This window comes from Manacus candei, unplaced genomic scaffold, assembly GCF_025592945.1.
Source record: "Manacus candei isolate 608988 ecotype Guabito, Panama unplaced genomic scaffold, ASM2559294v1 h1tg000122l, whole genome shotgun sequence".
Taxonomy (NCBI): Eukaryota; Metazoa; Chordata; class Aves; order Passeriformes; family Pipridae; genus Manacus; species Manacus candei.
The window spans coordinates 138,777-281,205 of NW_026138170.1; the positions used below are offsets into that span (position 1 = coordinate 138,777).

Genomic DNA, 142,429 nt, shown 5'->3' on the forward strand with positions numbered 1-142,429 from the left:
TATCCAACTTTGTGCTCCCTGGCACAGCCATGGATTTCAGTTTCCACTTTTTAGGACTGTGCAAAGGAGGGAGAAGCTTTAAAAGAGGAGGTGGGGAAACTGGAGCCTGGCTACACGAAGCAGCAGAGGGATCTGCAGGGTGAAATGATGGCAGAAATGACTGATGAGTGGCTTGATCACATATTTTCTGTACCTTGCAGATGTAACGAGCAGAAAACGATTTGGGATTTGAGCTGAAACTGCATTTCCTGGGTTGGGGCCCTTGGAAAAGGGAGGGGTGGCTCCCACAAAGATGTAACTGGTCAGACTGGGAAAAGTTCCTGGGTGTTTCATCTACTGCCTCATCCCTGGAAGTGTCCAAGGCCAGGTTGGATGAGGCTTGGAGCAACCTGGGATAGTGGAAGGTATCCCTGCCTGTGGCAGGGGGTTGGAACTGGGTGAGCCTTAAAATCCCTTCCAACCCAAACCATTCTGGGATTCTGTGCTCTGTCACCCTGTCCCAAAACAGTGTGGCATCTGCCCAGGTCACCCCTGGGGCAGGACTGTGCCCTTAAGGACCTCCACAGGCAGCTGCTTCCAGGATTTTTCTGGGTTCCCATTTATAAAACATCAGCCTGGTAACAGAGGCTTGAAATCAAAGCCATCAAAGCACAGGTGTCCTCCAGGGGCACAGAATCCCAGAGGCTGGAGGGCGTGCTGGCACTGGATGGAGAGAACTGGGCTAAGACAGAGGGTACAGACAGGCAGGTGTGAACTGTGTGTATTGGAAATCAACCTTTTGTGCTGGGGAGGTGTTTTGAGTGTCACTTTGCATCCCTCTCTTGTCACCTTCATCTTTTCTCCCTCGAGTAAAACACTCTTTTGCTGCACTGAACTCTCTGCCCTGGTGTGTTTTAGCTCCTGAGGCCCCCCTGAGTTTTGTGGGTGTGCTCGTGTTCCTGGGGCTGGGCCAGGCTGGTGATTTTTGAGTGACCCTTTCAAACTCCAGCCCTGTCCCTGCTGCTGCCAGCCAGGCCTGCAGACAGGTCACACTAATGTTTAACTCCAGCCTGTGTCACTGCATTCACAGCCTGCTGTTGCTTCCCCTCTGGAAAAGAAGTTTATTCCCTCTGCTCCCAGCAGGGTGGGTGGACACACTGACCCCGTCACCTCTCGCTCTCCCCTGCACCAAACAAGTCTGTTCCCCCATTGCCCTTCACAGATTGTCTTCTGAGGGCTCTTTCCATCTTAATTCCTGTGCTGTGACCTCTCTGGAGGGGACACATCCTTCCTTGGAGCAGGGAAAAGCCTGACACTGGTCAAGGCTTGGTTTTGCTGAGGAAGGACACGTGGATTCCTGTGGGATGAGGATGAGGGTTCTGAAACAGGTCAAATTCAGGACTAAGGGTGAGAGGGCTCTGCCTTATTGTCCCTGAGCAAAAGAAAGGCCATCTCTTTGTTGGTATTTGATATCTCTTTAATATCTCTTTGTTTTGCTGTCCTTCACTTGTAGGGTTGGATGTTTTGGCCAAGGCTGTGGGATCACCTTTATGATTGATGATTATGAATGATTATGATGGTTACAATGTTATTATATATTATTACAATTGTTATGGTTATGATTTATGATTATTGATGATCATGACACCAGATGATTATCATCATCTGGAGTACCTGGGCTGTGGGCACTGTCCCACAGGCTCCTCCAGGAGTGCAGAAAGCTCTGGCACAAGGGCAAAAAGATCCATGTGTTGTTTATCTCAGCCTAATTCCTCAAGGAGAAATGGCAGACCATCCCCTTCTCCCTGTTTTTAGGATGTGAGTTGGGCACATTTTCCCTCTGGAGACAGGGATTCATTTCTACTGGTGATCCTCTTCTCTCACCTGGGGGCCACGACCTCTCCCCACCATCCAGTGCAACATCCACTGCTTAACAACCAAAAAATCCCGGGAGTCTGGGCTGGTTTGTGCCTCTCCAGGTGGGAAGGGGACCTGTACTTCAAAGGTTACTCATCCATGCCCTGGAAGGCTGGAAGTACTTCCTAAGTGTCAAGTATCCTCCAGGGAGGAACAAACACTCCAAGTGTTTGTAGACCATTCTCCCATTGCCTCTTTCCACCCTGGGTGATGACATGAAGTCAAGGCTGTTGTTCCTGGAGTGGATTTGAAGTGTGTTGACCCTGTTGAGTCAAGGTTGCTGTGGGGGGTCCCGTGTCTGCCCTGAGTGTCTGAGATGTGTCAGTCCTTCCTCTAGTGGCTTTCCTGGTGTTGGGTTGCCAGGCTGAGTGTTTGAGCAGGTAGGGAAGTCCTTGTGATGCGAATGTACCAAGGATGGTTATAAAGGACATCTTCCAGTATATTGGTGGCTGATCTGTCCTTCCATCAATTCACAGACATCAGTAAACGAGAAAATTTGCCCCAGTGGCTCCTGCCTTGACACTGCCAAGCTCTGACTTCTCATCTGGATGAGTCCAGGTGATTTTGGACCATGGTAGAGTCCCCAGGGACATCAATGTAGTGTTTGGGGACACGATTTAGTGGTGGCCTTGGCAGCGCTGGTTGGACTCAGTGATCTTACAGAGCTTTTCCAACCTCAATGATTCTACAATTCCAAGTTCTTCCAGGAATTAAGCGTGTCCGAGAAAGAGACACCTCCAAAATTACACCAGTGAGTAGAATTGGGCCACCTGACTCCTCCACAACACCCCTGATGGTTCTGTTCAGACAGCACAGGGCCCAGGGGTGGGATGTGGAGTTTGGGATCCGAAAGGAAAGGAGTTGCATGATGTTCAAGCAATCATAATAAGAGATATTACTAAGAACTTGAAATCCTGGCTGGCCCTCAGTCTGACTTGCTGCTTAAAAGAGTTTGGAGTGAGTTTTGCATGTCAGTTTGCAGCCTTTAGTGTGAAATGTTTCCATCTGCTCCAGTGGAAGGTGTCCCTGCCCATGGCAGGGGGTTGGAACTAGATGAGCTTTAGGGTCCCTTCCAACCCCAACCATCCTGTGTTCCTGTGATATCTGATAAACAGCTGATTTAACTGTTCAGCTGGGACTGAAATATTAATTTGGTGTGGTTCTGTGTGTGTGTCTGCTCACACACACACCTTTGCACGTGCAAGCACTGCAGTCATGCACACACACACACCCCCTGCATTTCTGTGTGTTATTGCCCACGTTGGAAGCTCCAGCTTGAAGTCAGAGCCTCCCAGCCTGGCATTTTTCCTCTCTCCCTCCTTCTCCCGGTGTTAAATACTTTCCCTGCTCCCAGCTGGGAAGTCAGGCTGTCACATGAACCGCAGTCAAGGAGCATTATCTGCCTGGCTTTGCTGGGCGAACAATGCGAGTAGATGATTAACCATTAAAGCAACAGAGTTTGCTGACCCATTAACCAAGGAGGAAGGCCCTCTGGATTGCTGAACAATGGGTCCCATACAGAAATCACCCCGGGCTGTCCATCCCAGCAGAGCTGCTCTGACAGCCCTGTGAGGATATTGCGATATAATGACCTGCTTGGGGCTCTCACGCAACCAACCCCGTGCCCGAGGCCGCTGGTGCTGCCCACGTCTCCACCCGCACTGGGCCGACCTTGGAAACTAATCTTGCCCAAATCCAGGCTTTGTAACAACCCCCAGGAGGCTTTAATAGCTGCCACTCATTTTTCACCCTCGCTTTTGCGTGCGACGTGTCTGCAGAAATGCTGGCTCTGAGCTCAGGAGCTCCCACACCAGCCAAATTCACTCACCCAGAGGCACTGGCCAAACACCCATCAGTCCTTGCATTTCTGATTCATTCCTTTCCTTCTGATTGTTACTAATTAAACCCTTTTTTGGGATTATTTATGGGAAACCATCCTTGTTTTGTCTGTCAGATGCGTTCCCAATCAAATCATCATAGAAAGGCTTGGGTTGGAAGGGACTTTAAAGATCTGCTTCCATCACTCTTGTGTTTTAAAGACCATCTAATTCCATCACTCTCGTGGTTTTGGTCTTGCTCAGCTTGCTCAGCCCTCTGGTACTTATTACCTGTCATTCTCCTTGGGGGGTGCTACTGGAAATTCAGAGAGCTGAATTTCCCAACTCTCTGATTTCAAAAGAGAAGGAAAACTGGTGATGTGATGATATGAAAGAAGAAACTCTGTCATAAAAGTCACAATGTGACAGAAAGGCTTGATACTGTGATGGGAAGATTCCCTTTTTTTGCCCCTCCCAGGCTGCATGGATGTAGAATGGGGGGATGTTCTGCACCTTTGGTGCAAGGGATATTCTTGGTGTACCTCAGGATTCCCAGGAATACTAAAATAGGAAGTCCCCCCAAAGGCAGAGTTAAATCTGGGATCCTTGAAATTCCTATGGGTCATATTTCCAAAGCTCTTTACTGCACTGAAGATGAGAACAGAGCACAAAACATTCATTTTGGGGATGGGAAGAAGAGTGAAAAAGAGAGGAGAGTCCAGCATTTGATTATGGCACTTGGAGATGTAGTTTAGGGCTGATGGTTGATGGTCAGAGTAGATGATCTTGAAGGTCTCTTCCAACCTCGATGACTCTGTGATTTTGTGAAGTGAAACTTTGAAACAAAACATCTGATTGCAACAAATAAAGAGACAAACTTTTCTAAGTATTAAGCTTCACCTCTGCTTTCCTCCACAAATTCCTTGAAAAATTCCTTGGCAGATTAACCAAATACATGATAGCTGTTGGATTTTGGGCCAGATCTGGAGTTGGTCCATCTAGGATGAGTATCCTGCCCTATGGTCTGCAAATACATCACAGTTTAACGCTTGGATGGACTCTGCTTCCCAGGGCTCTGCTTCCCAACCACCCTCACAGTGATGTCCCATCACAAACATCAACCAGACAACACAGCCTTGGGCCTCTGGGCACATCCAGCCCATCTGAAGAGCCTTGTGGGCACACAGAGCTGCATTCTGTGAGAAGACAGGACTCCAGGTTACCTCCCAAACTGTGTTTGGTGTTGAGTTTATCATCTCAGAAGGCAATGGGCTGCAGAGAGAGAGCAGAAGGACACAGTGATGTTCAGATTTTCCCCAGCTGTGAGTCACCTGTTGAGATCTGGCATTTCTGTTCCTTTACTTGGATGGAAAGAAGTGGTAAAGGATTTCAGAGGGGCAGAAGGCTGGGGATAAGGCTTCAAGAGCCTGAGCAGCACCTGGCACTTTGTAAGATGATTATTTCATTCCTCTGGCTGTGCGGGGAGGTAGGACGTGGAGCCAGCAGAAAGCAGGACTGGCAGCAGATGGGTGGCACAGCAAGAATGATCCCCTGCACTCAGATACTCCAGAATCACAAAATGGTTTGGGTTTGAAGGATTTTATGGATCATCTCCTTCCAACCCCCCTGCCATGGGCAGGGACACCTTCCACTAGCCCAGGTTGCTCCAACCTGCCCTTGGACACTTCCAGCCACAGCTTCTCTGGGCAACCTGTGCCAGGGCCTCCCCACCCTCCCAACCAAGAATTCCTTCCCAATATCCCATCTAACCCTGCCCTCTGTCACTCTGGAGCCGTTCACTTTCGTCCTGTCACTCTGTGCCTTTGCAAAAGGACTTTTGAACTTGAGTTTTCTTTCAAAGGGCTCATTTTACTCACAGGGGTGAGGACTCACTCATAGGAACTTTATTCCAAAATCTGGCAGCCTGCTCCTGCACTAGCAGGTGAAAACACCCGGCTCCCAGACACTCTGGCTGAAGCCCAGACAGATGACAACCCTCAAGACAATGACATTTCAGTTCCAGCAGTAAATCACAAGCCCAACTTTAAAAGAAAGCTAAACACTGTGAAATAAAACACTTTTATTAGCATGAAACGTCCAAAAGAAAACCACACAACCCCAAAAAAGTGCAATAACACGACCGAAATGGCCCTTCATCTAAAAATAAAAGCAACGGGAGGGTTCTCAGCGGCACTGGAAAATCCCCGACACACATTCAATGGGTGGGCTTGATGTTGTGACTACAAAAATATTTTTGCTCAGTTTGTTTCTGGCTGTTTTGCAGCTGAAGGGGTGCCAGATCTCTTGACTGGATCCCTTCTCCTCCGGCATTCCATGGGATGGGTTTTGCTCCCCCCCTACGGCTCGAAGGGACGGCGGAGCCATAGAAATAACTCCCCCCTCGGTGAATCCCCCAGAAATATCCCACTGTTCTGAGCCACTGCAACTGTCAACAGCTTCGGAGAAACTGCCCAGAGCTGCTTAAAAAACAGCCTTGTGGGTCCCTCCCAACTCGGAACATTCTGGGATTTTGTGAACCAACGTTGCCTCTCGCTGTGGATTTCGGACAGGGTGTAGCAGGATTGAGGAGCGGCACTTTTCCCTCCTGTTTAATTAAGTGTGGCTGCTCACAGGACGGAGGAACAGAGCAGGACAAGCCCCTGGAGAGACTCCTGCCCTCCAAGAGTTGTCAGTGAGTGGTTTTGGACAACCCTCTTGGCTCCTCTCCGCCAGCACTCGTGGCCCCGGCGCGGGGGGAAGAGAGGTGGAATCTCCCAGGGGATAAGCTGAACCCAAAAACCAGGGGCTGGGAAAGGTGTGGCAGAATGAAGTTCAGGTAGATTGGAAATACCAGCTGAGTTTGGCCTTTTTTTTTTTTTTTCCCCAAGGCTTTTCAGCAAAAAATGAAATTAGAGAACAGCAAATGTCCTTTTGGCTCAGCTCTGACAGTCCATTCGAGAGCTCGGCTGATGGTTTTGTTCCCTTCTGAGGGCATTTCACTCCACCCTTTGCTGCCTTTCCCTTTGCACACAGGGAATTTTTTTTTTAAATTTTTTATTTTTTTTTAAAGCCAGTACGTAATTTTCAAACAAAAAGGTCATATTTTGAAATATCCAAGGGAATCTGTCGACGTTTCGGACCCGCCTTCGAGAACGCGGCAGGGGAAGTGTTTCATTTTTTCCCCCCCCAACCCTGAGAAATTTTCTCCCACCTTTTCCTCCAGCCCACGGAATTTCAACTGGAGTTTTTGAATGTCTTCTCTTCCTTCCCGATCTCCCTTTCCAGAAAATTCACTGTTTGAAAACAAACAAAACCCCTCAAAACAAAACAAAACCCTCACAAAAACCCAAACAAAACCCAAACGAAAACAAACAAACAAAAGCCCAGAAACAAGAAAGAAAAAAGACACTGCCCAGAGCTGCTCCTTATCCACTATTTTTATGATTTCTTGTTCTCTGCCATGTTAAAAACTGGTCAAACATCCTGTATCCCTTCCCAGTGGAGCCAACAGAGGGAACTGGATCCAGGTTGCACATCCCCAGATCCATCCTCCAGCCCACACCCTCCTCCTTCCCTCTCTTCCCAGGATCCTGCAACGACATTCCACACACACCAGCCCATCTCAGCCCCATGTTTTTACACCCCACATGCAGAAACACAGCCCAGGAAAAGCTGGAAATGCTGTGACTTGTCATTTCCCATCAAGGGAATTTTCATTTCCCGCAATGAAACGGCGGCGAGAAACCACGAATCAATAAGAGGATTTTTTAATTATAATTATTTTATCAGAGCAGTAATCAATTAGAGGAACTCAAAAATAAACTCCGTGGTGGAATGCAGCACCCACAGACAACTGAGATGATTAGAAACTGGTACAAATCATCAACCAGATATTAATTTGCAGGGATCTAAAGAGGTTTCTGTGCACCTCTCTCCGAGGTGACAGCAGTGACCACGGCCAGGGATGGTTGGATTGCATAAAAACAGCATCTTTTCCCTTTTTTTTTTCTTTTCCCTTCTTTTCTCCTTTCCTTCTTTTTTCTCCCATTATCAGATCTCTCCTTTTCCCTCTCGGGGACTGTGAGTGTCCTTCAGTGAAGGGGTTTAATGTGTGTTCAAGGTCAAAGACCCCTGACTTGGGCACGTCCCTGGTCATTGCCACCAGCCCCTGAGATACAGAGGTGGGTGACCTTAAAGATAGAGGGACAGGTTATCCCAGGGCTCCTGTCACCCTTGGGGGGAGGTAAACAAGAGGTCCTGGAGCAGCAGAGCTAATGAGGTCTCCTGTAGATCTGCAGACACCTAAAGTGTCACCCCCTGCTCCCCACACATGCACAACCTCAATTCCTCATTTCTCTCCTCCAGTCACTGTCCTGCCACCTCCAGGATGTCCACAATAACCCCAGGAGCAGCAAAGCCAGGGAATACTTCAGGACTGGCAGCACATTAGCAGGATTAATCAGCTGAGAGGAGCTGCTGAGCTCACACAGGGGCTTCTCCCTCCACCCTGCTCCAGTTCAGGTCCCTCCCTCCCATCTGATTTTCACGAGGAAGCAAATTGTCATCAAAATCCCTCAAATAAGCTGGTTCATCAGTGTGTTTTACAGTACAGACTCTGGCAGAAGGTGAAATGAGCCCTTGGCACTGCTCCTTCAGACCTAAAAAATACCTCCTGCAGCTCTAACAAAAACACTTTCATTCCTGACGTGCCTGGTTGTCATAAAGACACCGAGGACATGATTTTGCACTGGGATTAAATTGCATTAAAAGTCTTTCTGGCCCAGACTAGAAAGTTCCAGATTCTCCACGAAATTACCAGGAGAAATGTGGTTTCCACATGAAGAACTTGATTTACTCAGAAGGGATATTTTGATAGTACTTGTGTATCGCAGGAGAAAAACCTTTGCAAGAGCAGAGCACAACTCAGGAAAGACGTGCAGGGAAAGAGGGGGCGAAAAAATTCCATTTTCAGGGACTTTAAAAAAAAAAATAAATTGCCAGCTCTTGGAAAAACCAGTGAAAAGAGATGTCCCTCTTAAATTAAGGGGAAAGAGGTGAGTGCTCCTAAAGATCTCCCCTTCCCCTTCCTGCACAAGATATTCCAAAATATTTTATTATAAGTCCTGTAAGGAGTTAAAAGAGGGGATCTCTGAGGGGAATGAAGTTCAGGAAATCTACTGCCTGTTGAAATTCGGTGTGAGAGCTCCTGCTTGGGGTCATTTTGACAAGTTTGGTGCCCTCGGGTGGTTCTGTTTCCACCAGATTGGGATTCCATTTGCCCCATTTTGGGGAGACTCACTGAAGAACAAGCTCAAACTGAACATGTGCAGCCCAACAGGTCGTGGCTTTCATTCCAGCCTGGGCCCCACATGGATCCCAGATGGATTTCAGAGGGCAAAGCTGGTGGCCCCACATCTGCAGCAGGGGACACACACAGCCTCACAGTACCCCCATATCCCTGCATCCAGCTCTGCCCTGCATGGGAAAGGGAGGGCTCCATGATGGAAAACTGCTCTCATTTGCTTTTTGCTTCCATAACACTCTGTGTGACTCACAGGCCTCTGGAAGTAACACACTGCAACTGGTTCTTCATTTGGAAAACTGGGAAGGGGCAGGAGTGGGGATCAAGGCTGTGCTGCTCCTTATTCCCGTGATTTGCATGATCCAGAGCCCTGGGGAAGCAGGGAAGCTCTGAGCCTGAGTCTCAGCAGCCCAGCTGAAAGCAACAGGAATGTTTTGACCACATTCCCTCTTGGAATCATTGGAGGATGGAGGGAAGGGATGGAGGTGTAACACACCACCACCGCCTGAAGCTCAGAGCTGTCCCAGGGGTGACTTAAACTGCATCCAAGCCTGATGGAAAAGAAGCAGGAATCTGGCTCCCAGCCCGTGTGTGGTCACTCAAAGGGAGGGAACACCCTGGAATTCCACGTGAGGGCGGAAAAGGAGTAACTGGAGCCGAAGGTGGCAGGGGAGACTTGCCCAGTGTGATCCCGGGGCCAGTGGAACAAACCATGTGCCCGTGGGCAGGTGGCATTCCCGGGCTTGGGCTGTTATTTCAGGCTGTATCTCGAGGGCAGGGAAATGCCAGGCCCACTTCTAATTAAGGAAAGCAAGGAAGGGAAATATGAGTGGCTCCTCTCAGAGGCGATGCAGCTGAAGGATTCCCAGTTATCCCGGGCACAGCCTGGGATACCCGACCCAGCCCCAGCCTGGGGATGATTCCCAGTTATCCCGGGCACATCCTGGGATACCCGACCCAGCCCCAGCCTGGGGATGATTCCCAGTTATCCTGGGCACAGCCTGGGATACCCGGCCCAGCCCCAGCCTGGTGAGGTCCCCACCTCTCGCTGCCTTGCTTGAGTTGCTCCCATCTGGGAGTTGGTGCCAAATATCTGGTGGGGAACCCAAGCAGGACTGGCAAGGAGGGATGAAGGAGATGAGCTCACGGGTATTTTCCTTCCCTCTCCACTCCTATGAGTCAATCAACCCACTGAGCTGGAGCTGCTGCCCTGCAGGGGTTTGGTTCGTGCAGAGGGACCTCGGTGAGCTGGTCAGAATCCTCCTCTCTCTAATGGGAGCTGCTTAGAAGGAGAAAAACACCCTCAGAAGAGCCACAGGGGGTGAAGGGGATGCCCCAAGCAAAATAGGTGCTGGGTGTCCTGCAAGAAAACCCCACACGGGTGGTGGTGAGGGCTCCTCGGGGTGGGGAAGCCTTTGGAATGACACAGGCAGGCTCCAGAGCTGAGTCATGGAGAAGGAAAACTTGAAGTCACCTTCCAGATCCCCCTGTGGTCCGAGGAAGAGCCCAATGGGGTGGCCACAGCAGCCTGTGCTGGATGAGGATCCCATCGGCTGCCACGGGACGGTGTCACCCACGGGGCTGGGAGGCACCTTGGCACAGGGAGAAGGATGTCAGGGCTCTTGCAGGATACCAGACCCTCTACCTGGACCCTCACAGCTCACTCCCACGACTGGAAGGAGGAGGAGCAGGAGCATTTGACACATTATGTATTAATTACAGCAGCGCAATGGTGGGGTCAGGATTAGGAGGACACAGGGTTTCTGCTGATGCCAAAGCAGAGGTGACAACCACTTTGGGGCTCTTTTCTCAGCATTATCCTTGTACCCCATTATCTTCTTTTGACCTTAAAGAAGGCAGTACGCTGCTGGCAGCAGCACTATTCCCTGGGGTGGTCGTGACCCTTTGGAATTGCCACTTAAAAGCACAAAACCCCGTGGGGGCTTGGCTGCTTCCCGCCGGCCCCGGTGCGTCCCCTCCATCCTGGACAGAAACCACCCTGCTGAAAAATTCCCACTCAAAAAGCCAAAGCATTCCAAGGTGTCCACGCCGCCCCGGACAAGGCGCTGTGCCTGTGTGGCACTGCCCTCTGCTGTCGGTGCCTGTGGGGACACCGGGCTGAGCAGAAAACACCGGGATTTATGTCACCTGAGGCACCTGGGAAGCCACAGAGCTGTCCCAGGAGGATGCCGCGCCCGGGGCTGGTGGATGGTCCCCAGGCATGACAGGCAGCAAAGCCCTGGAGGGGTCAGCCCTTCTTGGGCTTCCCTTTTTCCCGGGCTGAAAGCAGAAGTGGGGACTATATTTGGTGCTGCCTCAGCTCGGAAAGAGTCACACAGAGCCCGGAGCATCACCCCGGGCACGGCACCTCCTGTGGGCAGAGGAAATGAGTAACAGCAGGGTCGCTGCCTTTCCATGACCCTCTGCCTTGGGGCTGCCTGGAGGAACAGGAGTTTCCTTCCACGTGCTGGGATCACCAGCCTTCTTGGGGACCCGCATGAAAAATGACTCCTCAGCTGTCTTTTCCAGCAGAGAAACGCTCAGGCAAAGCCTCCCAGTGATAATATATGACACTGTTTGCCCTTCCCTCCATCAACAGCCTTTTATTCCCTTTTCCAGAGCTGGAAGAACTCGTGGGGGAGGATAAGGACACAAACCACGACCCCAGAGATGGTTCTATCTCCCAAATTCTCCTCAATGAAAGGCCTCTAGATGGGGCTTTAATGCAATATTGCTGCAGGCCTCTGCCAGGCTGGGATGGCCCCCGGAGCCACCCTCCTCCCAGCACCCCTGGGGGCACCCATGGGGGTGGCACGGTGCCACTCACCCCAACCACTGGGATGAGGGAACTGAAATATTCCCAGATCCTGGTGAATCACGTGGAGCTGTGGAAGCTGGATTGGATTTGACACCCCTCCCAGCATGTTTCAGCCTCCACCCCAAGGGTGCTGATCCACGGACACTGTGGAACCCCAAATCCCATGCAGGGCTGGATGGGTGAAGTTTGAACAGTGCTTTTCCATAAGGCTTTTTTTTTTTTTTTTTTGGAAAAGCTTTGGTCAGGAACCGGACTGAGATGTTTTATACATTAAAAATTAAAACATCTTCTCCCCTCTCACTCCCAAAATAAGCAGAATCCACATGGTTTGCAGCGCTGGGGAGACTGGAAATGCCTGAGTGCACGGCCAGTGCTGGGAATAAATTCCCCGAGCTCCCAATGTCACTCCAGGAGCTATTCCAGGACAAAAGGTTCATCCTCATTATCCCATCCCCTCTGTGGCTCCTGAATTGGTTTGTCCACACACTCTGGGGGCCAAATCCACAGATGACACCACCACGATCACCCGGGGTTTCACTTTGTTGGGTGCCCAGTTGTCACCTGCTGGGCACGGCTTTGTGGAGCTGAGCTTAAACCCCCAGGCACGGGGGCTTTTGAGAGAGCCCAGTGTGTCCTCCTGCCATCTGCCCCCGTGGGGACAGGGGGTGGCTCAGCAGTGCCACACACACACGCCCAGGAGGGAAAGCTTTTTGTTGCTGGGTGGCAGCAGCGCTGAAATCACCCCGGGGATGACGATGCCGGCGACGTCACCCGGAAAAACGCTGCCACAAAGGGTGACTTTTAGGGCATTAACCACTTCCCAGCCTCTGCACCACTGCTCAGCTCTTGCCTGCTGGATCAGCCCTTGCCCACCTTGCCTTTCCATGGCTGTGGAGTCCCTGAAATATTGAGTGGCACGTTTAACCCTTGGACAACAGTGCAGCCCTGGCACAACTGCCCAGTTCTTGAAGGGTGGGTCAGCACTTGTGGCTGCAGCCCTCGTGTGACCACACAGACCTGGAACACTTGGTGTGCCCATGACTGTTTGGCCCTTGCACAGCTACTCATCCCAGGCATATCAGCCCCTTCCATGGCTGCCCTACTCTGGCACACCTGCCCCTTGGTTGCCCAACCCTTGCACGACTTGCCAGCTGCCCAGATGTGGCATATCCACCCCTTGCCCAACTGCCCAACTCCTGCACAGCTGCCCGTGTCTGGCACATCCAGCCCTTGCACACCCAGCCCAGCTGTGGCACAGCCAGGCTTTGCACAACTACCCATCCCTGGCACATCCAGCCCTTTCACAACTTCCCAGCCCTTTCTCAGCTGACCAGGTGTGGCAAATCCACCTGTTTGCACATCTGGCCCTTGCCCAGCTCCCCATCCCTGGCCCTTGCACCACTGCCAATCCCTGGCATACCCACCCCTCACAGACCCACCCCTTGCACATGCAGCCCTCTTGCCACTGTCTATCCCTGGCACACCCATCCCTGGCACATCCAGCCCTTGCACAATACCCTGATCCTTCCTTGCACAAGTATCCAGACCTGGCACATGCAGCCCTTTCACACCTGGCCCTTGCACTTCTGCCCATCCCTTGTCCAGCTGCCAATCCCTGGCACATCCACCCCTTGCACATGTGGCCCTTGCACTACAGCCCATCCCTTGCCCAACTGCCCATCCCTTGCCCAGCTGCCCATCCCTGGCACATCCACCCCTTGCACAACACCCCGATCCTTTCACAAGCACCCAGACCTGCCACACGCAGCCCTTTTACACTTGGCCCTTGCACTGCAGCCCATCCCTTGCCCAGCTGCCCATCCCTGGCACATCCACCCCTTGCATATGTGGCCCTTGCACTGCTGCCCATCCCTTGCCCTGCTGCCCATCCCTGGCACATCCACCCCTTGAACGTGTGGCCCTTGCCCTGCTGCCCATCCCTTGCCCAGCTGCCCATCCCTGGCACATCCGCCCCTTGCACAACACCCCGATCCTTTCACAAGCACCCAAACCCGGCACACGCAGCCCTTTCACACCCGCCCCTCGCACTGTTCCCCACCTCTTCCCCGGCTCCCAATCCCCGTGCCACCCACGCCTCGCACTCCCACCCTCGCCCACCCACCTTTGCACGCCCACCCCTCTCCCCCCCCCCATCCCTTCCCCGCCCACCCGCACCACACCCAGCCGGGTGCCCCCCTTTCCCCGGCTCCCTCTCCCTCTCCCGCTCGCTCTCCCCGCCCCGGCGCTCCGTCCCTCCCCCGGGGGGGTGTCCCCTGCCGCCGTCCCTCCCCCCCGGCCGTGTCCCGCCCCCGGCCCGCCCCGGCCGGCCGCGCTCTCGGTGCCGGCCGCGCTATAAGAAGCGGGGCGGGCGGCGGGGCCGCAGCGGGCGCGGCGGGGGAACGAGATGAGCAGCGCCGGCGCCGCTGCAAGATGCTGGATGGACACGTCCTGCTGGGATGGCTCTCCTCCTGCGCGTTCCTAGGGCTGCTCGCCTGCGCCCCGCGGCCCTCCGCCGCCTACTTCGGGTAGGTGGCCCCGTGCTCCTGCTCTTCAACTTTTATTTTAGTTGTTTTTTTTTTCTTCTTTAACGCTTTTTATACTTTTTTTTTTTTTTTTTTTTTTTTAATGAGCCTCGTCCGTCCCGCCCGAGGCGGGGATGCTGCCGCGCTCCTTCCCCTCGCTGGGTGCGGGCATCCCGGGATGACAGCCGGCACCGGCGCGCCCGTCCCGCTTCCCACCCGCTCCCAGCCGGGCGACCCCCCGAATTCCTTCGGCGCTGCCGGGCTCTCCGGGAGCCCACCCGGAGCTGCCGGGCTGCGGGAAGCAGCCGCTGAGGTCGAGAGAATGCTCTGTTCCCCCTTTTCCTCAGGGGGTGACCCGCATGGAGGGGACCTGTAGCGCGCCGGGTGCGGGGTGTAACCCCCGCCAGCTTGGGACGACCCCAGAAAACTCTTTTTTCACCCAATTTAACCTCATGCCTCAACCCCAGGTGCTGGCCAGCGGGTGCCGGCATCACCCCGGTGATGTTTTTTTTTTGGAGGGGTGCGTGCCGTATCCACTATCCCACGGTGTGAAGGGGATTCCCGAGGGAGCGGGGGGTCCCCGCATCCCGGCGCTCACCTGTGCGCGGGGCAGGGTGTGGCCGGCAGGGGGCGCTCCCGGCCCGGCAGGTGGATCCCGCTCCTTCCCATTCCCGACCCCTTATCCCAATTATCCCCTTTAGCCCCCTTTTCCCCCGTATCCCCCCTCCGGGGGCGCGGGGTTGAGCTGGAGGACCCCAATAGAACCCGCTCCCTCCCGCAGCAGCCACGTCGCGGGGCTTCAGCTCGCAGTGTCTTTCCCTCTCTGCTTTTTTTGGGGTGTCACTGCCTCTTATCCTTCATTTGAAAACTATTCGTCCCAAAACGTTGTCGGTTTGTGAGGGGAGTAGGACGCGAGCAGTCCTACGAGAGGGTTTGGTGCAAGTTTTCTCCAGAGTGGTGATTCTTGCTTTTCGTTTTTTTTTTTTTTTTTTCTTTGGGGAGGGGGGGATGTTGTGTTGTGACCGCTGGTAGGAGCCACTGGACCAGCCCTGGAGAATGTTTTAGCAGACTTGAGGTTTTCCCCCCTTCTTTCCAGTAAAACAAATCCTGCTGTTGAGGCTTGTCCATTGCTTGTGGTCTGGCAAAGTTTTCCAAACAGTGCTACTTACATCTTCTGTTTCCAACTCCACAACCATTTAACTTCCTGCTGCTGGGGCTGGTTTTCTGAGGAAACAGCCTTGTCCTGTGTGTGCAGGTTTTTAGGAAAAGCCCTCTTCTGCCTCGGCAGCACACGGAGGGCTGCACTGAGCCCGTTGCTCGTGTGTCTGCTGAAGACCACCGGCACTGAGCAGCTGAATTGTGCCGTGGGGACCGATGGGGTTTGTAAGGAGCTTGGCTCCAACTCCCCTATTAATCTGTGCAGTCTGGTATCTGCTGGAGTGCAGCAGGTAACTCGTTCCAGCTCCTTCTGGGATTTCTCTCCTGGCTGGGGGAGATTTGAACTTGAGAGGGAACACGTTGAGCCACGGCTGGGTCTGTCCTGAGCGCTGTGGGTTGTTCTCTGTCTCGGTACAGCTGCTGTTTCGGATTTGAGACTCCCTCTCTGGCAAGAAGGAGGGGATAGGAGGTTCCAGATGTGCACCCAGCCAGATGTGCACTCCAAGTGCTCCGGGGCTGCTGTGGTGTGGAGTTTGCTTATGCAAAGCATCCCGAGTTTAAAGCCCCGGCGAAGGAGCAGCATCTGCTGTTAATCTGCTCTTTGTTCTTCCAAGAGGCCTCAAGCAGAGGCTGCACTTGCTGAGCTGCGGGGGGGCACTGGGAGCAGTCAGAGCCGAGATCCCAGGTCCTGATAATCCCTGGTGTGATTTAACAAGTGCGTGTGGAAGAGCCGAGCCCTCCTCACCGCGGGCTTCTGTGTATTGATAAGGAAGGAAATCTTACTCGGTAAAAAGCTGGATGTTCTTGCAGAACTCCGTGTTCTCTGCCAGCACCCTGTGAAGGCTGGTGTTGATCCTTCTTCCTATGGAGAAGCTGCTCCAGGAGAGGCAGCACATCTGTTTATTCTAATAAATCTTTCCTGAGCACCTGAATGTGTCACCTGAGCTAAAACACTGAACTGAGCTCAGCTGATGCCCCAGTTTCTCCAGGCAGGGGGAGGGATGCTCCTTCCCAGTCCGAGGCATCACCAAAGCCACCAGCACACTTTTTGGTGGCCTGCTGGACCCTCTGCTCTGGGCACTGCCACTTCTGTCAGAGGAGGTGGAGGGGCACAGACCGTGTTAAACAGATGTCGTGGTGTAGCTGCAGCTTGGCTGCTCCCTTCCACAGTCTGCAGGGGGATAGGGACAGCTGTGGATGATCCCTTTCCCCCCCCTCCCCATCCCCAATGTCTTATTTCAGGGAAAGAATTCGGTGTCTCCAAATGTGTGGCCTGGTGGGGAATTAGTGGGGACAGAAATGGGGCCCTGGTTACGCGATAACAAGATTGTGTCAGCATGGAGTTATGTCTGGGGCTGGCCCGAGGGGCAGGAGGGGATGCTGGGGTGGGAATGGCACGGCTGGAGGCTGCTGCTTCCCTGGAAGTCTGGCTGTGGTGTTCTTGGAGGGATGCACAAGCAGCCAAGAATGAGAAATGCCCTCTGGAAGCCGAGCTTGGTGTGTGTGTGAGGTAATAGTGGTGCAGAGGGGGCTCTGGCTGCTGCCTTGGAGGAGACGTGCTGAAGGAAATGGTTCAGTGTCCAAGGTGAAGGGAGGGACAGGTTTTTCCCTAGCCTTGGGGTGACCTGGGTGCTGCTGCTCCCCTCCCTGGAGCAGGAGAGAAGCAGGTACCAGGTTGACCTGGAGCTGATACCCAGCAATGGCAGGACCTGAGGGGATGCTGGTGTGTGGCATGAACAGAGCTGAGACCCTGCAGGCACCTGCTCAGGAGTGGTTTGAGGGGTTATAGTCGGCCCTAACTACTGGAAGAGAGTGGCTGCAGGGATGTGGTGGTGCTACAGCTCTCAAGCCTTGTCTGATAAGAGGCTTCTTGATGCTAGAAAGGAAAACCTGTGTCTACAAAACTGAGCACGGCCCCGATGGCTTGTTGTGTGTTTAGAGCTGCACATCAGGATAGCTGATGATGCTGATGGGTGCATTTTGGGGAGGAGAACGTGTAGGAGACTGTTACAGGCTCAGTCTGCACCAGAGGGGGAAGCACTGCCTTGAGAGAAGCGTCAGCTGAGAGCAGTGTGAGATGCACTGGCTGTTCCAAAAGTTCCCCGAGCTTTTATGCTCAGCCATCGCCTCTGCAGCTGGGCTGTCTGAAAACTAATTTGCACCATATTCCAACTGGCTGGTGGGGGTAGTTTGGAGCAGCCCCAGACTGCTGGGATCCCTGAGAAAGCATTGCATTTCACTTCTCCTCCCGCTCTGCTTTCCCTGTGCCTTGCACGCTCTGGGTGTGGGCACCTCCCCTCCTCCCTTTCCTCTCTCAGATGTGGCTGGGGGTGGTGGAAATGCCAGAGCAGCATCTGGGAATTGTGTCGGGTCTTGCACTTACTGGGCTGTGGAAGTGGCAGATGACAAGATTAGCCGTGCTGGGGTGACAGGCAGGCTGAGGAACTTCAATCCTGCTGTGCCCCGGTGCTGGTGGGAAGGAAGGGAAACCAGCCTGGAGGAGCTGCTGCTTTCCCGAGCTGCCTGATCTGTGGAGCTGAGGTGACAACCCGTGCAGGCCATAAATCACACCCCCCTCTGTTTCTTTCTGGGTGTTCTGATTTAGAGTCTGATTCAGTTTGGATGCGCCCCTTCCTTGTTTTTCTTTGCCGAAGGAGCGTTTTCAGCGTGTCGGGATTTGCTCGGCTTTGCTCAGAGCAGCAGAAGGAGCCGAGCAGCTCTGCCCCCTCTGCAAACACTTGTCAAGACAGTAGTAATGTTACAAGTGGCTCATGCTTACATAGTGTTTGTATTGACAGATTGCAATGTTCTTCATAAATGTAACCGAGCTGAGCTCTGCACGCAGGCAACAGGAACCCTCAAATGCTCACGAGGGAGGGAGGGAGGGAGGGGAAGCATAGCTTGCCCTAATTTACCAACACACCCCTGGTGAGAGCAGGTCCTGTGCTGCCCAGTGGGGGGTTTTTAGTGTGGGAAGTGCAATATGTTTTAATTCCCTTTGGCAGGTGCAGAATAGGTGCCCACACGGACATAACTATAGGTTACGTGCTAACTATAGGTAGGTGCTGTCGGGTAGAAACTTTGTAGTTCGGGGTGTAACTTTGCTAAAAGCACTTGGAAAAGAGCTGGATATTGGATTTGAAGGGGTGTTCAGGGGTTGTGATCACTGAGCGGGTGGGTGGTCGGGCACTGCCCAGGCTCCCCAGGGCAGTGGGCACAGCCCCAAGGCTGCCAGAGCTCCAGGAGGGTTTGGATGATCCTCTGGGGCACAGGGTGGGACTCCCGGGGATGGGCCTGTGCAGGGCTGAGGGTTGGACTGGGTGATCCTTGTGGGTCCCTTCCAACTCGGCATATCCTGCGATTCCGAGTTCCTGCCAGGGGCGAGACTTGCCACGCGTGTCCGAACTGTCACTCGGGGGGAGCGTGTGGCGTCACCTCGAATGTCACCTCCAAGAAAAGCAACCCCACAGGGCTCCGCTGCCTGTTTTTCCCAGCCCGTGGGACGCGCTGGGTGCCGGCAGGGGCTCTTGCACATCCCGGATTTCTGTACCTGTCACTGGATGGTGGTGTGGGGCCACCCGAAGGCGCGGGAGCTCCCGGGGAAGCTGCTGCGCGTCGGCTTTTCCAGGCGCGCCTCTCGCTCGTCTCGGGCGTGTGTGAGACGGAGCAGCTGGTTCTCGGAGCAACCCAAAAAAACAAAAAAAACCTGGGCTCGGGTGGCCAGGCAGGAATGCAAGAGCGCAGGCAAACACAGCTGGAGCCTGCAGAGGCGGCTCCCGGGGGCTGCCAGGGCGGCTCTGCCATCCCGCCCTCTTCTATAGGTGGGTTTTAAGGTGCTGGGTTTTTAGGGTTTCCTAGGAAGGGTGTGCCCGGTTTGGTTTGAGTGTTTTATCTCCCCCCCCCCTCCTTCGCTTTTCTTGTCACGTAGGGACTGCTCTGAGTCCTGCCTGGCTCCTCTCCCAAAGTTGGCCTCTCTGGGTCAGTTCAAAGCAGTGTTTAACCTCCATTCCTTGGCCCCGGGCAGCCCCGTGCCCAGAAGCAGCATTTGCTTTGGAGGTGCTTGGATGTGGCACCGGATTTGATGAAGTGGCCATAAGGGTGGTGGCAAACCCAGGAACACTTGGAAAAATAGCTGAAGTCTGCCAGACCTTGCATCCTCATCCCTGGGGCCCAGGATCTGTCCCAGATCAGGCTGGGAAGTACCTGAAAGCTCCTCTTGCCTGCCGTGTACTTAGAGGATGGAACAACCCGTAATTTAGATAGGGGTTTAGTATTTTTTATGCCTTAAGTACTGGATTGACCATGTTGCTTGAGATTTGCCTTGTGCCTCAGTTTCCCTCTCTTGGAAAGACACTGGGGCTGTTTCTCTCTTAAGTCAGTGGTGAGAACTTTCACAGCCTGTGTGTCCAAATATTGCATTTTTTTTTTTTTTTGCAGGGGTCACCAGTGCTGTAAATGACCCCCTGGGGGGAGAAGATGGCTTGTTCTAGGGGGAATATTGAATGTATAATTGGCAAAGCAGGCGTGCAGTTCTTTAGCCTGGTGTGATGCAGGACTAGAGACCAGGAATCCACAGGACTCTGGGCTCCTGGTGAAAGGCCTGGTCAATGATTAACTTGCTTTCTGGAAGCTGCTGACAACAATAAAAGGGAGTCCAACCCCACAACCCCAACACAAAAAGCCCGGGAGTGTTTAATTATTAAAGGCCTTGTGCTTTATCCGGGGTAATGAGAATTGCCTTGAGGCTTATTCAGTGGCAGGTAATTGAATTAGTTGTGGGATTGGGAAGGGGGAGGAAGTTAAGTGGAAGGTCTGGGAGACTTCGTGGAGGAGTCACTGTGATGCTGCTTAGTTTGAGTCTTTCTGACCAGGCTGAGTTCTGTCAGACTTTGCTGCTCGCTTCATTTTTCTGCTTGATCCACTGTGCTGGAGGACTGGGTGTTAATTCCCTCCTGGAGAATCGTGGAATGATTGGGGTTTAAGGTCCTCTAGTTCCAATCCATTGCCATGGGTAGGGGCACCTTCCACTAGCCCAAGTTGTTCCAACCTGGCCTTGGATACTTCCAGGGATGGGGCAGCCACAGCCTCTCTGGGTAACCTGTGCCAGGGCCTCCCCACCCTTGTAGGGAAGAATTTCTTCCCAATATCCCATCTAACCCTACTCTCTTCCAATCCAAAGCCATTTCCCCTTGTCTTGTCACTCTGTCTGTGTAATAAGTCCCTCTCCAGCTCTCTTATAGATGTTCCCTCCCAGGGATGCTCCATTCCATTCCCTTCACTTCAGGAGATGCTGACAGTGTCTTTATTTCTAATAAATGTTAATAATTAAACACTCCTTAAGATCTTCTTTTTGATGGAAAATCCTCATCAGAAGGCACTGCTGAGCTAAGATCCCGTGGAGGGGACTGAGTAGCCAGAGGAGGTACTGAACCACTGAGCATCACTGGTGTTCCCACTGCAGGAGGGAATTCCTGGGGCAGAGCTGATCAGAGCTGCACAGGGCTGGTGGGACCTGCAAATCTTGGCTCAGGAGAGCTGAAGACTGGACTTAACCTGCCCTGTCTCTGTTGCATCCCTGTGCATCGATGCCTTCTAGGAGGGGCTTCAGTTGGAAGGGGATTTTGAAGATTTTGGAGATGTTACATTGAAATATCCCCACTGGGGTGACAGCCTTGAACACGGGTTTGGGTCACCAGAGGTGGAAGGACTTCTGCTGCCAGAAGCTCCAAATCTCTGCTCCAGTCACACAGAGCGATGTGGCACCTTCAAGGCTTGGGCTGGATCAGGTCTCATCCGAATTTTTGCTGTCTGAGGTGTTGGACAAGAGGATTCAGTGCATTAAAACTGTCTTGATCTGCTCTCTCCCCCTTTCCAACCGTGTGGTTCCAGCTGGCTCTTGGGTGGGCACGGCGCTTGCTTAATTCGTGCCACAACCTTTTGTTAGACACAAACTTCACCCCAAGTGCCCAAACTATCCAGGTAGCAACCTGCCAGCTTCCCTGAGGGCGTGTTGAAGCAATCCAAGGAGTCTCCCACACCTGGCTTTCCAGACTGCAAACAGGCTGAGCCTCTGGCTCCCCTCCACGCTGAAGCAGCCCTTGCTGTCTGCAGCCAAAAAAAGCTCTCTGGTGGCTTGTAGTGTGTTAATACAATTGGTTTCTCAATCTGAGGAGAAGCCCTCGAGCAGAGGGGGCCTGTTGTTTGCACTCTTAAATATCCATGAGGGGGCTGCTGCTCCTCCTGCAGAGCGTGGCTGCAGGTCCTGGTCCAACCCAGGACTGGTGGGATACATTTTCCTGACTTACTGGCCCCAGAGCTCAGAAGCCAGCTCAGGTCAAGTTGAATAGGGGCTAGACATTATGTTGATGCTGGGTGGAAAGGGTTAACCCTTTTAGAAGCCGGGGTTTTGACGTCTAATTACAAATTTTCCCTCTTCTCCCGTTTTTAACTGCGCTTTTTAAGGTTCCCTCAGACCATGGCTGTAAGTGCTAATGAGTCTTATCTCTTGAGATACTGTCAGAAAATACACTTATGAAGTTTATCAGCTCAGCAAGCTTTACATTTTATTGTAATGCATGTTTGCACTGCTCTGAGTGGAACAGGGAGTATTTTGACTGCATGGATAAACACAGCAGTTACAAGATTTGCTGTAGCTGATAGAAAAAAAAATCTGACTTTCTTCCCTCTCAGCTGTTGCAGGGAGCTCTTGTTCCAAATGGATCCAGCAGCCCCTGCCCCTGCTCTGGTAGTTCTACCAGTCTGCTCGTGACCTTAAATCATTCTTCTCTGAGGTGTGGGGAGTGTTTTGTTAATTCAGGTTGCTGAAGGGTTTCTTTTGGGGGAAGGGGAAACGACAGGTTAAAAAAACTTGAACTCTTTCTTGGGGAAAAGAACACGGAGGAAAACAGCTCTTCTGTGCATGCCCTGCAGAACATGCAAACTCAACAGCATGTGACAGCCCTGCTGAGTCTGTGCTGGCCTGGGAGGGGGCAGTTCCTGCTGGTGGGATATTGGGGCTCCATGGGAGCTGACGTGGATTTTATGAGCAGATTTGGCCTGGCTGATTAAAACAGCATTAATTGGGCTGCCAGGTGCTCGTGGAGTTCGGGGCAAAACTCGCTCTGACTCCTCCTGAGTTTGCTGTGCACTGGAGGGGTGAGCTTCCCAACGGGAGCAGAAGTTTCCTTTCCTGGAAAAACTGCTCGGAGTCTTCCCAGAGCCTGAAGTAGCAGAACTGGCCACTGACTGTGTGGAACAGGAGGTGGCTCCTTGTGCTGGGGAGCGAGGTGTCATTTCCCCTAAATGTGAATGAAGCCCTGAGGGGCCCTTATAATGTCTGAGCTTAGCTTAAAAAACCCGTCAGATGGTCCTGTCTGGCTGAGGAACGGGGCAGAAGTTTAGCCACAACCTTGGTCTGCTGTTGAAAATCTCTGAAACCACGTGGTAGAGCAGCCTCCCAAATCAAGTGAGGTCAAGCAACTGTTGTTTTCAAGGCCAGGGGCTTCTGGAAGAGTTCAGCTGATGAGCAAAAGTGTTAGAGTTCCATCTACTTTTGGTCTACTTATTTTTTTTTCCTTCCATTGTTAATAATGGAAAATTAAAGAGTTTATTTTGAAGTACACGAGGGTGGGTCTGGAGGCTGACCCCATGGGTCGTGTGTGATGTGCAGGTAGGTGAGACAGAAAGCAAAGATGAATTGTTTTGATACACAGAGCCCACAGCTCAACGCTGGGCTTTCTGCTTCTGGAACTTAAACAGCCCTGGGGAGAGCTGAGAGCCCCTTGTAGTGCTTAAAGGGGCTCCAGGAGAGCTGGAGAGGGATTGGGGACAAGGGATGGAGGGACAGGACAAGAGGGAATGGCTTTAAGCTGACAGGGGGCAGGGTTAGATGGGATATTGGGAAGGAATTCCTGACTGTGAGGATGATGAGGCCCTGGCACAGGTTGCCCACAGAAGCTGTGGCTGCCCCTGGATCCCTGGAAGTGTCCAGGGCCAGGTTGGAACAACCTGGGCTAGTGGGAGGTGTCCCTGCCCATGGTAGGGGATGGACTGGATGACCTTTAAAGCCCCTTCCAACCCAAACCATTCTGGGATTCTCCTTACAGGGAACTGGTCTTGGCTCTGCTCCAAACCCACCAGTGGTGCCACCCGAGCATCTCCTTGGGGGGGCTCACCCGTATCTTTGAGAAAACCTGTTCTAACTCCCAGTCAGAGCAAGTTAATACCCTTTAAATTCCACTTCCACCAAGTGTTCCCTGATGCCATCCATCAGCAGGAGGTGACAGGTCCCCAGCCCTGCCCGTGGGAGGGAGCCCTGTGTTGCTGCAGGGTGTGTGGGAGGGCACTGCTGCTCGCTGACCCCCCCGGCTGCAGGATCCCCACAGGGCTGCCCATCTGCTGAGCTCTGGCCTGCACAGCCTGGCACGTTCCTCTCTGGGCTTTTTGGGATCTTTGCAGCCTTCCCAGACCCGATCCCTGAAGAGAAACAGCCCCCGAGGCATCTCCGTGCCCCGCTCCCTGTTTGCCCACAGCTAATTCCCAGGATAAACCTCACCCTGCTCAGCTGGGTGCATTGTTTTTTGTTGTTTTTTTTTTTTTTTGACTGTTACAGTGAGCACAGGCCTTTAAATATCCTCATTTGAATGTCAATCTCCCAAGATTGATTATTTTTTATTTGAAAGATCGGCCATCTGATGCTTGGTATCGCCACAAAAACAAAGCCAGGCGGCCCTGGGGGGTGTAACTGTGCTTTTTGTTGAGATGGCAGCTGGAGATTGGGGGTGAAGGTGCTGCTCTCTGGTCCAGAGGACCCCGTGGGGCTTTGCAGCTCTGCTTTAGGGTTGCTGTCAGCACACAGCTTGCTCTCTGGAGCTGCCACAGCAGAATGTTCCATCCTCTGGCTGTTCAGGTGGTTCTCCTCGGCTGTGCTGCAGCAGAGCTTGCAGTGGCTTCCTTTTGCAATGCCACGCTTGGAATGGGTGTGGAAAACCACCAGCCCTCAGCTACCAGGGGTCGTGGGTTTGGTGGGAATCTCCCCTCCCTGGCCTTGGCACTGGAGCTCCTCTCTGTGCCTGCAGGAGCTCTGCCAGAGTGTTTCCCGGAGGGATTGCTTCCCCCAAATCTTGCTTTGGCTTCAGTGCCTCCTGATTCCTGTGGAAAACCAGTCAGTCCTGTCTCCTGTGGGTGCAGAGCCCCTTCTAAGGCAGCAGGGGAGTGTGGCTGAGGGCACATCAGACAAAGGATTGCAAAATACTGGGGCAGGCAAAGAAAATGTGCTTCCACTGGAGTTTTAACACAGGAAGGCCGCTGTATTTTGGGGGTTCTCAGCTTATTTACCTCCTACTGCTCTGTAGCCTCAGGCACAAGGATCCCAACCCTCCCAGGCCTGAGGAGGCCTGGATAACTCCTTCAGTGCTCTCAAAGGAGGCTTCTGGGGCACATCACACCACTCCTGCAGAGATGCCTTTTGTAGGGCTGAGCTTTTTGCACTGACCCAGCTTGGGGCTGGCTCAGGGGTGAGATGGGATGTGAATCCATGAGCTGTGACATCAGTGTCTGGGAGCCAAGTTCAGCTCAGGGATGAGGTGTCCAGCTGGGGGTCAGAGCAGCTGGTGGGATTGGGGAAACAGCTGAGTGGTTGCACTCGGGATGAGGGTCCACTTAGGGCTGGATGCACTGGTGTTGGCTCCAGGGACCTCTCCCAGTGTGGGCAGTGCCTTCAGGGGACCATTCCCAGCTCGGGGACACAGAGTTCAGCTTACAGCTCTCCCGTGCTGCCCATCTCCTGTGCCAAGAAACCCAATCCTGGAGCCCAAACCCCTCTGGGGACAGTTCACCAGAACTGAGACTTGATTTAAAAGAACTGACTTGTTCGGCTTAATCTTGACAAAATTCTTTTCCAGCTCTAATCCTCTTCCAGTGTAAGGTGAGATCTTGAAATACCTGGCAAACTTAGAGCCCAACTCTCTCTCTCTGCATCCCTGGGCCTCTCTGTAATCAAAGGTGAGGGGGGGAGGGATGTTTTCAGCCCCTGCCAAAGATGAATCTCCTGCTGGGAGCAAGCAGGGAGTGATTTCCCTCTCTGTGGTTAACAAGTTGATCTGACAGGCCAGAGGTGAAACAGCCACTTGAGAGCTGAATTACAGGGTCTGACCAAAGATCCAACACTTCCCTTGGCTCATTAGCACAGCTGTGTTGCATCCCTGGTGACTGTTTCTATCTTCTGGCTTGTCCCATGTTGACTCTGGAAATCCAGAGGCTTAGCATGAGTTTCAGGGGAGGACTGAAGCTGAAGAGCTGCTCTTGGGAAAGCGTGAGCTGGGCTGAAGGCAGCTCTGAGCAGTGCCTGTGGTCAGTGGTACAGGCTGGGATGTCCACAGTGGTTTCTGTAGCTGATGAAAATGTGTTTATAAGCAGAGTCCTGTGTCTCTGCAAGGTGCAGGACACGTGCTGGGCTAGGGAGGCGTTTGGAGGGGAGTGGGACCAGGAATAATCCCACTAATCTGCATTTGTCTGCTGAGCTTGCAGAGGGATCACCAACCCTGCAGCAACAGGTCTCACTGGCTGTAGTGGAGATGCCTTAAAAGTAACTGCAGTTCTGTCCCTGGGGATTTTGTGTTCCCAGTCTTCCCCAGTGCATGGACTGGATTCATTACAGCTGTCCCAGGCACTGCCCTGTGGGAGGTACCAGGGTAAGGAAGGGCATCCTCCCTCATCCCTGCATCCCTTGAGGCCCTTGTGCTGCTGCAAAGCTCATGGAAAATCTGAGAGCGGGAGCTGGCACTGGGAGGGGGGAGGTGAGCTCGACAGCTTGGCCTTGTCTGACTCACTGGGACAAAAATCCCTCAGTTTGGGCCTGCACCGGGCTGGATGACCCTGTTGCCTGATGCCACTGGGTGTATTTTTCAGCTGGCTGGGGTTGGGTGCTCTCCCTGTCAGCAGTGGGGCACCTCGTGGAGGGGGGGAAGGTGATCCCATCTGCTTCCAGAGGCTGAAGGCTCCAGCAGGGAGTGAGGGATGGGGCTGGTGAGCTGCTCTCAGGGATGTTCTGCTGCAGCTGCTGTGGGACAGATGAGCAGCACAGGGGCAGTTGGGTGGCCTTGTCCCAACTGATGCTCCTGCCTGCATGTGTGGGGCTGTTCACTCTGCTACCAGAGCTCCTGGGAGGGCTCCTCTCAAGTGCTTTGGATTGAAGTTGCTCTAAAGGTGCAGTCTGCTCTGTCTGGGTGTGTTCAGAGGCCTGGGGTGAGTTTTACCCAATGGGAGTGCAGAGGTTGCTCAGGATTTGCAAAGCTTTGGGCACCTCAGGGTGATTCAGCTGTAAATCAGGGCTGTTTTCACAGTGAACAGGCTGTGAGCTGAGTCAGGGACTTGGTGCACATCCTTGGGTTCCTCTCAGGGCCCCAAAGGGCTGTTGGACTGTGGATCACATCTGAAAGTGCTTTCAGTAGGTGCCTGATGAGGCAGAACTCTCTGGGTTGGAGTTCCTGCTCCTGTTGCAGCAATAAAAGGGGTTCAGAGACAAAAGTATGAGGGTCCTCCTGATGGCTTAGCGAGCTCTGAAGTGTTTATAAGCAGGAGACACCAAGCTTCAGGCTGCAAGGCCTGCCTGCAAAACAAGATGGGCAGTGGAGGCTTCATTTTAGGGGTGCAGCGTTGCACCTGCTCTCCTTTTGCAGGGCCGTGCTGGGGGATGTGTGGCTGGATTTCCAGGGCAGCTGCTGCCCTTGCTTAAAGCACCAGCCACACATTTCTCTCGCTACTGTCAGCTGCCCCAGAGCCTCTGTTTGTGTATCTAAAACCTGAAGGCTGGAGAAGGGAAGAAACCCGACCAGTGCAATGGAAACCTTCAATTCCCCGCGGTCCCGGGAGGAGAAGAGTAGCTTCGGGCCGGAGCTGGGAATGAACTTCATTTGTACACTGCCTCGCCTCTCCAGGAGGAGCAGCAGCCAGGAAAAATATCAACAGTTCCATTAAAAAGTCTGCTGGTTTGCTAAAGTAGTGGAACAAACATACCTGTAGGTAAAACGGCCCTGAACCGCACAGGAAACATTAACTGGGGCGAACACACGCAGCCCCCGCGCTCCCCGTGCCCTGTGGATCTCCCAGAGAAAAAACACTGCGTCCATGGCAATGTGGACATCAAACAGCAGCTGGGGGGATTATTCTTAGCTTGGGGAAGAACTGGCTTGGATCGAACAGGGGCTCTCGGTGCTTTCCTAGAAAGGCAAAACCTGTGCTCAGCCTGCTCGCTGCTGCTGCCTGGTGTGTGTGTGTGTGTGTGGAGTAAAAACTGGGGCAGGATGTGGTTTGGGGTGGGTTTTAGCCCTCTTTTTGATTTCTGTTGCCCCTCTTTAGCTTCCCCATTCCCTGGTTCCGTGGGAATTGTGAACTGCTTTTGCTCTAACCAGTTGAAAAGCTGCGGTGGAAACCGGTGGGAAGCAATTTGGGAGTGGGGTGGGTGTGATGGCACTAAATGGGGATAGCAACCACCCCCAGCACTGGTTCGTGGTGGAGTTGGTCCCTTCAGCCCTCCACTGAGCCCAGACACGTCCTCTGACTCCTTCAGGACAAGGGGAATGGAGAATATTTCATATTTCAGTGAGGGGTGTGAGCCTCGAGCATGGCCTGGGTGAGAGATGCTGCCAGCACTTCTTGGAGCAGTAACCTGGTCCCAGAGCTGCCCATAAAAACCAGCTTCCCCTTGGCCATGCCCGGGGACTATGGTATGTACAGAAAATACATGTGGAAAATGCCTTTGGTTGCAACCAGATGGCACCTGTCAAGCACAGGGAGACATTTCTATTAGTGTTCTTATTTGAGTGTTTTGGATCCCTCCCAGCCTCTCTCCTTGTCCTCCCAGAGCAGCCCCAGAGGCAGATTGATGTGATTATTGCAGCCTAGAGACAGTCCCTGTGCTCCCAGGCCTCATCTGCACAGCCACTTAGCACAACTAATCTGAACTGACTTTTAAAGTGGATTAGTTCAATTACTCTTAACTAGCCCGGGTGGAAACACTCTCCTCGGGGATTAAAAGGTCCTTAATTCGCTTTAACAGACTTGATTTCAATGCAAATCGGGCTAAACTGAATTAAGGGCACTTTAGAGCCTTGTTTGGAGGAGGCACTCCAAAAGTGATGTGGTTTAACCACCCCACTTTGCATTCCTGTGCTCGATTCATTCCACTTAGCATTGCTGGAGTGTCCCCTTACAGATGACTAATATAGGCAGCCTCTCACATAGAAAAGCTGCAAACGTTTTACCTCTGCTAATGTGTGAACCAGCTCCTCTGAAAAGCTTCTGCATCTGCTGATCCAGTGCTTTCAGTTGCCCAACCAGGGTGTTTTAGAGGTTTTTGCTCTCCCTTTTTTTTTTTTTTTCTTTTTCACTCTTATTTTCTTTCCCCGATCGTGCTTTTTTTTCCTGTAATTCCCCAAACCGAGCTCTTTTGCTTTTTCACTTTAAAAATGCAGGGCAGTGAGTCACACCCCAGTTTTTCTCTGCTGTCCTGAAGGCACTGGATGAACTGGGAATACTTGACCAACAGCACACTCACCCTCTCAGCTCAGTAATTTAACTCTGCAGCTGAGGATGAGCTGTGGTTGTAAAAGCCTTTGGCCTCTTGTTTCCCTGAAGTTTGAGTGAAAAACAGTCATTACATGTGGGGTGCCCCGGGGGCAAACGGGCAGGATAATTCCTGCTTGGGAGGGACTTTGGTGGGATGGGGTTTTCCTCTGCTTTTTAAGAGTCAGATGATGAGTGTGTTGGGGTGAAGAGGGGAATCCTGCCAGTGCCAGGGAAGGTTCCTGAGCAGAGGGAAAAACGATCACAGTACTTTTTTTCCTTTGTACTGACCCTAAACATTTGGACTCTGCTCTCTGAAGGGCAAAGGAGGTAACACTGACCCTCTGCAGATGGTGCTCTCCATCCACTCTCTGTGTCCCTGCAGCCCATTATCTGATTTAATACCATCCTGAGACCCCTGTTTTGCTCCTCTGGGCCCAAATTTAATCCCTGCTGATTGGGGTGGGAATGGCTCTTTGGCACAGCTCTGCCACCTTTCTTGGGACGGTGGCTGAGGAAAGGAAGGGTTAAACCCAGTGACTGAAATAAGTGCCAGCATTGCTCTTGGTGCTGCTTCTCCAGCCTGCCAGGGAAGGTTTATTTTACTAATGGCCCTGTGTAACTTCACCCTCCCCTCCTGCTTGGGATATTTCAGCTCCTCTACTTAGTTTAGCATCACTTGAGAAACGGGGGAGCAGTTTGGGTGGTCACAGCAGCAGCTGGCAGCTATATAAGGATTTTTTTGGGGGGGGAGGAGGGACAAAAACCTTTAGTTTCTTTAGGTTGGGTTTTTTTCGTGGTTCTCCTGGAGAATCCCCACAGGCTGTGGAGAAGGGAACAGACACTGCACACAGGCAGGACATGGATGCTGCTGCCCTGGGGTGTGGGGGCTGTGATACCCCTCTGTGCTGCAGCTCAGGATCCCTCAAAGGACCCACTGTGCAAAGTCTGCATCTCTCTTAGGGCTCTGCCTGAACCATAAGCTGATTAATTCTCATTTTCTCACCACCAAGGAACTCCTCCTTCCCTCTCTTGCAGTTTGTCCATGACTGAAGGACATCACCATTCTGCTCTTCAGTCCCTGGTTGCCTTCAGGCTTGGCCACGGGGTGGGAACAACCAGTGCCAATGTGAACATTGGCTGATGTAGTTCTGCATTAAATCTGGTTTCCCTGGTTAAGTTTCCTGCAGCAAATCAATGGTCGGATTTTGGAGGTTTTTTTCTTATTTTTATCATAGAAAGGTTTGAGTTGGAAGGGACCTGAAGCCTATCCAGTTCCACCCCCTGCCATGGGCAGGGACACCTTCCACTATCCCAAGTTGCTCCAACCTGGCCTTGGACACTTTCAGGGATGGGGCAGCCACAGCTTCTCTGGGAAATCCAATTCAGGGCCTCCCCACCCTCTGAGTAAAGAATTTCTTCCTAATATCTGACCTAAATCTCTGTTCTTGCTCAAAGAGTACCCTCAAAAAGAAATACAGTGCATTAAATCCTCAGGTGTTTAGTTTCCTGCCCCAGGAACTCGGTCTCCCCAGGTTTTGGTGGCAGTGCCTGGTGAGTTTAACACCATGAGGTGTTGTTGTTTCCTTCTTTGAGACACGAGGCCGTTAACCTCATCTCTGGTGCTTCTTAAAGACTTTTTGGGGCTATTGCTCTGGGAAGTACTGAAAATAGTGCCTGTGGAGAACACATCACTTCTGTGTGAGCAGCCAAGTTGTGCCTTCACTCCTGAGAAGACACCAAGGTCTTGTTGAGAGATGTTTCAGGGCCAGGCTGGACGGGCCTTGGAGCAACCTGGGCTAGTGGAAGGTGTCCCTGCCCATGGCAGGGGGTTGGAATGAGATGATCTTTAAGGTTCCTTCCAGCCCAGGCCATTCTGTGATTCTATGACCGTTCTAGGACAGCTTTTTGGAGGCCTCTCTGAGGTCATGCAGTGTAGTAAGCTCGTGTGGGTGACCATCATCCAAAGTGGGAGTCTGACGAGCTGCCTTGGAAGTGGGAACTGCTTTCCCATCCCTTGTGGCTTCCTGGAGAGGTGGCAGGGAGCTCCAGGGCTGCTCTCTAAGTACTCAGAAGTGCTGGAAACCTAAAGGCAAGACCTTCATAGGCTTGAGTTGTATTTGAGGCCCAAATTAAATGATTCTGCTTGAGGTATAACTTCTTCTGTTGTGCATTGCTATGACTTTTGGGCAAGAGGGACCTGCTGGAGTAGCCCCTGAGGATGGGTCTTCAGTAGGTGGAAGATACCTGGTAATATTTAAATTGAGTTCTGCTTCCTGTGAATCTTGAATCTGAGGGATGTTGGCCTGTGGCATTCATGGGATTGATAAAGTCTCCTTTATTTTCAGGCTCTGTAAATTGACCCCTTCCTTCTACTCCTACAGCTTGTCCACAGGGTTGGAAGTGTCTGCTATAGGAGATACTCAACTTCCACCTACAAAAATGATCAGTATGAAAATTGGGAGTAATGGGTCAAGTGGGATGTTGGTGTAAAGGTTTTATGGCTTTTTGTGATTGGAGGTTGGTGAGAACAAACCTGAGAAGTTGAGTCCTTGCTGTGATCAAGTTCTTGCTGTGATCCTGACACTACTCCAGATTTAATTCTGTTCAGCTCCTCCTTGGTAGGAATTAAATGGGGAGTAGTATCAAGGCTGCTGCCAAGTCCTGTCTCTGGGACTTTGAGGACTGGTTTGCAGGATACCCAAAGGGGAAATTTCTTTCTTGTCCAGTTAGATAAGGACAACATCTTCTCCAGGAGTTACAAATGTGCCTTTAACAGAAAGATGGTGTTCTCAAAATCGCTTTCAAACTCTTCCAATCAATCAAAATCTCTCCTGTGGGATTTGTATGCATCCTGCTTAAAGGGTTCAAACTGGAACACTCCTTGATCTCTTGCTGCCCTGTTTTCAGCAGCCTCTGGACAACCTGTGGGTCGTTGTGTTTAGGTGCCAATATAATTTGGTAAGGATTTGTCCTTTTTAATGGTTTCTTTGCCACCTCGCTTTTTAAAGCTGCTCTAATTCCATGTTGCCCTAATTGTGATATGCAAACTTTCAAAGGGGAATCGCAGCCAATGTATTTTAAGATCCTTACAGGGGCCCCCCCCGCTTAACGTGATAAATTTGGTCAGCTTTTCTCACTAAGAAAAATAGAAAGCCTTCCAAATCAAGAAAATTATGTAAGCAAATCCCGTGAGTGTGCTCTAAAATTAAACCCGCCTTGCAAGCTCTGGGGCCTTCAGTGTGGAATCAATGGGGTTTTTTTTTGGGGGGGAGGCTATAAAACCTTGTCTGGGGGATGGCCAGTGGTGTCCTGATGTCTTCTCCCTCTGATCCAGCCACACATTTATTATGACTAGATGTGTAGGAACATAAAATTATTAGGGACCATCCTTGCCCAGGACCAAATCACCATCCTCAACAAGCCACAACAGGTATTGGCACAGAGACCTCATGGAAGCACTGGATAACTTGTCCCATGCCCTCCTGCAGCATCCAACTCGAAGGCATGACTGTAGAATTCTAGAATGGTTTGGGCTGGAAGGGACCTTAAAGATCATCTTGTTCCAAGCCCCTGCCATGGGCAGGGACACCTTCCACTAGCCCAGGTTGCTCCAAACCCTTTCCATCCTGGCCTTGGACACTTCCAGGGATGGTGAGTTCACAACATCTCTGGGCAGTGTGACTCAGTGAGGATTTGTTGTACTGGAACAAAGTTCTGGTGTCTCATCTGCGACCAGACGTGTCTGGTGTGAGTGTCCCGACTCTGGAGTTTGCAAACAGTGTTTGCTGAACTCTTCAAATCCTGTTTGCTTTAGGATGCAGAAGAGTTAGGCTTTGACTGGTCACCTTGTCATAAACCCCTTCCATGTGCGCTGAGGAATGGTCTTGGCTGCTGTGTGTTCATCCTCCCTCCTGTTAACTGAATTCTTCCGTGCTTCGTATAAAGTGTGTTTCTTCTCCACATGAAGTATGTTTTCCTGTGGTACTTGGCTTTGGAGACCTTCATTCCCTTGCTGCAAACTGTGTTGGGAAGAGCTCAGCCTTTTCCTCCAGGGATGACCATCAACACCTTCCTCCCAGGGGGAGATGGAGGGGCAGGGGCTGATCTCTGCTCTCTGGTGACCGCTGACAGGACCTGAGGGAACAGCAGGAACCTGTTGGGGGGGTTTATGTTGGATCTCAGGAAAAGGTTCTTCCCCCAGAGGATGGGTGGGCACTGACCAGGCTCCCCAGGCCAGTGGGCACAACCCCAAGGCTGTCAGAGCTCAGGGAGGGTTTGGACGTGGTGGGATCGTTGGGGTGTCTGTGCAGGGCCAGGAGCAAGACTGGATGATCCTTGTGAGTCCCAACTCAGGATATTCCATGATTTGAGTGTCTCCAAGAGGTTTCCCTGTGGAGACTCTGGTGCCAAATACCCTTCCAGTTTGGAATGGGAGATGGGAATACCCTCATCTCTGCATGTGGTTGCTGGAACAGTTTTCTCCAGTCAGAGCAGGAGTTAATTGACCTCCTTCTTAGCATTTGTGCCGAGGCAGCTCTGGGCTGTTGACGGGCTGGGATGATCTAAAGGGGTTCTTCTGGCTGAAGCCACATCCAAACACCTGGAAAGTCTTAACATTTCCCCCTCCGTTGTCTCACATTTTGCTCTTAGTTCTTCTTGCACCCCACAGATTGGTCAACTTGGCTACACAAGGTATTTCCATCTGGGGCAAAACCTCCCCTAGTTTTGTTTCCCTCTTTTATCTGCGGGCTGGTGACAGGTTTCCAGCAAACACAGGGACATTTGTTCGGGCGACCCGGGCGAAGGGACGGGATAGCAGCGCTCTCCCCTTCTTGACCCTTGGTCCTCCCGAGCTCTCACAGCCAGGAGACACTGAAATCACAACTGTGCAGAAACACAGGAGGGATAAACATCTTAATCTCATGGATACTTCAATCTAAATGTTTTGGGAGGCCCTCCTTCGGGAAGGATTAGCCGGTAACGGCGTCCCAAAGGTCGCAGCCTTGCTTTGACTTGCGCCGCCGCTCGAGATGCTGGACGTGTGTGTGAAAGCTTCAGCAAAAGGCCTGAGATGCCATCACTGTTCTCTGAAGGCTCCAGGGAGCATCTGTGTGTCCTCTTGGGCTTTGGACATTCGCCTTGGAGCCCTGCCTGCCTGCATTAGCCATTGTGATAGCGTTGCCTGGAGCGCCCAAATGTGACATGTATCAACTGGCATTTTGGCTGCGCTAAGTGTAAGATTTTTCCAGTGTAGGTTTATATCTGTTGTTTTTTTTCCTCTCAAGTGTGTGCATATTACTGTTATGATTTATTTTCAGGCTGTAACTTTTTGGTTTTATCACTTGAAATACTTTGGAAACTTGGAGGGCTTTTTTTTTAATTAGTTGCAAGCCCTCTTTACCTCGGAGGAAAATTCCAGTGTGAAGAATGCTTTTGATTCACGAAGAAATCATGTTACAGAGCCCCAGCAGAAAGGGTTCCTCTTATCTTTGTGTTCTTTGGGCCTTACTTTCCTCCTTGAAGCTGCCATTTGCTTTGCTGAAGTTCCCTTTGCTCCTTGACAGCTCCAGGGTAGATCAGTTTGTCATTGGAATGTCAAGGCTCTCAACCTGGACGTCCTTCAGCAAGAAGTTGGGTGGGAAATCATGAGCTCAGGAGACCAGTCTTGAGTACTTGCTTAAACTCTTTGTCACAGGGTGAAAGAAATGAATATTTTTGATGACAAATGACAATAATTGTGTGCTGGGATGGGTTATTCTTGCTCCCTTCATGCCGAGACCTGCTAGTCGGCCTGTAACAACAAAGTGAACGTCTCCCAGTTGCTCCCTTGCTGTAAAATGCCTTTCTCTGATTTTTAGTTGCAGTGTTTTTTCTTGCTCCAGCTGCATGTTGTTGGGGCACTCTCAAACCACTGCTATTTTGGGGCTGGAGAGGGGTAAACTGGAGGGATTCCTTCCTCCACCACCGAGAAAACAAATGTCACTCCGGGGACTGTGGCAGAGCGGGAGCTGGCAGAGCAAGTGAGCTCCTGCTGCTCTTGTTCCTGTGGTTCGGCCTCCAGAGCCGTAACCTGCCCTTCAGGGAGGTGAGGTGTGAGACCTGTGGGATGGTGTCCCTCGGGAATGCAGCTCAGGGGATGCTGGATGCCTCCATAACCTCCGGGGGGGCCGGAGGGAGCCGGGGCGGGCAATGCAGGGCTTGGCAGAAGGTGAGACACCAAGGCTGGGGGGGTGGGACAGTTCTCTTGACACGGGGCCAACTGGGAAGTCTCGAGCTCCGAGGGAGAAAAAAGGGGGCTGGGGAATGTGATCCCATCTCCCAGGGCAGGACGTAAAACCCAGGAGAAGGACGTGGCCAAGTTTCGTGGCGGCGCTCTTGGGTTTCAGCTGCTGCCTCAGCAACGTGGCCCTGCAGGGATTTGCTGGAAGCTCTGGGAATTCTGGGCCGGCTCGTACCAGAAACCAAGGGGAGAGCCCATCTTGGGAGGTGTGTCTGTTAAAGCTCAAAAATTCCCTGATTTTCCTAATGATGCCCCTTCAACTCGCGTTCATACCCTTCCCTTCAAACCTGCTTTGCCCCAGGATTCAAGGGAAAACGTAACTCCTGCTAAATTCAAGTGCAGGCAGGGTAGAGATGGTGGTTCGGCCAGATTTTGACTTCTTTTGCCCCTAATTAACTTTCTGTTGTCTTATATTGAATGGGCAGCTCTGGTCCTGCTTATCTGCTGGGGAAATTTTATTCATGGGCATATTCTTTTTTTTTTTAATGGAAATATCAATTTACTTTTGCTCAACTATCATTATTCATATTTGTTTTTGAAATTTTATTCTATAGCTGAGCACCTTTGTGACACTTGGAAATTAAGTTAAATCTCCTGATTTTTGTTTTTTAGATTTTTTTTTATCCTGTTGGTTCTAATTCTGATCGTTTCCATGTAGCTGTGCCCTGTATCATCCTGGGAATATTGACTCCAGACCCACTGAAGTAGGTGGGATGTGGGAATTGCACAGCAAGCCCACGTGCATTTTGAAGACAGATGGAAACTCCATTTCAGGCTGGAGCTGCTCTGGTTGTGATTAACTCTAATGAGCATCTGTTGATGGAGTAGTTTGAGAGGGGCTCTGGGTGTTCTTTATTACTGGTCATGTTGGGATACAAAGGGCTGAGCTGAAAAGGGAGATCAGGTTGGTTGTGAAGAGTTGCAGCAAAGTTCTCTTGCTTGTGGGATATGCCCAATGTGGGAAGGTTTATTTTTATTTTAGTTTTTATTTTTATTTTAATTTTTATTTTATTTTAATTTTCATTTTAATTTTTATTTTTATTTTAATTTTTATTTTTTAATTTTATTTTTTGAATTTTTGTTTTTCATATTGTACCATTTTCATATCAGACAAATTCCCCCTGACTGCCAAACATATTACCTTTTTATTTATACCAGGATTTCCCTGGTATCCTAGATATAGGCTGGAGTCCTTGGAATTTGCTTGTTCCTTGGAACATAATTTCTGACAAATACACATAAAAATTGACCATAATTACTGAAGTGCATCAGCAAGTGAATCCAGACGTGCCAGCACCCAAAGTATCTGGAGATACCTTTTAATACACAATTGCTGTTCACAGTTTAATTTGGGAAGCTGCAGAGGTGAACTGGAGGAGTGACCTCAATCATCTCTGCGCTGCCCTGGAATTCTGGCTCGTGATTCCATGTGAGGTTTGTTCTGTGAGTTCCTCCCCTCTCCCAGTGACTGGGCAATTACTGAATATTTCTTGCCCGTTCTCATTAACTGCCTGGCCCCAGGGCTGGTTTAGAACTCGTTATCCACGTTCTCTGCTCCATGGAAAACACATTTGGTTCCTCCTGGGTGTTTTTGGGATGCTGTCTGAGACACAGAGCTCGAAGAAACCTGTCGAGAGTCCACTTACCCACAGCATCCCTTCTGATGCTGGAGCTTTCCTTTCACTACTTGGGAGCACTTGGAATTATTATAGGTCATCCCACAGTTTGTTGTCACACCAGGGAAACCTAAAGACTGGAAAATGAGGTTTGCAAATGACTTGGGAACGACTGTAAAAGCTTTTCTCGCTGAATTTTCCTCCTGTTGTGGCCCTGCAGGAATGGATTTGAATTCTCAGAAATGGTGCTCATAGGATCAGTTTGCTCCTCCCGTGATCCGCTGCCTCCTTTCCCTCTAATTGTCCTGAGGGAATGAAGGCAAGATGGGAATCTGGACAGGAATATCTCGTGCAGAATAACCTTTTAAACAGAATTGATTTCCTGCTGCTTACACATAATTATGCTGATGTTTCCCGGCCCCTGAGGGGCTGAAATGTGGGCAGTTTGTATGGAACAATTTAGTTCTTTTTGCTTCTTCCACTTCCAGTTCTCAAAGGAATTCCCAAGGAGTAATTCAGAGACCAAAGTTTCAAATCCATTCATCTGTTTCACAGATGGACTCTGTATCATTTTGAATTCAAGAGGAGTTTGGGGATATCGATAATTATTTCAAAGGAGATGTCAGCTAAACGTTTTTTAAATTTGGGAGGAACTCATCCAGCCCTGGGCTGGGAGCTGGATCTCCCAGTGTGCTTTCAGACCACACAAACAATTTCTGTTGTAAGGCAGAATATCCTCCTGGGTCAGCACTCTGCAGTTGAGTGCAGGAAGTGCAGCAGTTGGTGTTGATTCTTCACACTTGGTTTCTCCCAGATGAGTAGGTTTAATGGAGCTTCTGGCCTTGCTTTGGTTCCTCACAGTCAGCTGGAACCCTGTGCCCTCCATTCAGCTGTAATTTGGGACTCTTTTTAAAGGAAAAGATTCCTATCCTGTGCTAGAGATTTGTTGAAGAGGGTGCACCCAGTGACGTTTCCAGGGTCTGAGGAGTAAAACTGTTCAGACAAAGGGAAATCACAGAATCCCAGATTGGTTTGAGATGGAAGGGACCTTAAAGGACATCTAGTTCCAACCCCCCTTCCACTAGCCCAGTTGCTCCAACCTGCCCTTGGACACTTCCAGGGATCCAGGGGCAGCCACAGCTTCTCTGGGCAACCTGTGCCAGGGCCTCCCCACCCTCCCAGCCAAGAATTCCTTCCCAATATCCCATCTGACCCTGCTCTCTGTCAGTTTAAAGCCATTCCCTCTTGTCCTATCACTTGTCAAAAGTCCTTCTCCAGCTCTTGTAGGATCCCATTAGGTACTAGAAATATTTTCCTGTTCCCTCAATTTATTTGGGACTGTTCATTCCACGAGGCCACCATTTCCCCCTCCAGTCCTTGACCATGGCCATTATATGGAATATTGAAAGGACACAGTATTTATTACCCGTGGCAGCTTTATTGATCTCTCAATAATCTCTCAGTATGGGAAGATGGGGCATCATTTTGTTTGGGTAACTCCTGATTTAAGGACTGTCTTTCTGCTCTGCTTGTTGTCAGTGGATGGTTTAGAAAATGGGAACTTGCACAAACTGGCTGAAGGTGTCTTGGATGATCTTTGCACGCTGGGATAACTCCAAGCCTTTGGATCCTCTTCCCACGAAACAATTTCTCCTCAGGATCTTTCCAGCATCCAGTTTTCTTGCACTTCTTCACCTTAGAATTGAAAATGTTTCTCCCTTTCTCTGTCTGCAGGAAATGGGAAGGAGTATTGCAGGGATTGGGGTAGGAATAACAGTGTAGCTCTGCTTTTGTTGGGACTTCCTCCTCAGACGTGAACAGCTTGCAGCTCAAATGGTTTCTTTGCCTGGTTTTGCTGCTTCTGAGGTCACCTTTTTTAGGCAGTGGTTGTGACTCAGGGCTTGCTCTGAGCTCCTTCTTGGAACTGAGGTGAAACAGTCCCAGTTTGATGAAGGATGTGTCTCATGGAGCTGGGCAGCAGCCAAATGGATCATCTCTGCTGGATGAATATGGATGCAGCTGTGGCATCCCACAATGTGCACCTTTACAGCCAGCCTTAAAGCAAGGCTCTGTCCCCCCCAAAAGTAACTCGAAATCTCTCAAAATGCAGTGAGGAACAGCTTTCACATTGAGTGAGGATTGGGCTGGCGAGGTACAGAGTGACATAATATGTCTTTGCCCTCTAATCTTTTACCCCTTCCCAGCTCCAGGCACACAAGAGCCGATTCAATCCTTAATCTTGGTGTAACGAAACCACCTCGTGGTTTTCTGTGTTGGAGTTGATCTAAATTGGGATGGCAGGAGCTCCTGAATCCAGCAGCTTTAGGCTATTTTAGGTGGTGAAAATCTGCCACTGGCACTCTGGGAGGCATTTATAAGTAACAAGCTAATTATGTAAAATGCACACTGTCCACTTGTTAAGATCTTCTTAAAGTTTCATAATCTAATCAGAATTTGCTATGAATAACATTTGGCTTGTTGTCCTCCCCCCTGCCTTTTTAATGCCACTTTGGTGGATGGATGATCAATACAGGAAAGAAATGCTTTCCTTAGGACTGGTTGGTTGAGTGTTCCCCACGTGCTGCTTTAAAAATAAAGGATTTTCCTTCTAATTACTGAGCACAAATGCATTGATTTGAAGGTGGATCATAGAATCAGAGAATGGTTTGGGTTGGAAGGGACTTTAAAGGCCATCTTGTTCCAAATCCCTGCCATGGGCAGGGGCACTTTCCACTAGCCCAGGTTGCTCCAAGCCCTGTCCAACCTGGCCTTGGACACTTCCAGGGATGGGGCAGCCACAGCTTCTCTGGGCAACCTGTGCCAGGGCCTCCCCACCTTCACAGGGAAGAATTCCTTCCTCATATCTAACCAAAATCTCTCCTATTTTTTTTTTTAAACTGTTCCCCCTTCTCCCACCACTATCTGTCTGTGTAAAAAATTGCTCTCCCTGATTTTTTTAATTTTTTTTTTTTATGGATGATGTGCAGTCCCATCTGCTCAGCAGCACTCACAGAATAAAACCTTGGCTCTCCTGGCCTGTAGTATTTTGGTTAATGTGACTTTTTGCTCGTACAGACCTTCTATAGCATCATAAAAAACGATGCATGTGCTGAAGTCAGCAAGTGCTCTGAGGGTGTTCACCTGAAGTGTTGGCAGGGAAGTCTGGCTGAGTTGCTGGCCAATATTCTGTGGTCCGGTCACCTTCAGGAGGTAGCTGAGGGTGGTGTGAGGGTCCTGCCAGCAGCACAGGTGTGTGAACAGCAGCCTGGCTCTCAATCCTGGTTCATTCATCACCTGGGATCAACCACTGTGGCAGCATCTGCTCCCCTTCCACAAAACTTGAGTCCTTTGAGGAAGGGTGGCAGCATTCCTGTAGTGCTGTGGGATCCGGGCCTGTCTTGGTGAAGGACCAGCAGGGGATCCATGGCAGATGTTCACCTTGTTGACTCTTTCCCTTCTCCCCTTGTTTGGACAAACTGTGGTCTGGGTGAGCAGTGTTTTGGGGTCCAGGGAAAAGCAATGCCCTGAGAGTGTTAGGGAGGGAAGGATCACACGCTGCCCTTGCATCTGCAGCAGAAGGCAGTAGTTTGTGGGGTTGGTTGACTTCAGCAACAACATAATCTCCTGCACCTTGTCCTTGTCTGAAGAGTTTGAAACCTTGGCCAGAGCTTTTTTGTTTTGCTGCAGCTCTGACCACTGAAGTCTCATTTGAAGCTTGCAGAACGTCAGGACTGCAAAGCTCCTTCAGAAAGACATTCAAGAGACCCCTTTAGTCATGGGATAACCTCCATGCAAGAGCCTTTGAGTATCTTCCTGTTGAGTTCTGTGAAGAACCAACCTCTGTGCTCACAATTCATTCCCACAACCTCTGCTGGGGCTCAGGAGGAGGACAGACTTCTCCCATCCCATCCCCACCCTGTCTCTGGTGCATCCTGCTCTCTCCAGAGCCCTGAAAGTTTGTTTTTTCACCTGTTTAGTTTTGAAACCTGCCACGAGGATAATGTGACATTAGAGTGGAAAAGCTATCGCTGCTGTGCAGGGGAGGAATTGCAGACCCGTAAACTGCTCCCAAAATAGCTCAGATGATGTGTCAACCCGCCCAACCATCTAAATACTGCACGAGCTGACCTCCCTGCGATATCTAATAGGGGCTGGGGAGCGTGTTTTGAGGGGAGGGAGAGGTGAAACCCCCCCCTGAATCCACATGCTTGTTTCTAGAGGTTGTCATTTATCCAGAAGTTTGATTAGGAGCCAGTCTCTGCTTCCAGCTGGGACCTCCAGGTCCTGAGTGTAGAATTAGGGGAAGGAGGAAGAGGCTCATTCTCCAGTTGTTTTTCTGTCCTGGTGAACTCGAGGAGCTCTTTGCACTCGCTGCGTTTCCCTCAAAGGTTTCATTTCATTTGTGTTGTTGCAGAGTAAACTTTTATTTTCTGTTTAGCTGCTCTGCTGCTCCACTGTGTGTGTGTGTGTGTGTGTGCACAGGGATACCTCCAGGCAGCTTGGGAAGCTGCTGTGTTGGCTACAAGGAGTTTCTTCCCTGGCTGCCAGTGGCTGTGGTCTGGGCAAGGGCAGCTCTGCTCCTGAGAACAGAGCGGGCAGTGTTCGGGAGGGACGGCAGGATTTATCCGACAGGATTTATCCCACAGGCAGGGAGAGAGGAGCAGTCCAAATCCCGCTGGATAGTGCCTGCTGCGTTGCTGCCGAGGCTTTTGTCTCCCAAACTGAACAAAAGGGCTGGCTGAGGTGTTCGGGAGACAAATGGGCGATTCATTATGGAGCCGGATCATTCCCTGGCAGGGGCGGCGGGAGAGACTGACACGGACACATGGCCGGCCCTGCCAGGCATTCCCACGTCCTGCCGTGGGTGGGAAGCTCGCTGGGGACGTGGAGGGATTGCTGGGAGGTTGCTCCAAGCCCCATCCAACCTGGCCTTGAACACCTCCAGGGATGGGGCATCCACAACTTCTCTGGGCAACCCGTGCCGGTGCCTCGCAGCCAAGAATTTTCCAGCACGTCTAATCTAAATTTCTCTTTCAGTTTAAAACCGTTCCCCCTTGTCCTGTCAGTATTCCATGTAAAAAGTTACTCTCCCTCTCTTTTATAGGCCCCCTCTAAGTACTGGATGGCCACAGCTGCAGAAATATCCGTGTGGTGTGTGCTGGGCACCTCTGGGTTGGGTTAAATGCTGTTTAGAGAGCATTTGGGTTCAATGCTGCAGCCAAACCAAGGGGCATCTTTTCCAGGTGCCTTTTTAGGTGCTGAGGACACAATAGGAAGGTAATTCCTTCCTTCAGGACTCCCCATACGGGATCAAATCAATGGTTTGTCCAGCCAGACATGGACATCTGGGGAATCCAAGGAGAAGTGGGACAAGTGATGTGGCTCCTGACGTGTCCCGCTCCCTCCTGGCAGGCAGGGCTTTAAAGGCTTCCTGAGCCCTCGTGTTCCATCACCCATCTGGATGAACCCTCCCTTTTCCTGAATTTGTCTAATCCCTTCTGGAATCTGTTCATCATTTCGGGCTTCACAACATCCGGTGGCGATGAGCCTTGAAGTTTAATGAGGTGCTGGTTGGAAAAAAGGCTCCGTTCCTCCAACGTTTATTATTATTATTATTATTATTTTTTTAACGCTGTGCCTGGTCTGAATCAAAAGTTCTGATCCCTGCACTGCCCTGAGCAAAGTGGTCCCTGCGGAGCTTCCAGCAGATCTGCAGGACTTGGTTGGGCTTCATGGCAGTGGCTTGATCTGCAGAGAGCCAAGAAGGATGGACAGGAGGTGTTTTGGGATCTGGAAATTACCCTGTGTGTGATGTAAAAAATAAGGGATAAATATAAAGCAGCAGCATTGCAAAAAAAAAAAGAAAGAAAAGGCACAGGTAACAAATAAACATTTATGGAGTTTTTCTGGTCCTCTTTGTTTTAGATTTCAAATTCCAAATATTCTTTGCCCTGTGCAACTCTTCCTAGACAAGGGAAGCTCCTAAGACCATGAACTTGGATTTTCTTTGCTTGCAACAGGAAAACAAAGCTGTTGTTGCAGGTTTATAGCACAGATGACTTTCTGGCTTTTAGGAAATTGGGTTTCATGGTAGGAGTAGATGTAAGAGTTTTTATGTGGCTCGACTTCATTGCGAGAAAATCAGGCTATTGAACATTGTGGCCTGTTGCCTGTCTTGAAAATCTGCTATAAATTCTTTTGCTGTATCTGTCCTGTGATCCATTACGTTTGTGGTCCTCTCCTGGTCCTCAATCCCACCAAAAAATATTCAAAAGGGAGGCAGAAGGAGGGATGCTCATGTGTATTTTCTATAAGAGTGATATAGAAATGTCCCTTTTTCCCCCATGTCACGGAATGGAAAACTGTTAGACCCAATTCTGGGTGAAAATCATAGAATATCCTGAGTTGGGAGGGACCCACAAGGATCAAATCCAACTCCTGGCCCTGCACAGGACAACCCCAAGAATCACGTTGTGTGCCTGAGACCATGAACTACTATAACACATCAGGAGTGGAGCTGAGCTGTTTTGTGCTGGAGCAGGGAGCTGAGATGCAGGGATGGCAGGATTTTCAGCAACTTAAAAAAACCCCAAACCAAAACCCAAACAACAAAAAAACCCCCACCTGTATTCTGAAAACATCTTTTTTTTTTCTTTTTTTTTTTTTCCCTCTTGGACCCTATGGAGCTAAAGAGGTTAAAACAAACTTTTTATTTTCTCTTCTCTGGGTTTATGTCTTCATTTTCCATCACATTTCTCCCACTTAACTGCTGCTTCCCTGCACCAAAACTCACAGCTCCACGTTGCCCAAGGCGCAGTGGAATTCAGGCCAAAAGAAATGATGTCAGGCTGAAAAAAAAAAATTAAATAAAAATAAGCAGTGGCTGGATAAGGAGCAGGGGTGAGTGGTGGGGTGGGGGTCCAGGAGCTGTCCAGCTGGGCAGGGGGACACTGGCAGGGGGGTAATTCCTGGCACAGGCTGCCAAGGGCAGAGCTAATTCCCTCTTAAATCGGGAGTGAAAGCCCCTGTTGCCGCCTGGCCCGTGCATTCCACTGGCACAGGCTGGTTTTAAGTTGGGTTGAAAATCCTTCTTAAATCTCCCTGATTGCTGTTTCATTCTTGAGAGGATGAAGGGGAGAGGAAACAGCCTTTCCCTCCCCGCCTCCTTCCTCTGCCTCTGCTCCCTCATGGGCGGAATGGGTCCTTCCAGTGGGATTGTTCCAGTGGAATTAGGTCTTGGGAGCCAAGCTACTTGTGGCCTCCCTGGGTAAAAAAACCCCTCCTCAAAAACCCTGCAGTGTTTTCTGAAGGTGGTGTGGTGCTGGGAACTGCTCAGCACGCAGGAATTGTGAGGGAATGTTGGAAATGCCTGTAGAGCTGCTCCTGATGTTTGTCCTCATGTCCCTTCCAATCCGGTGGATCTTCTACAATTTATCTAAAAAAAAAAAAAGTCTTTTGCTCTGATGGACCAGAAACTTCCTGAATAAGATTTGTTGCGAGGAGAGGAAGGGAAAGAAGGAGAGGTAGTTCAACTTTCTGCTTCAGATACACCAACAAGGGCTGAAAGACCCAAATTTGATTCCTTTCTCTGTTGTGGGGTTTTTCTGACTGTTTGTGCCTCCCTCCCTGGGGGGAAGGGAGGCAGGAGGGAAGGCAATTCCTTTCTTCAGTGAAGGAACTTTATAATACATTTATAAATATGTAATAATTTATAATACCTGTAACTCATAACCTGTGCAGGTCTCCTGCTTTGGGTGAGTGGGAAATGCTGCAGCAGCTTGAAGTGTTTTCTTGTGGTGCAAACCCAGCTGTTCCTCGTGGCACATTGATCCCAAAAATCTTATACAGGAAGGGATCATCACAGGAACATCTCCAGCCTTCCACATAGGAACTCTTTGCTCATTCACTGTGATATTTTTCCTGCAGTTGAAGGAAATTATTTACCCTCATCTATTATGTACCAAACTTTTTGGTAATTTGAACAGGAGGAGCTGAGGGCAAGTTTTGGCAGGAAATTATTGGAGGTTTATTTATATGTAGAACAACCATCCTGTACCTGGGAAAAAACCATCCTTGTCTTGCCCCATGCACAGAAAAATCCCTTCTGAAGTGATGTGACAACCCCTTTTTTTGGGGGGGGGGGTGTTTGTCCTCAATCCAGGACAAGTGGCCTGGGGAAATTCCTCTTGGACCTCCCTGTTCTGCAACCTGGGAGAGGTTGGAAGTCTCCCAACCCCTGTGTGGAGGCTAAAATGGGAAACTGCAGCATCTCTGTGGTAACACCTGGGCCTGAGGAGAGCTTTGGGATCAGAGTGGTTGCCGTGAGTGCTGGAAGCATTCGGGAAAGCTGTGCTGGGAAGGAAGATTTGCACCAGCAAACTCCTTTGTTCAGAAGCAGCTGGTTTTTTCCATTTTTTTTTTTTTTGGATGCTGGAAATAACTCTTGCCAGCACCCAAGAGCCTGGAAGGTGTGGGTAGCAGGGTCCTTACTTGTCCTCTTGTCCATCCTAAGATGCTCAGAGGAAACCTCTGTATAGATCTCTCCAGGCATGGTTGAAAACAAGCTGGAATGACTGACACCTACAAGAATCTGCACCTTTTTCTCCTAAAAAAAAACCCCAAAAAAATCTGTTTGAGCATGTTTCACTAGGAATATGATGGAGACTGATGTGTCCTTCCCTGGTGAGTGGGATCTGTTGGGTTGGAAGTTCCTCATGCTGTAGCTTTTCTCCTCTCTATCCTTCTAATTCCCAACACTCAGGGGCTGATCCACTGACTCAGAGGCGTTTTCCCTCTATCATGGAATGGTTTGGGTTGGAAAGGACCTTAAAGATGATCTCATTCCAAGCCCCTGCCGTGGGAAGGGACACCTTCCACTGGAAAAACACATCAGATACGTGCTCTGTTGGACCATGAGTAGGGAATGGCTGTGGTGAGGTTGTAAGGCCCTGTTGTGCCTACTATGAGTTGGTAGAAGTGTGTAAGGTTGTAGTAGTCTCTGTGGTGGGGGCTGTTACTTGTCTGTGCAAGCAGAAGCTGCACCTGAGTTTTGGTCACTCTTAACTCATGAGAAAACCCCTTTTTGAGGGGTTGCCACCTAAAACAAGGCTCTGAGTGTGTTTGCCCTGATGCTGAGAGGAGAGTGAGGATCAAAACAGCAGCTGGGACAAAACTGTGATGGGAAAAGCTGTCTCTGCTGCTTGAGTTTGCAGTTGCTTTGCTTAAGGGTCTCCAAAAATTCTCTGTTGTTGATGGAGAAGGATGTGGAGATCCAGAAGGAGAGGGGAGCCCAGAGAGGAGCTGGTTGGGAATGACCTTGAAGGAAGAGAACTGTCACGAGTGTGAGGATCTGGGGATGATCCAAAGCCTTGGAAAGGACCAGGATTAGATGAGTTTTAGCCAAGCTGGGTTTGATTTCTGGGTGGAATGTTGGCTGTTCACCTCTGCCTGGTAAAGCCCTGGCTGGTCTGGATTTCCTCAGACTTTTCCCCCTGCCACTTCCTTTGACCCCCACGATGTCCCAGCATCTGCCAGAGGAGATGGGTGGGAAAATTACACCAAGGAAAGGTTGAGCTTGAAGTGGAGAACTCCAACAGAACCACCTTCGTGAGGGGGCTGAGATGTCATTGTGGAAGCCAAGAAATCCCTGCTGAGCTTTGGAGAACCCATAACCTTATTTTTATGTAAATATTTAAGGAAATATGTGATTTTTTTAGTGTGTATAAATCAGCCAGGGTAGGAAACCTTTGGCTTTGTAGCTCAGAGAAAGGCAGAGAATTTTGAAGCTAGCCTGAGTGGCTCCAGGTTTTGTGGAATAGACACAAATCCCTGAATTTTGGGGTGAACAATCGTGTCTTGGAGCAAGAAAAAAAACAACTTAGTTCTGACTTTGAGGGGTGGAAAGAAAATAGAGAATTAATTACTTAGTAGAAAAGAGAAAACTTTCTGTGATATGAAGTGATTTTGGGGGTCTACCAGTGCTTTTGACAGCTCTGGGAAGAGCAGAAATGAGGCTGGTGAATGTTCTTGAGATGGTTTCCTCCAGAGGACGTTGAGTGTGAGCAAAATGGTGACACTTGAACCTCTAAACACTTCAAAAACCAAACAACGCAGTGCAGGATGAGGTGGTTGATCCTTCACTGGCCAACTCTTGCTCCAAACATCAAATCTTCATCGCTCACTGTGAAATTCGGATTATTTTCTTGGATTTTGGGCTTTTTGTGCTTCAGATATTCAGTTGGCTTTAATGATTTTGGTAAATAATTTTTTAGAAGCTTCCTCACAGCGTGGGAGTTCAGTGGTGGGAGAGAGAGGAGGCAGCTGAAGGCTGTTGGATGTGAAAAATAATAATAATAATCTAGTCCTGGTGTCCAGCATAAGTCAGTCTGACTACTTGAGTTGTGGAATCATTAATTTAGGTGTTGTAGTGAAGGTTAATGTTCGAGTTGTCCATTTTCCAGGAGCTTTTTTTTTAATTATTAAAAGGAAGAAATAGTGGTGGAAAGAGAAGAAAAAGGGCTGGAAGTTGTCATTTTTCCAGGAGTTTCTTTTAATTATTAAAAGGGAGAAATAGTGGTGGGAAAGGAATAAAAAGGGCTGGAAGTTGTCAATTTTCCAGGAGCTTTTTTTTTAATTATTAAAAAGAAGAAATAGTGATAGGAAGAGAATAAAAAGGGCTAGAAGCTGTCAATTTTCCAGGAGCTTTTTTTAATTATTAAAAGGAAGAAACAGTAGTGGGAATAGAAGAAAAAGGGCTGGAAGTTGTCAATTTTCCAAGAGTTTCTTTTAGTTATTAAAGGGAAGAAACAGTAGTGGGAATAGAAGAAAAAGGGCTGGAAGTTGTCAATTTTCCAGAAGCTTTTTTTTAATTATTAAAAAGAAGAAAGAGTGTTGGGAAGAAAGGGAAAAAGGGCTGGAAGAGCAGCAACACTGCAGGAAAAGCAGTCACATAGGAAGTGAAAACAGAAGCAATTGAGTCACTGTGCAGATGTGCCAGAGATAAATCTCCCAGCAGGAGGAAGTGCTGGGACAGGAATGTGATATTTCAGCAGGCCTGGCATTCCAGGTGGGAATAGCAGAGGCTTTTCCTTGCAGGAAAGCAGCTCACCTTGGCCTGTGCCTCCAGTGGCCCTTGGAAAGGAAACTCCCCAAAAATGAGAGAGCACCCACCCCCAGGTCTGTGTGGGTGCCTTTATTCTGTGTGTCCTCACCCCCCCTTTTAAATTCCCAAAAGGAAAGTCCCCACTTAAGCAAGGGAAAATCCAGGGAGGCCGCTGGAGGTGTGAGCTGACGGGGCAATAAAAACCCTTGGCTTCTGAGATGAGCTGAAGGCAGGGCCTGGCCTTGGATTGCGTGTCTGGGAGGAATAATTCCAGGGTGCCACAGATAAAAACTTGGCTGCACAGCTCTCAGGGTGAGCTGGGCTGTGTTTGGGATCTCTCCCAAGTCCTGGAGACCGAACTCCGGGCAAACAAAGCAATTTGGGATGGAAGTTCCCAAGTGAAGGAGCCAAATGCCACCAAGCAGCGTGTGTGCAAACTGGATGGGTCTGGTAATTCCAGCAGGTGATAAGGAACCTTCTGGATGCCTGGCTTAAAAGTAGGGATAGGTGGGACTGGAAGGGGAATAGTGCAAACAATGTCACAAAGGTTCCTTTCAGCGTGGTGGGGATGGCACAGGTCAGGCAGGTCCTTCCTGAGGTCTGGATGGTGCAAGGGTGAGGAAAAAGCCAGGAAAGATTAGGCCAAAGCTTGAATTATGCTGAGTGTCCTGGCTTTGTGGGTTCATGTTGCTCTCAGAGAGGCCGGGGTTAACTTGCAGGGAGTCAAAACTTCCTGGGCTGTGTGCAGTGAGCTGTTTGGTCTCTCTCCAGGTTCCCAGTGGTCAAACACACCATCTTGTAGAACGTTAAAATCCAGTTTAGAATGGTTTGGGTGGAAGGGGCCTTAAAGATCACCCAGTTCCAACCCCCCTGCCACGGGCTCTAGAAGGTGTGTCCACTTCACCTCACACTCAGCCCCCTCTCGATGCAAAGTCACGCAGTCCCAGAGCCCTGGCTGGCAGTTCAATCGTAACAGTTGGTGGACTGGGGTTGTAAAAAACAAAAAGCACACCCTCCCCTGAGATATTTCCTTGGAAAGAACAGCTTGGCCTTTGTGAGGAGCTGAGAAAGCGTCCGACTGACACGGTTGCCTCACAGGACCTCGCTCAGCCCCGGGGTTGCATAAAAGGGCTTTATGGGATTATGGAGGTTCTGTGCAGCGTGTCAGGTGGAGCTCCCTGGCTCTGCCTGCGCTCTGTTATTGATGCCATGCTCGGGGAAGTGCCACCTCACCCCTTTTCCCGGGCTCCTGGAATGTGTGTGCAGAGAGCCGAGGCCGCCACATCGCTCCCCGGGCACCCATCCAGTGCTGGGGAGGGAAAACGCCTGTGGGTCCGTGTGTGTGGCTTCTACTCAGGGTAATTCTTCACCTGGAAGAGTTTCATTGCTTGTTGACTGGGAAAAGCCCTTTTTTCCCCCCCTGAATTTACTCCTTGTCTTGTTCTAGGGGTGCTTTTGAGCACTAATCCAGGCTCATTCCATGCGTTGCATGGCTTGTTCTTCCACCTGCTCCAGAAGTGTTGTGCCACTGTGCAGCACCATAAATCCCATTTCCTACCTTCTCCTATCCCTGGATCTTTATTTTGATCATATTTAGGTAACTTTTATTGGAGATCCATGTGACTGGGCTGTGCTATCAGCAAGTTTTGGGGGGCTGATCTGTTGGAAACTGTAATTTGAAGCATCCCAAAGCTGAGCATCTCAGGGGTGGGAGGGAGTTGAAAACCACCAGTTGCTCTGCAGAAATCATGACTGTGGGATGGATTCCTGTGTCCCTCCTTGCTCCAACAGCTATGATACTTAGAGCACGTGTTTTCCAGGCCATTTAGCTGAACAGCACCTGCTCAGAGGGAAAGGTAAAATGGGAAAGGGGAGCTGTCAAAAATGCTTTGCCTCCCTCTCTCTCCTTTGCCAGCTGAGGGGTCTCTTGTGCCAACCATGAAAACTCGCAGGAGTGAACCTTCAGAGTATCATGAAGGCCAGGAATGAATGTCCTGGAGATTCCTGAAGCTCAGACTAAGGCACCTTTCTCATAAATGAACCTTCTGGGAGCTCCTGCTAACGAGGCACCAGGGCTGGGTGATGTCCCCTCTCCTTGGAGAGCAGATGAGACCAAGTCCCCACTCTATCCCAGTTAAGAGACCAAAAATGAAACAGTTAACGTTTGTGCCTCAAGTGGAGCTTCCTGTTTGGTCTTTTAGATTGTTTTTTCTCAAATTTGGGGGAAAAATATTTTTTTTTTTTTTGCAAATTTACCCTGGGTTGCACCAGTTTTCCATGTTCCCAATGAATTTTTATCACTACAGGTTCTTTCTGGAGATCTTAATACTTTTGAAGGTAACTGAAGGAGAACATCTCCCTGCTGCCCGTCTTTGTTCTCCTAAAAATCCCAGCTCAGCTATTTTTTTCCCCCCTCCCTCAGATATCTGATGTTAAATCACCTCATCAGTGCATCAGGAATGATTGGATCTGTCCTGGCTGCTGCTGGCTGTGACCCAGGGCGGGATTTTATGCCCTTTTTGCACCAGAGTTTGGGAGTTAAAGCATCCAAGCTGCCTGCCCTTGGCAACTGTGCTCCTGGCAGGATGCATCCCACTGATTAGAGAGAATTAAAAACAAGAAAGCACTGCTCCTGTGGGACAGGTGGGAATTCAGAGATAAAGAGTTTCCAGGATCCATCAGCATCCAGCAAAGGGGGTGAGTGTGAGCTCCCCTCCCCGTTTTCCCTGGTGGTCCTGCAGCAACGGAGATGTCCAAGCCTGTGATCCATCCCCATGCTCCCCTGTTTGGGATTGCAATGTTCCAGCAATCCTGGAATTCCAGATTTAAGCCATTCTTCCTCTTTGGCTGGGGAATGTGTGTCCAGGTCCTCCGAAGCCCTGCCTGGTGATTCCCATTGACTGCCTGGACTGGCACCTGGCCGGAGCAGGGCAGAGCCAGGAGAGTGGGGTACAGCCAGCCTGGCCAACAAACCATTCCTGAGCCCAGCAGATGTTCCTGCAGCCTCTCTGCTCCCCGGGGCCGATGCCAGGCTGGTCCTTTTCCAGCAGCTCCGTCACTTGACACCGGGAACAGTTCGCTGGGCTTTTGTGGCACATTGTACCAGTCAGGGACCTCGTGCTGGGAGGAGGGAGGGGAGGGGGCAACGGGACATGAACTTCTTCAGGGCATTTTTTTTTTTAGGTTTTGAGCTCGTTCTGTCTTGTAAAAGCTCTTGGCAGTATCTCCTGGAAAGTGTATCCTGCTCTCCAACCTCAGGCTGTGGCTCACGGGGTTTTATGTCAGGATCTCTTCTGCTGAGGGCAGGGAGGCTTTATGTGCTTTCTCAGTGTGTCTCTTGGGGTTTGGTGGGACACACCATCCTCTGCCCCTTCCCAAGGTGGTTTCTGGCTCTGCTTGATGTGCCAAAATGATTTTTTTCTTTATGCACAGGACAGTGACTGCAGAACTTGTGTATTTTTGCTGTTTTCCCGAGTTCGTGCAGTTCAATTATTTCTTTCCAATTTCGGTTTTAAACACAGACCTGCAGTGAAGATGGCCAAGGTTTTATGTCCAAACATGATGTCCATTATGTCTGTGAGAGCTGGTAGGGAACCTAAATCCTAATACTGCTTTTTACCTTTCTCCTGCTCCCACCCTGCACACACACTGAGGGGAGCTTTGCTTTAAAATCCCTCTGTGCCCAAACATCAAGTCCACATGGGTGCTCAGCCACGAGATCCTGATCCCACGGGCTGTATTTCATAGAATCACAGAATGATTTGGGTTGGAAGCACCTTAAAGACCACTGAGATCCAACCCACATTGGCAGGGACACCTTCCACTAGCCCAGGTTGCTCTAAGCCTCATCCACCCTGGCCTTGGACACTTCCAGGCAGTGGGGCATCCACAGCCTCTCTGGCCAACCTGTTCCAGTTGCTTCAGCACACCCTGAAGAAAGAATTTCTCCCTGAAATTTCCCCTGAAGAAAGAACATCTCCCTAAAATTCCTTCCCTCACCGCGCTTTGCCCCCCTCTGTGTTTCCTCGCAGGCTGACGGGGAACGAGCCCCTGACCATCCTCCCTCTGACCTCGGAGATGGAGGAGGCGGCGGTCAAAGCCCACTACAAGGTGTGTGACCGGCTGAAGCTGGAGAAGAAGCAGCGCAGGATGTGCCGGCGGGACCCGGGCGTGGCCGAGACCCTGGTGGAGGCCATCAGCATGAGCGCCCTGGAGTGCCAGTACCAGTTCCGCTTCGAGCGCTGGAACTGCACCCTGGAGGGCCGCTACCGGGCCAGCCTGCTCAAGAGAGGTCAGTAGGGCGGGCAAAGATCTGGGGTGGTGCCACCCCCTTGCATCCATCCCCTCCCCTGGCATCCTGGTGTGCCCTGGGGCGTCCCCACCTCCCCAGAGAATCAGAGAATCAGCTGGGTTGGAAGGGACCTCCGAGATCATCCAGTCCAACCCTTGATCCAACCCCGCCGTGGTTCCCAGCCCATGGCACTGATGCCACATCCAGTCTGTCCTTAAACACCTCCAGGGATGGAGAATCCCCCACTTCCCTGGGCAGCCCATTCCAATGGCTGAGCACCCTCTCTGCAAAGAAATTCTTTCTAATGTCCAACCTAAACCTCCCCTGGCACAGCTGCAGACCCAGCCCTCTTGTCTTGCTGATGGTTGCCTGGGAAAAGAGACCAACCCCCCCTGGCTCCCCCCTCCTGTCAGGGAGTTGCAGAGAGTGAGGAGGTCTCCCCTGAGCCTCCTCTTCTCCAGGCTGAGCCCCCCCAGCTCCCTCAGCCTCTCCTCACAGCACTTGTGCTCCAGTCCCTTCCCCAGCCTTGTTGCTCTTCCCTGGACCTGCTCCAGCCCCTCCATGTCCTTCCTGAGCTGAGGGCCCAGAACTGGACACAGAGTTCTGGCTCGCAGGAGGCTCCAGCTCAGCCGTGGCAGTGCCCAACGGGGCCGAAGGATGTGCTAATGGGGGTAATTTATGGGCTGATGGCCGTAATTTATGTGCTTCTCTCATCTTGCTTCCCGCTGGAAGCTCCTCTCCTTGGAGGCTGGAGATGTCTGTGTGTTTGTGTGTATCTTCATCCAGTTTGCTCCTCGTTTCTGCTGGAAGTTGAGCTCTTGCTGGAGAGGAAGGTTTTGAAACTCCCAAAGCTGTCCCCTCTTTTTTTCCCCCTAATTTTTCCCGGTTTTTTACCCTAATTTCCCCCTGATTTTTTCCTGATTTTCTCCCTAATTTTTCCCTGCTTTTCTCCCGATTTTTCCTTCCTATTTATTTCCCCCCTCTCTTCTCCTTCTTTTCCCCCCCTCTTCTTCTTCCCCCCCTTTTTTCCCCCTTCTTTTTTTCCTCTCTTCTTTTCCCCCCCCTTTTCTTTCCCTCTTCTTTTTTCCCCCTTCTTCTTCACCCCTTCCTTGTTCCCCCTCTCCTTCTTTTCCCCCTTCTTCTTCTTCCCCCGCTTTTCCCCCCCTTCTTTTTTTCCCCTTCTTTTTTTCCCCTTCTTTTTTTCCCCTTCTTTTTTTCCCCTTCTTTTTTTCCCCTTCTTTTTTTCCCCTTCTTTTTTTCCCTCTTCTTTTTTTTCCTCCCTTTTTCCTCCCCTTCTTTTTCCCCCTCTCTTCTTCTTCACCCCTTTCTTGTTCCCCCTCTTCTTTTCCCTCCTTCTTTTCCCCCTTCTTTTCCCACCTCTTCTCTCCCCCTTCTTTCTTTTCTCCTCCTCTTCTTTTCCACCCCCCCTTTTTATTTTTTTCCTATATATTATGTCACTCTTCCAGGAAAGGAGTTGAGAAAATACCTTCTTAAGGGAAACAAGGCAAACCAGGCTGTTCTGTGCTGTCCTGTTGGGGAGAGGGCAAGAGGAGCCCCATCATAGCACGGGGCAAAGCCTGTGAATATTTGTGTTCTGTTACTGCCCTACCCAGGGAAAAGCTCCTGGCTGTGTGTGGAGGGTAATTCCCACATCTCTTCCCAGCGGTTCAGATGGAGGTGACCATCTGAATATTGGAGGATCAGGTGGTACTTTTACCTCCTTCCTTCGTGCTGTCTCACACAGTCCAGTTTTCCCCACCCTCTCAGTAAATCCCGTTGTTATTTCCAGCTTGCAGCTAAAATGCAGCAGGACCATTTTACAGACAAAAAAGGAGGGGTTTAGTGACTTCCAGAAAGTCCCACACTCAGAGATGGACCTGGACCTGGAAACCCGGGGGCTGATGTCTTTAAAGACAAGAGCAGAGGTTTGCAGGGCTCCCTCCCTCGCTAATTAGTGAGGAGGAGTAATTCAGAAGCGCCAGGGCTTAACTAATGCACTGTCACTGAGTGGTGGAAACAAGGAAAGTCCTTATGAAACCCAAGAGGTCCAAGAGCCAGAGAGCTGCAAGACGTTTAAAAATATCCCCGCATGCCAGAGGAGTCCCTGGATTAGTGGTGCCTTGGGAAAGCCAAGCACTTTCTCATGCTGACACCTGGAGGCCACAGCTTGTTCCTTCAGACGGGCCTGTCCCCCTGGGCAGCCCTGGACGAGGAGCAGCCCCAAGTTGAGCTGCCTCAAAACACCGTCGGGACCCCCCCCGGTCCCACCCCTTGTCAGGGACCCGGGTAATAAATGACAGCCCTGAGGGCTGCAGGGCTCTGCCTGCTGTCTCATTCTGCCGTGTTTTATGTCCCTGCACCATCTCTGCCCTCCACCAGCGCTGTAAATCCTTCAGGTGCTGTTCCATGGAGCAACACCCTGCCCTGTAAATCTTTCTCCTCCTCTCCAGGAGCTGCTGGTTCCTGGTTCAGCGTTGCAGCGAGTGATACCCCAGGGCAAAGAGGCACATGTATCACCCTCTCAGACACAGCTATTCGGGGGTGGGCTTGTTTCCTCTCCTCCAGGAGCAGCTTCTTAAGGAGTAAAGAAAAAGGGGGGGGGGGGGGGAGAAACCAACCCAAAAAACAAAAATCGAACCACTTTTTTCACTTAAAAGCGGAGGGAGAAAGTTTTAAACTTGGTCACCAGAAGAGCCTGGCTGCTGGGTTTGCAGCTTGGGCTGATGCAGCCCGTTTCTTAAAATAACAGGGGATTGTTTGAGGGACTCGTTATCCTCTTTGGATCCTCGCAAACAATTTTGGAAATGGCTGAAACTGGATAGCTGCGGCCTGCAGGCTGTCAGTGCTGCGGGGGTTAGAATGCCTGCATTGATTTGAAGCTCATTATCTTGTTACAGAATATCTTGGTGCAATCAAACAGGGCGTGGCAGAGATGGCTTTGGGGCTGGCCAGAGCCAAATGTCACGTGGAGTTTGGTTGGAAGAGCTGCCCGTGTGGGTGGGACGATGCCCATGGGGATGAGATGGGCACTGGGAATCTGTGGAGCTTCCAGGGATGGGGAATGGGAAGGGTAGAGCCCAAGCTGATGGGTGGAGGTTGATGGAAGGGGAGAACCTGGCAGGTGAACCGTTTCTCCTGGATTTCTGTTGTGGTGGCACAGGGGAGTTTTCACACCCACTGGGAATCCAGTGCTTCCAGTCAGGAGCTCTTCAGGCAGGTTGTGCATCTGGGCTAATAAAACCAAACCACATCCAGGCAGTTTGCTGGGGCTTAAGTGCCCAAGGCCGGGTTGGATGGTGTTTGGAGCAGCCTGGTCTGGAGAAAGATGTCCCTGCCTGTGGCACAGGGATTAGAGCAAGATGGACTTAAAGGTCCCTTTTAACCCAAAGTATGTCATGATTGCAGTGTCTCAGACCTTCAGAGGAGAATTCACACACCCTTTTCCATTCAGGACTCTCTCAGCACACTGGGAACTCTTCATTTTGTAGCACAGTGGCAAGAAGCCAATTCTACAGTCCAGGAGGACAGAGACTTGGGAACATCTGTCTTTAGTAGTGGCATCCCTCTGGCAGGCATGTGAGCAGGCTGACCTAGGGTGTAACCTAGAAAAAATACCCTACAAAGGGTGAAAGCTGCTTAGAAGGCATTTGCTACCCAGAGGAGTTCAGAATCCATGAGGTTTTGGTGTGTGAATTAAAGTAAAGGATTCTCCCAGCAGTTCCAATGAGAGTGTTTGCAATGCTGGAGATGTTTCTGTGGTGTCAGAGGATGTGGTCTAACTTCGGGGGGAAAACAGATGGAAAAACTCTGAATTTGGCTTCCCAGCCCTGACTAGTCCTTAAAATGTCCTCAGTGAGTGTGGAGTCGAGCCTTTTTTATTTTAACTTTCCTTCAAGTGAGGAAAAGGTTCCTACTCCTCTTTTCCAGGTGAGCAGTAGAAGGGTTGGATAATTCCTACCACAGTCTGGTTTGAGTCAGAACCCTTGGGAGGACCAAACCTCAGTCCCCTGGGCTGGATTTTCATCAGTCCTTGTGCACCTGGGAGTGTTTTGGGAAGGCAGGCTCTGGGAATGGGCCAGGAAGTGCCCCATGAGCTTGGACTATCATGGACCCCTCAAGGAACAGTTCCAAAAACGACCTGGCAGTGTCTCTGCATGTCCTCGGTTGACACACCAGCTCACAGATATATCCACTACTGGCACCAGCCACTTGTGTTATTTTTGAGTGGGGGATTTCTTGAGCCCCATCCAAAGCTGGACTGGAATTGCATCTCAAATATGCAGTCGTTTACGGCTTCCATGGCCGGAGAATGGGCAGCTATAAATACTGCCATGTTTGCTTTTTATTTCTGGCTTTTGCGATTTGGATTGAAATCCTGGGGCTCTCTGAGTGTCACTTAAACTGGTGAGGGGAGTGGATGCTGTCACATCCCTGCAGGTGAGTGTGGAGGTGTAAAGAAGGGGGTTGTACAGGGAAGGTTTGAGGTGTAAACTGCTTTTTGAGGCACTCAAGTGAGGTGCTGTGTTGGGGTCCCAGCCCTCAGGTGCCTTCTGGTAATTCTGTTGGACTGGAATAGGACCCAATGACTTTTTTTCAGGGAGAAAGGGAAGAACAAGGAGCACTCATGGTTCCTGCTCCAGATATCACACTGGAATCTGTGATGGGTTCCTGCCCTTTGGTGTCCCCTTGGTAGCAGCATTTGCTGTCCCATGATACCTCCATGGCCTGTCCAACCCTTCATGGAATCATGGAGTGGTTTGGCTTTGAGGGGACCTTAAAGAGCATCTCACTCCAACTCCCTTCTGAGGGCAGGGACACTTTCCACTATCCCAGGTTGCTCCAAGCCCTGTCCAGCCTGGCCTTGGACACTCCCAGGGTGGTACAACTCCTGCTCAGCTCTGTTTCCAGGCACAGATTGTGCACAGAGTGACAACCACAGAGACTTTATTCACATCCTTTAATCCTGGCTTTTGCCACCTCCACACATTCCTTGCCCCCTCTGTGTCCTCTTCACCGTCAGTGATGCACGTAGAGCTTGACGTGCTTTGAGGGTGTCACAGGATGGACCAGGCTCTTCTCAGTGGTGCCAAGCAACAGGACAAGAGGCAATGGGCAGAAACTGATGCCTCACAGGCTGAGAACAGACTTCATGGGCTGAATTTCCTCCTTCCTCAGTGCATGGAAAAGGATGATATCATTTGATGGGATGGGAGCTCTGAGTGAGTCAAAACTGCAGAAATCCAGAACCAAGTGCTGTCCTTAAAAAAACACCTTTCACAGACTCATAGAATCCCAGAATGGTTTGGGTTGGAAGGGACCTTAAAGATCATCTCCAAAGTGATGCCCAGGACGTTCCACCTGGACATGAGGAAGAACTTCTTTCCTGTGCGGTGACCGAGCACTGGAAGAGGTCGTCCAGAGAGGGCGTGGAGCCTCCCTCACTGGAGACATTCCAGAGCCATCTGGACACAATCCTGCGCCACGTGCTGTGGGATGACCCTCCTCGAGCAGGGAGGTGGGCCCAGATGCCCCGCTGCGGTCCCACCCCGCGATTCCGTGACACAACTCAAGCTCTTCTCACCACAAGTTTTCCCTCAGCGTCCTACTGCTTTTTTTTTTTTTTCCCTTTCTCTAACCTTTCCCCCAGCCCCAACTAAAGCCTCTCCCTCCTCCCCGCTGCAGGTTTCAAGGAGACAGCCTTCCTGTACGCCATCTCCTCGGCGGGGCTGACCCACGCCATGGCCAAGGCGTGCAGCGCGGGCCGCATGGAGCGCTGCACCTGCGACGAGGCGCCCGACCTGGAGAACAGGGAGGCCTGGCAGTGGGGGGGCTGCGGGGACAACCTCAAGTACAGCAACAAGTTCGTCAAGGAGTTCCTGGGGAGGAAGCCCAACAAGGACCTGCGAGCCCGGGTGGACTTCCACAACAACCTGGTGGGCATGAAGGTGCGTTGGAGGCCGCTCGGGGTCTGGAGGGGGCGGGGGGGAGCGGTAAAGGGGCTGCCTTCGGGGTGTGGGAGCAGGAGTGTGGGATGCAAAATGCGTGGAGGGATCCTTCTTCTGGAAGGGTGAGGTCTCGCTCGTGGGACTGTGCCCTCGTTTTGTCGCTGTGCTTTGAGGGTTGTGAGAAATGATGGAGAGGGAGCAGAGGGGAAGGAATGGGACTGGCCAGGTCTAGGAAGTAGGAGGTGGGGATAAGGGTTACTGGTTTTCCACAAGGAAGACAGGGCTTACTCTACAAAGGGATGGAAAGGCAGGTTCTTCAGGCTTACGTGAGGTAGGACACAGAGGAAGGGATTTATGCTGCTGCAACACAGGTTGGGGGACACTTTTCTTGAGCAGTTCAGTAGAACATGGACAATAGAGCATCTCCATGACCAGGTTTCTTTAACACTGACTGGAGAACCTGGCAGGGGACCAGGGTGGACAGATGAATTTCTGACTGACCTCAGACCCTTCAGCTTTGTTTTCTGGCAGAAACCTTCCATGTCACCCAGAGCTGATGTGTTTGCAGGTGACAGTGCTTGGGTGTCAAATGCCTTTTTCCTTTCCCATCCTTATCCTCTCTACTGGAGGACTTCCTGCCCTCTACACCTTGCTCTTCCCACGAGGCTTTACCCTCCTGCCCAGGGGCCCCCCTGCAGGACTGCCAGAGTTCAGGAAACACTTGGACAATACTCTTGAGCACATGGTGTGATTTTTGGGGTTGTCCTGTGCAGGGCCAGGATTTGGACTCAGTGATCCTTGTGGGTCCCTTCCAACTCAGGGTATTCTACGACTGATGTAAAGGACAAAGTGTCTACAATTGCTGGGTCATCCCAGCAAGGGGAAGGGGAGAGGAAGGGGCTTTCCACCTTCTCCCATGATCTGCTTGGCTGCACCTAGAGTTGCCCAAACACGAAAATCCCTCAGATTGGCCAGCACAGGTGCTCAGGATCAGGGTTTCACTGCACCAACCTCCGAGGGGGACATACTGTAAGGCCAGAAATAGCCTTCGAGCCTTGTTATTGTCTGTGTGATTGGATGCGGGCTTGGGGCTGGGATGGGGGACCTGGGTCTCCAGTTTCCCAGGCAAATGCAGCCCCAGCCAGTTGTGCATTCTAGGAATGGCCACCCCAGCTCAGTTGTTCCCGTGCGTATGTAGAAAATGTCATTCCTCGCGACAGAGTTGGGCCATCGGGGAATGCCACCAGCGAGGGCTGGCCAGCAGAAAGTCTGCCCCTCTCCCCACCACCAGGTGCTCCTGGACAGTGCCGAGATCAGGATTAGAAACATCCTGGATTTAGCTGCTGTCTGGTTCTGGCTGACAGCTTTTCTGCTCTGGATTAAGGGGCTCAGTGTCTGTGAACTCCTGTTGCAGCTCTTTGACGTGTGAAACAGGCTTTGCAAGATGATGGAAGTTCGTTTTAGTCCTTGTGGTTGGTTGTTCTTGAGGACCTGTCCCATCTCTTTGGAGTTGACTGTGCGGCAGATGGGATTGACAGTGGAGGGTGGTCCATGGAGGCTGTGATTTCATGCTGGATGTTGCTGTGAGATGTCCTGGCTCTCCTGGCAGATAATACAGTCTCATCAAAACCGTGGCTTTAGGTGCCATTGGCATGTTCCTGTAATTCCATGAATATCTACCAATAGTGGTGGGGCTAAAAATCTTGCCCAATGGATTTGACCCAACTCCCAGTGTTCCCAACCCCAGCAGCTGCAGTCAGGACGCCCATGTGGCTGAGACCAGTCTTGGAATTAGGTCAGGTGTCCTTACCTACCACCTGTGCTCTACACTATGTCACTTGGAGCTAAACAAACTCCAAGAATGAGTTGGAGGGCTTGAATCTTCCCTTTCTTCCTTCCCTTTCTTGGTCCCACTGCGAGTTAGTTCCCAGGGGAAGATGCAGGACTCTCCAGCATCCTCTGCCTCCCCTTTTTTTGGCACAGTCGGGCTCTGGTCATTGGCAGTGGTTTCTCAGTGTAATATCTGCAGCTAAACAGCTGAGTAACAGTTGTGACGGTTGTCCAGACACTCAGAGCTCTCCTGGCAATCCAAGTCAAAGACCTTTGCTGCAGGTCAGTGATCCACTCACTGTTCCTATTTTTGTCCACCCACAACGTGTCAGTCGAGTTGGTGTTGCTGCCTGACAGCTTTCCTTGCCTGTTGGCAGCAGCAGATGAAATGATTCCTCTGTTTGTGCTGCTGGAATAATTGGACCATGCTCTGGTTGAAGGACAAGCCAAGCACCAGATCCCACACCAGCACCATGAAACCAGGCACAGAACAAATGCATTTCACATTGGGAAGGAAGTTTTTAGGAGGATGACACTTCAGGATCAGGAGAACATGGATCTGGTAGAGTCAGGATACGTGGACCTAAACCACTGGCACAATCTGGTGTCATTAAGATGATCAGAAATGACGACTCAAAACTCGTTTTGTAACTGCAAGTTCAAAACTTGCAGTGCTTCCCTCAGATTCCAAAATTGAAACCAGTTTGAAGCCTGAGCATTGACCCTCTTGGTGTGGTTGGTGGATTGGGTGTAGATTAATCTACACTTGGGTGTAGATTAATATCAGGTTCCACCCGTGTCTTTCCTCCTGGTCCCACTGCGAGTGCAGTGTTGGAGGATGAGGTTGTTCACCAGGTACCACCACGTTTTCCTTGCTGAACTTACTCATATTTTCCTTGAGGAAGGTGGTGGGTTAAATACAATTCTCAGCATGTTTTCTCCACTTGTCTGTCTCCAAAAGGAGCTGCCCATCCATAACTCCTGCCATTCCAACCATTCGAGCGGGATTTGCTAACCCGGCGACTACAACAGCCTGAAAGCACTTTGAACTAACCCAGTTTGGCTGTTTGAACAGTAACTCGTATGGATTTGATCAAAGGCAATACAGGAGTGCAGATAGCCTTGATTTGGGCCATTTTGGAGCTGAACAATTTTGAACTGGAGCACTGAGAGCCTGTGGATCGTTGTGTGTGTGTGTGTTCGCCAAGGGAGTGGAGGAATATCCATTGGTGGTCTCTCCCATGTCATTTTTCCCATCTAATCACTCCCAACCGTGGCAAAACATACAAATAGTCCCTTGAGACCCAGCAGAAAAAAAAAAAAAAAAAGGACCTGTGCTTAACTGAGTAATTTGGCAACCAACCTTCTGCTCAACAGAGCAGTTTCTCCATGGTGTCACCCCAGCAAACAATCCGTGTGTTTCTGAAGGGTGACATTATCTCATCCAGCCTAGTTTTAGTGTCTCTTGGTGGAAGTTCTCATTTAATTATGATTTTACTTCTGCTTTTTATTTTTTTTTACAACTTTGATGGGCTGTCTGTAATTCTGCTGCCACCAATGAACTAATCACTGAACATGTTGTGCCCGTGGTGGCTCACCACGTTATATGATATGAGCTCAGTGGTTAATGAAAGGGCGAGCTTGTCTGGTGTGAGGATGAGGTAATTAGACCAGGACTTCTCCAACCTCCTCTTTATTGAAAAGTAGGAGCTCTGAATAGACCACTTATTAAAAAAGCAATTTCCCTTCCTTTGCCAAATCTACTCTTTCTCATCCAGCCATTCTTTCTGAGGGGTCCTGGGTGGAGAGGGTGTGTGTTGGGGGGGAGATGGTTGTGTGTGTCGAGGGGGTGGTGGTGGTGAGAGAAGCCAACTGTATTAAAGCCCCATTGCCAGCAGTGAAGTTTCTTAGTTATATTAAAAGAAGCCCAGGCAGCCTTGCTAAACCTCTCATCTTCTCTCTATATCCTCCCCCCCCCTTCCTCCCCCTTGTACACACAAGTGCAGCCCTCTTTTGTAACCCATTAATGAAAAGTCGGAATATTAGAGCACTCAATTAGTTCCACTGGGCTTGAGTAAGTGATGTTTTAATTAAATTTGCCCAGTTTCTCAGCAAAGTATCATTAAACATGACTTTCCAACTCCCTCTCTGGAGCGTTGCTAAGTTTCTTAATCCCAGGAGTGCTGACCTCTTCCAGAGGTATGTCTGGTCAAGCATGTCTTACAGATCCAAGGGGCACTATTAAAGGGGGCTGCTGTTACCCAAGGAAAAAAAATTATCCTGTTCTCATTCCCTTTTTCCTTTATCCCTCCAGAAGGAGGGACACAACCCTTTACCTTCAGGACCCGTGAGAGCCACAAGTGTAGAGGGCAGAACTATGGGAGGGCAGAAACAGGGAACAAAACAAAGGCTTTTCCCCAAAAAAGGTCTCCCTTTAAGCAGTGAAATGGAGAGCAAAAAAGTCTTTCCCCCCCAAAAAAGGTCTCTCTTTAGGAAATATCTTGCTTTGAAACTGGTTCCCTTCATGAGGCTTGGTTGGTTTTGCACAGGATGTTTTGGTCTGTGTTTCTGAAGGATCATGGAATAGTCGAGTGGTTTGGGTTGGGAAAGACTTTAAGGATCATCTCATTCCAACCCCCTGCCATGATCCTTGTCTACCTTGCTGTAGGATTTGGGTCCAGACCCATCCTGAGACACATTATGCCCGAAACACCTTATACCTTGAACCATATGGGATGCTCTGGAGAGGATGGTGAGAGGTGCATGGACTTTTCCTTGCTGTTGACTTGCTTATTTTGGAATTCCGTGCAAGGAATGGCTTTTCCCCGCCCCGGCAGTGCTGGCTGGGATCTCTCTGGAGGGGCTGAGCGTGCTGGAGACGGACTCTCCATATCAGGGAGATGTTTGCCCAGCTATCATCTGTCTGAGGAACTTCATGAGCTATCACATAACAGGTTATCAGAGCCCAGCACCCTCTTCATTTCTGCATCTCCGTTTTACAGGGTGGGGAAATTGAGACCCCGAAAGATTAAGTGACTCACTAAAGGTCACACACAGGCGTAGCAAAAGCACAGCCTTGCACCCTGGTCTCCTGTTGCAGAGACTGTGTTTACAAGCACTGACCATCCAGTCCCATCCAGTTCCTCCCAGTAAACATGATTCCAGTCGAATTCCAGAGTTTGTCTAACAGGCAAATTTAAATGTTAATACCGGTGGTTTTTTTTTTTCCTGCACCCTCGAGATGCGTAATAATTGCTATTTTTGGGACGAATATGTGAGCTTAAGACAGTTGCTGCATGGAAAAAAAAAAAAAGAGACATAATGCATCCTTTAGGCAGCTTCTTTAGGGTTGTGTTTGCAGTGGAGAAATCCCATCACATGTTTACCAAGGTACAAACCAAACCTAGAAGATAACGTCCTGAGACGAGCCCTGGGCTCGATGTACAGATCGGTTTTCAGGGCCACCACTGGTATTAACTGCTGCAGGTTATGACAGGTAGGAATGCCCATGGAATGCTTTCTGGATTTTTCCCTCTTTGCAGGCTGACACTGGCTCTGCCAAAGTCTTTCTAAGGCCTGGAAATCAAAACTCTGGAAAACATTGCTTGCTGTTGTCCATAAGTGTTTCCAGTTAATTGTTTATGTGGATGTGAAGCACATTAGGAATACTAAAGGGGGGGAAAAACACTTCTAAGATTCTCAGTTTTAAGTAGGGTTGTGTTGTCTGTGCTTAAATGTTTGTATTTTAATACATATGTCCCTAAAATATGAGTGCCTGTATTTTTGAAGAAGGAAGGGTGGTGGAGAGGGAAAATTGTCCTGAAAAAAACCAAGTTGAGAACGGGCTCAGAAGCTGTTTTTTTTTTTTTTAACAAGATAGAAGGAAAAGAAGGGAAAATTTCTAATCCAACCAAAGGCATTGGCCAGTGCTAAGGGACAAGTCTGGTCTCCTGGTTGTGTGGGGACCGTGGCCGCTGTCCAAACAAACAGTAACGCTCGGGCTGAGGGAATGACTAAGCCTGTTTAAATCGGAGAGGGATCTGTGAGGAGGGGATGGGAAGGGTTTAATTCGTGGAGGAGCATCCCAAAGCCCTTTCTGAAGCAGGGGCAGGCTTTTCCCTGGATGAGCTGGCTCCGGGGGGGGGGGTGGGTGTTGGTGGCTCAACGCTCCCTCCTCTGCCCCAAACCATAGCGAATGGTCGGAAGCCTGGGAGCCGCAGCCCGGCCGTGACGACAGCGGAGCCATAACCCAGGAATTCCCACTGCTGCTGCCCAGACGAGAGCGTTGTCTGAAAACCACGGCCGGGGCCCCGTGACCCAGCTGGGAATGAATGGGAATCTGTCCTCGGCTAAAACACTGAGAAATTGTGTGTTGCAGCATGTCTGAGACTGATCATTACGGGGGCACTTAGTCTGAGCTTCGCAGCGAAACCATTGTTGGGAGGGAGGATTACATGTTGCATAGCAATGCTCTGCTGTGATCCCTTCTCCCCATGGCTCTTGTAAAGCCATTTGGGCAGCCAGTCCAGCAGCCCTATCTAATTTCCTCGGAGCAGCAAACGCCAGGAAAGATGGTTCTGCCTCGCTTTGTTTTCCTCGGTGTTTGGTGTTCTCACAGCGAGATCGATGGGAATGTGTGTTCCTAAGTCAGGCTAATTAGCTCAAAAAGCTTCGTTCCCCTCCCAGACTACTCTGTTCGAGGCTACCAGACCAGGTGGTTGTTCAGAGGAGAGAGGGAGGACATAATTTCCGTGTGTGATGCTATCCCTGACCCGCTAGTTGTCTTTGTTTGGCTTTGTTGCCATGGTGGAAGCTCTTTACAGCATATAACTCAAAGGATACTCCTTATTTCTTCTACTCCTGAGTTACAACTCTGCTGCTGTGTGGTAGCTGTGGAGTTTGGACCAGAGGGAGCATGAAATATTTTGTGCTTTGGATTTAATTTAATTCATTCTGCCTCGCATCTATGAGAAAACAGAGGCATTCCAGGTGGCCATTGCCTTGGTGTGGATGAAATGAGTATTCAGTGGTGATGCCTTGTGTTCAGGAGAGATTCAGGTCTGTGTAGGATGGAAGTAAACCTGGCTCTGAGCCACGATATGCCATGAAAAGAAAGCAGGAGCTACCTTATTATGAGGTACCTTCAACACAAAATTATAAGTTTATAATAAAATCTTATTCTGCCTCATCTCCCCAGGACTTTTTGGGTAATAAAAGCCGTTTTATTCTGTCCTGGAAGCCCCTCCAGGTTTGAAAGCATGCTCTAGACATCTCCTCATTTGTCCCAGGGCCCAGCCAGGAAAGCTTTCTCCAGCGCTGCTCCAAGCAACCTGCTGACTTGGATCAGCCCTGCTCTGCTTCCTGAAGAAACGAGGTGGATTTAAGTGCCTGTGACAGGAGCTTGCAACAAGAGGAGGGAAGGTCTCTGTGGAAGCTGGGGAGCGAGACGAGAAGCGGGAGGGCTTTGCCAAGACTCCTTCTGGCTCGTGGGTGGTTTGGGGCCCGTGGGCAGCGGTTCCCCGTCAGGCGTCGCCTGCGGGAGCCGCGTCGTGACTGACAGCAGCAGGGGAGGCTGCTGGGCAGGAGGTTTTTCTAGGATTTTCACTCCTGCTGCCTCGTAACATTCTTGAGTCATTCCCCAGTCCTTCCAGGAGCGGGTTTATGGGGCGGTTGGGATGCCCCACGCTCACCCAGTGGCCATATGAAAACCCGCGCGCTGGATTTCATGAACCGGGGCATTCATGAGGACGGGGACAATGGGAACCTTTTATGCTTTGGGCCACCAGGGCATGACACCAAAGCTGTCCCAGCTTAACAAGGAGCTAGAAGTGAGTCAGGAAAAACCAGGTTGTGATTCATTAGGGGCTTTGTTGGAGCCCAGATGAGGAGAATAGGTTCATCTGCCTAAATATGCACACTGATACCCTCTCAGAGACCCCCGGAGGGGCAGCTGGTGGTGAAGAGCGATGTTTTTCGGCAGCACTGTTTGAAGTGGTGTTATTTGGACACCTGAGTTCACCCCAGAGGGTGGGATTCTCACAGGTTGAAGTGGCTGAACTGAGGTGCCTCTGTGTGAGCTGGGTCCCCAGGCTCTCGTTAGAGAGCAGAGATGTGGTGAGGACGCTTGGTGGGAGCCTGGAGAGCTGTTCAGTGGAGCAGGTGCTGCCTCGCTGCAGGATCCTCTCCCTGCTCTGGCTCTGCTGAGTCAGATGGGAGTTCAGAAGTGTTCCTCAAGTGTAGGTGTTTAAAATGTTTGCCTCAGTGAGGTCAACCCTGGCTGGCTGCTGTGATTCAAGTGCCTAAACCCACATGCTTATTCCTGACTCCATCCATCAGCTGCCAATCCATCAGGATCTGGTTTTCCAACACGTGCTGTGCCCTGTCTACCGGCCCCATGTGGATGCCCTGGCAGCAATGCCAGCTCTCCCACAGAGCTTTGGAGAGAGGTGGCTCCTGACCAGAACAGCCTTGTCTCCAGGTTCCTTTCCTGAATTTCCTGACCCTGTCCTGTTCAATCAGCTCTAAATCCAGGAGATTGTCCGCCAGCTGAGCCAATTCCCGTTGGTTCCTCGCTTTCCCATCTCCTGTACAATGGTGGGCGTTTCCTTCTCCAGGTGGAGCAGATGCAAATGCTTCGAGGAGGGGGTGGAAGGGTTGAGAAAAGCCTGAGCTGATGAATGGCTGCAGTGTGCAGCCCTTCTCTGAGGATCTCAGCAATTTCTGCTGATGATCTGGGTGTGAAATCAGGTGGAGGAGCTTTGTTTCACATGAACTCAGCTCTCGCTTCTGGACAGGCAGTGAAATGTGACTTTTCATGAGGGACCGTGCAGGCGAGGGCTGGATTTTTTTCCCCCCTTCTCGGTGTTGAAACGTGTTCTGTACACTCTTGTCTGACATTGTGGGATTTCTTGTGGACTTGGCCAGACACTTTGGCACACAAGAGCGTGACAGCCCTTAACCAGGCCGGCCCAGCTGAGCGCTCTAAGCAGCAACACATCCCTCTCTGTAACCCCTCACTCGTTTGAATGCTACTGTGGATTACTGGGTTGCATTTGAAAAGGTCTTGGCTGTCACAGGAATGAAGTGTGACCACTGGCCGGGCTCTGCGATGCATATTGTCTTTCTAAAAATGTTTCTGGAATAGCAGGATTGGGCCAGGCCCCAATTCCGAGTCCATGACCTATTGCACATTTGCACATGGAGCTCAGCAGGATTCCTGCAGCCAAATCATTAAGAACCGGATGGTCAGGAAGTGGATTGGAGCCAGTCCTGTGCTGTCAGGAGGCCACAACGTGGGCAGATGCCACAATGGGCAGAGGGGGAGGTTGTTTTCTTCTCTGTCAAATACCACAGATGCCCAAAGGAAGGGCACTTCCAGCAGGACCTTGTTAGGAGCCAGCTCTGTAAAACAAACCCTTATTACCTGCTATTTTAGGGGGTGGTTGTGCCTTGCCCATTTAAAGTCAAAATACAGCTTATTTTGGGGGGAAGGGAGAATCAGAACTATAAATATCAGTTTATAATCTGTGGACAGAAGGCAGGTTATCTGTGACTGTCCAGATCATGTGTCTGCTCTCATGGAGCCCATGGAACGATCCCAGGTGTAAATCCCAGGTGTAAATCCCTCTCTGTGGAAGGTGGGCTGTGACATTCCAATGCCATTCCTAAGGAGGCGGATGTGCTTTTGCGCCGTGAAGTCTCTTTTTTGAAGCCTCATTTGAAAAGGATGGGATCCTCTGTTGAACATCAGTCAGTTCATGGGTTTGGGGTCTTTTACAGCACCCAGGGGCTGTGACCACCTTTGTCTCTCTCCAAGATCAAGAACCATTGACTCTCTCCTTGTTTTCTCTTCCCTTCCCGATATTGCTTCTCCTCCCTGTGCTGCTTTTCCTGTTGAAAATAGCCTTGTCTCTCTGTTCCCTCCACCTCATGTGTGTACATTGTGGTTCCACTGGCTCTGATCTTTCTTCTCTGTTCACATTTTGTGGTGCTCTGAAGAGAACCATTCCCATGCAAGCTCTCCCCAAGCACGATTTGGACATTTTGCTCCATGGAGACTCCCCTTTCTTTTTGTTTTGGGAATAAATTAGACATACACATTTACTTTCGGATATTTTGAACAAATTATTTCTCTTTTTTGAGGGCCTTGAGAGATGAGTCTTATTCCTCATGACAACGCCCATTGCAAGAGTTGGAACTTTAAAATAAATAAAACCAATTCTTTAAGAAAGGATGTGAAACTAAGCCTTGCACTCAATAGTCCTTTTGAACATGATGCCCACAGTCTGGAATAATATCCTGGACGCAGGTTGGAGTGGTGGAAGCTCCCTGGATGTTTTGGGAGCAACTGCTTTTGTTGATGGTGATTCAGGCTGTTGTTCTCGAGGGTTTATATATTTATATATATATATTTATTTCAGCAACATGAATGTTTTTCCTCAGTCACGAAGTGAGCTGTGTGGGATGTTAAGCCCAGTCACTGCTGGTGGGAACAGCACAGCTTAACTGTGTTTTCACTGAACCTGTGCTGCAAATTGCTTGAGTTTAAGGTGGTTCCAGTGTGTTGTGGTGTGGAGAAGGTTCCTGCTGCCCATGCTCATGTTCTGGAGCAGGTGACACCCACTAAACTGGCTCCTTCCACTTTTACTACAGCTTATCTACGTGCTATTATTGCATAGATAAATAAGTGTTAAAATATATATTAATCTCTCAGTTGCATCACGGTTTCAGATCTCTGCCCACGTGATGAGTGGCAGGACTGGGCAACTTTTGTGCACCTTTCTAGTACCGTCAATTAGCCAATTAAGCAAAGTTCTGGCAGGTGAATGTCATATTCTGGAAATCGAGGACCCTTCTAGAACAAGTATTTCCTGGAGGATGATGACTTTTCTCTCCTCTTCCAGCAGATAGATTTGGAATTGTCATCGGCTTGGTGTGTTCCTGAAATGTCTTCTAGCAGTGTGGTTGGTGTTTTGATTCCTTCCCCCATAACTGATTGTCCCTTGGGGCCCGTGTGTTGTCTGCAGGTCATCAAGGCCGGGGTGGAGACAACCTGCAAATGCCACGGCGTGTCCGGGTCCTGCACCGTCCGCACGTGCTGGAGGCAGCTCTCCCCGTTCCACGAGATCGGGAAGCAGCTGAAGCAGAAGTACGAGACGTCCCTCAAGGTGGGCAGCACCACCAACGAGGCCACGGGGGAAGGGGACATCTCCCCGCCCAAGAAGTCCATCCCCGGGCACAGCGATCAAATCCCAAGGACTACAGACCTCGTGTACATCGACGACTCCCCGAGTTTCTGCATGATGAGCCGGTACTCGCCGGGCACCTCGGGGAGGAAGTGTTACAAGGACAAGAACTGCGACAGCATCTGCTGCGGGCGGGGGCACAACACGCAGAGCCGGGTGGTGACGCGGCCGTGCCAGTGCCAGGTGAGGTGGTGCTGCTACGTGGAGTGCAAGCAGTGCACCCAGAGAGAGGAGGTTTACACCTGCAAGGACTGACGGGGGGGAGCCCGGCCGTCGTCACCCTCCCGCTGCCCGGCGGGGAGCCCTCGGCGGCGGGAGAACCGCGCACGGAGACAAACAGGGTTTGACGGACCCTCTGGGATCTGAACGCTGTGTTGAGACATGAGCACTTTGTAGGGTACAGGTGACCCAGCTGTGTTGCTGTTTTGTTTTGGTTTATTTTTTTTTTTTTTTGGTTTTGGGGGTTTTTTTCGTTGTTTTTTTTTTTTTTTTTGGTGTTGTTTTCCTGTAGACTGAATTTCGATGAGGTCCAACCATGTGGAAATAAGTGCCTGTCCCACTGGGGTTAGACACCAGTGGACCTTCACCTTAGTCGTCCACGCAGTTTTGACGGATCGTTTTTCCTCGGAACGTCTTGGTGGTTTTCACCAATCCTCCATGAACTCCCGGGCTGACAGATTCTCTTTGGCATAAATTATCTGTACTACTTTATTCCTGGAGCTTCTCTGGCTGCTTGCAGAGCTGAGCAGGTACAAAAAGAAAGATCTTTCCGGCACGAAAAGTGATCGTTCGTCTCTCCTGAAACTGGAGAGAGAGGGGTGTTGGGCAATGATGGTTCCTGATGGTTCTTCCAGTGGAATTTCTGCACAGGGAGCAAACGAGGCTCTGACAAAGAGACCCACTGGGAGGGTCAGCTCTTTAGTGACAACTCCACGTGCATCGTTACCAAGTACAGCCCCAAAAACTCGTGGGTCCACCACGCTGCAGACAGAAATATATCCAAGAAAGAGGTTGGGAAGACAAGTAGAAAACCAGCCATGCCTGTCCCCTCCAGTCCAATCACATATTCTTTATTTAAAACAATTCCTCCAAATGCAGGTTCTTTAGCACTATCTCTGTCTTAAATCTAATTATTATATATATATATATTTTTTTTTAAGAACCACTAGATACTTCGGTCTCATTTTTGTGCATGATTGATTTTTTTTTTTCCCCCTCTCCTCTTCCCACCTCTTGCCGACGGAATATTCGCCCTGTGGTAATTCCACCTCAGGAATCTGGATCTGGAACTTTATATTTAGTCTTACGCCGGCTGAATTTTGGACGCGTGTTTTTGGAGGAGGACAAGAGAAATCCAAGTGCCTCTTGGAACCCAGGGCTGGCCTGCCTTGTACAGCAGCAGTTTGGGCCTGGATCAGACCTCTGGAGGAGTTGACTTTTCCTTTCCTAGGTCATCATTCCATTTTCTCCCAACCATGGCAGTGGTACATGACACAAGCTGTATGGAAACCCTACGACCTTAAGATTATTTTTTTTTGTTTGGTTGTTTTATTTTTTTTTGGTTTTTTTTGTTTTTTTTTTTTAACCACTAGCTCGAGAACTGTACTTTCAAAAAGGCAAACTCTTGGATTTGGAATAACCAACGGACACACAGTAAGTGGCCAGAGAAGGCAGGAATTTGACTGCAGTGGTAGATCAATCCCAGTGCTGTGAAACAGATGACAACCTTCAGCTTTTCTTGTTTTTTCCTTGGAAGAGGAGACTCACAATCCAGGACTTGATGCAACAATATTCTTCACTCGTTATAAAAAAACGGATTGGAAGCAGCCAGTGGATGCCTCAACAAAGCTTCCTAAGGAAACAATGGAGTGTGGAGGGCGTTCAGTTTGATTTTTGGTGGCAATTTTTCGTTGTCTGGCGGCAATTTCCATCAATTTTGTATAAGCCATTCAATCTTTTTCTCAAAAGAGGAATTTTTCCACCATTAGTGGAAATCAGCAAGGAAAATGAGAGCAATTTTCCGAGATGGACCATTATTTTTCAAAGCCTTTTTCTCCTTATTTTTTTGTTTAGTTTTGTCATTTTTCCCCCCCCACACAAACAGTAGCCACTAATTTAAGCTGTTCCTGTGCATCTACTGGGAGGAGAAAAGATCTGTTTTGCTTTTTCTTGGTGACAAATAACCTGCAGTTCCAGCCTGGCTCGTTGGCATCAAATAATCTTGATTTGGGGGCACGGGGAGGGACGGGGTGTTCATGGCACCGTGCAAAGTGAAGTGAACAGGCTCTTTTTGGCCGTTTTCTTATTTGCTGTACAATTCTGGAGGTTTTGGGTAGCGCTGGAGGAGGAGGAGGAGGAGGGATCCACGCGCGGTGGAATTCCCGCCTTCCGCCTCGCAGGAAAGTCTCCCAGTTTTTGGGAGGGGAGAGGGATGCAGTGCTTTGAAAGTCACCCACGAGCAGTTTTACCTAATGGTTTAAAAAATAAACGGACTAGAAACTTCTAATTCAGTGTGCACGTGTGTATATGTATATATATATTTATATATACACACATGCCGACACATAAATATATATATATATATATATATATATATATAAATATTGAACATTTATTTATTGTAAAGCCCTTCAGAAGGACCTTCTTATGGTTTCATTGTGGTATTATGTTAAATTCTCTTTCTCCCTCTGTCTCTCTCTCTGTCTCTCACACGTATGTGCAAACCCACTGTTACATTTTTATGTGTGTTCTAGGTTAGCTCTTCCCCTCCTAAAGTTGTTAAAGCTGGACCCAAAACCTCCTCAAGACACGAGGAATTTTGGGGTCTGAATTCCTATTTCTGGCTCCATCCTTTTTATTAAAAAAAAAAAAAAGAGAGAAAAAAAAAAGTCCTTAATTAAAGGATGGGCCACAACTTATGTGCATTATTATTGTTATTATTATTAATTAATTATTATTATTATTATTATTGTTATATTTAAACCCTGGGCCTCATTTTCCCTCTTTTCACTGGTGTCTCTGTCTCCATTGACCTTGGCTGGAGTAAATCCACATTGCACTGGTGTGAGAGGAGAATGAGTCCCTAGGACAGGAGAGAGGGTGGTGGTGGCATAAATATCCTTGGAGGGAAAATGCTGGAGTGGGATGGGTTAGGGAAACTCGGTGTGTTTGGTGTGGGGGAGAGAGAGAGAGAGAGAGCTGGGTGGGAAATGAGGCAAGATTGTCAAAGCTTGACTAGAAGAAAGCAGCAAAGAGTGAATGAACTACTGAGTGAAAGAGCTCTTCTGTGTGTTAGAACTCAGCACTGAAGCCTGGATGCTTTCTGTAAGTATTTACAAAAAAAAAAAAAAAAACCAGGAAAAAAAAAGACCAACAAAAAAAAAAATAGAAAAAAAATAACATGAAACCACCACAAAAAAAAAACAAACAAAAACAAAACCCAACAAAATTGTATTTATGTTAATGTTGTTATATTACCTGTTGTATATTGTAAATAGCGAGGTTTATTCTCCTGTGGTTTAAAAGAAAAAAAAAAGAAAAAAAAGAATTATAAATGACTAAAACAGTAGCGAGGCACATGTGTTAAATGTATAGGCAGTGTATAAAATATACTAACAACTCTGAAATCAGGAGAACTTTGTCTTCTTGGCCTTTTGACCTAGGGTGGTAAAAAAAACATTTTGTGGGTTATTTTTTCTTCTCCCCAACCCTGCACCACGTTGGGTGTGTTTAGAGCAGGGGGGTGTTTAATTCCGGTGTTTTCCAATGTTTGCCTTATCCTCGAGGAAAGAATGGAGGGAAAGGGAGGGGAGGGGGGGGAGAAAAGCCTTGTTTTGGAAAAATCCCGTAGGGATGAGACAAGAGAAGATGTAAAACCACCTGGGAACCCTCCCGAGTGCTCGGCGGGCTTGCTGGGGGTCAGCGAGGTGGGGGGGAGTTGAAGGAACTCCTGGAGGAGCAGCTCCTGCTTGTGCTGCTCCTGTAAAAGAGGCACAGAATCCTCATCAAACATTGGGGAGCATCCTGGAAAACCTTCTTTTTATTCCAGCTGGGATTCAACTGGATTTTTCCAGAGAGGTGGTTCCAACCCCACCCCCCTCACCCCCACCAGTGCAATTCAGTGGAATTGCTCCTTTTTTTGTTTTTTTTTGTTTTTTTTTTTTGTAAAACTACTACGAGAGTGGATTTGGGTCCCTGGTGTTATTTCATAGATATATTATAAAAAAAAAAAAAAAAAGAAAAAAAAAGTGCAAAGCAACTTTTCCCCCTTTTTCTTGCCCCCCAGAGAAACAGGTTTTTGCTCAGATGTAACTGGAGAAAGGAACAGGTGGGTGGAGGGGATATCTCTGACCCCCTTCCACCCCCTGTCCCCCCAAAAAGTGTTGGTTCTCCTCAGCTGATCCAGCAAGACTTGTGAGATCAGTTTTTGGGGGTGGGGGAGGGTGGGTGGGGGGGGTGCAACCATTATTTATATAACTTTTTTATTAATTTTTTTTTTAAAAGAGAATTTAGCTGACGGAAGAATATTTTTATTGAATAGTGCGTTTAGTTATGTCAGAAATATAAAAAAAAAAAGAAATATATAATATTTTTGTAAACAAGGCAAACTGAAAACGTTTGTTGTTTTATATTAGAATTTTCTATTAAAAGAAATAAAAACCCACGGAAATAATTGTTGCACCCGTCATCTGTTTTTTTTAACAAGCTTCTGTTCTGTGTGACTGACTCATATATGTGGAGACATGCAAAACAAGTCCTAAACATTACATTCTCGTTGTCTTCCAGTTACCAAAAACCTGGTGAAACAGGCAGGGTTTAGTCAAAGGGGCTCTTTTATTATTATTATTAATATTATTATTATTATCAACACTGAAAATGAGTCGTTTGTAATTCAAATATAAAAACAATCTACCCCAAATTTTCAGGTTTTCCCCTTTTTTCAGTTGAGCATCCTGGTTTTGAGGTGGGTCTGGATGAAGAAAAGCCAAACCCTATTGTCAATAACCAGGTATTTACCATTGATCTCAGTTGGCCTGAGAAAAATGATCCTTAAAAAAGGAAAATTTGGGGGGAAAAAAAATAATAAATAATAATCTGAGTTAAATGAAGAGGACCAAATTCCAGGCTTGATCCAACACAAGCTGTTTTAACCTGCTCGAATGGGACGGTGTAAAATTGGGGAGCTGGGAATGATCCCAGGAAGCCTTTGGAAGCAGGGAGCGAGTTATGGACCCTCTTGTTTTCAAAGGAACTTTTGGGATTGCTGCTTTGGAGACCTGAGCAGGGGCAAAATAACATCTGAGGGGTTTTTTCTGCTGGCAACCAGCTCATTCCCAGGTCTGGAATTCCTTCGTTAGTCATTTCTCAGCTGCCCTCGTTTAGCAAACACGGCTTGGCCGTGGTGGGCTTGGATGAGACCCCGGATGGAAGGACAGATTTCTCAAGGCTGCTTTCATGGAGTAGATGCTGCTTAAGGTGATTTTCTGGTGGATTATGGTGCCTGTGAAAAATTCCTCAGTTGATGCTGCAGGAAAATTGGGTCTGTTCTGTTCCCGGCGGAACAGGTGCAGTAAAGCTCCTCGTTCCCGGTTTATCCAGCTCCGGGGGCACATCTGCTGGCTTGGGCTTGGCTTCCATGCCCAGCTCATCCCAGCTTTCCCTTTCCAGGGTACTAACTAGGTGATGACTTTCTGGAGAGCAGTGTTTTCCTGCAGGAGATGCAGGGCCTTTCTGGACCATGCTGTTTGTGTAACTTGAAGGAGGCTCAGCATGGCACCGCAGAAATCCATGGAAATCATGGAATGCTTTGGCTTGGAAGGGATCTTAAAGGTCATCATCCAGTTCCTGGTTGAATCTGGTCAACCCCCTGAAATCTGTTCATTACTAAAGCAGCCAAACTTAGGGCCGTGGGTATTATCACTGAATAGCTTTTATTTCTCCTTTTCCCTGAGTGATGTCGGATTTGACCAAATTATTTACGAGTTCCAGGAAACAGAATATTTCTAAATATTTCTGAACAGGATATTTCTTTGTGGGCGGGGAGGAGAAGCAGATGGACGTTGGCAGCACAGTTTGGCATCGGGATGGGCTTCCTGTAACTACATTTCTTCAGGTGTAGGTTCAGACACAGAAAATTTCGGCTGTCAGGGGAAATATCTGAATTCGGTGGTTTTTCTCAGTTGTTGCTGAATGTTTCCAGAAGTGGGAAGAATTAGCAGCATTAGCAAAGGTGACCCAAAAGGACAGGAGGTTCCTCCCTTGTCAGGTGCTTCCTTCATCACAGGGTTGCTCAGGAATGTTGGGAAAGATGCTGCCGTTGCCTTTGCGATGGACCCGGAATCTTCTCTCCTTAAATAAGGAGTTCTCACTTTGCCATCACTGTAGGTCCCTCCAGAAGGTCTTTTGACCTGTGTGGAGCTGCAGGTTTCTCCCTGCTGACAGTAGAAGGGGATAAAGACACGGACACCCAGGTTAATAGAGGCAGGGGTGAATTCAGGATTAATCAAAATCTGTGGATAATCCCTCCAGCTCCCCTTGGACCCGTTTGAAAGCAGCAACACCAAAAGTAGCACAGGAATTTCCCTTGTTCCACCCCAGTCTCCAAAGATGTCCCTTGAGACACGAATGTAAAGTCTAGGATTTGTTTTGCACACCTGGGATGGCATTTCCTTTTAAAGGGAGGTGGGAATACTAACATGAAGGATTAGTATTTTTCTCATTTTTCTTTGTTTTGTTTTGTTTTGTTTTTTTTTCCAATGTCTTATGGGAGCCTAAGTTATTTTTCTCTACCTCATATGTACAGCTTGTAGGTATAAATCTGATTCTGAGTGACTGTGGAGAATGTATTTAAGTTATTTAACATCTTTGTATAACATAAAAGAAAAAAAAAAGCCAGAACAAATGAAACAATAAATGTATTTTAAATTATACTTGAAGTGTGCTCCTCTTTCTTCACGTCTGTTGGAGAAGGTCTGTGTGCAGTGGTTGTGGGAGACCCTGTGCCTCCTTCAGCCTTTTTCCTGACCTTGAACTTGTCCTTGAAGCCTGATTTAATTCTCCAAAGACCATAAAGCCTTGTAGGGTGGCAAGAGTGTTGTGGCGGTGCCATGAGCTGGAGAACTGTCTCTACACCCATTTTACACGAGGAGAGAGTGACTTGTCCACAGAAAGGCTGAAAGTCCCAGATTCCTGCTTTTTCCTCCCCCCAGACCTTCTGCTCTCCCTGTGAAACAGCTCAGGAAATAGGATCTGATTTGGGATTGTTGGAGAGTGCTCTGATTTGGGCCAGCAGTGCAAAGTTAAACGAGCTCAGGAGGCTGAGGGGCTCCACCAGCTTTCCATGGAGTTGCATAATCATCATACTTCTCTGGAGGAGTCAGGATACCTTGGCAGAGTGGCACTTGTCACGATGTGACCGCAAAGGGACTCTGATCAAATAACTGGCCAAAGCTTGGAACAGGTTGGATGTGGCCAAATTTAGTCTGGATCAATGACAACAATTAAAAAAATTGTCATTATCCCTGGCTGCACATGGTCTTTCTTGATCAAATGTCCTTTTATTCTTCACAGTGGGCCCCTGGAGCTGTTCAGGACCTAAAAGTCGTGGCAGCTGAGCTTTAAATAACCAGAGCCTGGCAGCCTTGGTGCTGTGCCCACTGCCCTGGGGAGCCTGGTCAGTGCCCAACCACCCTCTGGGGGAAGAGGCTTTTCCCTGGTATCCAACCTGAACCTGCCCTGACAGTTCCCAGGTGCTGCTTTTCCACGTGCGTGAGGAGAAAGTTCAGGAATCACCCAGCAGCCACCTGAGGTCCAGCTGCTCAAGATCCATCTCCAGGCATCCTTCTCGTCTCCCTTGGGGGTCAAATAATCACATTAACATAAAGAACCTTCCTGAGGTGGGGTAAGGAATGTCACATCACCAACAGTGCCAGCTCAGCTGGCAGGAGGCAGCTGCCCACCCTGCAGTCACACACATGCCTCTCACACACATGTCCAGGGACTTCTTACCAACTGTTTGACACCCTGTGAGGCAACTGAGTGTGGTCCAAGTGATTCAAACAAGCAGAGAGACAACCCAGTTTGTGTGTCAGACTGACCTGGGCATGAGATGGAAACACTGAGCTGGGAAAGAGCTTTAGCCCCAGCTGTCCTTTCAGTGCACCCCTGATAAACTGCTCCACAACCCAGGTTAGACCATTAAACAAGGGTTACTGTGCTCTTGGTGATGTGCTGGGGGACCTTCTAGTGGAAGGTGTCCCTGCCCACGGCAGGGGGGTTGGAATGGGATGATCTTTAAGGTCCCTTCCAACCCAAACCATTCTGTGATTCTGTTCCTTTGAAAACTGGCTTGTGTCTCCAAAGTGTTTCCCCAAGTCCAACTCTCTCCTTCCCGTGCATTCAAAACCCTTGCATTTATTTACCTTCCACTGCCATATCCTGCTGTGGTGCAGCAATCACATCCAGGCTTTTAACCAACCTTTGAGGAGATGGTTCCTCTCCACAGAATCAGCGCTGTCCATCCTCAAACCAAGGTGATGGATCTCTATCCAGGATCATGCTGATGCTGGATCTCTATCCAGGATCATGCTGATGCTGGGATGGTATCACACTCTTTTGCTCCTCACAGCTTCTTATTCACCCAAGGAAATATTGCTAAATTGGTGAAAAACTGCACAATAAATGCACCTCCTGCTTTTTGCTCTGCTTTGTCCCTTCTTCTGACGAGAAAAAATGAACCAGGCAAATGCTCTGGCTGATGTTTGGTTTTCACAGACTCATGGAATGGTTTGGGTTGGAAGGGGCCTTAATAATCATCCAATTCCAACCCCCTGCCATGGGCAGGGGCACCTTCCACTAGAGCAGGTCGCTCACCTTTTAAGCAAGAAGAGCAGATTGGAGACGACGGGATGGGAGGTGGATCTACCTCTGGTTTATTCCCACCAAACCCTTCAGTGCTACTCCCTGACTCCTCCAGCCTCCCAGCTGACCTCTCATTACACTTCCTGGAATCGGGGAATGAGAAATCTCAGGCTCGAAACCTCCCAGCCAGCCCGGCCGGCCCCTTAAGGAGCTGCTAATGGGAGTCGTAAAGCCGCAGTAGCCGGGGATGGAGCAGCGTTTTGACAGCTGTTCCCGCAGAGGAAGTGGGTGAAACGGGAATGCATCGTAAGAATTTGGGATTAGAAACAGTGTCGAACGAGAGATTTCACCTCCAGAAAAATAAAACGGGTTTCTCTCCCCCTTCCCTCCCGTTGCTTCCCTCGGTGTCGCTGCTGCGTGGTGTCGTCCTGCAGCTGTGGGTGTGATGAGCCCTAAGTAAAATCCAATAAAAAATAGAGGTGCCTTTAGTTTAGGAATAAATAATGACTTGCCTGAACCTCTTACAGGCTTCCAGATACACTGAGGGATGTATTTGGTGTGGAATTGTCATGGAATCTATCTAGGAAACAATAAATGAGAATGAGGAGGAAGAGAGAGAAAATAATGCATGGAGAAATTTTATACAGAACTTCATCTTAAATATTAGTGGAAAAAGAGAATCTGACTGTTAATGAGACAAAAATAATATTAATCACCAAGAGATGAGATGGAGGAGTCAGGTCCCAGAATCATGGAATGATTTGGGTTGGAAGGGACCTTAAAGGTCATCTCATTCCACCTTCCACAGGACCAGGTTGCTCAGAGCTCTGTCCAGCCTGGCCTTGGACAATTAGTATTGATTCATCATCATCATTAACACAAGATGTCTTGGTGCTTTTGAAATCTCCTTGTAGACGTTCTAACTGAGTTATTTAAGAGACAGATGTGATTCCTACTCCTTTTTTGGTCTAAATAAAATTACAGACACAGGGCCAGAGAGGTGAAGGAGGGCTAAAATCAAGATGAGGCTTGCCCAGACTCAAACCTTCCTCGCTCTGAGAACTGCTCCTGGGACCAGTAAGTGCCCTCAGCATTATCTGAGGTGTGGGTGGCCAGGAAAGGGACATTTCAGAATTCACCTCCCACCCCTCTGCCGTGGGATGTAGGTGGGATAGCAGCACGATTTTGGTGTTTCCCAGTGGATTTGCTTCCAGCTGGCTCTCCAGGCTCACACCAGAAGCTTTCTCCTCCACTTCTGCCAACCACCAGCCCTGCAGTGGGAATCAAAACTGGCTGGGGATGACACTGAATGTTGGAGTCCCTCGTGTGCTGTTGGCTCCAGCACTGGGGGGGGGCTGTAGCCAGGTTGATAAAGGGTTTAACTGCTGTCAAATCCAAATGGAGCATTTCCCTCCTTTGTGCCTGTTTGCCTTCCTTTATTTCTTGTGAGGAGCTCCTGGGGTGTGTACCCAGCTCAGAAGTTCTACAAGGATATAGCGAGGAGGGGGTTTATTTATAACTGGGTTTTATTCTTGGATTCCACTGGCCATTAACTTTGAATTTTCCCTCTTTTTCTACCAGCTGACATTTGGGAAAACCAGGGAAAAAGTCACCCTAGCTTGTTTTTTTTGTGGATCCTTTAGGCAGCCCAGCTCCAAGCCCTGGGATACAGAGTTAGGGAGAGGAGTCGCTCCCAGCTGCTTGGAAAAGAGGAGGAGCCATTTCACTCTCTACATCCCTCTCCCAGGTCATCCCTGCTCCTACTTCTCCTGCTTCCAAGAGTCCCACTGCGGGTGTAAGGAGTGGATTTGACTTTCTGGCCACAGTTAATTAAACAGAGCTCTCATGCTGATGCCTCCTGGCACAAACCAGCCCACACCCACCCTGTCAAACACCCTTGGCCTTCCAGAACAAGGTGGCTCTGTCCAAAATGTCCCCTGGGAATGGCCCTTGGCCCGGGTTAACATTACCCAGGAGCTGTGCTTCCACCTGAGCCCAAAGCACGCCAGGGATTTTCTAATATCCTGACAATATATTTGACCACGTTCCAGCGCCCAGGAATGTTCCTTGCCACTCTTTTTTTTCTAAGTGTGCTAAAATGGAGGCAGAAACTCAAGTGCTCCACAAATAATCCTCACGAGCCAAAAACTGGAGTTTTTGTTGGTTGGTCCTTTTGATTCTGCTGGTGGAGAAGCCACATTTCAGGAAGGTTGACCTTCCTGGCTGGCCAGGATTAAAGCAAGGCCCAAGTCCAGCACATTTGCCCCTGAAGTGGTTTCTTTAATGGTGAATAAAGTTAATTGGACCTTAAAAAACTCATCACTTTTTTGCTAAAACGTGGCCAGACCTTGAAAAAATCCTCATGTCAAACGAGAACCAAAGTAGGGGTAATTAATTTGGGGGCTTATCAGTGTTTGTAGGTCCCTAAAATCCTCCCACTGCTTCATTCCACATGCTCAACGACTGAACTGCTGTAATTCCTTTAATTACTTAACTGGGGTCCCTATATAAGGAATTATATTTGATTACTTAACTGAGGTACCTATAAAGGAATTGTATTTAATTCTTTGAAGTACCTATATAAGGAACTATATACAATTATTTAACTGAGGTATCCATATAAGGAATTATATTTAATTACTTAACTGGGGTACCTATATAAGGAATTATATTCAATTATTTAACTGAGGTACCTATATAAGGAATTATATGTAATTACTTAACTGAGGTACCTATAAAGGAATTAATTCTTTGAAGTACCTATATAAGGAACTATATCCAATTATTTAACTGGGGTACCTATATAAGGAACTATATTTAATTACTTAACTGAGGTACCTCTATAAGGAATTATATTTAATTACTTAACTTGGGTACCCATATAAGGAATTTTATTTAATTACTTAACTGAGGTCCACATATAAGGAATTATATTTAATTACTTAACTGAGGCCCACTTGTAAGGAATTATATTTAATTACTTAACTGGGGTACCTATATAAGGAATTATATTTAATTACTTAACTTGGGTACCCATATAAGGAATTATATTTAATTCTTTGAAGTACCTATATAAGGAATTATATTTAATTACTTAACTGGGGTATCTATATAAGGAATTATATTTAATTACTTAACTGGGGTACCTGTATAAGGAATGCAGGTGGCATAACTTCCCCCTGTGTTCAATGGGGAGATAATCAGTGATAATCAGAGGTAGGTGCTGCCTTTCCTACACCTCTTTATCCCTTGACTATTCCTACCTTGGGTTGTCAATATGTATCGTGTGCTTTCCCTGGGATTGTCCAAAAAAAATGTGTGGATGTGGCACCTGGGAGATGGTTTAGTGGTGCTGGGTTAATGGTTGGAGACTTGATGATCCTACAAGTCTTTTGTAATCTTGATGATTCTCTGATTTCCACTCACATATCCTATAAATTTAAAGGCTGGCAGCATTCACTGCAAGAATTCCAAACCCAGGGACTGATAGGAAACCTTCAGGAGTCAACCTGACCCTGATGGGCTCAGATCCCAACTAATTTTAGGATAGCAATTATAAATATTAGAATTCAAGTCCACAGCCTGTTTTCCAACCCGTTTTCCACCTCTCCTTCCATGATGAACTACCCAGAATGGCATTTCTGTCCTGGCTGCTCTTTCATCTCTGGCCTTCTCAGCTTCCCCGGGCAGTGTTCATTTTCAAAGTGCTAATTACAAGGGCACTCATCATAAATTATCACTCATTTCTCCCTCTCACTTGCAGGGAGGAATTCCTTGAGGGATTAGGCCAGGTTGGACAGGGCTTGGAGCAACCTGGGCTAGTGGAAGGTGTTTGGAACAAGATCGTCTTTAAGGTCCCTTCCAACCCAAACCGTTCTGGGATTTAATGATTCTGCTCCTTAAAGGCTCTCTGTGAGTGATATCCCGGGAGAACTGGGGGAGGGCTGAGGGAATGAGGTGAAAACGAAGGTGGTTTGGCACTGGATGGACCTTCAGCCCTAAGGAATCCCCCCAGAATCCACTGGGAAATCCTACCAGTTAACCCTGCTCGATGGCTCAGACAGAAGACTCTGTATGGCTGAAATCCCACTGCTTTTTGGAAGAATTAAAGAGGAAAAAATGGGGTTAATTACTTCTAATAAGGTAGCACTTGAAGTATTTGACACAGCTTAAAAAAAAAAAAAAGGCATAAAAAAGACATTTGAGGCACCAATGGGTGTCCTTTGCCTGATTTGGTGTCTTGGTGAAAGCTCCCAGGCATCGAGGCTGCTCTGCTGTTGTGTTTCCCACGAGCTTCCTCTCTCTTGCTCTTCTGTTTGTTGTCTCCCTAGGCAAGGAAAATCCAACAGAACCCCAGATTTCCTTTCCTCAGGTGGGAATGACCTCCTTTGTGCCTGTTTGCCTTCCTTAGCTCTTTGTGAGGACTCCCTGGGGTGTGTACCCAGCTCGGAAGCTCTATGAGGACATAGCAAGGAGGGGGGTTATTTACAACTGAGTTTTATTCCTGGATTGCACTGGCCATTAACTTTGAATTTTCCCTCTTTTCCTACCAGCTGACATTTGGAAAAAACAGGGAAAAAGCCATCCTAGCCTTTTTTTGGATCCTTTAGGCAGCCCAGCTCCAAGCCCTGGGCTGATGATGGTCTTGCCCAAACCTTGCTGGGTTGAGTTTTCCATGATTCCCTCTCCCTGCTGGGCTGGTCCATCTCAGCTCTGATGGCACTGAAATGTTATTATTCATCTATCACCATGAAAAATTACTTTACAGGCAGTCAAATCATTTGTTTCCTGATTTCCAGGTCCCAGAGGAAGGAATTCCAAGTCACGTTTTGAGGTGATGGGAATCTTCAATCCCTCAATCCTACGTGCTCCAGTGGGTGTCTCCTGCTGTTGATTCCCTCAGGGATAGTTTGTGGAGCCTGAGTGATTTTAAATACTGAATAAGCAAAAGAAAAGATGCCAAATGCCTGGTTTGTGTCCACCTGGTTGGTTCCACGCAGGGAAGTTGGAGTGTTTTTCTGTGGCAGTGAATGGAATTGTGATTTAAAAGTGCTGCAGTGGGAAGGTTTTGCTGGTTCCACTTTCGGTCATGAAGGTGCAAAGTGAGGAGGGAAAGGCACACATGAATTTTTCTGAAGCTTCAGCAAGGCTTGGTGACTGAAAAGGAGCTGGAATGGGATATTCCAACAGTATAACCAGGATATTGGTGACAAGTGACTGCAGGGGATTGGAGGATGTTTTGGGTTGTTTCTTTTTTATCTGTGCAAAAAGCGATTTTTTTTTTTGTTGGTAATGTGAGGAAAAAAAAAAAGTCAGAAAATGTAAGAATTTCTGAATTCAGAATTCTGCCTGAATTTCATGAGCCGTGATTGCCTCGTGAAAATTCAAATTCAGTTATTTCTATTCCCACTTTTCCCTGTGGGATTGGCCTCCTAGTCACACCAGACTGTCCTAAAGCACCACATGTCCCCTCCCTGGGGGTTGTGTCAGAGCAGTGACAGGACATATTTGAGCTGGGACCCTCATTAAAAAAAAATAAATAAAAATAATATTTTCAGTGCGTGGAAATCCGAAGGAAAGGATGGCAGGGAGGAAATTTGCCAAAATGAGCGATATCTTAATGAAAATCAGAGCTGAAAGCCAAGTTCTCCACTGCAAATATTTATGGGAATTTTTGGTCACCTGCAGATAAAGGGGCCCTCAGAGAAAATCATCACTGTTATACTGAGGCTTCCTGATTCCATTTCTTTCCTGTTTCCAGAATCAACCCAAACCACCTCAGCTTTCCCTCTCATTCCCCTGAAATCATTTGGCACCTGGGATGAGCTGCAGCACCTTCTTTCTCTCCTTCTTTCTCTCCTTCTTTCTCTCCTTCTTTCTCTCCTTCTTTCTCTCCTTCTTTCTCTCCTTCTTTCTCTCCTTCTTTCTCTCCTTCTTTCTCTCCTTCTTTCTCTCCTTCTTTCTCTCCTTCTTTCTCTCCTTCTTTCTCTCCTTCTTTCTCTCCTTCTTTCTCTCCTTCTTTCTCTCCTTCTTTCTCTCCTTCTTTCTCTCCTTCTTTCTCTCCTTCTTTCTCTCCTTCTTTCTCTCCTTCTTTCTCTCCTTCTTTCTCTCCTTCTCTTTTTTCTTCTCTTTTTCCTTTCCTTCTCTCCATAGGCACCAGCACAAACCAGCCAATGATGTTTCTGTTGCTGTTCTGATTGTTGGATCCAGGGAAATCCGTGTTAAAGCCTGGTCTGAGCTGTGTTTTGGACCAGGAGCTGAACCAATCCTGGAGATATTTTAGTCAGGATTTCTTGTCTGACTCATCCAATACTTTGCAGGGTCCTGCACTTCTCCAGTGCTATCTCAGGAAGTTTCTATTGGTATCTCATCTTTTCACAACTCCTTATCACTGTGGTTGTGTCAAATGTCCTGATGGACTGAAGGTCCCTCCACCAGCATGACATGGTGGTTCAATCTCCCCTCCTTCATCTGAGGAGCAAAGCAGGGCAGGGGAGACACTTCAGCTCATCCCAAAGGACATGAGATGTCCATGTCTGGGCAACTGGGCCCAGCCTTGGACCTCCCAGGTGCAGTCTAAAGATCCCACTGCTCTGACTGCACTCAGAGAAGGCTCTTGGTGGTCTTTTGGGATCTTTGATGGTCAAGAGGGATTCAGCTCCAGTGAAAATTCTGGAAAGAGCTGCCAGCTACACCTGGCTGCCAGTCCATGGCTGCCTTTGCTTTCTTCCTGAGCTGGGATTTCCTCACCCCACTCACTCAGGGGGCTGAATTTCCTTACCAGGGAAGTAAAGGGCTGTTCCCACCTCATGAGAGGAGTCCAGCCAAAGCCACCCAGACTGGGGGACGCTGGTGCAAAGTGGCAGCAGCAGCACCTCAATCCCTGTCCCCTTGGAGCCCATCCCAGTGACCACAGCAATGACCCAAATGTCCTTTTTGCCACCAGGTGGAGCCGGGAGAGAACTCCTTGGAAAGGGCCGGCTGAGAGCACCCCGGGAATGCCCAGCCCCTGGTGGACAACCAAAAAGAGGAACTTTTGTCTGCTCATTTGGTTGTTTCCCTCCCTCCTCCCAGCCTGGGAAATTCGTGTCCCGCTGAGAAATTTCTTCCCAAAAAAAAAATCCAAGGAGGGGAAATTGCAAATCATTTAGTCCACGATGAGTGAACTCCTGCTCCGTGGCTGGCTGCAACTCTGGTGACATTTGAGATCCCTTCCAACCCAAACCATCCCGGGATTCTGGGATTCCATGGCTGACTGCTGGCTGGGAGGAGCAGCTGATGCAACACTCATTGTTTACCTCGGACAAGACAAGTGATGGGACGAGAAGGAACCTCCCCACCACCAGCTCAAACCACCCTCACCGGGGAGCTGCCGCTGGACAGAGCAGAGAAATGTTTGCTCCCAGGGCGTTCATGGAATCATGGAATGGTTTGGGCTGGAAGAGGCCTTCCAACTCATTCCAACCCCCTGCCGTGGGCAGGGACACCTCCCACTATCCCAGGTTGCTCCAAGCCCTGTCCAACCTGGCCTTGGACACTTCCAGGGATTCAGGGGCAGCCACCTCTTCTCCACCTCACTGCCCTCACAGGCAAGAATTTCCCTCTCAGTTTTCTTCCCACCCCACTGGTGTGTTTGCAGCCTCCCTTTTTTCACTTTGCCCAGCTGGGCCATTCCTTCCTCCAGCTGCTTTATGTCTTTTCCATGCGCTGGAAATCCTTCCCAGGGCTGCTGGAAAGGCTTTGCAAGCTCTCATGGAGGTACCATAGGTAATAAAATACATGTTACTGGATGCTGTGCAAACAAGTGAGGTCACTGTGTTTAGTAAATCTGTTTTTCCCCCGGCTGAGGATAAAACCTTGTTCTCTCAGAATGCTGGAAAGTCTTAATACCTTCCTTTTTTTCCCCTCTCCTTTTTCTTCTTGTGCTCGTTTTTAATTCCCTCTGCTGGTTCCCCTTGTGAGTATCCCACCTCTTTATCCAATGCCATTATTGTTTTTATGTGAGATCTTTGTTTTTTAGGTAAGACATTGGTTTTTTGGCCAAGATCTGCCTTTGGTGAGCAGTCTCCCAGCCCACAATGCTGCCTTTTTCTCAGCAGAGAAGCTGAGGATCACTAATAGCAGCTTTATTTTCCTTGGCACTTTGCAGAGCTGGAGCCACCCAGCCTTTCCTTGCCTTCTTAATCAATACTAAATGTCTGACAGGGCAGGCAGCTTCCCTCTGCAAATAATTATTAATCAATGTCGAGGGGTTTGAGTGGTGAAGGGATAATAAAAATAAACTTTTAAGATGGGAGGGAATGGGAAGGTGATGCCTGAATTGGGTTTTGGCAGAGGGGGCCTGTGTTTATGTCAGTTGTTGGTATTTAGAGTCGATCTAAGAAAGAAATTTTATATAAAAAGGGTGGTAAAACACTGGCACAGGTTTCTCAGAGAAGCTGTGGATGCCCCAGCCCTGGAAACGTTCAAGGTCCAGTTGGATGGAGCTCTGAGCAACCTGTTGAAGATGTCCCTGCTCCTTGCAGATGACCTTGAAAAAGTCCCTTCCAGCCTCAAACCATTCTATGATTTAAGAATCCACATCAAGCCCAGACTTAAAATTTAAGTTCTGGAGTAGCTCAAATTGTATATTGACTATTTAATTTAATTTAAGGAACATTTAGGTTCTTAACTGAATAAATATGTTTAGAAAACAAAGAGTCCAAGAACTAAAATCCTGAGAAAATAAAGAGTTGGCTCTACATAACCACTGTTTGAAGTCCTGTACTGCTGCTGAATGCATTGATTAAAGTATTTAAATTCCTTCAATTTAAATATAATAATTTCCTTTGAAGTGCACCTTTCTGGGAAAGAAATAGTTGGGCAGTTTAAATTCTTGGAGAGCAGGAACAACCCCTTCTCTTTCTGACCTTTTTATTGCAAAGCCAGTGGGTAGTTTTCTGAAGGAATGTTTTCCTGTTGGAAAAAGGCAATTTGATAAAACTGATATGGTTTGCAAATGGTAATTCTGATGAACTTCCATTAACAAGAAAAGCTTTTGTTTTCAGATTCAGAAAGTGTCTCTATTCCTATTTTTTTTTCCTTTTATGCTGCAGCATCTTGGTTACAGACACCATAAATACAGAATAAATATTTCCTATTCAAAACACAGAAACAATAAACCTCAAATCCCATCCAAAAAAATTGCCTTTATTGCCACGAACCTTTTAATCAACTGCAAGGATCCTTTTCTCTGTTTTGTAGGAAATTTTGAAACTGTTTGGCTTTCCTTTGGATCCAGACTGGAAAGATATTCATGAAAGCCTGGGATTTACCACGGAATGGACAATTTGATCCCTCCCCAGCTCCGGTGCTTGCAGGTAACAGGCACTTCCCGGGGCTTTTTAAGAAGGATCTGGGAACAGATTGTGGACCAGACTTTCCAGGAACGTGGTGGAACCCCCTGTTGCCTGAGGAATGCTCGAGCTGATTTGACAAAGCCCTGGAGAACATGTTCTTGAGGGCAGTTTGGGATTGGCAGGCAAGTGGCCGGGTTGACTTAAGGCGTTCTTTCTGCTGCCCTGAAGGGAGGACAAAATGTTTATTTTGGTTTCAGGGTTTAATAGGTTTGGAGATATTTCAAGCTACTGGAGGCTTCAAAATTATTCAGCCCAGAGACTTCTCCGTAGTTTTTTTATTTATTTATTTTTTTTCCAGGCTTAAGGAGTAACAAAACTACATTATCTGCACGACAGCTTTCTCGTGGCAGTGTTTGGGTCAGAAAGCCCCTTTTCCACCTGAGGAATGGGATTTTAGAGGGGAATGTTTTCTCCCCTCTGCCACTGAACTTCCTGTGATCTTCGTCTGATTCGACACGGGAGAAGTTGCACAAGGGAGAAATAAAATTCCTCAGGTGAGTATTAATCCCTCAAATGAGTATTAATTCCTCAAGTGAATATTAACACCAATAAAATAGCTGTTTTCTGCAGTAGGGGTGATGTCTCATGGCTTCCTCCTCTTCCTTTCCGTTGGCTGTTGACGTTTCCGCGCGGCTTCGCGGGGAACTTTGTTTTCTCCGGGACGTGGAGACTTTCCTGCCTTTCACTTTTCCAGCTGCACGTCAGGGAGCCAAAACCCCTTGGAAATGTCGACTCAGAGGGGAAACAGGTGATGTGAACTCGCCGTGAGCGAGGCTGGAGCCGGAGGGTGGCTGCAGGAATACGGCATTCCAAGGGTTTTACATGGAAACGCCGACCTGCTGGAGCACGGAATGACCCTGCTGGTCTTTTTTTTTCCCTTTTCCCCTCCTTTTTTTTCTCTTTTTTTTTTCCTTTTCCTTTTCTCCTGCCTCTTTGAATTGTGTGTGTCCTTTCCACCGTGTGTGTTTTGGATGAGGAGGAACCTCCCGCTCTCTCGTGTGACGGGATTCGAGGACGGGCCCACCAAGAGCAGATAAAAAAACCTCGGGAAACTTCCCAGTTCCAAGCGTTGAGTCACCAGAAGAGCTGATTTGAAAGGACAGCTGTACTAACATTGACTAAGATGCCTATTAAAAATATTGGCAAGTCGAGGGAAGGATCACTCGGTATTTGATCATCCATTTTGGAAATTAGCAAAAACAATCCACAGAGATTCTGAATAATATTTTCATGTGGAGATAAGGAACTTTTCCTTCGTGGGTGTTTTTTAGCCTTTTTTACGATTTCCTCCCGATTTCGCTCAGGAAATGGTAGAAACACAAAATACTCCTACTCTGGTGGGGCTGATGTTTGAAACAAAAACAGAAGCCTGGGGTGCATTTCGTGAACCTAATTATGATTTTCCCCCATGATCCATTATTCCCTTTATTAGCCTGTGACAAACTGCCTGAGGTTTCTGGGAAATGAGGAATTAACTGCGTGTCCTCCGGGGCTCAGTTTGTGTGTGGGTTTGTGCCTGGGCAAGGCACAAAGTTCTGGGGGCAGCTGAAGCCTTTTTGGGAAAGTCCTCAGGCAAGAAGACCTCTTTTCCATGGCATCAGATGGACACTGCAAGATCTCCAAAAAACCCGATGTTCAGGTGTGATTTTTGGGATATGCTCCATCTCCAAAAAGCCCCATGTTCAGGTGTGGTGTTGGGATGTGCTTCATCTCCTAAAAACCCATTTTCAGGTGTGGTTTTGGGATATGCTACATCTCCTAAAAATCCACGTTCAGTTGTGATTTTTGGGATATGCTCCATATCTAAAAAGCCCCGTGTTCAGGTGTGATTTTTTGGGATATGCTCCATCTCCAAAAAGTGCCATATTCAGGTATGATTTCTGGGATATGCTCCATCCAAAAAGCCCATATTCAGGTATGATTTTGGGGATATGCTCCATCTCCTGAAATCCTATATTCAGGTGTGATTTTTGGGATATGCTCCATATCTAAAAAGCCCCATGTTCCGCTATGATTTTAGGATATGCTCCATCCAAAAATCCCCATGTTCAGGTGTGTTTTTGGGATATGCTCCATCTCCAAAAAGCCCCATATTCAGGTGTGATTTTCTGGATATGCTCCATCTCCAAAAAGCCCCATATTCAGTTGTGATTTTTGGGATATGCTCCATCTCCTGAAAGCCCATGTTCAGCTATGATTTTAGGATATGCTCCATCCAAAAAGCCCCATGAGCAGGTGTGGTGTTGGGATATGCTCCATCTCCAGAAAGCCCCATATTCAGGTGTGATTTTTGGGATATGCTCCATCTCCAAAAAGCCCCATGTTCAGTTGTGATTTTTGGGATATGTTCCATCCAAAAAGCCCATATTCAGGTATGATTTTGGGGATATGCTCCATCTCCAAAAAGCCCCATGTTCAGGTGTAGTTTTGGGACCACCTCACAAGGTTTATGCCTGTACTTGGCAATCCTAAACTTCTATGGATTTTATCCCTCAGGAACATCTTGCTAAGCCCAGGAAGGTGCCCATTCATCCAGAGCATGGTTGTATCAAATTTGAGGTGCAACGTTGAACCTCAAACCCTTGAAAACAGGAGGAACTGGTTATTTTTCTCTGATCATTCCAGATTTGGATGATCCTGATCCTTTCCATGTGCAAAAATGCCGGGCAGAGGGTTAGGATGACTTTGGTGAGGAAGAACCAAATTCCTGGGATCAAGGTGAGCTTCAGGGAGGGATTTTCCTTGAATTTCCTTCCAGGGAATCCCAATCTTTCTACTTTCCCCCTTCCCCCTTTATCCCTTGCCAGAGTGGGAAGTAACAGTGAAGGGGCTTTGCTGTTTGTCTGCTCCCACCAGGGATTGTGGGGAATATCAGGACTGGAATCAGTGTGGAGACCTCTTGGGACCTGTGGAATCACAGAATATCCTGAATGGGAAGGGATCCACACGGATCATCCAAGCCCAGCTCCTGCAGATGTAGCATTTCTCTACTGGCCCACATCTCCTCACCCATCTGTATTTGGGGTTTGTTGGACGTCAGGGTCCCTTTTGCCATTTGATTCCACGCAGATGATCATTTTGATGAGAACAAAGTAACTTTTCATGTGGAAATCACCTTTAACTGAAGAGATAAAAAGTGTATTTCCTCTTTTCTTGGCAGAGGAGGGAGAGGCAAGATGTCTTTGCTCGTGTAAAGATCCAGTGCAAACGAGTTGAAGCTGAACTTGATGACCTCAAAGATCTTTTCCAACCTAAAGGATTCTTTGATTTTCTGATCAAAGCCTGTTTGTGTGAGCCCGTGTGCAAATGAAAGCAAAGTATAAATAATATGAGTAAGAAACCATTTTTTCCTCCCCAAGTGCCATAAATAGTTGCTTTTTTAAAGAGTTTTCGCTTATTTTTCTTACATCAGGACAAAACTGGGCTCCCTAAGCCCTTGTCACAAAATAACAGAGACAGGGAGCCCCGTGGCAGAACAGCCAAAGAACTGACCAAGAGTGACCAAGGTTGTCCTGAAATTTGAATTTAGGCATCCCATGTCCAAGGGAAGGTGCAGCCCCACCCAGGGCAGGTGCTGGAGGGAGGGTGAGGGGTTGATGCCGTGACAGATAAACCTTTGCTTCATTTTTCTTTAGTATTTGTGTGTAAATTCCGTGGTGGTCCTGGTGGTGTCTTCCCTGTTCCAGAGGAAAGGATGGAAAGACAGGAGGGATCTGCATCCATTCCTTGTGCTGATGCTTAAGGAAAGCCACTCTCTCACCAGAGATGATTTGCACTGCCAGGCTTTCCAAGCCTCCCTCCATTAATCCACGTGTTGCAAAAACTGGGGGATCTTCTGCCTTTCCAGCCTTTGAGGAAAACGGGAAGAATGACTGGGGAAGGAAACCATGGAAAGAGAAACAGAACCTCCCTCTTCCCCCAGGTGCTCTCACCAAAGTCCTCCTCCCCCTCACCGCCCTGGTACCAGGTATTGAGATTTCTGCTGCTCTCTGAGGAAAATCCCTTTTCTCAAAGTGTTTCCCGTTGCCAACCTGCCAGCAGAGGTTCTGAGATCTCATCCCCAAAGCCTGTGGCACCCTGACCTGTTCCGAGGGAACCCGCTGAAAGCCTGTTCCCTCCCCAGCCAGAGCCCACCCAGCGAGAAGCAGGCTGGTGGCTTGACAAAACTCGGATTATTCTGTCCAGAAAACTCCACTTTTAATGGATTAAACATCTCTGCCTTTTGTGGTCGCCCTCTCAAGAAAGGAAATCACTGCAAGAAGAAAATGTTGAGCTGGGGTGTATTTTCCTCTTTTGATTCAGAGTCATTTTTCTTCCCTCCCTGCCTTCCTCCTCTCCTGCTTTCCTGCAAACAGAGAAGTAAATTTTGTCTCCCTGATATTTCTTTGGCTGAACATGATTCGCCTCCGCCGGTGCTTTAAATCAAGGTAATCAAAATAATCGTGTTCTTTTAATCCATCCACTGGACCCAACCCTCTGTACTCCACATATACTTTTTTTTTTTTTTTTTTTTTTTTTCCCTAAGGTTTGGCTCTGACATCACTGAAACGCTGCAGCAAAATCTCAGGAATAAACCAGCATTGTTAGTTAGTTCCTCCTTTCATCCCCAGCCAAACACCCGCAGCTCTCCACAGGCCTCAAAGAAGACCTAGAAATGCCCAAGCAGGATTCCTTCTCCAGGGCTGTGCTGCTGCAAGAAGTGGATTTGTTAAGGAGGAAAAGCTGGAGTCACGGATTCCAGGAGAATTGTAAGTAAGGAAGGGGGAAAAAAATCATGACAAAAATCAAAGAGGAGGGTGATACCAAGCAGGAGAGCTCTGCCAAGGTCAAAAACCATCACAATTTGCTCCAGCTGAAGATTTGACACAGGTTCTTCCACCTGAGTCTCCCGGCTGCAGTGCAAGGATGTGGAATCAGGGCTGGTTTTCCTCGTGAACCCCTAAACACGAGCTCCTGAGTTCTCCTGATCCGTCCCAAGGGCTGCTCAGCAGAAAGCTCTGAGCTCCCTCTCCCCTCTTCCAGCCTGTCCAGGCTGCTCTGGGCCTCTTCCACAGGTGGGAATGGTGGTGGTGGAATGGATTTACCTCTTGAGGCACTGAGATGCTCATAAGGATTATGGAAACTCCACCAGCAAGTTGGGCAATATCAGATATCCAAGATTTTGTTTGGGATCTAAATCTCCTGTTTGCTTTCTGAGGAGCTTTCTCCTCTCGCTTCCAGGGCTAAACCTACTGGAAAACAGGATTTTTCAGCTCAGATACAGCATTTAATACAAACTTTGTTGTTTAAAGGACCGAACTGGTATCCTTGCATGGTTCCAGACTAGATTGGAAGAGGAGGACTGGCTGGAGTGCAAGATTCTGCTCCACATTCCACTCCCACTTGTGGTATTCCCTAGTTTTGGAGCTCCTTTTGTAGAAAAGACAAGACCTGCTGCCCTCCATAAAACCACTACAGGTGGTTACCACTGTTAAAAATAGAGGCTTGGGGACCTAAATCTTGATGTGCAGAAAATCAGAGAGAAAGATGCATCTAGAAACACATCCAGCTCCTGAAAATGCTGTGTGTGTTCTCCCCCAGTGCTCTGAGAACAAGAGCTCTTGGAAATCAGCCCAAGCAGCTAAATTTTGCCCCCAGTCTCTGTACACCCGATATCAGGGAGACTGCAGCAACTCCTCACTGGAAATCTTGGCTCTGGGAAGTTACTAGAAGTTCCTGGGAAGTTCCCAGCTCGAAGTTTCAAGGAATCTCGCCGGGAAGTTATGAGTAACAGGAAAACAACGAAGGCTCGGGGTTGGCTTTCCAGCTAACCATTTATTTTCCCAGAGAAGTCCCCTTATTAATTTTTATGGTGCATAAATACCAGAAAACCCGACACCATTAATTAGTGACTGCTTTTGGTCTTCGTGCTCAACTCAGTTCAATCCAAGCCAACCTGGGATTTTTTTTCTTTTTTAAATTTTTTTTGTAAGTTTTAGAGAAAAGTACGTGTGTGGGTAGATGGAATTTGGTGTTTGTGAGCAAGTCTGATCCTAATTTAAATTAGTGCAATTTTCTTTTCTGTTCCAATCATTGAGATTCTCTCTTCCAAGACATTTTTCTTCCCATCTGTCCAGTGTGTCCTGGGTTTATGGATAGACACAGGATCCTGAAGGGTGAGTTCCATTTGGTTTAGATATTGACCCAAAATCTGTTGGCTCTTGCACAGATACCCATGGGCATCTTTAAGGTGGCAAGAGAGCCCTTTTGGGAAGTGTCTTGCTGAGGTGGTCCCAGTGCTGGATGTGGATTCCATCTCTACTCCAAAAGCAGGAGGAGAAAGGCAGGAGACAAAAGCTCCACGGCAGATCCCTGCCTGTGTCTGCACAAGGAGCTCCAGCAGCAAGAGGCATTTTGGTTCCCAGATTGGCATCAGCATGTTCCTCCTCTGATACAGAGGTCCTTGGACTTGACCTTCACCCCTCATGTCCACCCAGAGGAGGATTTGGATGGGCCCTGAATTGTAATCCAGGGAGATTCTCTCGACCTGGATCACCTGGGGTTTGGAGAAGACATCCCAGATATCCCTGACTCTCAGGGATCAATCTGCAGTTCCTCTCTTTGCTGGCAGTTGCTGACAGGTTTCTTCCTCGTGTGGAGTTTGTTTTAAGGCTTATATGGTGGGGCCACCATTTAAAAAAAAAACCAAACAACAGATCATCACACCAAAAATCTGATCTATGGAATTCTTGAACCTGAGAGGATTTGAGTGTGATGAGTTATTGGCCACTGGGACTGGTAAAGGATGATGTTTCTCTGAGTCTGCATGTGCCAGTAAATCACTGAGAGGTCTAACTTTAAATCTCTTTGCATTTTGGAAGCATTCCTTAGGTATTGTGTTAACCCTTTTGTTGTCAGGCTGGATTTCAGCACCAGTTCCAGCAGGACTTCCAGAGGTCCACAAGAGGTGTAGGAAGGGAATGCACTGATTCTTCAGCACCTAATTCACTTAGATCCCAAGAAAACCTGTCAAATCTAAATATCTAAGCCCAGTTTGGTTGCAAAACCTTAGAGGTTGGACCTGCTGGCAGGATCACACACTGGTGGTGTGTCTGTCCATCACACCCTCAACCCAATCCAGCACCATCCTCCTGTGGAGACCAAGCCTTGGCTTTGTGTCAAGGTCTTCTTGCACATCCAACACTTCTGTTCCAACTCCCACAAAGTCAGGGCAAGAAATCCACCTTACAAGGTGTTTTTCTGTATCCTCCACTGTCACATTTGATGAAAGATTAGATTGGTTACACCTCCTGCCGGGTTTAGGTGTAAAATTCTTTCAAATCTCTCCATCTGGAACAGATTTTCTTGGTTTCTGGGAAGGGTATTGATGGTGTGTGAGCAGCTCCAGCTGAGAGCCTGTTCCATTTGTCACTGCTCACACGGTGACTGATGGCTGACAACAGCCAATTTCCAAATTTACCTCCCAAATCATTAATTCCTCCTTTTTTTTTTATCACAGGAACGGTAGAACCACTGCACCTCTGTTGGCTGGAGGAGTGTGGGTGTTTATTTGAAGAGGTGGGTGAAGGCTGAAGGTTGCCAGGGTTTCTTCTCCCCCAAAAGGAGGAGGTGGGAAGGAGGCAAACCAACACATTTTCTGCTTCACTGTGACATGTTTCCTCTCATTGCCAGATCTCAATGTCCCCCCTCACTCCCAGCTGTTGTGCAGTAAAGCCACCAGGAAACATCAACCAACCCATCCAGGTAGGTTTGGTGACTTGGTTATTTCTCACCACCCCCTGCTTAATGAAACAGTTATTAAACAGAGGAGCTAATTCCAGAAGCCAACAGAAAACAGAGCGAGGAGCTCAGCAGACTGAAAGCATTTTGCCTCCAGGCACTGCCAACCCTCCTGAACGAGAAGACAAAGCGAAAATTGGAGATGTGTGTGCTCAGACCGCAGGGCTGGGAAGACGGAGTTGTCTGAGTGTACGTTGGTGAGAAATGGTGTGAAAATTACATGTCTCCCAGAGTCCAGCACAGCTGGGGAGCACCCAGGGGTATGCACTGCCCTGGCTTTCTGCTATTCTTGGCTCCCTTCGTCCCTCTGAAGTGGCAGATGACCTCTTGAGAGGCTCCCTGCGTGACACGATCCGCGTGTTCCGCGAGAACTCCGTGCGGGATTAACGCGCCGTTCGCTCGGGGGAAAACCTCGGGGCCTTGGGGAGGCTGGAGCTCAGTGTCATTTGGGGGAATTCACCCCCTGAGTGGAGCACTCGGGAATTTTGGAGCCTTGGGAATGACCCGTGTGTGTTCAGCTTGACCTTGGGCCGTACTGTGATATTATCCACAGTGGGTTGTGCAGGGAATGCTGGAGGCGCTTCGGTGGGATAAGAGGTGTGAACATTCTCTCTGGGACCCTCTGCTTTGCTGTTCTCCACCAGTGATCCACCAGTGTGTGGGCACAGAGATCCCCTCAAGAGGCTGCTTTATAGCCCAGTGACTTCACTGAACTCGATTTTTTGCTGTTTGCCTGAAATGCCTGCTGACATCACAGCTGAACTGAAGACAGACTGCTCTGTGGCTTGGGAGATGGAGGTGCAAGTCCCCCAGTGTGTTCTGGACAAGCCACTTCAACCTCCCCCTGCCTTGGCTTTTTTACTTTTCTCAAAAATGAAATGTTTTGGTTTTAAGCAAAACTCCCCCCCCCCCGCCGCCATCAAATGGTTTTTCCCTCCAGATTTTGTATTTTAGATGGAAATTTTCTAAAAGTCAGGGTTTGTTTTGTTTTGTTTTCCCAGTTCCAGTTCCTGTTGGAGAACATTTTTTTTATTTTTTTTTTGTGGAAAACACAGCTTTTCCCATAAAGTGTTCTGAACTCCACCAAAGGAAAGTGCAATATAAGATCTATTATTCTTGTGGTGCCTTTGGGGTCAGGACACATCCATTGGTCACGTAGCCTTACCCAGGGTGCTCTCCTGGAACGGGAATGCTGATGGGAGACAAACCCTCAAGGACATGGTTTGGGGTTTTTTGGGTCTATTTGCTCTTTAAACATTTCTAACCTCTTCTTAAATGCAGGTTTCTGCTCCCTTTTTTTTTTTTTTTTCTTTTTTTCCCAACTGTTTCCAAAGGGAGGAATCCCAAATCCATTCCTCCAGCCTTTTTTTACTTTTTTTTTTCTATGTGGAAGTACCACACACAGCTCTGATTACCCTCCTTCACCTCTCCCCCTCCCCACTCTTCATCCTCTGCCCCGGATCCCTCCCAAACACTTGGGTTTGGCTCCTTCCTGAAGCCAGTTTGGTTTCCCTTCAAGAAGCCTTTCCGCAGCTCTTGTTGCAAACCACACATTAGCAAAGCAATGAGCTCCTCCAGCCCTCTTTGCTCCTTGCTGGCTGTTGGGAATCCAGGAAAAAAAAATAAAATACAATCTGTCCTCAGGAATAACAAACATCCTTCCCCTGCCTGCGGACCTGAGGGAAAAATGGGGATGTTCCAATCCCGGAGCAGAAATTCATCCCTAAAGTCCAGGACTTGCAAGGATTTGTGCCACAACCTTGAACTCTTTTACTGCCCCTTTTGGTGGATTCTCTGCCTGGTTTGGAGCAGAACCCACGACCTGGAGGGGAATGTTTGATTTAAAAGGGAACCTGGAGTTTAATTGTCCTCTGGGTTTGGCTCTGCCGAGAGCGAAGCCCCGGTGAGCGTCTCGCAGAAAGGCAGCAAACCCCAAACCCGGGCAGGGCTGACTCGCTTTGGTTTATTTTGTTTCATTCACAGGAACGTAAACCAAGAGAAAAATGGTTTAAAAGCAGGGGGGGTGTGAGCAGAGGAGCCGGAATGTGACGGAGGAAAGGGAATGAGGAGTGATTTGGCAGCAGCCGGCGGCGATGGCTCGGCGCGTGTTCGTGCCCGGCTCTCAGATCTCAAACCACGACCTCGGGTTTCTCCCTTGGCCACCAGACTTGATGGGGAGTCAGGGCTCTGAGAGAGACACCAGGAACCTTCCTGGGGCTGCAATAACGAGGTTTAATTATTAGTTAGCTGTCTGGGCTCGCGGATGGGGAGGTATCAGCGCGTTCGTCTCCGCAGACGCAGACTGGAAGGCACACAGAGTGTGTGGGATCCAACCCTGGCTTTGAAGGGGATTCTGTAATTTAAAATTCGCTCTAAACTTTACCCAGAAGTTAATCCCCTTCCTTACCCTCTCTCCCCCAGATTGCTTGAATAACATGAATCATTCCACCCCGTGCATGTCAGACAAGGACATTTTCATCTTAAACTATTAATTTTCTTTTTTCTTTTTTTTTTTTTCTGGAATACAATGTTATCAAAATCAACACGTTCCCATGTGACATTCCCATCTTTTTACATGGAAAAAAACCCCAATATTCCAGTATAAAACCTCCCAGAGACTCAACAGCAACCTAGATCCTAACAAATTTTGGCACTGTTCCTTGCTTTGCCACTGGTTAAAACCAAACAAACTGTGGTCAGAGGTTTGGAATGTCCCACTCTGCACAACTGGGAAGGAAAAGATCGAGATGAAAACATCACTGACTGAAGTCCAGGTTCTTTTTTTGGCTGCACACCCAGACCCTGAGATGTTCTTCAGGTCACAGGTATCAATATTCACTTTCGAATGTGGGTGTTTTGAAGTCCACCCTTTCCTCTCTTTTTTTCCTTCTGTGGCTGATGTTTTTTATTGTTTGCTCAGGGTTCCCTGTTCCTCCTTCCTCTGCCCAAATCCCTCTTCTTCCCACTTCCTTGAGTGTGCTTGTAGGACTACCTTGAAATAAGATTTATGTTGTTTAGTGACATAATGGCCTCATTAAATCCATAACATCCATACAATGTACCAAGTGTGGAATATTTTAGGGAGATTATGGGGACAGAGTTGGCTTGTCCTAAACTCTGTCACCCTTTGAGATGGACTGGTGGGATGAGCCTGCTGGGAAGGTAGAGTGGGCAGATGGAGAGATTTTCCTGCCTTAGAGCATTATTGGTCTTCCCACGGGGAAAAATAGGTTTGGTTTTCCCCTCTTCATCCAGAGGGGAAAGCTGTTCATGGAATCATAGAATCACGGAGTGGTTTGGGTTGGAAGGGACCTTAAAGCTCATCCCATTCCAACCCCCTGCCATGGGCAGGGACACCTTCCACTAGCCCAGCTTGCTCCAACCTGGCCTTGGACACTTCCAGGGATCCAGGGGCAGCCACAGCTTCTCTGGGCAACCTGTGCCAGGGCCTCATCATCCTCACAACCAGGAATTCCTTCCCAATATCCCATCTAACCTTGCTCTCTTCCCATTTAAAGCCATTCCCCCTTGTCCTGTCCCTTCATGCCTTGTCCCCAGTCCCTCTCCAACTCTCTTGAAGCCCCTTTAGGCCCTGGAAGGGGCTCTCAGGTCTTCCCAAAGCCACTTCTTCTCCAGGTGAACACCTCCAGCTCTCCCAGCCTGGCTTATTTTGCTACCCACTCATGTCCAGCTCCTCCCTGGCTCTGGTGGGATAAATGATTAATAACAGTCATCAGCAGATAATTTTGGGAAGGATGGGGAGTGCTGGGAAGCCAAGGAGAGGAGATTAAATTATCATTATCATTATTATTATTATTATTATTATTATTATTATAAATCACTCCAGAGCTCCCCTGTTTGTTGGATTGTTCTGTCCAACCCCAGAAAACCCCTCCCAAACCTATTTTAGCTCCATTTTTTGTCTCTGTCCCTCCCTTGCAGTGACCCCTTTTCCTTTGCCGTGAATGCCTTTTGCACGACGAGTGGTGTTTTCTCTCCTACCCATCCTCTCCCCATTTTCCAGCCTGCCCTGGAATGTGGGATTAGATGTTGTAATGCAGCATTAGGGGCCCTAAAGGTCAATCTTCTGCCTCCCAAAGTCATGGGGGGGCTCACAGGCTTTGCTGATGAAAGAACCCCATAGCCCTCCTCACAAAACAGGACTTAGGAACACAGCTCAGGGTGAGAAAGGGGGAGGGAAATAATAATGATAAATAAGTTAAATAAAGACCTTTCCATACCCAGGAATCAGGAGCCCTTTTGCATCTGAGACACCCGGCAATTACGGACTAATCCAGTTGGCAAATGCAAGATGGTGCCTGGGTCGATTCTTCCCAGCCCAGTTTTTTTGTGTGGGGAATGTTTGCTGACTGAATTAAGGAACAAGCAGAGAAAAAGCCCCTCCTTGTTTCCCTCGGGGCAGCAGAGGAGCTGGACAAAGCCTCTGGCTCCTTGGGCTGCAGCTCTGGGAGGTGGAGGATACTGAGCCTCGGGATGGCTGGGAAGGCTGGAGGAGTAAGGGAGATTTTGGGGGCAAATTCCTGCCTGCACCTTGGCCCCCTCCCTGGTGGGGGGGAACCAATTCTCTGCTGTTTCAGCTCTCACTGGCCACGGTTCAAACCAGGCTTAAGCACAAGCCAGGCTTAAGCACAAGCCTGGGGAGATGCTGCGGTGACGGAACCGCCTCGCCCTGGAACTCTGGGATTGGTTCTGGAAGGCTCTGGAAGGACAGGATTTTCCAAGAGGAGGTGGGAGGTGTTGGCATGGGGAGGTGCATGCGAGCTGGTGAGATCCATTTTCCTGTTCCCTGGGGGTCCTGGGAAGAATTAAGGCTCTGGAGCACCTGGCAGGGAAGTGTGGTCTTGTCCTTCCTGCCCTGCTGCTGGTGGCACCCAAGGGTGGGATGGCTCCTTATCCTTCCTCTTCCTGTTCATCCTCACCTCTGGAAAGTCCTCTCCTAGGACTGAGGACTGCAGACACCCTCTGGAAAGTCCTCTCCTAGGACTGAGGACTGCAGATGCCCTCTGGAAACCAGCATGGTCCATACCTTTGTCTGAGCCACAAGGAAAACTGAAACAGGTTGAATTTGGAAATCCCGTGAGGGTCTGACCCGTAGGAAAGGAACTACAGGGCCAAGTTCAGCTTTTTCCTTAAAATCCAGAGCTGGCAAATAGATTCCTTCGGGGTTTTGTTGTTGTTGTTGTTGTTTTTCACCTGTAAAATTTTGTATTTCTTTGCCTAAGGAGCTGGTCAGTTGAACCTTGCAGGAAGCCAAGGAGCTCCATAGGGAAAGAGGTAGGAAGGTGGGATGGCTGTGGAATAAAACCTCTGCTCCATCCTAAATCCCAGAATCTGGTCACTGACCGGTTTTCTCACCCAATCTGTTTTCCCAAGCACCAACTTAACGCCTTGGGAAGCTTTTTGAGGCTCTGATGGGAATTTTAGCCTGAGCCTGACAGACTCTAAGGCAGCATCTGCCTGGAAAACAGAGAGTTTTGAATGACAAAGAGTTTTTGAAATGACGTTTTTCCAGTAAAATCAAATAACTCAGGAGCCCTTTGGAACAAAGAGGTGTCCCACCAGCAAATTCCCAACTTTTTCTGAGTGTGCAGAGAGGAGAAAGAATTCACAGGTTAATTAGTTTTGATTCTGTTATGTCAGAGGATTTTTTAAGGGGAAATCCCTAATAAATGATAATATCTCCAAATAATAATAATAATAGTTTGGTCTGTTCTGGTTATTTCGTGACTAATTTCATAAAATAAGAACAGAAAACAAAATGATAATTACAATACTTCTGCTCTGGACTAGATAGCTTTGTGCCTGTTATTATTTGAATTGCTATAAAATTCTAAATGATCCCCATCTCTCCAAATGCATCCAGTAAAGTGTGAGAATGAGAAACTGTTGGTGCTCAGAAAAAATTAAACTGGCATTTCAGGCTTTTTTGCTTGTTTCTTTTCTTGGTTATGGTATTTTAACATGGAATATCCCCTGAGGTGATAATCAGTAACCTCAGCATTGATTTCTAGAGCTGTGTAAGTGAGAGATAAATCAGTAGGTTGATAAATCAATATTTTTTAGAAATACCTGAGAGGTCAGAAACACGGCCCAGAGACTCTTATCACTGCCCTGGGTTTTTGGGGGAATAAAACCATAAGTTTATCCATGAGAAATCCACAGTAACACTTAGTTACACAAGTCCTGTCCCAGCAGGCTCTGGGACAGTTGGATTTACACTAAAGTTGGATTGAGTCGGAATATTTGAGAGGTGTTTTTTTTTTTTTTCTTTTTCACTCTCAGATTTCCAAAACCCTCCTCGGGAACCTGCTGCAGGCTCCACCAGGAGCATTAAAAATAAACTTTAGCACCCAGCTCAGCAACTTCAGCGGGCTGGGAGCGACAAAATTTCTCCCAGCCCAGCCTTGGGAAGCGCCGTAAAAAAGCAGGGAGGGTTTGGAACGAAAATCCAGGATTGATGGTGCTCACGAGGGCCGTAGAGCTCAGAATTGCTCCAGTGTTCCGAATCTTGGGACATTCCACTCACCAGCTAAGCAGGAAAGGTGTCCCTTTGACACCTTGGCCGTCCTCCAGCTCCAGCTCCAGCAAGACCTCACACGGGGCCGCGGAGAAGGAACATGGAATAACCTGAGCCCGAGGCCACGGCATGGCAGGACCCCAAGGAATGATGGAATGGTTGTTAGTCTGGGAGAATGGCTTTTTTTGTTTTTTTCCATGGCTGTTGTGCACAGAGGACATTTGTGAGCTCGGTGCTGTGGGTGATGGGAGATTAAAGTCCTGCAGGGGTGGCTCGGAGACCTTGAGCCCCCTGATCCACCACGGCACCGAAGGAAATCTCCTTCATCCTCCATCCTCCATCCTCCATCCTCCACAGTGAAGAGACCTCCTCCATCCTCCTATGCTGGGCTGCATTCAGAAAAAAAACCCAACAAACCTAAACCTGTTGTTTTCCTTAGTTTCTGACGAAAAGTTTCTATTCTGTAACATGTTGACTTAATTTCAAGTATCAAGGAAATCTCCTCCATCCTCCATCCTCCACAGCAAAGGAATCTCCTCCATCCTCCCCTGCTGGGCTGCATTCAGAAAAAAAAAAAAAAAACCTAAACATGTTGTTTTCCTTAATTTCTTATGAAAAGTTTCTATTCTATAACATGCTAATTTCAAGGAGTATCAAGAGAGGTGGGAAACTTTTGGGCAGCCAAACAACTCTTTGTTGAAAATATCAGTGCAAGGGAGCAATGTCCACTTCTCCTAATCTTCATTTTTTTAATAGTTCATTGTTATTGTCTGTAATCTTAATTTTTTTTTTCAGCAGCTCCCTATTATTGTTTGTAATCCTACTGTAGATGACTTTCTGTTTTATTTATGTTACGTTTCTTAATTTATTCTGCTCTTGCCTGGCTGCTTGGATCCCCTGGCAAGGGCACAACTCAAATCCTGTCAGGGTTATTAATTGGGATACTAATAACTAAAAAGTTGCTACTTTTAACTCTTTTTACTACTTTTAACTAAAAGTTACAGAGCAGAACTTTCTCCCGTATTTTTCATCTATTTTAAGTCCTGGATTTGATGTAAGAGCTGGGGTGGGTTTTTGACTGATTTTCTCTTTGGGAATTTCCTAGGGATGACCCAAGACACGTTTCAGCTGTGGTGGACCAAGGGAAGTCCTGAAAAGGAAAAAAACCAGGTTATACCACATTTTTTCTTTACAGCAAATTTTTCAATGTTGTTTTTTTTTTTTTTTTTTTGTTCCCGAACGTGTATTTTAAGGGACATTTGTGAATCTGGGATTGATCCCACTAAAACTGCAGCATCCAGGAATTGTACAGGAGTGTAAAGGAATTCAGAGGGTCAGTGAGTGTGTTCAGATCTTAGGAAGGGGTGACTTTCCACAGCACACACCCTGGTGATGGGGGACACACTTTGGGATGATTTTAGGAATGGATTCATAGAAACATAGAATGGTTTGGGGTTGGAAGGGACCTTAAAGATCATCTGGTGCTGTATTTGTGGTTTTGACTGTTTGTATCTGAAGAGAAAGGGTGTGGAAAGAACTCCAAAGGAGATGGAAAGGAGGGTCAAAATGAAATGTCCAAAAACATGAGCAGAAATGGCTCATCAGGCAGAGCTTCCACCAAAGGGCTCTTCTGCTTCCACATTGTCCAGATTGACTCCAAACTCCAAATATCTTTGATGCCACTGCAATTCTCGGGTACATCATCACACAGAGCACAGAGCAGCTTAATAAAGTCAATTAATAAGGTCAATTAATAAAGTAATTTCCAGCATTTTCTGAGCTCTTCACATGCAACTCACCGCAGCAGAGTCATTGTGGGTGATGGAAAGAGTGAGGTGTAACCTTTGCTTTCATCCCACACTTCTCATAAAACGTGGAATTTAAGAAATGACTCTCAAGAGTCAGCTCTAAGTCCAGTCTTAGCCTTTGTTTTGGATTTCTTGTTTTGTTCTCGTTATGTTTGGGCTCCTGATCTCACCCACACGGTGTCATCCAGGGGAGCTGGGAATTCAAGGGTTGGATTTGGCCACCGGGACAATTCCTTCTAACCTGCTGCATTTTCCTTGGAAAGGTGTCTGTGAAAGCGAGTCATGGAGTCCCCCCAGCTAAATATATCCTGTTCTTTGTCTGGATTTTACCTGGCTAGAAAATAAAGGATGGAATTTACTGTTATTTTATCTGAGAAATGCTCCCAATATCGACAACCAACCTGTGCCACCTAAAAAGTTGGATCCACTTATATTATGGAAAATTTAATGTCAAATAGCCCTCTCCTGGTTTTTTTCTGGAGGTCTAGCTGGAGACTAGACTCGAACTAGGCTCTGTTTTGGCTGCAGTGGTCGAAGGCTCTTGTGTGTGCGGTGAGTGACGTGAGATGATTTCGTGGTCTCAGCCCATTTCCCAGTACACCCAGGGGCTGTGTCATCCTTAACAGCTGGCACTGCTCGTCCAGGGATTCAGCAGAGCAGCCAAACCTCGCTCTGTCAGAGGGGGTTAATTAATGGTCTCTGCAAGAGAAGGCTCAGCGGTTGGGAAGTGGGGAGAGACACGACGCTCTGACCCTGATTAAGTGGGGATTTGTGGGCAAAGCCACCTCCATTTCTGAGCCTCTGGGAAAACCAGAGCAAACCAAATAAAGGAAAGCAAAGGGAATCAGAGAATCTCTTCAGCTGGAAAAGAGCTCCAAGATCATCAAGTCCAACTGTTAACCCAGCACTGCCAAGGCCACCACGAAACCACGTCCCCAAGTGCAGCTTGTACACATATTTGAAGTCCCTCCAGGGATGGTGACTCCACCACTTCCCTGGGCAGCTGTGCCAGGGCTGGACAACCCTTTCAGGGAAAACGTCTATCCTAATATTCAGTGTAATCCTCCCCTGGCACAGCTTGAGGCCGTTCCCTCTCCTCCTGTCCCTGTTCCCTGGGAGCAGAGCCTGACCCGCCCCTGGCTCCCCGCTCCTGTCAGGGGGTTGCAGAGCCAGAAGGTCCCCCCGAGCCTCCTTTTCTCCAGGCTGAGCCCCCCCAGCTGCCTCAGCTGCTCCTGCTGCTCCAGCCCCTTCCCCAGCTCCCTTCCCTTCCCTGGACATGCTCCAGCCCCTCAGTGTCCTAAATAACTGTCCTTTCCCCTTCTCCCATCCCCACTTACAGATCAACCCAGACGTGGAACAGTTTTCCCTCAACTTTGATCCTTAACTGGAGCAAGAGGGACCAATACCTGCTTTAGAAAACAATGCTCCAAAACCCTCAGGTCACCCAGGGGCTGAGACTGGCCCGGTACAAGGGTAAGAATCCTGGGCTGAATTAACCACTGGGACTGAGCTCCTCACCTGAACCTCCTGCTGAGAGATGTCCAGCAGCTCTTGATTCCTTCCTTGACTCTTCCACTGCCTTCCCACTCTAGTGATGGATTGGATGGGTCAGAGGTGGAACACAGCAGTTCAACCCCAATTTTGGCTCTCAACCCAGCCTGGGGTGAATCTTGTGTCATCATCAGGAATTGCCCTACATCTACCCCAAATCAGCTGAGGTCAATTTTTAGGGCAACCACAAGATTTAGATCATAAAATCATAGAATGATCTTTAAGGGACCTTAAAGATCATCTCATTCCACCCCCTGCCATGGGCAGGGCCACCTTCCACCAGCCCAGGTTGCTTCAACCTGGCCTTGGACACTTCCAGGGATGGGGAAGCCACAACTTCTCTGGGCAACCTGTGCCAGATGCAGGTGACCTGTTTGCATTGCCTTCACCTTGGGGAGCTTTGTGGCCCTCAGCCTCCTGCCATGTGAAGACAGAGGTTGGGAACCTCTTTTCCTTGAACCAGATTTTCCCAGGGGCTTTTCCACAGGTTAAATTAGAAATAAACGTTAATAACGTTCCTATTCATCCATTCATCATTTGGTTTCTAATGAACATGAAGGATTTAGTGCACTGGAGATATTTTAAGCTTCTCAAACCGGCACCACATCCTTCTGGTAAATCTGTTGTCTTGCCTCAGTTTCCCCAATGTGGAAAAAAAAAAGTCCATCATCCTGGTTTTGTGATTTTATCCCTGATTTTAAAGGCCTTTTCCTTATTGTCCTTAGCAGCTTGAATGATGTGGCAGAGGGCACAAAGTGTTTCAGGGCTCCACACTTCACGGTGACAAATCTTGGGCAAGAGCACTAAAATTCCAGCAATTTAGCTGATTCCTGTCCCATTATTTCAGCTTTCAGGAATTACTGTTCTGCTGTTTAGCACTTTTATAATAAGCCCATTCCACTGGATGCCAAAGGCTTCCAGCCAGTGATTTCCAGTGGGAGGGAAGGAGACAGTTTGACCAGGACAGAATCAAACCCAGGGCTCAGCCCAAAATAGGATCGGATCTATTTGGGGAACTTGATTTCTAGTTTTCATTAAGGGAACCTTTAGATGGTCAAGCAGCCCTGTGGCTTTGTAACAAGCACTGGAGGTTCTTGATTCATGGACTGGGGGAGGCCTGACCCCTTCTCCTGTGACACAGTGGTGGGATGGGGATTCTTCCAGGGAGGAGTCACCCACACATCCCGAGGGAGCTGGTTTGATGGGCTGGCTCTGACCACCAGCGGTTGCCTGGGGGTGTGTGTGAAGGGTTTCTGGGATGGTGACAAGCCCTTTGTGACATGAATGAGGAGAACAAAGTGATTTCTCAGAGCCTTAGGGGAGAGTTGAGGGCTCCTTTGTGTGGTTAAACACCCACCGGGCTGTGCCTTGGAGCGGGAGGCGATTCTGCTTGGGAGGGAACCCAATTCCATGAGTAATGTGGAATGGCAGGGCACACAAATCATCTACTGCTCCCAGGAATGGTCCTGCAGCCCCTGACAGCAAGTGCTGCTGTATTTGGAAAGGCTCTTACTCATCCCTGTGGGATGCAGATGATCCAAGTGCTGGCTCTTCCCATCCTTACGCTGCAGAGGGACGGGAGCCAGGGCTGTGCCGCTGCTGCCTGGGGACAAAGTGACAAACAGCACTTGGAGCACCTGGGGATGTGATGGGAGGCCTGTAGCACATGGAAGCAGTGCTGGAAGACGGATGTGGAAGTACTGCAGTGCCTCTGCCAGCTGTGGCTGGGATGGATTCATGGAGCATCCAGCTGTTGCTCCGAGCGGGAGCGCACCCTCCGTTCCCTCCAGCTGTTCCTCCTCACCAGCACGGACCAGCCCAACCCTTCCCCTCCAAATGGATCAATATTCCTTGCCTCCATTCCTCGTTTTCTCAGGGCCCCTTTGCCAAGGGTGGCAACTGGGAAATTTTGGGTGGATAGTTTGTTTAATAATCAAGATAGAAACGTCGAACGACACGCTCGGCTCTCAAATCATGAGCTCAGATTTCCCTCCCCCTTCACCTTATTCCTGCTTTCCAGGGAATGCTGGCAGGTTTGGCTCGGTGCACCATACCACAAAAATCTCCCTCCTCCAGAAGGGGGCTTTCTCACTCGGGAGCTTTCTCCCAGGCTGCTCTATCCCACATGCTCCATGGATATCAGCTTGGATTTCTTCAGTCCAGACAAAAGGATCAAAGCCACGGGGAGGGCTTTGAGGGGGGAGCTTTAATCCTTGCAGACATGGAGAGCAGGGCAGGGGAGAGCAGGGCTAGAAAGGCTCAGACAGAGCCAAATTTAAGAGAGGGTATTTATGAGCTGTGCTTAGAAATTGCCTCTGGAGACTGGAGAGCAGCTGGTGTTCCTTGGAGCTGCCATTTGTACACACGGCACAGGCACGAGCAGGAAAGACAAATTATGGACAGAACTGGTGGATGCAGGAGCAGGAAATAAGTGTTGTGTGGTCCAGGTTGCCTTTTTATAGATTTATGTCATGTTATCTGCGTGAAGCTGAGGCAGGTTTTAATCCCGAGGCTGAAATGCTGCTGGGATGGGAATAAATTTAAATGTTTTCAGCCAAACTAGTCTTCAAAAGGGCACTATGAAGGCTGTGGTTAAATATCTGAGATCCTAAATTCTCCTCCAGCTCTGAGGGCGTCCTACAGTCACACCCTGAACTTGGAGAAGTCACCTGGGAAGGAACACCAGTGGTTTATATTTAACAGCGATAGAAAGAAGGATTTCTGTAGGAGGACCTACTCGATAATAGTCATTTAAAATATATTCCAGGACACAAATATTTGGAGGGTTTTTCCAAGGTTTTCTGTGCTCATTAAATGCTTGTTGAGAAGCTGCACAGTGCCTTGTCTTGGAGTTCTGACTAGGAATCATTAACACCCACCCAGCAGAGTTTCACATACCAAGCTCTGCATTTTAAGATGGTTTAATAAATTCAGGAGACTCCAGGAAAGAACAGACCTGCAGGCTTTCTCCAGCTGAGCTGGTGGAAAATGAACATTATCTTGGTGACAGAAAAGCCCATCTCCCTTAACTGTCCCCCAGTGAAGAAAATCTTCTGCCTGGCCTCCCAGAAAACCAAAAAACCAGGTTTTATGGTGAGATACAAACCAGGTTTTATGGTGAGATGCAGTGTGAAGGTGAAAGATTCAGCCATGCACTGTTGTCCCCAAGCTAGAAACGATGTGACAATTGTCAACAGGGGTTGGAAAAAGATGATATTTCCTTTAAATGTGGTGGATTAATAACATCCCTGCTGCCCACAAATGGCCAGTAGCTGTTAGACTGGAGTTTGTGTCTTTCATGGACTCTTTCAGTGCTTCTGGAATAAAACTTTTGGGGTCTGTATCTTTGAATAGCACAGGGCTGTATCCTATCGATGCACTGGCTCATCTCCATGTTAGCTCAGGCCTCCCTGGAATATTTTTCCTGGGTTGGTACAGGCACCCTCATCTCCAAAACTGCCACCCAACAATCATAGTGGAGGTCCCAAAGGTGGAAGGTCTGAGCCTTCAAAGGGGTTTTGTCCTGCCTAAGCAGAGCTGAAGGACACCCAGCAGGTCATAGGGTTGTTATTGTGACCTTCTGTCTCAGGATCTCTTCATTCCCTGGCATTCCCTGAAAGGAATAATCCTTTTCCATGCCAAATGGCCACATTCCCCCTTGCTAGGACACTCTTGGTCTAGACAGGAGAAGAAATGACGTGTCTGGAAAAGTCCTGAAGATCTCTTGACCTTTGGGCTGCCTCCTCATCCTCCATCCCCTCACACACCAGAGACACACACACACACACTTTATATCTATATAGATATATCTATCTATATATCTTTCACTTGTGCCAGATTTCCTGAGGACACAAGGCTTTCTGGAGGCCAAATGAGACTTGCCAAGCCCAAAAAGACAAAGTCAGGCTTATGAGAGCTGTGTGGAAGGAGTGGTGGGAGGGAACTCCACCCCAGCCCCGTCAGCCCAGCACAGGTTTTACTGTTCCTGGCCGCTGTATTTTCATTGCAGGAATATCTGGAGAGCTCAACGTGCATTTTTGTTCCCCCTGCCCCTGCCTGGGTTGGCAGGAGGTGTTGCTAAGCACTCATTGTGACTGTTTGTACACACTCAGCACCAGGTTACCGTGAAAATTTGGGAAAGGCTCAGCCTGGAGGTGACGTTCCCATCGCTACGAGGTGACTCCCAGAGCAGTTTTCCAGGGGTGCAGGGGGAATTCTCACCCTTTGACACGAGGTTTTTCCAAACAATGCCAACATTTTTGTTGTTCTTCCAGCCTTCCATGTGGCAGAAAGTTGATTTATCAGCAGGGAGAGCGGCAATCCCGCTTGGAGTAAAAGTGGGAAGGAGCTGTGCTGCGGACACAAAAGTTCATTTACATCACCCAGGGACAGGGAGGGTGCACGGAGTAAGTTTATCCCCACCATTTGTTTGGAATTTGGGGGTGGATGCAAACCAAGCACCTCTCCGGGGTGCTTTCAGGGTGGAAGAAACCAGGCACCTCCAAACCTCATCCAAATCTGGCTCAAGTGCTGCTTGTCAGAGCGGGAAGATCATAATCCCAGTGTCCTTAAGGGCTGAACCGGGAGATGGGAAGGGATTTCTCCCGGAGCCACGGCAGGGCCGGGTGTGAGAGCAGTTCAGGGGAAGTCTTAACCAGCAGGGGGGCAGAACAACAGCCCTGCTGCCGTATCCCGATCTTGCTTCAGTGGATTTACAGCTGGTTCCTTTCCTGGAATGAAAAGATTAGGATCGCTGGAGCTGCGTGTGCGTCTTCCAGCGAGGAGAACTAGGTATGCAGCAGCTGTAAAAATAAAGAGCCCTCTCAGGCCGTCGTAGTAAAAAGGTTTGGAAACTGTTGAAAGTGGGGTGGGGTGGGAAAATCCTCAAATTTCCTACCCTTTTTTTTTTTTTTAATTTTTTTTTTTAATTTATTTTTTATTCTGAATTTAAGCACGTGAGTTTCGAAAGAAAAGACAGAGGTTTACATCGAATCGGGGGGGGGGAAAGCCTTAAAATTAAAACAAGGTTTCAAAACTTCCTTGAAAGCTCCAAAAAAAAAAAAAAAAGAAAAAATAAAAATTGGTTTATTTTTGCCTCTTTTGCCTCGTTTCTGCCTTTCCCAAGAGCTCTGCTGATACTGGAGGGCCCGGCTGCGAGAAATCAAAAATACAAAATGTGAGGAGAGGAATTTCAGAGCCACTTGACAAGATTAGGCTGTTGCCTCAGTTTTGGGGTTTGTTCAGCTTCTCTTCATGATTTGGGGCTTCAGCTGAAGACTATTAGGAACCCAGAAAGGTCCGTCCAGGTGTATAATGCCAGGTGAGCAGAGATTCACCTGTGACACTGAGCTGGTGATTTGCACTGAAGCAGCAATTGCTGAAGGAAATGCAGTAGAATTGCAGTTATTAAGGTTGGAAAAGACCTCTAAGATCATCAAGTCCAACCATTGACCCAGTGCTGCCAAGGCCACTGCTAAACTGTGTCCCCAAGTGCCACATCCACAAGGCTTTGGGACATGTCCAGGGGTGGCTTCCACCTCCCAGTGATGGCAACTGGGAGCAATGAAACCCCTTTTTTCTGGGTCTGGACAACTGGAAACCCGGCACCACCACAGATGTTCCTCCCAGCCCAGATCTGGAATCACAGTCATAAGAGTCAGAGACTCAGACACTCATGGAATCATGGAAGGGACCCACAAGGATCACCAAGTCCAACCCTCAGCCCTGCACAGGAACATTCCCAAGAGTCACCCCCTGTGCCCCAGAGGATCATCCAAACCCTCCTGGAGCTCTGGCAGCCTTGGGGCTGTGCCCACTGCCCTGGGGAGCCTGGGCAGTGCCCAACCACCCTCTGGGGGAAGAACCTTTCCCTGAGATCCAACCTGAGCCTGCCCTGACACAGCTCCAGCCCTTCCCTGGCTGCTGTCCCTGGTCCCCCCAGAGCAGAGCTCAGTCCCTGCCCCTCTTCTTCCCCTCCCCAGGAAGTTGGAACTGCAGTGAGATCTCCCCTCAGTCTCCTCTGCTCCAGCTGAACACACCAAGTGCCCTCAGTGTCCTCCCACGGCTTCAAATCCAGGCCCTTCATCATCTTCATAATCTGGTTGCAGAAACCCTCTTTTGGCACTTTCATGGGCAGGAGGAGGAGATTCACTATCTGGGGAGGTGTTCAGAATCACAAAACATGCTGAGTTGGAAGGGACCCACCAGGATCATCCAGTCCAACCCTCAGCCCTGCACAGGAACATCCCCAAGGGTCACCCCCTGTGCCCCAGAGGATCATCCAAACCCTCCTGGAGCTCTGGCAGCCTTGGGGCTGTGCCCACTGCCCTGGGGAGCCTGGTCAGTGCCCATCCACCCTCTGGGTGACCCAGGCCATGGTCAGGCAGCATTAGCTCCTGGCAGTGGGATGGTGCCTCCATAACCCTGCCAAGCAGTGCAGCTCCTCTCAGGACAAGCACACCCTGAAGATCTGTTGGTGACGTCCATCACTAGCAGGGGGATCTGTCTGGTGGAACCAGGCTTGATGGTTCTGGATGTGAGAACCTTCCTCCTCACTGCAAATGTTTAATTCCAAGATCCTGAGTTCTCTCATTTGTCTCTTAATACCCAAACTAGGCAGGAATGACAAGGAAAATAATGTGGACTGAAAATGGATTCATCCCAGGGATGGTTTTATTATGGAAATTCATCTCTTGCCTCTCAATAGGTGAAACCTGATAATGTCTTTACACATTGAAGCAAAATTGTTAATTGTGAACTTACTGGCTCATTTATTCTGCCTAATTTTGAGTCCCTTGGGCTTCACCTTCCTCTCTGTTTACCTGCTGTCCTTTAGCTCAGGGGCCCTTGGTCTGGGATGGGAACTGCTATCCTGGCTCAAACTACAGATCCAGGACCTGTTCTAATTCCCAAACAAAGGAAAGTACCACTTTCTATAGGAAGAAGCACAAAACCTTCCTAATAATGATTATGGAAAGCTGCCCTTGGAAAGTCTCTTCCTGACTTGAGTTACCAAGAAATCAGTTTATTCTGAGAGTTTTCATGCTCTCCCAAAAGTACACGTTAAAATTCCCTTATTAATATTACAAGGTTGTTATTGATCAACATATATTTTAAGGATATAAGGACAAGACTGGAGTTTGCAGAATTATTTGTTGTGTACAGGCTTTTCACCCCCCCCTCCCATCTTTAATAACTTTTCACAGCCCCTCACAGAACTTGTTGAGCAACCCCTGAGATTAGAGGCTGGTTTGGACTTGGTCCTAGAAAACAAGCCAAGTAGGATAAATAAAATAAAACATCTGGATGTCTAGCCATCAGAATATCATCAGATATCCAGTGATGTTGTGTATGAAAGGTAATAATCTGAAGTATTGGGCCGTTCATAACACATAACTCTCCAAAAGAATGTGGAATGAGACACCAAATAATGTTGATCTGTGTTGATTGTCTAGAAAATTTACTGTGGAAAATCATGAGGTCTGTAATGAATAGTTGGATCACTTGAACACAGAGGCTGTGCCAGTAAAACCTAAACATATATTTAAAAAACAAAGATAACAGAAGTCAGGCCTCAGCTCAGCAGAGATGCAAGAAACAATGTGAAGGATAAACACTGCTGAAAGGGGGGAAAAGGCAAATAAGGTTCTAATTAGTGGGAGGGACCGAAGAGATTACACAGAGGAGATAAAAGCAAGGAGACCTAATTGGAAACACAGCAGTGTGGTATCAAACAATCCCAAATATGTTATCTGGGACAAACGGGCTTTCGGTTCTTTCCACGGGCAAGTGGTGAGTAAAAGGGTTGATGCTCTGGAGGTCAGAAGGCAGGAAGCAGAGAGAAGAGAAACTATTAGTCAGGATTAAAATGCCCATTTCCCAAACTGAGTAACAGGCCAGGCAACCCTTCCCCAGGCTGGAAACTGCAATTCTGGTCTCAGCCCTCATGGAAACACATGAGTTAAATGTCCCAGGAGTTCAGCAAAGACCTGGATTGATGTTAAATGTCCCAGGAGTTCAGCAAAGACCTGGGTTGATGTTAAATGTCCAAGGAGTTCTGCAAAGACCTGGATTGATGTTAAATGTAGAAGGAGTCCAGCAAAGACCTGGATTGATGTTAAATGTCCAAGGAGTCCAGCAAAGACCTGGGTTAATACTAAATGTCCCATGAGTTCAGCAAAGACCTGGATTGATGTTAAATGTCCCATGAGTTCAGCAAAGACCTGGATTGATGTTAAATGTCCAAGGAGTGGCCCATGAACACAGGTTGTTCCTCTGAGCTTGGCCAAGCCACTGGAGATATCAACCACAGGCTTTGTGGGGAGGAAGCAGGAGGCATCAATGGGCCAGAAAGTGGGGTGGTAGCTTAAAAATGGGTTGGAGAAAGCCTTTGTGTTCAATCAGGGGCAGTGTGTATGAAAAGACCACCAACCAAGGACTTTGATGCTCCTTCTGGGTGTCAACTCCAAATCTGGATTGTGAGGAGCTAAAGGAGCAGGAATTCACTCTCCTGAGTTTATGGTGCCTCTGTATGTGCTGCAGCTGGAAACGGAAAATGGAACAAATGGAATATGACCATTTGTTCTCCATGTGCAAACATCCTTTCTAAGAAAATCCACGGCAATTGTGGAATTGTCCTCCTTGGTGTCTCCATTGTCAGCTTTGGCATTAAATGCACAGGAAAATGGCCCAATTTTCCCCAAACTCTTTACATTCAAAGAGAGGGGAAGAGAGAAGATCTGGGAAAGGAAGAGATAAGATCTAGGAAAACACCCTGTGTTTAATAACCTGTTGGGTGCCTTTTGCTAATTTCTGTCTCTGTGGGTTGTGATTTCCCTGAATTGACACCCCAACTTTGACTTCCAAGGCACTGAGAGTGAGCAGGAGTTCATCATTCCCTATGGATGAGCTGCTGGGATTGAGTGCTTGAGTCACACAGCGGTGAGTCCTGTGCTTTGGAGGGACAGGCACAGCCTTTAAAAGCTGTTTTGTGAAAAGAAGGTCACTTTTGCCAATGGTTTGCAGCAGAATTGCCTTGGGTGCCAAACACTGCTCAGGAAATTCAGCCCTTGCAGAGGATGCAAAGATGCCTCACTGCTACTGCCTGGATTTGGCTGCTCCTTTTCCAAGCAGCAGAGACTGCCAGGCAGTGCCAGCTCCCCTGGAACATAAAACACAGGCATATTTGTGGTCTTTACTACTTATTTTGTAGGGCTTTGCTCAGCAGGGCTTGGAACACGTTGGCCTCGTGGATTCCTGGCAGAAGGTTGTGGTGCTGTGAGCCCCCTGTGAACAGTCTGTCTGTCTGTCTGTCTGTCAGGCTGTTCTATCTCTAAACAAGCTCAGTTGTTCCTGGGGTGGGAAATCTGCCTTCCCTTCTCAGGGATCAGCATATAAAGATCCATCCTCTCTCTCCCAGGAGCAGCTGCCCTGGTTTTCCAGATTTTCCTGTTTATTTTAGTAAACCAGACCACGGGATCATCTTTGCTGTGAGTCCCCTCAACCTTCTGCCACAGATAACTTAGTTTGCTTCTGGACAGAAGCTGCCCTGCATTTTGGATCTCTTAAAAAGGAAAACATATTAAAAATGTTGAACCTGACCTTTTCCTCTGCTGGGCTGCTTCTAGCAGAAGTGTCACAGATGCTTTTCACTCCTTCCTCCCCCTCTTCCTTTGATTTTCCCTAAGTCTTGACAAATGAACAGATATAAAAAAGAAACAGTTCTAATCTTCCCTGGTGACAAGTGGGGTCAGTGAATAATTAAAACTTCCCAGCACTGGTACAGCGTTTTTGGTGTTGTAAAGAGCTCTTGCACCTCTGATTAACAATGCACTAATTAATTCCCACAGCTTTGACCGTTTGCCCCACGAGCCTGATGGCACCGAATGACCCGACCCCGCTCAAGAACTGACCAAAAACCAACAAGCCAATGGTGAAACATCTCTCTAAATAAGGGCAGGAAAGAAGGATTCTAAAAATGAACGTTGTCTCATCTTAGCATGTGGTAAAATGTTGAGGTTATTGCTGGTGGCCAAATATAAAAAGCAGCTCTGCCATATGTTCTCGTGATGGATTTCGAGCAGGGGGCCACGCTGTGGTTGAGGTTTGCAGCTCAGATACGGAGTGATAGAGTCAGAGAAAAATTTGGAACAGCAGCCAAAGGTCAGGAACGGCAGCAACAGACAAATTTGGGAAGTTTGGAGGCAGGAAGAAGGTTCTGAAGCGGCAACGGGATCAAACAGCCGCGGGAGCAAGACCCAAACGCAAGGATTGGAGTGACTCATCCAGGCACAGAGGTTCCTGGGATGGAGTTTGTTCTCTAGGTTGGATGTGAGGGAAAATTTCTTCACTGGAAGGGTGGTCAAGGCTTGGAACAGGCTGCCCAGGGAAGTGATGGAATCGCCATCCCTGGAAGTGTTCAAATAATCCGCGGATGAGACCCGGTTTATTGGTGGATGTGGCAGTGCTGCCTTGGGGGTTGGACTCCAGCTCAGAGGTCTTTTCCAACCTTAATAGTTTTAGGATTGCCCCCTCCTGGTTCAGTCTCTCCAAGCTGAGCTTTGCTGGCTTTGCCAAGCTCCCACCAAATCCCTGCATGGTGAGCCTCAGTCTCCTGGGAGAAGCTCTCCCTTTCCTCCCCACTTCCAAGACAACCTTTTCCCTGGAATCCAGAGCATAACACAGGGAAATTCAGTTCAGAGGAGACTTCAGGTCACCTTTTCCAACCTCTTCCTCAAAGCAGGGTCAGAGGTGAGGACAACCCACCTTAAGCCCAGTGCTTGGGAAAGGACAATGGGAAGGGACAATGGGAAAGACAAAGGAAAAGATTCTTTAGGATGTACCACGAAGGACAGCAGTTCATGGGTCAGGCAGGATGACATTTCCCTTCTCATCCCCAGCTCTGTGACAAATGATGAGGTCGGGCTGGCAGAATTCCTGCTCTGCCCAGCAGGGCCTTCCAAGTACTGAAAAAAGCCAATCTGGGGCAAAAATGCCCCAAAGTTGTGAAGAAAAGCCCTCGTTTCTCTCGTTCCAGGGATTCATCTGAATTCCACATTGTTCATCACTTACACAGAGTGGAATCAAAAGATGGAATTCAGAGCAGAATGGAGGATTTAGAGCTAAATTAAAGGACAAAGAGTTTGTGTTGGAGACAACACTGTAAGTCTGGCAGCTCTAGAAAATGCTTTCAAAGGTCTCCACTGCCACTGAATTGGGGTTTTTTTGGTGTCTGACTGCACCATCTGAGGGGTACAATGGTAATATCCTCATTCTGCAAGTGGAAACTGGGGGTGGTCTAAAGGGAAGAGTCGGGGTAGTGTCCACTTCAGTCAATATTATCCATCTAAAATGTGATATCTTCTGTAAATCAGTCTTTTCTACAGGTTTTCCTGGTATAACTGAAGAAAGACATGCAAGTTTAGAGGGAAAATTAACTTATTTCAGAGGACTCTGTTGTAAATGACTCCATCAGAGGATCACTCTGATGATTGGAAACAAAAGGGAGGAGGAAGGATGCAAAGTGAGCTGAAGGATTTCAGAATCTTGCCTCTGATTTGAAAGATCTGGTTTGCTTAGAACTCCTGTGCCAACATTCAGCAATAACAAGGACATAAACCTCCAAATTAGTTTATTGTTAGTCCTTGGGCACTCCAGGTAGTGACATAAACTGGGATTGAAGCCTGGGATTCCTGTTCCCTGCTCTGGATCACAGGCTTCTTCCTGGGAGCAAGTGAGACTTCAGAGCTGTTCCCCAGGCTTGGTGTGATGGGTGCCCTTAATTCCTTCTGCTCAGCCATTTTTCCCAACTTCATTAACTCCCCTTGATGTCCTGACCTGGTTCTACCACATCTTTGAAGCTTCCACGTCTCCAGGATGCCTTTGCAGAAAAAAAAAAAAAGAGCTCTGAGGCTGAATTGTCAGCTGGGTTTCATCTCATCTAGATTTTTTTTTAAAGAATTAGGCTTTTATTATTATTATTATTATTATTATTATTATTATTATTATTATTATTATTATTATTATTATTATTATTATTATTTTGTCTTTCCTGGGCTTTTGTTTAGCTCTAGAAAAAAAAATAAAAATCAAGAAATATCCCAGGGGAAAAAAAAAAAAGCATTCCTGGAAGGTCAGAATGCATGGAGCCACATGAGCCATTGGAAGTGTCTGCAGGACACAGTTCCCAGCCAGTAGATGAGGGAGGGGGGGGGGATTTCTCTCATTTTAATATCAAATGTCTGCAAATTATTGAAGTCTGTTCTAGTCACTCGATTCTGCCTTCACAGCCTCCAGACACCCACTCACTCCTTGGCCTCCAGGTTTAATTTCATTAAAGGCCTCTACAAACCTGCTTAATATCAAAAAAAATCCAACTGAGCAAACCAAACCAAACCAATCCCCCAAAAATAGGGGTTTTTTTGCATCAGGACAGGTAGAATTGGAAGGCTGACAGTCAATACCGTCTCTGAGTGTGTCAGGGATTTTTTAAAAGCCAATTTTATTCCAGCTGCTCTCTCCCCTCCTAAGTTTTTCCTCACCAGGGACTCTCTTAACCCCCGGCCCACTGCAGCTGACTTAAAAACCCTGCAAGTCAAATAAAGAGGCAGCTAAATTTTCAGCTACAGCAGGGTCAGGTCTGGTTGAATTCCAAAAAGGCAAAGCCAGGTGCTCCAAATGCACTTTGCAAGAGGGGGTTAAGTTACAAAAACAAACTTCCTCGGGCTGGCACGAGCGCGTGGAGAAGGAGAAAAAGGAGGATTAGGGCTCATCCAATTCTATGGAGCTTGGCAGGAGATGGGAAAAGCAGAGCAGGGTTTCTAGGAAAGCTCAGGGAAAGTCACTGCTTAGAAAGCTGATCTGGTGAATTTTGCTTTATTCCTTTATTTTTTTTTTATTTTTTTTTATTTTTTTTTTTTGCATTTTCCTGGATTCTCACAAAACCACACACAACCAGGAGGGATTTACTTCAGTGTGTGCCCCTGGTGCACAGGTCCAAAAAGAAGCTTTTTGCAGAGGATGTTGTGTGTGCTGAGCATTTCTGTGGCCCTGTTTGAGCTGATAAAAAGAGAGTCCTGAAGTGCAAAGAGAAAAAAAATTCTCTCCTAAGCTTCCCTCCTATGGAAAGCCAGACACAGCTCATTTCTATCTCTACTAGAAATTAAATATATACTTAAATAATAGCTTTAAAATGAAAATCAAGTCTCTACACATCCCCTGTGAAGACAATCAGCCAGACAGGACCAGCCCTGCTTGATTTGGAGGTGTCAAACCAACCCCAAATTCCCTTTTTCCTCCCAAGCTCTTCTCTTCCTGCAGCTCCTCTGGATCTTCTCCAGCTGTGCATGGTCCTGGTTTTCCAGGGTCACCCATCCAGTTCTCTGCTCCTGCTTTTCCAAGGGCTTTGGTAGACACTCATAAAGAGGGGTAGAATCCTCCTGGAGTTTTGCTTCACATCCCTGAGCACTGGATGATGAGTCTGTGACTTTTCCTCTGGTACAACCAGGACTGGAGTCCCCTTGGACAGGTGAAAACAAAGGGGACAAGGATTGTTTTCCTTTTTTTTTTCCTTTCTTTTTTAATTTTTTTTCCCTTTTTTTTCCTTCATGACCCCATCAGCAAAATGGAAACTCCTGCACAATTAATGTATGGATGTTTGATTCTTAAGAAATAAGTGCAACATGAATAAGAAGGCGAATGTTAATGTTCAAAACTAAAGAGTTTTGCACAAAAATAAAACTCCACCGGTGGTTTTAGGACAAAAAATCCCCTGGAGTTTTGGCTCAGCACAGCAGGGTATAAAGAAAATTTGAGGGAGGCTGGAGATGGAGCTTCACCATGAGCACAAATTCAGGGTTTTAGAACACTGTGGTGGAATGTTCTCCCACGACCTCATCCCTAAGATAAAATGTCAGGACAGTACTGCTGCTAATTTATATAATTTGTATTATGTACTTGTATTATTTATTAACAACTTAGATAATTTCTATTAGATGAGTCATGTAAATTTATATCTACTGCTAAAATAACATTCTTTCATTTGCCAGGAGAGAAAACAGGTGGTGCTTTGCTTTGAACAAGCTGCCTTTCTGCTTTCTACCTGGAGAGCTGGTCTTGCTCCTAAAGGCTGAGGCAAGGAAGGCACTGAGTACCTCAAACTTTTCCTCATTCTTTGCCACTTGGTTTCCCCCCACATCCAATAAAAGACGGAGATTCTCCTTATCCCTCCTTCTGTTGATGTATTTATAGAAGCATTTTCAGTGTATTTTACAGTAGTATCCAGATTAACTTCTAGCTGAGGTTTGGCCCTCTTGATTTTCTCCCTGAACAACCTCCTGACATCCTTGGAGTCCTCCTGAGTCACCTTCCTCTTCTTCCAAAGCTCATAAACTCTCATTTTTTTCCTGAGTTCTGGCCCAAACTCTCTGTTCAGCCAGGCTGGTCTTACCCCTGGGTTCATCTTTTGACATCCTGCTCCTTCACCTTTAGGGTTTCCTTCTGGAAGGGGGAGGTTGTCCTGCCATGGATGAGCTGCAACTTGACCACAAATCCATGCAAAGTCCTAATTTCCATGGATCCCTCTGCACTGGAGAAAGGCCACCTGGTTCCCTAAAAACAGATGTCTCAAGGCTCTTGGGAGTCTCAAACATGAGGCTGGTGGGTGCCAGACAGCTCTCGTGGAAGGCTCCTGGTCCTCCTGGTGCTGGAGGGATACCCAGGAGCACCTCAGAGAGCATTGGAACTCATATTTAAGCAAGTGAATGAAGGACTTTAATCCCCAAGAAGCAGCTTGGAGAAAGGGGAAATGATTCTCCCTTTAAAAAGGTATAAAATTCCAACATACAAGGGTCTGGCCATGCCCCCAATCCCACTGGGAAGATGAAGCAGTAACCACAGTGTTTTTTCACTTGCATGTTCCACATCAGCAATATAAAAGCAGGTAAGACCACGTGGCCACAACCAGAGTGGGGGAATCCAGGGATTGCATGTACCACTGTCCCAGTCCTTACTGGAGAGCTTTTTAGGAATCCCTTGTTCTGGAAGACAAGTAATTAGGAGGAAAGATCAAGAAAATCGAGTCATAACCCTCAGAAGTGCAGAAGAAACCTTAAAAGAAGGCAAAATGGAAACAAAATTCCAGTGTGAGAAGGCAAATAAAGAGCCTGCATTTATTTTTGTAAAAGTCTGATGAAGTTTTTAAGTTGATAATAAGGCCAGGGGAGGAGTGGGGGGGGGGGGGGGTGGAAAGGCAGTGAGAGGCTGACTCATGTTCTTTGAATGCTTGGGGTTAGCACCAGTGTGTTTGGCAAATTCTTCTGTGTACTTAAGATGTGTGAAGGAAATTCTAATTGGCCCATAGATGATTTGTTAACTAAAAATAGGGCTAAAGCTGTAAAAATATTTGCAACATAAAATTTCACCAGCTCTTCATCATTCTTTAGTGCTCTTTTTCCCCAAACACCTCGCTAACTATGGGGGTCTCTAAACACCTCTCCAGGGCAATTTATCTGAGAGCTGATGGCAAAGCTGAAGATGCATTTCAGCACGTTGGGGGAGACCTGCAAAGGCAGCTGGACCAGATGAGGACCTACCAAGGTAAAGCAGCAACTCCTTTTCCATCACAATGTCGAGTTTCCTCCCTGATTTCAAAGTTTTCACCCTCCCAGCACCTTCTGCGGTGTTAGAAACTTCCTGTGGGTCTGTGTTTCCGAGTGAAGGAGCAGCAGCTGAGGTTTGGCTGTTCTGAACAAACTGTCCCAGGTTGAAAAGGTCCCCAGAGCAATAAACTCATCCCAGGATTTGCTAATCGCCATCTTATCTTTCCAGCTCTAATTTTGCATGTTGCCTCCATATTTTTAGCCCGTGAGGTTGCCTTGGCCACTTCTTCGGAGGCAACGGCAAAAAAACCTGCCTGGACACCCGTTTTTCCAAAGGAGCCTTCCCAGATGTCCTCAGCAAACTTTCCATGAGAGAGGAACCCCGAGAGAGTCACCCCTGTGTGGTCTCGCTCGTTATGTGGCACATCACCTCATTTTTTTTTGGAGGGGGGGGGAGGTAAAGTCACAGGGGTGAACCTGGAAATGATGGAAAGTCCAGTTGAACTCGGTGGAAAAATTCCTCCCTTGACCTTCCCGAGCTTTGGCCGCTTTCCAGGCTCATGATGTTCACACCTCCTTAATGCAACCCCCGGCACTTGAGTCATGTAGAGCCGGGTCGGGGGAAATGTCAGGTGATGCAGAGTGAGCAGCCACCCCGGAGAGGGGACAATCTGCTCGGTTTTTCCCAGCTCTGCCCCGTTCCAGCCCGGAGTTTCTGACGCGCTCCCTCTCCCGGCGCATCCAAACCCGGGAGAACCTGAGCTGCCACCAACACCTCAGCCTTGCTCTGTCTGCTCTCCACCAGCTCTGCCCCCCTCCCGGCCACCACCCCCCTCCTCTCTTCCTCTCCCCAGTCCCATGACAGCAGCGTGGCTGGCTCCAAAAATCTGTCAGCTGGAGTTCCAGCTCCCTGAAATTATGGGCGATGGGTTGGGAATGACGGGGCCTGCTCAGCGTTACCTCCCTGTCACTTCTCGTTTGCCCTTTACCAGGAGGTGGATGAACTCGAGCAAAGCCCACAAATTCCTCTGCTTTCCTCTTTTTGCCTTCCTGTCTCATCGCTCTTCTGCTGCTCTGCCCTCTCAGCCTTCTCCCCCTTCAAGCCCAAGTCATAAACCAAGATTAAACCCCACAAGTCTAAGTCAAAAATCAAGATTAAACCCAATGTCTCTTAATCAGTTGTATACACCTCGGTCAGAGCAAGAAGTGAGAAAATCCATGTGCACACACCCCCAAAAATGCACATTTAGGTGTGTGAAAACAACCTTCTCATCAAGGCTTGCATCTTGTCGCAGAAGGGGTGGAGAGTTCGGGAGGGAATTTGCCTGGGAATGGGAGCAAACTTCAAGTTTTCAGCTCATTTGACTTTTATGTTTCAATCTCCACCCCAGCTCTCTTCATTCAGCAATGGAATCTTTTTTTTTTCCTGGAGGGGAATTCTTCTGCTTGGAGGCACTGGATTGAGTTACAGGTCACATCTCTGCTTGCTGTGAAATCAGCAGTTCTGTGGGTCCACATGACCTGACAAGTCAGCTTTCACTTCTCTGGGTGATTATATTCCCTCTCCATATCACCAGAGGATGCTCAGCAGTCTGGTTCGAATAGACTGAGGTGACTTTTGTCCAAAAATAAAATGGATTCACAATTTGGAGGAGAGAAATTTGGATCACAGTTGAACCCCAAGCCGGTTGGCAGCGCTGGAGTCATCGGTTTCTTAAAGTCACAGGAAGCAGCAAAGTCTGTCCTGGATGGATCCAGTAGATTTTTATGACCTTCAGCTTTCAGATTGGGAATAAACTGATAGTTTATTAGATTTAAAATGTCAGCTGGGGCGTTCTTGCATTGAGGTTTTAAGTTTGGTCCAACTTTTAAAGTGAGGGCACCACAGGTCCCCTCTGTGCATCTGACTTACACAAAATAAAGCGTAAAAGAAACAGGACCCAACATCAGCATCTCCATCCCTGGAGGTGTTCAAAGCCAGCCTGGATGGGCTTTTGAGTAACCTGGTTTAGTGGAAGGTGTCCCAACCCATGGCAAGGGGGTGGAAGTGGGTGATCTTTGGGGTCCCTTCCAACCCAAACCATTCCCTGATTCTGTGATTCTCTGATCATCGTTGGAGAGAAGATCCCAGAGGTCTGTAATCCTCTAGAAAGACTCATCAAAGCTGGACTTCTCTTGGCATATCCCTGTGACTGGAGCTAAAAAGACAAGTTTCCCTGGAGGTGACCAAAGTTGTTGCTCACTTTTTTGGGAGTTTTGCCTCCCAACCTCAGGCAGATTCCCCCAGACCTTGGCTCTGAGGATTCTCCTGGGTTATTGGGCTGGTGGTGGAGTCTGACCAGCTTTAAAATAGACACTGCTCTTGCTCATTGGAGATGGTCCCTGCAGGGAGACCCTGATATTTGTAGTTGGAGACCACTGAATGAAGGGCTCCCACCCCTCCAAGGGCCTTGGGAGACAAACTCCTCTTGGATGCACGAGAGCTGCGCCTTTCTCTGGAAAGAAAACACACAGAAAAACACCCTGGGTAGTTTTATTTTCCCCCTATTTTTTCCCAACATCAGGAGCGTGCAAGTGCTGGATTGGTGCCAGTTCAGGTCCCTGCAGTCAGCACAGGAGAGAAAACACAACCAAAGCCCTCGGGAGCTCAGCTCAGAGGAGCAAATCTGGGCCTCGGGGGCTGCAGCAGGTGGGCAACAATAACTGGGCTGGGGCACCCTCAGCTGTTGGAACATTTGCTGGTGGAAGGAGATGATCAGAGGCCGTGTCTGTGTTACAAATTTGGGATATTAGTCATTAATTAAGAGCAGGTGTTGATTGTCTAGACAGCTACGTAGGAAGCCAGAAAAAGAAGTGCATTTTCAGGTGATTATTGATAAAAGGTTTAGAATTAACCACTTAATAACCTGCTTTTTGCTTTGATTTCGTTTTCAATGTTTAACCATCTTTTTTTTTTCTTCAGGAAGTGAATGCAGAATTTTATACATTCAGAGCATTGTCTTCAATATTCACAGAGTCACAACCACAGGGTGGGTCAGGCTGGAAGGGACCCCAGTGGGGTATCTGCTGCCACCTCCCTGCTCCAGCAGGACCATCCCAGAGCACATGGGTTGTGTCCAGGTGGTGCTGGAATATTTCCAGTGAGGGAGACTCCAGACCCCCTCTGGACAATCTGTTCCAGTGCTTGGTCACTGCACAGGAAAGAAGTTCTTCCTCATGCCCAGGTGGAACGTCCTGGGCATCAGTTTGGAGATGATCTTTAAGGTCCCTTCCAACCCAAACCATTCTGGGGCTCTATGAGTCTGTGAAAGGCGTTTTTTAAGGGCAGTCTTTAGTTCTGGATTTCTGCAGTTTTGACTCATTTAGAGCTCTCATCCCATCAAAATCATCCTTTTCCATACTTTGAGAAAGAAGGAAACTCAGCCCATGAAGTCTGTCCCTCTCAGCCTGTGGGAGAGGGTTGGTTTTTTCGGCACTGGATGCATCTGATGAAGGGCATCAGAAAATTCATTTGATACTCATTGCTGAATTTATAAAGGTTTAATAATTCACCTGGGTAGAAATCAAACCTTACACCATGTTTGGGAAGCACTAGGTGAGTCTGAAATCCACTGTTTAATGTCCCTGCTTTGGATTTGTGTCTTCTGATCTTGAAGAGATCGAAGGACAGATGAAAGACTGTCTTGAAGGACAGATGTCTCAGTCCAACCTGATGCCTTTTACTGCCTTTCTAGAAGACACTTCCCAGTGCACAACAATACACATAAGACCTTCTAAAAAGACCAAAAGCTGCTAAAAACCATGATTATAAGAGAAGGAAAGAGCACCAATCCCCTGGGACCCTTCTTGGAGGAGCTGAGGTTTCTGACTCAGATGATTTCCCAATGAAAACTGTCATTAATTTGGGCATCCTGGCAGGAAGTCTCAGAGCTCTTGAAACCTTTGAGGTACAAAACTCTCAGGCATTTGGTGGGATTTTTGGGGTTGTCCTGTGCAGAGGCAGGAGTTGGATTGATGATCCTTGTGGGTCCTTTCCAACCCAGGATATTCCATTATTCAACGATTCTCTCAAATGCACTGTTGCTAAAAAATGAAACTAATTATTTCCTTAATCAAAAGCAACAAATATTTCAGGGTTTTTTTGGGACAAATGTGACATTTTCTTCTGTAATTAAGGATCACTCTTGACTTACATGTGCTTTTTTCTCCAGGAGCACTTAAGCACGTGCTTAACGTGCATCACGTCCTCAGACCCTTTGCTGAACCAAGGCTTTGATCCCCACTATTTTTTTGCTTCCCCCTCATCATTTCTCCTCCCTTTTCTCATCTACTGCTTCTAATCTAAGCCTGCCTTGCATAAATAAATCCTAAACTGATGTCATCTGTCCGTGCTATGAACACTGAGCCACGTTTGCTGTTTGCTCAGCATGGAAAAGCCACCTGAAGGCTCCAGGTGCAGAACCCCAAAGCTCAGTGGCTGGAAAGGAGCACATGGATCGATTTGTTCCAATTCTCACATTAATTAATCAACTGTTCTCATTTGTTTTGTGCCCCTCTTTGTTGAATAAAAAGGTTATCTTGATTCACCCAGAGTGGATTTGCTCTGGGGCTGAGGCAGAGCCAAAGAGGGTTTTGCTTGGCAGAGCAAACGTTGCAAAGTTTGCTGAAAACAGGGACTTTTTCTGTGGGGCTTTTTTTTTTTTTTGTTGCATCTCCCCCTTGCAGGTGGAATCAACACAGATCTACAAATGAGGTGTGTCTAATTTCAACTACTGGCCTGCTTTATTGGTGACAAATTTGCTGTAACTGTTTCCTGAGGGGATTTGTTTTCTTTTCCCCTCTTATGCCGAGGCTCGGGACGTTATTTTTTTCCTAGATTTAAAAAAAAAAAGTCCACTTCCAGCTGAAACAGCTCTAGGCTTGGCTAAAATATAAATTTGTTTAAATGACTTCTTAAAAGAAAAAAAAATAAAAATAATAAAAATAACCCCTGAAAAAAATAATAAAAATAACAGGTCCTTAATCAGAACGTGGTTCTTTAGGCTCCATTAACAGCTTTGCCACAGATTTCCTGTAACCTGGGAATGTTCTGTTGCCTCTTTACCTTATTTATGAATTGGTGGAAAATATGAAAAGTGCTCCCTTTGTCTCATCTCTTGACACTGATCCTTCTGCAGAGCACTTAGAACATGTTTTATAATAACTGTGTGCAATCAAGTGTCACTTAAGGGTCCCTTTATGATGGCAGAATAGAGTATACATTTATATTTTTATATACATATAAGAATCAAGCCTTTAATCTCTTGGTGCCTTGATCTGTAACGACCATGATAATACTTGCTTTGTCCTTAAGCTCTTTGATCCGGGGTGATTTCCAGCTCCATCACTTTTGGGAGTCCCTTGGTGAGTGATGACTGTTCTTTGTTGGACCTGCTACAACATTCCCTGTTTCCCAAAACACAGCATATGTCTAAATTCTAACTGGTGTCAAAAAAACCCTGCCCTTGCCTGGAAGGTAGGACTGGGACAACCCCTTTGGCCCTTTCACTGTCCAAAAATCAATGGGTTCCTCTCAGAAGCTGCCCATTAATGTCATATATTATTGACACCATTTGGGGTTTTGCCCCTGGGTGATTTTCTGAAAGCTCTTCAAGGCCTGAGCTGAGAAAAGAACAACCCCTTTCCTTTTTGACTTCTCCGTGACACTCATATTTCACAAGGCTTTCAACCTTTCTGCACATATGGACACACAGAAAATATCCAAAGTGCCTTCAGCAGAAAATTCGGCTCTGTTAACTTGGAGCTTTTTTTTTTTTTGTGCCTGTGAAAGAGGAGCAGAAACCATTTATGTTTTTGTACAGAATTTAAATCGTGTTTGGGAGAGAGGAAGAAGGAGAAATGAAGGGCTGGTTCACAGGGGTGTCACCACAGGCCTTTATTACAAAATAATAATAAAAGTGTAATAATAGAGAAGGTTCTTCAGCTGAACTGCTGCCTCTCAGCTACAAAATCATGCTCGAGGCTTCATCATCTCCCTTGCCTGTGCCCAAATCCCTGCTCCCAGTAAATCCCAAGGTTCAGATGAAGAACCCTGGGGCAGGTCCTTCTCTCCTTCACTTCTCAGAGCTGCTGAAGTGAATATGAAATGGCCAAAGAGAGAAAAATCACAACCTCGCTTTCCAAACTTTGTGCTGTGCCTTCCCCCCTTCACCTAGATGTCAGAATTTGAAATAATAATCAAAATATAGCACAACAAGAGGGAAAAAGTGCAGCTAAGTAGGAACGACATTTTTAATTCCCATATTCCTTGCTACTGAAATTAGGAAAAGGAATGGATAAAGGAGATAATTTTTCTGCTAATTTTCACCATCTTAAACTATTTTTTTCCAGAGTGGTTATTGTCTTGAGACACAGCTGAAAGCTACAGTGATGAGGGAGATGCTACACATCACTTTGCAATGCAGATGACAGGATCTGGTGTGTGCACACACTTAAATCCCAGTATCCCTGGTTAAATCCCGGATGGAAACCCCAAATAATTTTATGCTGGAGCATATCTGAAAACTATTTGGCCACAGACAGTCCTGGGCTTAGTGAGGAGGGAACACAGTCCTGTAGTGCCCCAGTTTCTGCCTCCCTGTGATTTACCTTCCTCACTGGGGTGTTATCAAGCCAGCCCTGAGTCTCCCAGGCTCCTGATGCCATTCCCTTTTCTCCTGGAGCTCAGCAGCTTTCCTGGGGAGGGTCTCCCTGGGACTGTCTCCGTGCTGTAAGCTGATCCAGTCAGGCAGGAGGTTTTAGCCTGCCTGAGGAATTTGGAGGAAGGGTTTCTAAGCCTCTCAATGCATAAGCCATGCGAGCATATGGCCATAAATCCTATAAGCTCGGGCACTTAGTGGTGATCCAATAGCACTGGATGGACCCCTCCGGATAATGCTGCTCTAATGGAAGGTGGATGCAGCAGGGAGGGACTGGAGGGCTTTGCTGCCTCAGGCAATGTGGCAAATGTCCACTGTACACACAGACAGCTCCAGCCCCAGCAATCCCCCGGGGCAGCTGCTTCCTGACCCCCCGGTGCACAGATGGACCCGGCATCGTCTGCCAGGCGGAGTTTTGGGAAGGGCGGCGGGATGTGCTCGTGGCACAGCTGAGAGCTTCCCCCTGGCCTTCCCCTCTCGGCCCCTGGCTGAGGATGAAGAGCATCTGTTTGGCCTCCCCATCCCTTCCCTGCTCCCCTGAAGCGTGGCTCACAGAATCAGGGAATCACAGAACATCCTGAGCTGGAAGAGACACACAAGGATGGTGGAGTCCAACTCCTGACCCTGCACAGGACAACCTCAGGAATCACACCGTGTGCCTGAGAGCTTCTCCAAATGCTCCTGGAGCTCTGACAGGTTTGTGGCCACGACATCTTCCCTGGGGAGCCTGTTCTAGTGCCTGACCACCCTCTGGATGCAGAACCTTTCCCTAATGCCCAACCTAAACCTCCCCTGGCAGGGTTTCATTCCATTCCCTCTGGTCCTGTCACAGGTCACCAGAGAGCAGAGATCAGTGCTGCCCTTCCTCTTCCCCTCGGGAGGAAGCTGCAGACCACGACATTAGGGATCTGTGTTTCATACTGGCTGCCACGAGCCTCAGGACCCCAAAATGCCACCCCTTGTGCCAAACCCCGAAACACCGGGAAGGATCGCTGCGATTTGTTTCTGTTTGGTTACGAGCCGATCACGGCATTTCCTCCCGGGGCTTACCGAGCAGCACCACCCCCTTCCTCCCCTCTCAGATGTCCTGGGGATGAAGGGGCTAATCCTTTACATTAACCAGCCCATTAACTATTGTGCCTGTAAAAACACCCAGCCTGTCACAATTACTCCTGGCTCTGTTCCCTCCTGCCCATCAACTTGATCGAAGATAATGTGTAAGGGGATAGGGCAGCGCTGCGTGCTGTTGACACTGGGAAGAAAGATCCCGGGGGCTGGAGTGCCACTCAGGTTACAGATGAGCTGGAAAATCCACCCACTCCTCGGAGTGGTGACAGCTTTGTATACAAACTCTCGCTGCAGAGATTGCGGAGGGGGAAAGTCTGCGAGCGCCTGACAGACAGGACCTTGACGGGAGCCAACAGGGAGAGGGGCTGGCTGGGGCTGGAGGTCAGCTGGGTCGTCCCTTTTTAAACCCTGATGCTGCAGCATAAGTGGAATGAGTTATCAGCTTAAGATAAATCAAACAGGGGCGTATCTGTTACAGCTCCTCCTTTTTGGGGCAGGCAGGTGGAGGAGCTGCATGTGCAACGTTGTCGTGGCCATAAATCGCTCTGGCAAACCCGCAGGGCTGCAGTTGGGTGGGTTCCTACAAACCATGCCTGAGATGTCTGGCACTGCTGAAGCACCTACAGCATCCCATGGCATTGGGACCAGCAGATCCCAACCCAGAGGCCCTGCCTTGCCCTCCTGGTCTGACACCAGCAGTTCACACTCCCCTGGCAGATATGCAGGGCTGCAGTTGGAGGGATTCCTACAATTGCCCTGGCAAACCTGCAGGGCTGCAGTTGGGTGGATTCCTACAACTGTCCTGGCAAACATGCAGGGCTGCAGTTGGAGGAATTTCTACAATTGCTCTGTTGAACATACAGGGCTGCAGTTGGGTGGGTTCCTACAGACCATGCCTGAGATGTCTGGCACTGCTGAAGCACCTACAGCATCCAAACCAAGGAATTAGGGCCAGCAGAGTCCCACCCAGAGGCCCTGCCTTGTCCTCCTGGTCTGACACCAGCATTTCACACTCCCTGGCAGATATGCAGGGCTGCAGTTGGAGGAATTCCTACAATTGCCCTGGCAAACCTGCAGGGCTGCAGTTGGAAGGATTCCTACAATTGCTCTGTTGAACATGCAGGGCTGCAGTTGGGTGGGTTCCTACAAACCATGTCTGGCACTGCTGAAGCATCTACATCATCCCAAGTCATTGGGACCAGCAGATCCCAACCCAGAGGCCCTACCTTGTCCCCCTGGTCTGACACCAGCATTTCACACTCCCCTGGCAAACCTGCAGGGCTGCAGTTGGATGGGTTCCTACAAACCATGCCTGAGATGTCTGGCACTGCTGAAGCACCTACAGCATCCAAAACAAGGAATTAGGATCAGCAGAATCCCACCCAGAGGCCCTGCCTTGTCCTCCTGCTCTGCCACCAGCCCTCCACACTCCCCTGCTCTGCCTCACAGCAGCAGTTTTATAAAACCACCTTTATAAATGCTTCAAGGCAAGACTCCAATGTTGACTTTTTTTTTTTTTCCTTTTTAACTTCACCCCTCAAAAGCGTGGGTTTTTTTGATTCTCTCTTATTTTTTTTTTTTTTCATGGGAAAAGGTTAAAAAGTCACCTTCCAACCTGCGGTGGCTCAGCCCGGAGCAGAACGTTTCAGTTTTATCAGCTGGCACGAAGGGATCTGTTTCAAATCATTTTTGACAGCATATTAAGCTGCATTTCTATCCCAGCTTGAAACTGGCCTGCCCATTGGGTCGTTCCCTTTTCTCCAGAAACAATTTGCTTTCCTTCAGCTGAAACCCAGGTGAAAAAGCTGAGTGGGGGGAATCACTGGGACTTGGTGAACTCGGCTCAGAGGAGAAAAAGAAGGGCTGGGATTTTTGGAATATAGATCAACAAAGGAGCAGTTTGATTTTCACTCCATCTGAAAATAACCCCTGCAGCCAGGTTTGATAAACAGAAATACAATAGTGCAGAAATCCTGCAGTTCCCTCACCTCTAACATTTATTTACCAGCAGGCACAGCCAGAGTTCACTGTTGGCTGAGACTTCCCATGAAATAGCAGGGATATGGAATAAAGGCTTCTGAATTCTCTGGGAGGGATGAAATATGTTGGGACTTGAAGCAGTTTTTAGAATAAAAGCTCACATAGAAGGATTATCCACACTGGGATGGAAGAAGTTGACCAAAAATGTCTTTATATTTTTTTCATCCGTGGCCTTTCACTGATGTTATGGTACAAGGAAGCTCCTCTTACCAGAACAGAGAATGGAGTAACAGAAAAATAACACTGGTTTTCCCAGAGAAGTTGTGGCTTCCACATCCCTGGAAGTGTCCAAGGCCAGGTTGGATGGAGCTTGGGGCAGCCTGAGATAGTGGGAGGTGTTCCTGCCCATGGCAGGGGGTGGAACAAGATGAACTTTAAGGTCATTTCAAACCCCAAAAGTTCTGTGATTCCATCATTCTGGGGATTCTGCACCAACCATGAAGGTTTATTTCCATGATTTGGCCTTTTCCATTCCTTTCTGGGGTTCCTAAAACCTTCGAGAGGTCTTTCTTAATGCAGCAATCCTCTGGAACTCATCACATTCTGGGATTCAAGGAGATTCTGGGAACCAGTACTTGGAATATCAGCACAGATCGTGTCATAGTTTCATCATTAATTAATAATGATCATTTTTGGGCTGAGACAGGACGAAAAGTGGTGTTGAGCAGGGCAAAGTGAGTTCATGGTGTCGTGAATGTTCCTTGATCTCCAAGGGGTGATTCTGTCAGAATCTCATGTTTCTGGGGTTAACTTACAGGAAAAAAAAAAAAAAAAAGTAAAACTAAGAGCAGATTTTGAAAAGAACAACTCATCACTTCCATGTCATGATCAACAATTCCTCACTCAATGGTCAACAATTCCTCACTTAACACAGACAGGGTGAAATGGCTTGGAATGGGGAATATGAAACAGATTCCATCCTTTCTGCCTGAGGAAGGTGAATAGCCAACAGATTTCAGCTGAAATATTTCCTGCACTGATTCCTCTGCCCACGGTGGTATATTCTGGATGAAAATTCTGGATGAAAATCCTCAGGAGAATTTGCAAACAAAGGCAGCAAAAGCAACGAGAGAAGCTGATAACAGAATCAAGAGAAAGTCTGGATAAAAAGAATACCTTGGAAAAATAAAATGATATGGACTTTACTAATTTTAAGCACTTTTGGAGGCCCCTAGGAAATGACACTGGGTTCCCATTGATTCAGTTGGCACGTCCAGACTTCACTTGCCCAGAGAAACTGTGGCTGCCCCATCCCTGGAAGTGTTCAAGGCCAGGAGGAACCTGGGCTAGTGGAAGGTGTCCCTGCCCATGGCAGGGGGTGGAACTGGATGATCTTTAAGGTCCCTTCCAACCCAAACCATTCCATGATTTTCTGATTTTATGATTTAAAGAGTCTGGGCATTGTTGTGACTCCAGATGTGGGAGATGGGGCAAGAATTTGTGTGGAGATCTGAACTTCTCTTGAGCACAGAAAAAGCTTTGTACAATTTACACCCCCTTGATAATTATATTAAATCCTCTTCTCAGTATAGAAATAAAAGGACTGACAGTAGATCTTTGATAAACTACAAGATGCCTCTGTTTAGTTGCTCCCAACTTTATGTCAAGAGCAGGAGCAGTGTTTTCCAGGTTCCCGGGGTGCAGATGTTGCAACAGTCCATGATGAAACATCTGGAAAATGGTCAGCAACCAGTGCAAGGGAGATGCTGATTTCAGCACCTTAATTCCATCTCTAATGGGTGCTGAGGAGAATTAATCTCCTGGAGTGAACTTCCCAAAGCCAGAACTGCAGATGATATCTACTCTTAACAGCTGGAAAGAACAAAAAGGGATGCTGGGAGGGGAGCAGTGTTTGATTAGGGCTATAACTGGTGAAAAAGAGAGATCAGAAACCATTTTCCTGCTCTGAGCAGCTTTTTTTGGGATTTCTACAAGGGATATTTATACTTGGATAAAAAGGACCTTGACCAGAGACCACTAACCACTGGATTATGCAGCCAGATTCCCCTTTGCTGCCTGCTCTTCAAGCAACATGAACCTTCACAGAATCCCAGAATATCTTGAATTGGATGGGAACCACAAGGATCACCCAGTCCAACCCTCAACTCTGCACAGGAACATCCCCAGGAGCCACACCCTGTGCCCCAGAGGATCATCAGGATCATCAAGAGAGTGAATCTTGATGCCACATCAGCAGGAGAGAAGAAGTGGGTTCACTTCCAGACTCCAACTTAACCTTTACAGTGCTTTTTTTCTTTTAGCTCGTGGAGATGTCATTCCACAAGTTTGGCATTAGTTGTGGAAGGCTGTTGACCACTGCAGTGGTCTTTGAAAACAGTTTGGTCCAACAAGCTGGTTCTTAACTGGGGAGGTATTTCTGGGGGAGTTAAGTGCTGATCCATCTGCTTTCTTGTCTTAAGGAGGAAAACATGTGCTGGCCAGTCTGTTGATATATATAAATTTATCCTACATAAACATATATATATAAATATATATAAATATATATATATATGTAAATATATATAAATGTGTAAATATATATAAATATATAAAAATATATAAATATATAAATATATAATATATATATGAATATATAAATATATAAATTTATATATAAATATAGATATCAACTTTTCACTTTATATATTTATATATCACTTTATTTATCACTTTATATATTATATACATTATATATGCACACTAGGCATTACAAGCATAGGTAGTAATATGAATTCAGCTTCAGTGTGACAGGTTAGGAGAAGGAAGAGAGAGAGAGAGAGAGAGTGTGTGTGATGAGAGACTGGGCTTGGAAAAATGAAATAACACCCAAAGTGGCAGCGTTGCTTTACAAACACTTCATTCTGGAGCTTGGAGAAACATGGAGACTTTTGTTTTAGAGGTGCAGGAATTTGACTGCCTTTCTGCTCAGTTCTATTCCTTTCCCAAGGAAGGGCTATACAATGAAAGGCCCTGGCAGCACTGTTGGGGATTTTGTCATTAAAGGTCCTCGGTGCCTCCTCTCCCGTCCCTCTCCTCCTCCCCTTTTCCCGCTGCCCGTGGGAGCAGCCCCGAGTCTGTCACAGGAATTGTGAGCAAGATTTGAGAGCAAATGTTGCTGACTCTGCTTTCAGCAGAGGACTTGCAGGGCTTTTCCAGCCGGGCTTTCCCCTCCAGGCCTTGGGGCTCAGTGGTGGTGGACACAGGAGAGGACTTGGCCCCCCAAAAATATGGGAATTGGTGGTTCCAGTAACCGCTGGCTCCAAGCTAAGACAGAGAGCCAAGGAGGGGAGGCATCAGGGTGAGGAAGGAATTTCCACCACAGCATGATGTTGGCTCTGTGATCCAATACAATTGACATGTGGGGGATTTATTTCTTCTCCTTCTCCTTCTCTATCTTCCTTTCTTTCTCTTTTTTTCCTTCTCCTCCTCCACCTCCTCCTCCTTCTCCTCCTCCTCCTCCTCCTTCTCCTTCTCCTCCTCCTTCTCCTTCTCCTTCTCCTTCTCCTTCTCCTTCTCCTTCTCCTTCTCCTTCTCCTTCTCCTTCTCCTTCTCCTTCTCCTTCTCCTTCTCCTTCTCCTTCTCCTTCTCCTTCTCCTTCTCCTTCTCCTTCTCCTTCTCCTTCTCCTTCTCCTTCTCCTTCTCCTTCTCCTTCTCCTTCTCCTTCTCCTTCTCCTTCTCCTTCTCCTTCCCCTTCCCCTTCCCCTTCTTCTTCTTCTCCCTCTTCCTCTTCCTCTTCTTCTTGTTCATTTTCTTGTTCTTGTTCATTTTCTAGTTCTTTTCCTTCTTCTTCATCTCCTCCTCCTTCCTTTTTTTTCCTGCCTTGGACAGAACTGGAGGTGGTCACTGTACCACAGAGAGCAAGATCCCTCTGCAGAGCCAAGGAGACTTGGAGCACGAGGCAGCTGAGCTCAGGATGGCTTCAAAAACTCATCCCACTCGTGCAGCAGAGCCAAAAAACATGGATTTAAGGAACATGCAGGATCCCTTTCCCCAGAAAAGCTGAGGAGAAGCTGCAGCATCACACGATTGCTTTAATCTTCCACCAGAAGTGTGGTGATGGCTTTACAGAACAACCAGGTTTGCTTTTCTGCAGGAATATTCACTCGTGGTTGGAAGTATTCCAGAGAGACAGTTCTGCGTTCAAAATAGGATCAGTATTTTTAAATGTTACTTTTTTTTAAGAAATGAAACTTTGAGCAGAAGAGCTGTGTCTGCTCCCAGGCTGGGTTTTGCAAACATATGTGTGTGTCTGTGCCTATGCAAATGTGGTATTTTGTGGGATGGAAACGTTCTGTCTCCCTCTTGGGCAGAAAACAGAACAACCAAGATTCGTGTCGTCGTGACTTTTCATCTTTTCAACTGTTTTATGTGACATAATATCCATTATAATTCCATCAATTATTATTACAGGCTTTACCTATTTCATACCTGCGAGACCTTTGTCTTTAATCCAGGTTTTTTTTTGTGTTCTTTTCCCTCAAAAAAGTAATTTTCAGGTTCTTTTGGTCTTGCCAGCAGTGATTTTCTTTTTGGATATTTTGAAATACTTCAGAAAAGACAAGTTCATATTTTTATGAAGACCGAGAAACTTTTCAGATGCAGACAAGATACACAACATTTTTTTCTGATCAGAACCTCACTGACAAATGGGTGTAAATCACTCTACATGATCTAAGAATGTGCATTTTTGCCCCGTGAGCTTTATGTGAACATTGCTGCTGCCAAAACTATGAGCTGTGAGGTCTCTCCAAGCCCCAACAGCAGGAAAAAGTAGAGAAAAGAGGCAGCAGTTGTTTCATTCTACAGAAAAAAATATGGAATTAAGATGTTATTTAATGGCAGAACTTTAGCAGAGCTGTAGGATCTATGGAGTAATTTTACACAGGGTGTGGGGAAGGAGCAGAGTCACACAGGGTTGTCACAGGTGGAAATCCTGCTCCTTGTTAAGGGACTAGGAGCAAGACTATTTCTAAATGTGGTTTTGGGATGTAGTGGATTTCTTCTACATTTTGTCATGGAGATATCTCCCAGTTCCCATCCTAAAATATGGGATGTGGAAGAAAGAGCAGTGGAATAAGGTCTCAGGGTCAGTGAGGGACTGTGAGAGTGAAGGACCTGAAAAACTAAACTCCACGTGGTCGTGTCTGAACACTTGAGTGCCTCCTGGGACGTGCCATAGTGTGGAAGAAATGCTCAGGGTCTGTGGCTCTGGAACACTCTGGAGTGTATCCCAAGGAGGAGAAAATCCCTATGGATGGCAGGATTGTGGTGCTGCAACAGGAGATGTGGGGTGGGCTTGGCTGAGTGGTGGAAAAGGCATAAAGGATGTGGTGGGAAGGGAGCAAAGGAGCTCCCAGCCCACAAGGGTGCTTGGAGGGAGGTGAAGGACATGGACAGTGTAGGGATGAACGTCTGGGAAAGACACACCAAGGCCTTGGATAATGAACAGAGAATGAGTTAATACAAGGGGGAGAATTTAGGGTACAATTCATGCCCAGAAATAGGCAAAAAAATACTGATAAAGACTGAAAAGCTGGAGTCTGTCATGCATTGAAAACCATCTCACTGGTGGGATTCAAGTCAATCCTACAACCTCTCTGATGTGAGGCTGAACTCACTGTCTTTCAGCTTCTCTGGGCACAGATTACAGATCCCCTGTGATCTCCTGAGATCCTGCAGAAAATAAACCCTTTGTCTTGACCACCAGGTGCAGGAAAAGAGCTCTTAAATAACACCACTGAACACAGAATTTGGGTTGAAAGGGAACTTAAGGACCATCTCATTCCAACCCCTTGCCATGGGCAGGGACACCTTCCACTGGTTTAGGTTCCTCCAAGTCCCGTCCAACCAGGTCCTGGAGACTTCCAGGGATGACGAACAATGAATAAGGAGTGATGGTTACTCATTTCACTGACAATTTCTGCCTGAGACATGTTTGCCAGGGTTTTGGAAGAAGATAAAATCCCACCCAACATCTACTATTCCTCTTGGTCCATCACTACTCACGAGAAGAGACTTTGCCCACGAAATCTCCCATAAAAAGTGACATTATGGGCCAGATTGGCGAGTGGTATAAATGGAAATCTCCAGGGGAGATGCTGATTCACTCGAAGCCGAGGATGCATCATTCTGTTTTCCGTTTGGAAAGTCAGACAGGGATGTACGGGAAGGCTCAGCCCCGTCTGGAAATGCCATCTGGGGAAGGTGGGGGGGCACAGGTGGCCAGAACTCAGTGGGTGATCACAACCACACAGTGATTGCTGAGGGGGAAGGATGGCCTTCCCTCTGCAAGGATCTTCTGTTGAGCTTCAGAACCGCTGCTGTCTCGTGTGTCCCGAGAGGAAAATGACCCTGAAAGAAAACATTCACGGATGCAACTGTTTTTTTTTTGGTCTCTTCAGGTGAACAAAGATCTCCCCGTTTTTCCTCCAAGCCATCCGACGGCGGTGGAAACTGTGCTTGTTTTTCTGCCCCCCCCTTCTCCCCTGGGAGCACTCACAAATCCCGATTTCCCAAACTGATCCCGGCTCACGGCACCGCTAAGCCTCCTGTTCGTGTCAGCACCTGACTGGGAGCTCGGGCAGCCAGAGAGCTTTGCCATGGCTGCAGGGCTGAGCACACGAGGGGCAGGGGCTCAGCAGTGACAGGGCCCTCCTAGCATCCCCTTCCCTACCCTCTGGCCACTGCTGGTACAGGATTTGCCTCCTTCCCTGCCAGCAGCAGTGCACAGGCTTGCACCGCCCCGCCGGGAGCTACCCCGTAAACAACAACAAAATGAGCTTAGAACCCTTAAGCCTCCAAATGAAATAAGAAGCTAATTTGCCCCATCACCGAGCTTGCCATCTGCAAGAATTAGTCCCAGGGGGAAATGAATAGAGCCATTATTCCTACTGTGCTCTTGGCCGTGTAATTCCTGCGCTGGTGAAACAGGAGACAGCGAGAGGAAAAACATAATACTTGTGTGACCAGGCTGCCATTGGCTGAGGGAGGGCGTGTGTGTCCTGGTGGTGAAATGAAGAGTCGGGCAGGCAGCTTAAGGGGTGACAGACTTCAGTGGCCCAACTGCTCCTCAGGCACCGAGTAATTAAAGCAAGGGATAACAGGGCTAGGAGGCAAGTTCAAAGTTCATTTATTGATGGGAATGACTCAAACCACGGAAAATATCGGCCCCTGACTGCAGTGATGTTTGTGTTCCCTCAGAAGATCTCTCGCTCCCTTCCTGTGTCTCCTTTTGTTGGAGATGATGTTAAAAGTGAGGTGTGACAGCCCCGTTAACCCTCGCTGCTCGTTCTTGCCAGGGGAGGTTGGATCCTTCCCAGGTGGAAAATGGCCTGATTCCCGTTTTATCCCACCTGAGGACGCGGCCTCAGAACTCCTCAGCTGAGCTGGACCCAAGGAGTGAAGTAAAAGGCTCGCAAAGATTTTCCATCCTTAAGCAAATGTGACTTTATCTGAGAGGAATGAACAGGAATGAGCATGAGGAGTAGGACAGAGATGAGAAGCTCCTGGCCAGGGTGGAAAATGGTCCTGGGGAAAAAAAGAAAAAAGGATGCTGTCACTGAACACAACTGAGTAATTCCTGTCTCCAGGAAAGGTCAATGTTATATCCAGGAGAGCATCTAGGAACTCATCTGCACTCAAACCTTGCCTTTATTCCTTATGTCTGTGTCAAGGAAGTGCATCTAAAGTAACTCACGACGTGTCAAATGTCACACAGGAATTCCCAGTGCAGGGATTGTGCCCCTAAACCACTTGGATTTTTCCCTGTCCCGTTCACTATGATGCTTTTTTGGCTTTGCCAGTGAAGGAATAAGTGATTCTGCTCATCCTGATTTGGATTAGAAGCTTCAATTTTGCTTTCAAAATGGAGATTCTTTGAGCCTGGAGGTGAAGGAAAAAAGCATCATGGGACTGTCACCCTTTCAGCTGAGGAAAGGCTACTCTGGTAGGAGCGAGGGAGTCAAATTTGAGGACTTAGTAAGTGATTCTACATGATAAGCAGCTTTTCTTGTGCAGCCCAGCACCACTCTGTGCAGGCACTGCTTCCTGCCAACTTTCTGCTGCTGACACGACTTTCATAATTTTTGATTTGTTTTTCTGCCCAGAGGCCCCTTCTCCTGCTCAAAGACAAGAATGTCTCCATTGATGCTGCTGACCTGCCCTACAGCTTTTGTTTGTTCTTTCCCTTGATGTTCCATTTGGCTGTATGGTTTATTCAGAGCTATAACTGGAATTGTCCTTCACCGTTCCCTTCCCTTCCCAAACCTTCTCAAACCTTCCCTTCATTTGAATATCATTTTAAGACTGAACACCTCAGTCTCTGAACTAAAGAGGAATCCAGAATTTGCACTGAGAACATGGAATAGGAGCACCAAGCAGGAAATTGTACTGGAAAGGATCCTAAAGATCATCCAGTTCCACCCCCTGCCATGGGCAGGGACACCTTCCACTAACCCAGGTTGCTCCAACCTGGCCTTGGACACTTCCAGGGATCCAGGGGCAGCCACAGCTTCTCTGGGCAACCTGTGCCAGGGCCTCACCACCCTCACAGGGAAAAATTCCTTCCCAATATCCCATCTAACCCTGCCCTCTGGCAGTTTGAAGCCATTCTCCCTTTTCCTGTCCCCCATCCCTTGTCCCCAGTCCCTCTCCAGATCTCCTGGAGCCCCTTTAGGCCCTGCAAGGGGCTCTCAGCTCTCCTTGGATCCTTCTCTTCTCCAGGTGAATCCCCCCAGCTCTCCCAGCCTGGATCCAGCCCTCGGAGCATCTTTGGCTCCCTCAATTTATTGTGTCACAGCACATTTTGATACTTTCTTTTTAACCTGTGCTGAGGAAGACAATTTGAATCCCAGTGGAAATGGATCTGACTCCTCAGAAAAGGGCTTTGTAGGTTTGGATCCAAATGACCCGAGTACAGAAATCTTCTCAAAATCTACCCAAATCTTTTATTGCTCTAAAGACCAGCAGAAGAAATGCCTTTGATGCTGAAAAGGCTTCTCAGGCATGGCAGGAGGTTCAAAAGGGTTTTCACTCTCCACAGCTGCTCTCCCATGCCTTGGATCTCCGTGTCCAAGAGGAGAGGTGCTGCTGTTCCACGTGAACGCTCTGGACTGGGACAGAGCAGATTCCACATCCCCTCCAAGCCCATCAACTCCGACAGTTTTAGCTCCTAAAAAAAAAGCCAGCCTGAACCAAACTGAACTAATTGCTTATCACGTTGGGAGCTGGCAAAGGGGTGGTTTTTGGGGGGAGGTTGAAGGGAGGGGGGGGGTGAAGCGTCTATTTGATGTGGAGAAAGAAAAAGTATTGTGTTACTGACTCAAGAAAAACACTTTGCAGCCAATTTGCACAGTTTGAGCCCGTTGCCATGGCGTTCCTGCAGGAGTGGGAGCCCGCAGGGACTCGCCGTGGGATTTGCGAGCGCTGAAGCCCTGAGGTGTCTTTCCCCATCCACCCCACCAGCTATTAATTGTCCGGGAGAAGCTCGTGAAAAAATGGTGAGCCAACAGTTTGCTGGGAAGGGACCAAGGCAAAGCAGGGGTTTCATAAAGGGCAGCCCCGGCCCCGTCGGTTCCGTGCTGGCGGGCGGATCCGCACGGATCCACAGGCGGTGGAAAAGCGGGGGCTGGATGGATTGCTCGGAGCTGCCATGACGTTACCAACAAGTGTTACCTCCCCGCAAACCTGTGACCCAAACTCAGATGTTCCTGCTGGGAATATCCCGGCCCAGGCCATGACGTCAGCCCCGCAGGGCTCCCCGGGAGCGGCGCTGCCTTTTCCGCCCAGCGCTGGATATTCCTGCCTTTCATCTCTTGGAGAGTTCCCAGCACTGCTCGTTCTAGGCATGGAAATCTGGCCTTCCAGCTCCTCAAAGCCAGTTAACACGTCCCACGGAACGCTCGTGCTCGCATGGGTGGACAACATCATAGGTCAGGGAAGGCTTGTGTTGCCTCCTCTGTGCCAGCCCGGTGAGGTGATGGTGACCTTCCCAAATCCCTGGGCCTGCTCCAAGGACGTGAGAAGGTCACCATCACTGGGATAATGAGAGGAACAGGAGGTTCACAGAATCCCAGAATATGCTGAGTTGGGAGGGACCCACAAGGATCATCCAGTCCAACCCTCAACCCTGCACAGGAACATCCCCAAGAGTCACACCCTGTGCCCCAGAGGATCAGCCAAACCCTCCTGGAGCTCTGGCAGCCTTGGGGCTGTGCCCACTGCCCTGGGGAGCCTGGTCAGTGCCGACCACCCTCTGGGGGAAGAACCTTATCCTGAGATCCAACCTGACCCTGCCTTGACACAGCTCCAGCCGTTCCCTGGATGCTGTCCCTCGTCCCCCCAGAGCAGAGCTCAGTCCCTACCCCTCCTCTGCCCCTCCCCAGGCAGTTGGAACTGCACTGAGGTCTCCCCTCAGTCTCCTCTGCTCCAGCTGAACACACCAAGTGCCCTCAGTGTCCTCCCACACCTTCAAATCCAGGCCCTTCCCCATCACTGTTGCCCTCCTTTGGACACTCTCTTGAGGCAAATGAAAGGTAGGTGTGGAGAAATTATCCTGAGATGGAGAAGAAATTCAATTAAAACAGCAGAAATGTTCCCAGGTGGATGGGGTGGGTGCAGGATCAGTCTCCTGCTGAGTGATGGCACATTTTTCTTATCTCAGTCCTCCTTTTGACAAGACAATACCAAATACTCGCTTACGACCCAGCAACAACAGTTAAATTCAAAATTCAAAATTCTTTGTTCTGTCAGGACCTGGATCTCTTTTAATCAACCTCCACAAGCTGCCTGTGGTTGCTGTTATGTCCTCATGGACACACTGTGAACCCCTGTTCCTGACTGATCTCTTGACAACTGTCCTGACTGGAAGTGTTCAAGGCCAGGTTGGGACTGTGTGTCATCCATAAGAACTATGAAAAAGAGGGAGAGCAAGTTTTCACACAGGTAGGTAGTGATGGGACAAGGGGGAATGGTTTTAAACTAAAAGAGGAGAGATTTTGATCAGATATGAGGGAGAAATTCTTGACTGTGAGGGTGGGGAGGCCCTGGCACAGGTTGCCCAGAGAAGCTGTGGCTGCCCCATCCCTGGAAGTGTCCAAGGCCAGGTTGGACGGAGCTTGGAGCAACCTGGGCTCGTGAAAGATGTCCCTGCCCATGGCAGGGGATGGAATGGGATGATCTTTAAGGTCCCTTCCGATCCAAACCATTCTGTCACTCCAGGATCCTCTGATTCTCAATGGCAGACGTCTGCACCTCACGGAGGAAGAGTGGGTTGTATTTAGGTCACCTATTAAAGTGCCTGAAGTGGATGAAGACGCCCCAGATCGTGTTTCAAGATGTGACAGTGATGAATAATTCAGAGCACCCACTCCCAGAGCTGCAGGGCTCTGTCCCTGTGCCTGTGGAACGAAACAGTCACGACAACACAATTCGGCTCCACGAGTAGGTGGTCGAGACACAATCCCTCCTTCCCTCCACTCACTGGGAGAGGTGCCAGTCTCTGGCAGCCCTGGCTGGTGGGTATTTTGGGTTCTCATCACACTTTCATTACCATAGTGGGATCCCATCCCTGTGCAGGACACCCCAGAGCCCTTCACAGACACAGATCCCTTGCCCTTGCAAGAAGCTTCTTGGGGTCTCTCCCTGGGCCTGCTGAGGGTGGGGAAGCTCAGCCAGCACAGACAGAAAATCAGCCACCACACAGCCCGTG

The 142,429-nt window shown here is 48.4% G+C and overlaps 1 protein-coding gene across 1 annotated transcript; it reads left to right on the forward strand.

The window, feature by feature from the left end:
• Positions 1-13,963: 13,963 nt before the first annotated feature.
• On the forward strand, positions 13,964-76,316 carry LOC127462229 (protein Wnt-9a). The gene is made up of 4 exons (XM_051770682.1): positions 13,964-14,358; positions 52,108-52,367; positions 58,050-58,312; positions 69,169-76,316. The coding sequence occupies exons 1-4, from the start codon at positions 14,264-14,266 to the stop codon at positions 69,640-69,642; spliced, it is 1,092 nt and encodes a 363-aa protein (XP_051626642.1). The 5' UTR covers positions 13,964-14,263; the 3' UTR covers positions 69,643-76,316.
• The last annotated feature ends 66,113 nt before the right edge of the window (positions 76,317-142,429 follow it).

What these genes read in the sequence shown, in the direction of transcription:
- LOC127462229 (XM_051770682.1), top strand. Translation starts at nt 14,264, where the DNA reads ATGCTGGATGGACACGTCCTGCTGGGATGGCTCTCCTCCTGCGCGTTC. An exon ending in GGCCAGCCTGCTCAAGAGAG is followed by an intron (nt 52,368 to 58,049) that starts GTCAGTAGGGCG and finishes TCCCCGCTGCAG; the next exon opens with GTTTCAAGGAGACAGCCTTC. An exon ending in ACAACCTGGTGGGCATGAAG is followed by an intron (nt 58,313 to 69,168) that starts GTGCGTTGGAGG and finishes TGTTGTCTGCAG; the next exon opens with GTCATCAAGGCCGGGGTGGA.